A 112,833-nucleotide genomic window follows, 5' to 3' on the forward strand; every position below is an offset into this window, starting at 1 on the left:
ACATGTTTCCTTAACCCGTACAAAACCCGCCACAAAAGGTAACGGAATCGGACTTTGGTCCATATTGGTTCAGTAGGAGGTCGTGGCTCAGTGTGGCGTCGTCCAATTGCAAAGTTGTTAAATTATCCTGGAGCCAAACACTGGAAACCAGATTTGTCCTGGTGGAGCTGCAGCACCTTGTCTGTCAGCCATCACCGTAGGTAAGTATGTGAACGTAACTGACAGTGTAAAGTGCTCTGAGGCTGCTGAAGCAGTGAAAATGCACTGCATATCATAATATTTATATATTTATAATGCATATATAATAATATTTACAAACGCATTTCTCTGTTGTCGTCAACTTGTAAACTAATAAACTTGTTTATTTTTCTTTGAATTTGTTCCAGAGTTTGTGAGTTGTTCTTGATTTGTGAATAAGCCATATATGTTATCCACAATAGCATTAGCACAACCGATATGACAAGATTTTCATCTTGCAATCTGCATAATCTCTGCGGCTCATCCCTCAAATGCATGTTCTTAATGGATGTGGCATTATCTAAAAGAAAGATGAGCAATGGCACTTGGCAAATTTATTAATAAGTCGTTGTGCTGTCTTTATCTAATGTAGCTTTCCGTAATGGCTGAAGCAGATAGAGATCTCTAACGCCAGATAGAGTTTCAGATTGTTGTTTTTTTGCTCTTTGTCTTTGATCTGATTGTGATTTTTTTTTTGTGTAGATGTAGTTATGGTACATGAAAACAACATATATATAAGAGCATTCTAAGCATGAACCTAGACAAGTTTACTCTGACTTACTGAAAAGTTGTCAAAAAGTCGATTAGACAGCCTTTGGGTGTGAATTTGAACATGTTGTTTATTTTACAGCTAAAAAAAAAAAAACTAGCACCTCACCACACGAAGAGTAACACCTTCACAGATATCTATTCCATGTAGCCTGTAGAAACTCCGTTATTCCTCTTTTCATTTTCCACCGCTCTCACTCTGAATGTCCATTAAATAATTCAGCCGGCTCCTCACTTCCACTGAACGCTACCAACACATGATCTCGTGTGTCTGCCGTGTTGGAACACCATGCACACGCCGGGAAAGTATGTCAATGGATTTTTTTTTTTTTTTTTTTTTTTTAAATATTTTTTTTAACCGATTTTCAGTTGAGTCGGTGGGTCAAGATCAGAAGTGGACATTAAAATTCATGAAGGCGCGCTTTAAATCTGAAGGCATGTCAGGAGCAGAGAGGGTAGATGAGACGATAAACGCGCACGCCTCGGGTCGACAGGCACATACAACACGCCTCGGGCCGGAGCGAGAGAGCGCTGTCTCTGCACTGAAGTCACCTGGGCTCGCCGCCGGCGCTCACGACCAGACGGCGCCGAAGACCTGCACGGCCGAGGACTTTACACAGCCACGCATCACATTTTACAACATTCAAACTTTCCGAAGTTCTGAATGACCCCAACAAAGACCGGGTTGCTTGTTTCAAGTGCGCCGAGAAGGACTTGGTTTGATTGGGTGTAGAACACTGACATTTGTTCACAATGCACGTTTGAAATCGGACCAAGCCACAGCGACAAGGTCACACGGTTACAGCAGCAGCTTGTTTTACAACAGTCTTATGAATAAATACTGACTTGGAATTTAATAAAAACACTAGGAAGAAGAAAAATGGCAATAAAGGCCCACATATGCTTGATGTCTTCTGTGTTTAATATGTGTGATATTTGATACCTTTCCTTCGCAAATGGAGTAATACCACTGATGACCTGTGGGGCACTGTTGTGCAGCATGTGCGACCAGCAAGGGGAACAATGAAGACAATGTAATTTGGAAGACAACAGAAATAATAATCTCTTTGTCTCAAGACTGTATGAATGTAAGAATCTGTGGACAGTTTCTAAATAAGGCAATGATTTATCCCACCCAGACCAAGTTTTCAAAACTACAAGGGGGATAAATACGTCTCTTTGCAGTTTTCAACCTGTTTCACAGATTCTCCTTGATCTTCAGTCGTCAGCAGCTCAGACGGTTCAGCCCAGCTGGTCACAAAAAACAAAAAAACAAAAAACAATACAGCAACAACAAATTGGTGCTGTTCTGGGATTTCTTTGTTTAATTTTGTATTCAAATCCAATTGCTTGAGCAGCACATGAGGCACCGAGCTGCCCAGCATGTTTTTCTTTTTTCCCCACTGATTTCTTTTCTTGTACATGGAAACACACAGTTCACTTCCTGTATTTGAATAGTCCAACAGCATTTCAACCTGTATGCAAACTGCTGCAGGATTCATTGGCAAGAGTCCAGCCTGTTGTGCACTGGTGTGAAAGTGACATAAAAATACATCAAGTAATGAGGAATGACTTTACATGTATGTTATATTTTTGCAGTTGTTTCATTTACTCACACATGCAGCTCTTCTACTGTGTTTTCTATTTGTACAAAGTTAGGCTTTTCTTGGGAATACAATGCTGCATAATGTTGTAATTTACACACAGAAAGGGCTTGTTGAAGAACAAAAGGACGTAACGTCATTCTGAGTTTGGAATTCTGAGCACCGATGCAGCGAGAAAGCAACAATATTATACATTGGTTTTTGGATGGATATGTTGTGATTCTATTGGAGGATGTTTGATTGAAGAGGATGCAGATTAACCTGCACATCCGAGTGGAGAAGAAAAGAAACTCGAGGCTGAAATCCGTCTTTAAGAGAGAATTTTAATCTTAATAGTCGACGAGCTCAAAATGTTCTGGATCTGATGCATGGCTGCGAGGCGAACGCCACCACAGTTTCCTATTTATAATATAATCTCTTTCCCGAAGGCTACAGACAAGCTTACACCATCCCTTTTCAGACAGCTTCTTATCCAGCCTCTTGTCCAAACTGTGACAGCCATTTAAATGTCTTTCCTCTCACGTCTCAGCAGAAAATGTATGTTTATGGATATTTCTTTACAGGGGCTGCTTCATCAGGTGAGTTCATCAACGATGGCAAGATTGTCATGTTCAAGTAACCAGCTTCAGGACCAGTTCAGGACGATCTCCATGTCACTTTACCAACAGCAACATTCTAAGATCCCCTCCATCCATACACAAAACAAACAAGTTCCATAATCCGTCTGTGAATTGAGATGGATCGCACACGGACGGTCTGACTGCTACTTTTCGTCCTTGGCACAGCGCAGCAGGGACGACAGAATCCAGCCGTCCCGTCACAGCGCTGAATAATGGATCGCTGGCCCAGCGCCACCAGTTCAGTCCTTTCAACGATCCAGCGGTTAAAGAGTGATTGTGGATCTCTTTATGCTCGGATGGCGCTTTTGGTCCTGAAACAAAAGTAGATCTGAGCCGTTTGATGTCAGGCGAGATGGATGGTTTGAACGCAGCCGCAGAGATTAAGACTCATTTGACCAGACGACACTCTTCCAACCCTCTGTTGTGAAATCAGCACATCTGAACAGAGCTGACAGTGATTGGAGAGTCCTCCAATCAGTCCTCCAATCAGCTCCGGAACAATAATAAGTCTGCATATGTAAAAATGAATATATAGAAAATATAAATTGGCTACAATATGCTGGTTCTGGGGGTGTTGTGTATTTGAGCTGTTGGGTAGGAGGACTGAGGACACAGTTCTGTGGACACGCTGTCCGTCCTCTCTACTTTGTCAATATAGATGTGGAAGAGAGTTTATCGGTCTCTTAAAATCAACAATCATCCTCCTCGGTTGTCTCAGGACCAGGAATTGTAACCAGTATGTGAAAACGCAGAGATGACAGTGTGTGAAGATCCCAGAAGTACAGCAACATCTAAACTCCAGGCGGTGAAGAAAAGCTTTATAATGAACACATCCAGCGGGGGCACAGATAATGATCAGGTATCAGAACGTGAATATATAAGCCTTTCATACGGATCCTTTTGCGGTTCCACAAACTGTACACTGACAGATGTGTAGGAGACGGTGAGAGGTAGCATCAGTTTGACTCAGCTCCACGTTCCTACTCTGACTATTTAAAGATAAAACAAAAGTGCAGGAGAGTTGATAAATATTCCCCATCCGCCAAACCTAAACAAGCCGTTCAATTGAAAATTTGCACTTCATTCAAAATCTGAGATAAGATGTTCACCTTTAGCTGCCTCAATCTGCTTTTGAAAGTTTTAATGGCTCCCGAATTGATCCCCGTTGCATTTTTTTGAAATAAACCGAACAGAAGAGAGAGACAATGAAATAACTGGAGAAATAAGCCCGGCACTTTGGTGCCGCATGAGGCAGGGCCGCAGAGAAATTACCTTTATTAAGTCTACAACGACCCTATTGATTTTCTGTTGTGTGTCTGCCATAGTAATGAAGACAGCAGATGTCAATACAGCCACAGTGTAATCAGCGTGTGTTCTGACAGCCTTTTCTCAGGATGATGAAGAAGAGCGATTCCAAGCTGAGACATGCAGCCGTCTGGCAACGTGGAAAATACAGATCAAGATGTCATCACTCTTTAAAGGGAATATCACATGAAATCCACAACATTTGGATTCAGTGGCGCTGCCAGTTTTATACTCCGCCAAATGATTATTTTTTTAAACCACATTTTAATAACATCTGAACGGTTGAAAATTATGCCTAAATATGGCATATTTCTACATCAAACACAAATATCATGTTATTCTAGATATTATGATAAACTATACCTGCTATACTATACTGTCATAGTACAATTTTATATCACATATCAACATGCTACATTATTATGGTACAGCACAGATGAGTACAATACGAACCAGATATGTGGGACACATGTGCACACAAATATAACATTTATCACTCTTAGCAGTTCAGAGGCAGAAAATTACAGCTCATCCAGGCTTTTAACCTTTTTAATTTAACAATTTGATCTGTATCACCTGGTTTCATAGATAAATAGAGTTGTGTGTCATCTGGAAGTTAATGGAGTGTGTCCTGATAATATTCCCCACAGGAAGTATGTATAACAAGAAAGGCATAGGTCCTACGTCAGAGCCCTGTGGAACTCCATGTGTACCTTTAGTTTGAACTGAAAATGGCTTTTCAGTTCATTAATAGAATAGAATAGAATAGAATAGAATAGAACAGACTAGAATAGAATAGGATAGAATAGAATAGAATAGAATAGAATAGAATAGAATAGAATAGAATAGAATAGAATAGAATAGAATAGAACAGAACAGAACAGAACAGAACAGAACAGAACAGAACAGAACAGAACAGACTAGAATAGAATAGAATAGAATAGGATAGAATAGAATAGAATAGAATAGAATAGAATAGAATAGAAAGTGGAGGAGGAGGTTTGATCCCAGCTTGTGGTCCATAGCCTGCTAATGAAGATAGGCTGATCTATGAGACTTGTCAGCGCTCCCACAGTGATATAGCTGAGCGTGGCTCATTAAAGGAGCTGGGCCAGAACCGTGTCTTTCTCTGAAGCAGACTTAAAGCCAAGTCAAACTCACACATCGTGTGCGTCACGGCCGTAGCATTGCGCTCAGCTTGGCTCTTTAACCGCCGTCTGAGGTCACTTCTTGAACGTGTCCCCGGTCAGAAATGCCAGAGGTGTGATCGTCATTATCTCGTTGAGGGGGAAAGTGTCGTCGGGCGACGAATAATGTGGAAGCGTAAAAAGGACGGAGAGAGGAAGCTCGCCATTGGATTTTAAACAACCCCCTTCAAAATCTTTTCTTTCGCCACATGAAAACACACCCGACACAACCCACAAACACACAGACACACACAGTGGCAGATGTGCATTAGGGCTGACACAAACTCCATGCCCGCACAATCCCAAATCGCAGACATTGATTTGATTCCTTTCACACTCATAACGAGAGCCATTTCTATGTAAATTCACGGCTCCTCTGCATCCCCCTCACATTGTCATTCGGCGCTCCGGCAACACTGGCCACGGGACAATTTTTAGAGCAGCTGAGGAGACTTTGATCCTGCTGAATACAAATGATGACACGACTCGACAAAGAGCCCTTTCACACCGGCTCGTCTGTCGCGCCATGCCGTTGCCTTGAAGGCACGCGGTGGTCAGATTCGCCGCACTCTGGAACCTGTTAAAACACGAAGAAACGCTCCCGCAAAGACACCGGAGAGTGAGTGAAGATGCGAGTTAATTCAGCAAGCTCACTGACACAGCCTTAATCCTCGATAGGCACCACGCTTGCCGGAAAAAGCCGAACACTTCCTTTGTTTCATTTGGAAGCCGACGTGCGATTTCGCCTGCTGTCTGTTTAAAATCACTGCGAACCGAAAAGTGTTGAAACGCGAAACATGAATCAACAGTTAATTGCTGGAAGACTGATTCCCGCTGGAAACATTCCCAAGAAGTCTCGTTTGCGTCTCTCGAAAACACTGAGAGTTGGGAAAACAACAAAGAAAGACAATGGAGAAGAAAGTGCTCCTGTGAATTACACGTTATCTTGACATCAGAAAGAACAGCATCACATTTTCATCAACGATGAAGGGTGAGAAGGAAAGAAAACAGCAGCCGGAGAAGCCTGAGAGGAGTGCTTGCACATTCACTGAGATGTCGGCTCCGGCTGACTTATTGCTCCTCTGAAGTATTTGTGTCTGGAGAGGAATCTTCATGTCGTCCACCTTGATGTGCAGAGCGCCGGGTCGGGGAGATGATGGACCGTCTGTCCGTGAACCACAGGCCGTCGCTCCCGTTCTCGTCTCAGCGTCGGGGTTTTCTCATTTGTGTCTCCTGTGCTTTTTGCTCTCTGCAGGACAGAGTCAACGCTCTCTTTTATTATTATTCTGCTCCCTGAAGTTGGATCTATTGAGCATGGAAACTATTGTGGAAGTTGCTGTCCATGTATTATTCTTTGTGGTATTTCAGCTTATTCTTAATTATTGTCATAGTAACTTGCCAACAATATGTTTACTGATTGCTAATCTTTCTTTCAACAGTCACCTTGACACCTGACACAGTTACCTCGGAAAAGTAATGGGATCACCGATTACTCGTTGCTCGTTTAAAACGAAACTTAGTTACTTTTACTGATAACTTGTAGTAACTAAGTAACTAAGTTAGATTACAAGTAATTACTGCCTGGCCTCCAGCACCCTGCTGATATATGTAGTTGTAGTCTGTTGCTGCACTATTTATTTATTTATTCATTCATTTATTGTAGTTTATTTTAGTAAACACTGCCTGCTCTATGCATCCTTTGCCCCCAGGGAAAAATAAAGTGTTTGATTGACTGATTGCAAAAGGAGGCGGGGCTTCCTGCCTATATATCTTTTTACTCAGTGAAATGACAAAAATAGTTTAACATCTCTACAAGTGTGTTATTGAGGCAATGTTAAGGTTTAGTGACGCCATTTGTTGACGCCAATTCATTTGTGTGACCTGAACACACCCGTTAGAGCCCGTTGGCCTGTGATTGGCTGAGAGTGGAGAAGGGAGCAGTGTTCCATTACTGGTTAGGGAAAAAAGTGTTCATGGGATCATGACTGGACCTTATACCCTATAGTATTGTACTTTAGAGCAAACGATCTCTATTTATGGATTCAGCAGACATGGAGAAACATTACAATTCGTCTCCTGACGCAGGTAAATTCAATCTCCTCTCTCCGGTTAGCAGTTAGCACTTCCTGAGGGAAATGTCTTTCTTAAATCCTGCTAAATACTTCATTTTACTTTCTGGCTCTACAGGTAGCATGAAGTGGGTTTTTCCCAAACTGTGTTAGTAGAAATTGTTGCTGCTCAGTCAAACGTAATAACACAAAAAGCTTAGTGTGAAGTTAGGAAGTGAATGATATGAACCAGAGGAGAAAAATAAAGGACTGAAAGCCCCCAAAATTCTACATGTGCATTGAGCATCAACTTTCACATGCAGTCTCAGTAGAACTTTATATATGACGATTGGAAGTCTGCTCTAATTCCTCATTAATCAAAGACTTGATCAAACAAAACTTTCAAAGTTTATTCATGAATGTGTGTGTTTTTTTTAAACACTTTAATTAAAAATTTGCGCGTGAATTGTGTTCCAGATGTTACTGAATAGGCTCAATGAGTTGACGACACAGAAAAGTCCAAGGTAAGACAGTCAATAATAAAGATGAATACGAATGTGGGCCGTTCTGCCAGCACACACTGAGGAGGCAGATAGTGTGTTATATTACAGAGGACAAGAACAGTTCACCTTGTGAAAAATCTCTCCACTGCATCAATCTGCTCCCACATGCGAACTTTGTATCTCCCTCAGCGACCATCTTTCTGAAAGTCCACCTGAACAAACATCACCAGACTTTATTAGCAACACATTCCCAACTGCAAGGCCAATATGAGCAACCTTGAGCGTTATTATCAAGGAGCACTGCAGAGACATTTTTATTCTCATTGCCAAGTAAATAATAATGATGTTTTTACTTCCGCCTAATCAAAACTAAATTAGAGAAACTTTGTAGCAGTGACTCACCGATCATGCGTGAAGAAAAAAAAATACATAAAATGCTCCACTCAAGTGAACGGTGTCTCATACAGAGTCCCTCGGGCTGGAAAGGGTTAATCACCACCAATACCCTCGGTATCCTCTTCTCCTGCTCCTTCTCCTCTTCACTTCATGGCCCAGCCTGCTCCTCACACTCAGACAGAGAAACTCATTACAGCCGAGGATTAGATCGATCAGCACGAGGGGGGGGGGGCGTGCATGGGCCAAGCAATTTATGCCAACAATGGAGCTCATCTCTGCATATCCTGGCTGCTTCACACAAGAAATCACTCAGCAGCAAACAACTGGGCACACACACACCCACACACACACACACACACACACGCACACACGCACACACACACACACACACACACACACACACACACACACACACACACACACACACACACACACACACACACACACACACACACACACACACAAACACACACACACACACACACACACACACACACACACACCCTGGGAGAAGGACGCAATTAAGGGCGCACATAAACTTCTTAACTTTATTTCAAACGAATTGACTTGCCTGAACAAGCAGGCGCCTGCAGAAAATCTCATAATACTTATTAAAATACCTTTCAATAAGATAAACAACATATAATTTCGCTTTTAAGAAGTCTTTTTCTTGCTTATAGCGTTTTATTTTGCAACAAAACACATCTGCCCAGCCACCTATGGAGACATCCTGCCCATCCCGGGGGGAGAAAAGGGCACAAGTAATGGAAAATGTTTCCTCTTGAACCACTCCCAAGGCCAGAAATTTCTCATCTAAGTGGGTCTGGATCCACAGGAAGACAGAGCCTCCTGCCATTACCCTGGAAACCAGCAAGAGTAAATAGAAGCAGGGCTCTGTTGTTGCTCCCTGGCATGTCCTCACTCTGGTGCTTCTCACTGTTTCTGCAATAATGGTTCGTCTATATATTTGTACATGCGTACATTAGTCCATCCATCTTGTTATATAGGTGGAACCATATACATTTCTTTCATCTTTTCATTACCTTTGCAAATAAAGGTTGGGGACGTTAGTGTTTTTGTCTGTGGTTTATATGTATGGAAGATTTGTCATCATCCAAGGACCAATCAATTCGATTCTGGGATGTTGTCAGCAAATTTCCAAATTAATCTTTAAAAAAATGCAAACAAATGTCCAATACAAATCCGAAGGGAGAGGTACCTCTTGCAGGATATCAAAGGAGATCAGCACATGTTGCCATGGAGACGTTCCGGCACTCACAGCTAATATGTAGGTCCAGCAAGTATGCAGAAACACCAGTGTGAGCACATTCACTTATCTGGCCCCATTTAGAGTTTCACTCAGTGATGTTGCTATCTGATTAGCTAAATTGGCATCGATCTGAGCTAATGACTAACATGGTCGCGACCTTTACTCGGTTCCACAAACAAATGTAGCGTTTGGCGAAGGAGTGCTTTTTCCACTTTTATTTATGTCGTTCCTCTCACCTTGAAAACACAGAGAAAAACCAAACAATCCCCCTTCAGCATGCACTGGCAAGCCGCTTCCTGTAGATTGAGAGTTGGGAGGACAGTTCCACTGTCAGAGATCCTGCAGAGAGAGAAAGGACAGAGAGTAGAGAGAGAGAGAGTCCAGGAGAAAGACACACAGGCATGAGACATGTGTGAAGAAAGAAGAGAAGGTGTCCCAGCAGTCTGCACAGCAGCCGAACTAGGAAATGGCCCAGGCAACTATAATCACATGAGAAAGTCGTTTCCCTAAAATACACAGTTTTATCCCCCTTAACTGAACTGGGATCTGATCCTTTCTAACATTTTAAAAAGGGACTGCAACCAATATTATCATGGAAGTCATGTTGACAGCCATCAATAACCAAGCTTGTGAAGAGGAAATGTAATAATTCTTCACAAGGTCCTAAAATGCAGATTTTGCTCATAAGGGTGTAAACTCTCCGAAGCCTTGGCGTCCTGGACCAGCACTATGTAACCTGTTCGTGTGAGCTGTTTGTTTTATTATACAAACCATGTTTATTAACCCTTTAAAATGAGGCAACACAGCTCTCAAAATTTCCTATATAGTTTTGAATATATATATTATTAGATTGTATTTGAATATAAACTGTATCTTATGTTGGATTTATGCAGTTTCAATTGCAATTTATAATGCTAAACATTGCGTTGTATTTTCTTTAGTTCTTTTTGTAGCTGATTTTAGAGGTTTTACTGTCTTTTTTTAAATTTATTTTTTTGCATTTTTTAGACAATTTTGGCATTTTAGACATTTATTTATTTTTAGCAGTTTTGTGTTTTTCCCCTATTTTTCAGCCTGTTTTCTTTTAGAAATTCGAGTCTTAAGTTTTGAAGCTGGTTTCGCAGTTTTTTTTGCCCCCATTTTTTTGTAGCTTGACCATTTTTTTTAACCCATTTTAGCAATTTTAGTTGTGTCTTTTTTTTTAAAGTCCTTTTGAAAGTGACTTTGTGAGTGCAGAATAGATGAAAACAAGACCAAACGTTCATTGATGTATAGTTTATTGAAAGCTTCAGGGAGCCACTACAGAAGGGCAAACGAGTCACACATGGCTCCAGAGCCACAGGTTGAAGACCCCTGTCCATCCATCCATCCATCCATCCATCCATATATGTTCATACCTAAAGCTGCGTGGGTTAATAATGGCTTAAGCATCAAAAGCAGCATGCTGAGGAGCAGCCGTAGCTTACCATAAATTAACATCAGCGTTTGTCTCAACTTCTCCTTTATCCGAACCTTCTTTTTTATTATTTTCTAGTGGAAATTCATGCAAATGAGGTTGTCTAATCCAGGTCCCTGGTTAGTGGTGATAATGGGCCCCTTTTGTTGTTTACAGTAAGGGATTATCATCAGGCAGGTGAAGGACACTTCACTGACTTCCTTCTGCACTAAGAAAAGGTTGTTCAGTTCAAGCCAGGGCTCTAATGTCGTCCCAGGAATTATGTCTCAAAAGGGAAGGAAATAGGAAAGAAAATCAATAATCTTAACATGTTGAGGGGAAAAAAAAAAAAAAAAGGTTTAATATTCTTTCTCAGAGCGGTGAGACTCTTTCTCCAAAGCTCAGATCCCTTATTGATTTATTTTGTGCGCAGTAAAAAATAACAAAAATTTAAATTAATGCCAACTGCGTCAGTCCTAATTAGGTAATTAAAGGTGCTGATTACACGCCTGATAAAAAATAGCAAGTAAACAAGGCCACCATGGAGTGAACCCGACTCACCCCCGGTGGCAGAGGCGACAAACGGTGCCCGTAATCCCTCTCGCCACACGCCTACTGTCCTCGGCCTCGGAAGAGGCAACATCCCGCGGGCAAAGGCACGTTCTCATCTGCACCGCCGAGATAAACGCGCCACACCCAGACCTTCCGCGCATCACCGTCCGTCCTCTCGACACGCCGGCTTGACTCTGGGCCCGTCACCGCGCAGTGAAGCTGAAGCATGCCGCCGCCACCGCCGCAAACTCACTGGTAAGGCGAGGAAGGGGGAGAAAGACAGGAGTTCAAATGGGTTTAGACAGCAAAGTAAGGGCAAAGCTTCTTTTTTCCCCCCCCACTCGTTTTCCCGCCGTGGCGCTCGGCGCGTATCTCCACTGATCCAGTCACTTTGAAGTGTGCAGCCCTTTGATTTGGGCGAAGATTAGGGAACTTGATCTCCCTCTTTTTGAAACGAGGCGGTACAAAAGGGTTGTTTTCATGGCTATTAAATGCATTCTGACTCAAAATCAATGCGGGATTCCTGACGGGGGTCATTTCAGAAGGAGTAGTGAAGTACATCATCTCTTTCCATCCCGCAAAGTGTTTATCAGGCGGCTCACTGGTCAAAGGTAATATTCTACTGACTCGGTGACACTGACAACAGGTGGATGGAGTGAAGACACACCTGCAGTGTTTAGAAACCAGAAGCAATCTGAACCGAGGGCTCTCACCATCGCAGACATCATTTACTAGAAGAGGTTAAATGGCCAAAAAAAAAAAATGAAGACGGTGCAGCAATGGTGCTCTTAACAAACAAAACATAAAACTCATTCTCGATATTCTGATAAAATCATATCAACCTTTACCCACTGGTGGAAACTTTGCCTTTGTTGGGATGTGGCGGCCTTGAGAGGTTCCTGGAGGTCAACTCTGAATAGGTTCGCTTAAATGCAGAGAGATAATCCCCCCGAGCAAATCAATAAAGTTTCAAAAATTCATTTGATGTTATTCAGGTATGAATATTTCAACTCTTGTAGATAATACTGAGTTTCTAGCATACGAACAAATATCCTCAGTGCTTCTCAATCATGCATGTTTCTTGAAATATACATATTATTCGACAAAACCCCCCTTATGTGCTCAGAGAAAAATAATTACGAGACAAAGCCTCAAGATAAAATGATTGCTTTGTATAATATTATGGCAAATATGCATGACTACTCACAGTTAAGAAAATCTAAAGCATGAATGCCTTGCAGTCACATTATTACCCCTGTGATAGCTTATGAGTGCTATGCTATGCTATGCTAAACTACACTATGCTATGCAACACTATGCTATACTATACTATGCTATGCTACACTATGCTATGCCATGATTTGCCAACCTACACTATGCTATGCAACACTATGCTATACTATGCTATGCTACATTATGCTATGTCATGATATGCTAACCTACACTATGCTATGCTAGATTCTAGGACAACTCATCCATAGATAGCTCGTCCATGGAGTTATCCGCTCACCGCTATGCTACACTATGCTATGCTATATATGTTAACCTACACCATGCTATGCTATGATATGCCATGCTATGCTATGCTAATGTATTTCATACAACAGAGCTCAAAGTTGCTGACATCAAAATTAGACCTGCACTTTTAAACTAAAACCACATTAAAACACTTTATCGTCGTGTGCTCACCAGGGAAGGTTGTTTGTCAGTGACAGTTTGTCTGGTCATGTTTTCGCTATAATGTTTTCCACAGCCTTCCTTAAAGGAAATTTGTAGCAAGCCACTGCTTCCCCATATTTCATATACTCTACATGTCCACGCTTTAGACGCTAACCCTATTTCTAACACTGGTTCCTCCAGTATCGGTTAAAAGTTCTCAGTGAATGTTTTCTCAAACGCATCTTGCTTCTTCCCAATTTAACACACAGTTGGTTCAATCCCTGAGGAACTTGGTTGTAAAAAAAGGACTCCACATGGCCATGGAGTGGTTTGTAGCTGCTATAAAAAAATAACAATAACAATAAAAATAAGAAGGATCGGAATAGAAGTTGTTTCAGCAGCGTGAGTCTGAGTGTGTAAAAGTGTAGTCTTGGGGCGGCAATTGTGTTACATAAGCATAATATTGGAATGAGGCTAAACCCGCATGCCGTACCCTGTTTGATGATTTATTTGTAGATGTCATTATAAAGTGTGGATGAACTAAAGAAATCAAACTTCAGTTGTAGGTGCTGGACCTCCATTCATATACGCTGACTTATATAATACATAGATTCAATTCCACGTCTGGCGGTTCAATTCCCCACCTCGCCTTATCCATATGTTGAAGTTGGGGAAAAGAAGAAGAAGCGTGTGTGAACACATGAAAGGGATGTAAAACTCTTTTTTTTTTTTTTATTGCGGGAGGAAGCTGAAGCTCTCCGGCTGTGAGGCAGGAGAACTCTTTAATAACTGTTTCTAATACCATGCCTTGGGAACGTTGGCACAAACAATCATTATCTTACAAAGAAGTGAAGCAAATAAATAAACAGCAGGGCTCAAAATTGTCTGGAAGTAGATCAACTGTTTTGCTTTGAAGAGACCAGAGGTGACTTGAGTCCAATTAATGTTTAAGGAGATGAATAAATGGGGGTCACAACTGCATCGAACGGGACAAATCATCTCACGGAGAAGTGTTTGCTCACCTGATTCCATCTTGTCGGAACCTAATCAAGACAAAACTTGTTTGGAAATTGGGAATTAGCCGTGATGTGTGATTATTGCGAGCTTGTCTGCTGCCACAGTCTGTTGGCATGACAGTTTGGAGTGTCTGCAAAGTTTGTTTGTTTTTTTTATTAGGCAGCCATCATTTGATAAGAGCCATGGCTGGCGCTGGCAGGGAGGAGAGCACAATCCTATTCACCCTTCTCTCTCTCTCTCTCTCTCTCTCTCTCTCTCTCTCTCTTCCCACCATCAATAGTCCAACAGCTGCTCCTCCTTTCGCGGGCTCTAAATGGATGGTTGAAATTGTTTTTTAATTTCACTTATCATTGCCTCTCTCTCTGTCTCTCTCTCTCTCTCTCTCAAGAGAGAGAGAGAGAGAGAGAGAGACAGACAGAGAGAGGAGAGGAAAAGGGAAATAAACATCAGTAAATAACACAATAGCTGAATGTTAACATCAAACCCTTCAACTTAGGCAGATATTGATCAGAGGCCATCAGTTCTCCAATCCTGAACTTATCCGTCGTCTCATTAACCGCAGAAGTTGTATTTACTGGCGGAGGGGCCGCGAAGAAGTCAAACAGTTCCACCGCCGCCACGTCTTTAAACTCTACAACCTCCGGGCGCCTCAGGCGGCGGCGCGGCTGCTTCCTCAACCTGTGGCTGCAGCAAAGAGAAGCCCACAGGCCACCATGAAGCCCCTTTTTATGATTCCAAACCGCCCCCTCTCCACCTGACACCTCCACCCAGAAGACCTCTTCCTCTGGATGTGACTCCACTGTCAGGTTGTGAGTTGGGATTCGGGGATTTGGTGGAGGAGGTGTAAAGGACGGAGGAAAAACGTCAAGAACGGGGAAGTGGAGGGAGAGGAAGGGACGCGTCTGAGGGGTGCAGGTCAACTCCTGTCATGGTAGGAAATGTCTGAGGAAACCTCAAAGTGAGGAACCCCACAAAAGGAAGTAAAACACACACACACACACCAGTTCTCAGTGTTTCCTTCAGCCGTTGCCAGAGAAACGTCTCAATTAGACGCGTTTCTTCGATGCTGTGATTCTCCGGCGAGCGCCTCAAACATCCAGGGGTCTGGAAAACCTCGGGAATAAAAGAACCAAATGCGGAAGCCGAACCAAGATGCCGCTGTGCCGTTGGAATAATGGTTTAATGGCTGAGTTGTTTAAAAATGGCTCGACCCGAGTTTAGAATTCACAAAGCAGAGCAAAGAGGCAGAAACGTTTTAAAGGGGAAGTGTTTCCGGAGGACTCTAGACACCGGGAGCGGCGCAGCAAGTGTCAGGCGGTGACACTTCTAAACAAACTGCTGGAGCGCATCACCCCTGGATGCATTCAACCCGGCGCCTGCGGCGTTGCAATCGGGTTGGGCTGCCGCATCCATCCTCAGTGAGACGGTTTGATTTGAATGACAAGACGGTGGCTGGTTGAGGTGCAGGACGCCGGCTGCAACAGGCTGTGAGGATGTGGAAGCACATGTTGACCTCTGAGGAAAAAAAATGTACTGGTATTTTTTTATTGTCATGCAAATGTGAATTACCAGTGTGTAAAACTGCTGTCTCGAATCCTTTACAAGAACATTCTGCTGCTGCTGCTTCTCTTCATGAAATCTTCAGAGCATCTTCCTCCAATTAATGCACTGCCAAAAAAAAAAAAAAAAAAAAAGGATATCCCAGATATAAGCTATGAACACCAAGTTTAAGAAGAACATGCAGCAAGTCAATTTTACTTTATAGGAAGTCTTGAATTACCACTTTTAAAACAAGCCAGATTATCGATTACGTCTAAAAAGTTGGGTTTTAAATCTTGACAGGTGCCAAACAATGTGCAGTGTGAGACTGACGTCTCGTCTCATATGTCTTCAAACCACAATATCACAGCTTTGTTCACCTTTCTAAGATAGAAAATTGGTTCCATGGTGTTTTAGAGGGATAGTTTTGACTGGAACTATGTGATACAATGTCGACACGAACAAACACGATTGGGTGTACTTTGAATTTACATTTTTCTGAACTTTTATAAATTCAGCATCGTGAGGACATGTGGCGTCATGTGGTGGGGCAGACGCGCCCTCTCGTGGTTGAACTGCAACACCACAGTCCAGATTTCTACTCGAGTGATAATTCTACCCCCAGATGCAGTTGAGTGGAAACAGAAACACTAAGAGAAAGTTCATTCAGTGCAGGGTCAGTAATGACTCACGTGAACGCAGGAACTTTGAGAACATAGACTTTATTCATTTCATATAAAAAAAAAAAATGACAGAAAGGCTTTCAAACAGATCTGAACAGGTGCAGGTATCTTCACAGGGACAACAGGCGGCCTGTGTCACAGACACTAAGGGAGCACACACACACACACACACACACACACATACACACCCTCAACCAACATACACACACACCGAGGGGCTCCCTTCACACACTCGCCTCAACCACCAAGCCTGTACAGTAATCCACCAGCAGAGGACAGGGTAACCCAGGCCCGATCCCTGCACCCACACTCCTCCTCCTCCTCCTCCTCCTCCTCCTCCTCCTCCTCCTCCTCCTCCTCCTCCTCCTCTACCTTATGTCCCAAACTCCTCCTCAAACTCCTCTTCTCTCCTTCCACTTGCTTTCTGTCTGCTTTCCCTTCTTTCTGACCCTCCGTGTCCCTGAGCCCTCCTCCTCTGATTGGTTCCAGGCGTGCCACTGAGCTCTTCTTGCCGACTCAACATTCCACAGCTGGAGACTGCACACACACACACACACACACACACACACACACACACACACACACACACACACACACACACACACACACACACACACACACACACACACACACACACACACACACACACACACACACTCCCATCCCCCCTCAATCTCAGTCCAACTCACAGCAAAAAAAAAAAAAAAGCCTTTTTTTTTCTTTCTTTTTCTTTTTCACAGCAGCTCAGTGAAACACCAAAAGCCTGAAATGGCTCCAAAAGCATTTCGTCGAGCGAGAAAACAGAAATGTACTCAGAAGCAAAGTGAGAGGAAAAATGTTTGGGGGGGGAGGGGGGGTGAACTCTCAACGTTTTCTTCACACAAAATGTGAAACACTAAAGTGAAAAACAAGAAAAGGAAAAGAGGGAGATATTCTTCTTTCAAGCATTCCTCGGCTCACATATGTACGACTATGTCAGTCACACAGGAGATGTTTTTTTTGTTGTTTTCTGAGCAGGGCAGTGAGAGGCTGCAGTTTAAGGAAATAGAAATAGAAACGCCTTTGAATGACTTCACCAGTTGCAGGTAAACCAGATCACACCGTGAAAGCTGCAGATACATATGGAGAAAAATAACCTTGTGATGTACAGAGAGGAGGATCACACAAATCCTGCACGGCAAACACCTTTTGCTTTTTTTTTTTAGTTTTTTTGTTTGTTTGTTATTTTACAGCGAGAACAAATAAAACGACTTCTAAACAAAAATGCTGAATCGGCTCCAGATGGTTGCACAAGGAGCAAAAAAAACCCCCCAACAAACCAACTGAAGTAAAGCGAAACAGAGCGGCGACTGCGTCTCAAGGACCAGAACCAGCAAAGACGAGTCGATGCAGAGCGCCAAGAAGCGTCGAGGAGCTCGAAACCTGATGGCGACCCTCAGTCCTGCTGGAGCGAAGAGACCGTCCGGCTAAAGACCAGCTTTCTAACTTATGTGCACAAATCATAGTGTGTGCCCTCAGACCACTCCAGGTCACGGGTCCCTGTCACCTTCCACACATTCACATTTGGACCTCCTCCTCCTCCTCTTCCTCGCCTGACAGCTGGTGCCGACGTGTCGGCTCGGAGGAGACGGGAGAGGCGGGCTCACGAAACGACACACGCATCAGGAGGAACGACGCTCCTCCACAGCTGCACGGAAAACGACGACGTCGACACGAGTTCAAGTTCAGGCTAATACTGGCATGGCGGCGAGACGACGAACCCCGAAACCACTTCATTTTGGTCTCTGCAGAAAAAAGTTTGAGTTGAAAGTCTGTTTTGTGGCTCTGATGGTCCTGTTTTTTTGTTTTTTGTTTTCTCATTTTGTTCAAAATGGCGACAATAATGAAAATATAGTGTGCAAAAATGGACTTTGGCTCCCTGGAGGAGAGCTTGGTGCTGAATAATTCCCAGTGGATCCCTCATGGATGCCTCTGAGGAGATGAATTTCCCATTAATGGTTTGAGGAGAAACTTCCAGAATTGTAAAAAAAAAAAAAAAAATATTGGCAAAATAAAAATTCAGTAAAATTCAATTTAAAAACTAAACATCTGCTGCGCTCCACACAGCACATCAGCACTTAAAAAAAAGAAAATCTTATTTTGGGATCTAAAAGAGACAAAAGAACAAATATGTACATGTATGAGTTTGTGGGTTCCAGTCTTGTGTTGGCGGGTCAGTCCAGAGAGTGGCTCAAGGGAGGGGGGCGGAGCTACTCTGACTGCTCGTTCAGCTCCATGTCCGACACCAGGATGTTCTTCTCCAGCTGCTCGCCCAGGCTGGAGTTGGTGCGGCTGTAGCGGGCGCCCTCGTAGGAGCCCCGGGACCCGCCGGTCCGCCGGCGGTACAGGTAGATCACGCCGACGATCAGCATCACCAGGACCAGGCCCGTCACCATGACGACGATGAGGGTGGGCAGGTGGTCGCTGTCCGCTGGAACGGAGGAGCGTCTGGATTAGCTTCGCTGCACGTCTTTTCACAGGGACTCAGAACAAGGTCAAAGAATCACACTTACAGGTCACGGAGGACGTTTCAGCGCCTGCAAGAGGAAGAAATGCACTTTTATTTTACTGCTCAAGTATTCAGTCATTCATGCTTTGCAGTGTCTGTATGGAAGGGACAGTTTACATCTAAATATGTTGCTGCTTAATCGAACATGTTCATTTGTGTTGGCGTGTGTTGTATATAGCAGTAAATCATACCTATAATTTCACATACTGTGTATATTAGACAGTTCGTAGTGTTTATATCCGATTAGGCTTAATGTCTATTTACACAAAACACAGTCTTTTATAAACCAGAATGTCTGGTTTATATTTCCTTTGTAATTATATAAATCTGTGTATATTCATACCGCAGGGGACAATCTCTTATGTTTACACGTCTGAGTATAGTGGAGGTATAACGTAGTATGTTGTGTGTCAAAGTCTATTGCAGAGAGGTTGGTGTCTTTTTCCTTTTTTTCTTCAATTTGTCCTTTTCTTTTTCCTATTTTTTCATCTTCTTTTTCTTTCTGCCCCTTTAACAGAATGTTCTCCCCCCCCTTTTTCCATTTTATTCCTCTTGCTCTCTTCCCACCATCTTTTTTCTCTTTAAAAGAATCTTCTTTCCTTTTTTTCTCTTGCTGTCTTATTTCCCCTCTTTTTTCTCTTTAAGAGAATCTTCTTTCCATGATGGCAGCCTGCTCATTCAGGGAATGCGTCTCACAGCCATTAAAGAAATTGAACAGTGAAAACTTGTGCGGCCTCCGCCTCCCTCCATCACCGTCCACTCAGTCGCTCCACTCAATTCATCGTTTCCACGGGGGGCGCAGCACGTCGCCGCGTTTGCATCGACTGCGAGCACTCGATTTATTGGCTGGTTTGGAGTTGCGTGTCAGCGTCACACTGCGGGACTTCCTCCAGCCGCCACAGTCAAATCTCACCGTCCAACCGGTGACTCGATGTGACACCAGACCGGAGACACTGAGGGCAGCTCGTCTTGTTTGAGAGGAAGCTGTGTGTGTGCGTGTGTGTGTGTGTGCGTGCGCTCACTGCGAGGCCGCTTGCAGATGACCCCGTGCGTGCGGTTCCTGCAGGATCCCGGCTTCCACAGGCCGTTGTTGCTCTGGATCCAGAAGCAGGAGTTGATGGACAGCACGGAGAACGCCACCTCGTGCGTCTCCCAGTTGGTGTAGGACATCTCCGTGTCCTCGCTCCACACCAGGCCTCTGCCTGCCGCCGGAACACAATCAGACACATGTCAAGGACAAAGTGTGCCTCTAACGTGGAAGGACTCATTTGAGACGTCGCGCTCTGCAAGCGAGGCGACCGGTACTGGAGTTGATCATCCAATTAGCTTACCGAGCATATTTCATGGCTTTTTAGACAAACGTTCTAATAGCAGACAGATAATAATGCACTTTAAATCAATTAACCTTTTTTTTTTCTTCACCTTGCTTTATCACATTTATTTGACACGAGTGCCACAGCCTTAATTGGGTTTTCTCTTAATTAACTGCTCAGCGATTACACTAAAAAGAATAAATAAAAAAAAAAAATCAATCATGCAAAACGTATTAAATTAGAAGTGTTATCTGCGAGCGGTTTGTCTAAAGATAGCTCAACGGTGAACGGGCTTGGCTCCACAGTGAAGGTGAAACGGTGGCTGCCGGACCTTTGACGCTGATGCCCAGCCAGGCGCCGTGCGCCTGCTCGCCGTAGCTCTGGATGTGCTCCCACACGAACGAGTTCTCCGTCTCGTCCAAGATGGACAGGAGCTCCGATCCCACTAGGAGACAGGAGAGGACGGCGACAGAGATGGAACGGGTCACAATTGATCACTGGAGGGATTGAGCGATAATGGCCGCCGCGGGCTCCGGCCAAACACTTCTAAATTTAGACGTATTGAGCATGTCGGATCGACTGCAGGAGGTCGGGGGCGTTTGATTGGTTTCCGATTGTCCGAGCCGAGTCGGGCCTCCAAACCTTTTTTGCAGGAAGTGCGCGCGTCCTGTTGCAGTCTCATCATTTGCAGGTTGAAGGCGTAGCAGTGGTTTCTGAACGCCACCCAGGCCCACTCTCCCACCGGCCGAGGGCAGAGGCCGGGGTAGAGCCACTGGTGAACCACCGGCTCGTCTGCCAACCGGGAAGAAAAACAAAAAAACAAAACAGCCGGGGGGGGTCAACGATTCCGTCTCTTGCGGCGCCTTTTGGAGTCGCGTCGCACACCACGTACCACTGATCTGGCAGATCGCCGCGTCCAGCTTCGCGTCGCAGGGAGTCATGGTCCACTGGCCCGCTGTCGTCATGTGACCACATCCAGCCATCTGATTGGGTTCGCCGTCTTTCCAGTTGGAATACGACACTTCCTCATCACCGAGCCAAGTGAAGCTCCGTCCCTTCACACAGGAAATATTTAGAATTAACCACAGCGCTTGAGACGAAAAACTTGTTTTTCCTTTCCTACCTTCATTTAATTTACCCCCCCTTTTTAAATTAACTTTTTTTTTTCTCAAGTGTTTGGCCTGGTGGTTTAGGGGGTCGACATTCAGATGTGACTGTTTATTCCAGATTGTTCAAAATGTTCTATAAATAAAGTTTTGGGGGGGAAAAACAGCCTTGTACACTACTCTGCGATGAATAAAATACAATCAGGCTAGGATCCCATTTCAGAAAGTAAAAGGTGAAATAAATAATTAAATAAATAAACTAATCTAATACTGAAAGTTTTAGTAAATAATGGAAACAAATATAATAAAGTCAAATTAAAATGATTTAAGAAAAGGCTTTGACAGGTGTGATGGTCAAACGTGTTAACAGACGTCATCTATTATATTCTCTTTTAATGTGAAAATTCTGGAAAAGCTAACCTGTTAACATGACTGGAAACATTTCTGATTTTCATTTTTTTTTATGTTTGTACGTCAGGCCACAAGTTAGCGGCTGTGTTTTAGTAATAAACCCACTCGCTGTGCACACAGAGAACAGCACGATACAAACATTCAAAATCCTCTTTCTTTCTCATTCAGGCCCACTCAGTATCTGGCGTATGTAAAAAACAAAAATGTGTCTCCATATGTGGTCCAGATTTTGTTGGAGAGCTGCTCAATGCAATTTCTCTGTACATTGATTTCAATGCAATTGGTGACACGAACCAGTAGGAAAGAGGATTACATGTCACCTTCTGTCGGCAATAAAAACAATTCATGTTGCATCACGGCCCAGATTAAATGCGATGTGTAGGTTGACGGTCTCACTCCGTAGTTGTAGAGGGCGATCCAGGCCGGCCGCCGCATGCTGTTGATGAGCAGCGTGAGGTAGCCCTGCTGGTACGGGTCCTTCACCGAGGCCAGGGTCCCATTTAGAGACTCGCAGAGGTGCAGGGCGCCGGTCCAGTCCAGGCGTTTCTCCACCACCCGGTAGGTGATCCCGCCCAGCTCCACGGGTTTGGACAGAGACGCAGGGATGAGGGCCGGAGCCGGGGGGAGGCCCTGGTCTGAAATCACAACGCACGAGTCACGAACGCACGCCCGGTCGTTCCGTAAATGTAACCGTGGTGGACTGAGTTCCACACCTTGCGGCCGTTGACAGATGTAGCCGTTGCTTTCCATCTCACAGGCCCGGGAAGCCCACATGCCGGCTTTCTTCAGCGGGTTCCCGTGAATCATCACCGCACAGTTCCCCTTGAGAGGTGAAATCACAGGAGGGAGAACGGGTCAAGGCCGGATCGGGTCACGGGTGGAGCAGCGGACAGGTGGGGGAACGGCGCTGTGATTACAGGCGTCTTGTTGTGGTGAGGTCCGCTGTTGTCGAGCGGCTCCCCGGGACCCCAGTTGGTGTAGCTCAGCAGGCCGGCCTTCGCCCACTGGAAGTGACCCTTGGAGTCCGAGGTCAGACCCACCCAGAGGTCGGAGCTCACGTTGGTGAGCAAGGTGGTGACGAATGCTGTGGGAGGAGGAGGAGGGGAGGGGGGAACACGAGTCAGTCTGCGTGTGGCCCTCAGCGGGCCGCGCCGCACTGCAGTTACCTTGCTCCAGGTGGTTGGACACCACGGCCAGCACGCCTCGCTGCGTCTCACACTTCAGCTTGGCTGCAGACCAGGTGACCCGGTGGGACAGGTCAAACACCCGGAGACACTGCGGGAACGGCAGACATCGTTGCGCACATTGTGTCGTGGACGAGCGACGAGCGAGGGCTGGAGCACGCGGAGCTGCTGGAGCTCAAACTGGTGCTACAAGTCAATAATGCCAGTCCTCGCAGAATGGCGCCAGATTTACACGAGACTGCTTGCGCGTGAGTGGGTCTGTGGTGGAGGACTACCTTGTGCTGATAGGAGGACCATCCATCGGGACAGCCGGCAGGCGGGTGCGGGGAGGACGGGGTTGGAGGAGCGGTCCCGGTGACATTCACCCTCTTACAGATGTAGGGCAGGTCGGAGTGGCACTTCTGATCGGCCCAATCCGCTGTTTGCATGCGTGGAAGAAAACACAGTGGCGTTAGTCTGCCGCTCGCAGTCGTCACACTCGCTCTTCGCCGGCTGCAGGTACATTTGTTGGCCGACAAGTGGATGCATCTGCGGTCGCGGCTGAGTGGGTGCGGCCTCCCGAGAGCCCAGGACACGTAGTTCAGCACGGAGTGGTCGGACCAGCGGAAGCGGCCGTCGTTCTCATAGGTGTGAAGCCCCAGCCACCAGTTGTCGCCCTCCACCTTCATCATCTGAGCGCGAGAGGAAAGTGTTGGAAAAAAACAAAACGTCAACGCTACGGTCACCTTTTAAACCAATGGAACGTAATCGTCGCACACGGAGTACCCGCTTTAAAACAAAAAAAGGAGGAATGCACATTGCCTTGCGTAAAGTGTTGGTCAGGAAATGGTCTTCTTCGACCGAGTGGACCGACGCCAGCGAGGAATCGAACCAGGAGCAGATCCTCTGGGCCTGGTCCCAGGTGGTGCGGTGGTCAAAGAACTTATAGTCGGCCTCCTGGAAGCCGATCCACTCCGGTGTGGTGGTGTCTGACCGACGGAAGGGAAACCAAAGCACGAGGATTTGGATCATTTCAGGAAGGGAAACAAACGAAGTGCTTTAAGAAAAAGAAAAAAAAAATCCCACTGACCTTCTGACCCTGGTACCTGTTCAACACTTCCTAAAAACACACAAGGAGGTAAAAAAAAAAAAGTAAAATGCATGAACATGATGCACAACATGCATTAATCCAGAACAGAACTTCCTGTCGTACCTCTGGGGATTTTGCAGATAAAGTCTAACTCGGAGTCACAATGCATGGCCAGCCAGGTCAAGGTGCCCAGGTCTGCTGCAGCACACTGCCGGATGTTGTAGTAGTAGCGGCCAAAGTTCTGGTAGGTTAACTGAGACCACAGCAGAACACGGACATTCAAGTTGGAACATTTTACACGGGGCAGCAAAACGGGAGACGGTGACGGATCGTCCCCCAGATAGGAAGATGTGTTCAAACGTCTTATGATATTGAGATTAACGTGTGCATATACGACATCTGTGTGTATGCACAATGGTGAAAAACTAAATAGTAATTGCACATTTGATTTGTTTATTTTAAGGCAAGGCAGCACAGGTCATGTCAAATCTGCTGAAGGGAAAGTATTAAATGCATCAGCAACACAAAGATAATAGGAAAAATCCCTCCATTGTTAGATTTTGTTTTTCAGCTTTATTGCAATTTCACAGGTGAAATTGGTCAAGTTTTACAAAAGTCAGTTGTAATGGTCTATGATGATTTGTTTCTTTTCTGTTCGTTTAAACAAACTAATTTCGTTGGGAACGTATAAACTGCAGACGGGAGGTTTTCTAGAAGTGCGTATCGTCTCCTGTGTCTTAAGAAAGTATTGATACTCCTTGAGCTGATCGATCAAGCTGCAGGATTCCAGTGGCAGCGGTCTAAGTTTGCGATGTCTATTTGAACGCCTCTACCGCCCGCGGGACTTGATGTCGAAAGTGAGCTGTGATGATTTGTGTGAACTCACGGCCAGGCCGTCACTCCACTTCCAGCTGCCATTGTCCATGGGGTTCCTCCTGTTCAGCCCGATCCAGAACCAGTGCTGCTCGTGCTCCTCCGACTCCCTGCGGGCATCATCATCATCATCATCATCATCATCACCGTCATCGTCATCGTCGTCATCGTTGTCGTCGTCGGAGGGCTCGGCCCGCTCACCCGAAGGTCTCGTGGAGGACCTGCATCACAAAGTGCTCCTCCTCGGGGCTGCCGACGCTCAGCAGGTTGGCGCCGTGTCTCAGACAGAAGAGGTGAGCCTGCAGCCAGCTGAGCTTCTGCTCCAGCTGCGAGGAGTGAAACACCTGCAGGCGGCAGACCAGGAGGCGCAGTCGCGGGTCACAGTCGAGGAGGAAACGACGTCAACAAAAGCCGGTGCCGCGCTTCACCAGGCTGAGACGCTGAGCTCTGCACTTTTTTTTTTAGTATGACTGGAACTTTTCTCATGAGCCATCAAACTTTAGAACTCGTCTCATGATACTAATACTACTATGACTAATAATGCATTCATTTATCTATTCATTTATTTATTTAATTTAACAAAAGAGAGACATAATAATAACAGTTTCACTCACATTGTGCTTTTCAACTGCTTGACGAGTCTCTAAGCGCTGCACACCATTGATCACATTCACCAATTAGCCCAAATTATAATAATTCTAAATAATAATTGTTATATATAATAATACTAAGTAATGCAAAAACAACATCCTCATCATCATCATTATTAAATATTATAAACTGCAACAGTGGGAACTGTTGAGTTCATTTTAGAATTTAGAGTCATATTTACTACAATTTAAATAAATTCTGTTAAAAAAAAGTGTCTTTATAAGTCTCACTCAACACCATCGATCTATTTTTGACATGAAAAATAATTAACCAAAACATTCTGATTCTCAACATTGAGCCAGGATATATTCATGCTGTATTTTTTTTTTTTTTTGGGGGGGGGGGGGGGGGGGGGGGGGGGGTCGTTGTGGAGTGAGTTGCTGAGCGAGTCTCTGGCAGACGGACCTTGTAGCAGTAGCGCAGGTTGCTGTTGCTCTTCCAGCCGTTGGGGCAGGCGCCGCTGAGGCTGGGGGTGGGCTGCGGGGCGGGGGGCTCGGGGGGCTCGGGGCTCAGAGACGTGTCCTGGTTCTGACGGCAGATGAATTTCAACTTCGACGACGCGCAGTCCCTCACCTCCCACAGACCCATCGCAATGCCGGTCGCCATGGAAACGCAGCCGCCAGGGATGCTGGCTGAAATAGATAGAGGGTGAAACGTAGGTGAGCAGAGGGAGGGGGGTGGAGGGTGGGGGGGGGGGGGGGATGCAATGATGAAACAACTGGAAATAGATGGGAGACGCGAAGAAATAATGAGTGAGGGAATGTGATTACATTATGAATGCTGATCACAAGTTTCTCAAAACACTGAAAATACTTTTGGATTGTAAAAAAAAAATCCAGTTGTTCACAAACTGCTCAACCTCAAAGACAAAGAGTCGACTGCAGGTGATTCTGTACCATTTCAAAGGCGCAACGCCTCAGCAGATCAGGCCAAGTTTACCAAAGTAAGAAATCCGCTTTAGCTGTAATCTGAGCAGAAGTCAACACAGTTTGTTTCTGCAGTGAGACGCCTCGTCGGTGACCACGTCTCCAGACTCACTTCCCAAATTATGGCTATTATGCTGAGAGTCTAAATGATATGGAATTATGCTTTTCATCCTTTTGCTGCTGGAATCTAGGAAAAACAAAGCTGAGACATGATTTGTGCTTTTTTTTTTTTACGCAGCAGTCAGCTTCAACACACAAAATAAATAAATATTCACTTTCTTCATTATGAAGTCAGGCTATCAGAATGTCCATCTAGAAAATGTATTTTGGAAAAAGAAAGATAAGAAAAAAAAAGTCACCTGGGTCCAGTTATTGTACATTCAATCTGATTGGCTTGGTTTCAAAATAAACTTTGTGTTTTGAGGTCAATGAAATACTCTCGCTATGTGGGACGGGAAAGTTCAATAATCCCATTAAAGACATGAATTTACGGCAGGACTCAAAAGTAAAGAAATTGAGAAATTAAAGCAACAATCTTGCAGATACACCTCACACACTCCTCATGTAATAAATCATAAAATTATAGTAATTAAAAGAGATAAAAGCTGTTAAAATAATAATTGATCAAACATATGTTGAGAATAAACTACATTATGATAATGAAATTACTTTGAAAATAATCTCGCCTCACATTTTTAGGTAAGTTAATACAGAGGTGATTTCCCATTGAGACACACAGAGAAGGATTTTGTTTTGTTGAATTGCAGACTTCCTGATGTTTTTCACATTATATTATATTATTTTTTATCAGGTTCTCGGCAATAAAAAGAACAACCCTTCTCAAATTAGATGCTTTTAATTTGAAATATCTGGTGAATATTTTTTGCCTTTTCACTTCTAAAGCCGCTCTGTAGAGTTACTTCAACATTCCCCCATCCTCACAATAATAAAATCACAAATCACAAGCAGGTCGACGTAAAAGAAGCCGATTTCAGTCGCATCAGGTATGAATAAGACATTTTACAGGTGCGGTCTTACTGGAGACGCACTGATTCAGCCTGAGTTTTCTGCATCAACATTACCAGGTCAGAAAATGTGTCCCTTTCAAATGAGGCGTGTGTGGCGGGTACCCGGCTGGTCTCGGTTCCAGTTGGTGTAGGACACCTCGTCGCTGCTCAGCCAGTGGAAGGAGCCGTGATCTCCCACCTCTCGGAGGCCGATCCAGAAGGAATCGCCGGAGCGGCCGTACAGCAGGCTGTTGGCGAAGGCCTGCTCGAACCTTTTAACAGTGAGAAAGGACGATGAAGCAAAACAGAGCCGTCTTTCTCTGAGTCAGTGTGTGTGTGTGTGTGTGTGTGTGTGTGTGTGTGTGTGTGTGTGTGTGTGTGTGTGTGTGTGTGTGTGTGTGTGTGTGTGTGTGTGTGTGTGTGTGTGTGTGTGTGTGTGTGTGTGTGTGTGTGTGTGTGTGTGTGTGTGCGCGCTGCACATACCTGTTGGTAATGGTGACGAGGGCGGCGTCGTGCTCCTCACACGACTTTCTGGCTTTGTCAAAGGTGAGCAGATCTTCTCCCACCCAGTAACAAGCTGGACTGTGCCACTTCCAGCCCTAGAGGATGGAGGGATGTAACCAAATTAATAACAATAGTAAAAAAAAAAAAAATTACCCTTCGAATAAACCAACAAAAAAAAAATGCCTTTAAATGTGCTACTACAGAAGCTGTAGTTAAAAAAATGCACAATTACAAACAACTGCTGAAATAGATTTGATGTTAAACGCGAGGTGTTTCATTTCTGAGCGTTACCGAGGAACCTTTCTGACTCTAAATGAGATTCTGATGCTAACAAGTAGTATACATCAATAAAAAAATGCCACATATTCTAATAATTAAAAATACCAGGAAACAAATTCAGAAGCATAAATGCACTTCTATTCTGTTGTGAATTCAATTTCAGAAGCTTCAAAATGTTTTAACCAGGTGAGTCACATTCCCCCGACACACAGCAGTCATGTAGAAAAGGGATGTCTGATGATGTTTGGTGAATAAATAGGATGAAGAGTCGATGGCAGGCTGCGGCAGACATTTGGCACCAGACACTCTGTAAGTGTGATTCAACAACCAATAAAGTAATTCCTTACAGTAATAATGGAATAAAGGTGTGTGTGTGTGTGTGTGTGTGTGTGTGTGTGTGTGTGTGTGTGTGTGTGTGTGTGTGTGTGTGTGTGTGTGTGTGTGTGTGTGTGTGTGTGTGTGCGTGTGTGTGTCCCATCCATTATACCGACGTACTTTTACCTCCAAGACATCCAGTCCTATTTAAATATGATATGTATTATTAGCTGCAGTTATCACAATTTGGAGAGATTTTTAAAAATGTGACGTCAATCATGTGATAACTTTTTGCACTATTGGGAAAATGTAATAATGATAATGGCTCCTATTACACTAGTTATGACATTATTGGCTTCATCACATTGAAAAAGTTCAAAACGATTACATTTTTGATTGTAGACTTGAGAAAACGACTTTATATAATCTTTACTGCACTTTAGTGTTTATCCACACAAACCTTTACATGTAATAACAAGACTTTTTTTTTTTTTTTTAATCAAAAATCAACTCTAAGAGTCAAATTGAGTTGTTTTTTTTTTACAATAAATAAAAATCATTAGAGAAACTAATATGGAGTTATGGTAATAGCAACCTGGTTCTTGTCAAGAAATGATCCAAGCATTTCAATTCCTTGGAATCATTTTATGGATTCCATTGGGTGCGAATGATGTTGGACGTCATTCCCTAGTGCAGCCGGCAGGAAACGTGGCGCCCAGACGGCCACTCGCTCCAGAGTTTGGTTCCATTTGAGAGAAAAAAAGGACGACAACAGGCCAACTTGTGACACTTGCAAAGTTGATGTTTCACCAAAAGTTGGAAATACGACCAACTTCCAGACACATTCGCACACAGCAGCGGTGACTTTGGATCACCTGCTCGAGTGAATCTCAACTGTTCGTACTGCAGGTTTCATTTCCAGATGACAATCGATGAAGAACCGGATCATTCCGCAGAATCGAAAATGGAATTGGAATGGTAAAAAAAAAAAAAAAACCTGAACTATTTTCACCTCTGCTGCTCACATGCTGTGGCACTGTGGTCGCCTGGTTACAAACAGTTCATAGATTAAACGGGGAAATTCCATATTCCAATCAAAACAAGACCGAAGGCTGAACGCTCGCTATCATTCCAGACTCTGGAGGTAACAGATGTTAACTCAGCCGTGTTGAGAAATAGGAGTGAGTCGGCACGAAATCACTGAGATAAGCAAACGTATGAGAAGCCACCGACGTTTAAAGACTGTTTGGTCCACACCACTGCAACGAGAGTCTGAGTTGATCGCTCTGGCCTCACAGTGAAGCACGCTCATGGGCCACATTTCAATTATCACCGTGAAAAATATTAAGTGAGTTGAAGAGGTTTTCAGAACTGCAAAATGAAAAGAACAAGTCCAGACAGGCGGAGGAAGAGCTCAGGCACTGGAGCTGTGGACGTGTACAGATGCAGAGTGCAGCCAACACGCAGACGGGGGCGGGCGTCTGCGCAGGAATGATAGCAGTAGACAGGTCACATACGGCTTTGAGCGAATAAAAGCAACATTGGGCTTTTTGCACAACCACACTTGGCGTCCGGACAGAAACCTCCGAGGGTGCAGATCTGCTGGAACTCTTTTGTCTTCAACTCAAAACCTACTTCAACTTCTGGCTGACGGCGTGTATACAGGACACAAGGCCATGTGATACACATGCGTTTGGCACTTCCTTGCAAACATATACAGAAGAGGAGCATTCAAAACTTGATATAAATCCTAATCAACCAGCATTTCTTTTGACTCGCGTACATCTCGTCACACAAAACAGCTGGAAACACAATGAAACAAGCATCCGAATGGATCCAAAGAGGAGACTCCTTCTCACGAAAGTGGAAGGTTAAGAAAGTATTTCAGCCTCTGGATGCTTCATGAGTCGCTAACTGTGTCTGGAGGAACGCTTTCAGTGCTCCTGACTGGAGAACCACACTCTGAGAGCAGTGGGAGGCAAGTCAAACATGTGAGTTACACAATTAAACAAGCTGAAGCTTGTTTAAAGCTCCTTTAATCTGAAGGAAACAGCAGGGTTCCATGATAATCATCTCAGATTTGCCATGAGCCCTCCTATTATTATCAGATCGCACCGTATCATTTGATACTGCATAAATATTACTAGAACTGCCGTCAGTTGAACTTTCTGGTTTTGTTGTTGATATACTATCTGACAAAAACTGCATTTGGAGTGCAAACGGTTCTATCTTATCTAAAAAGTCTGAAAGAACTATGAGCACACAAATGCAGAAATGTTATGTTGTTATGACTTGCATTCATTTCCTGCAGATTTTATCTAAATTCAGCCTAAACTACAAACTTTCCAACCCGAACACATTTAAACTTGTGTACTAGATGATGACATCGGCTTACCCAACCCGTCATTACTCAAACCTGAACTTAACTCTAAGTTTCATCTAACCTTCAAACACGTATTCAGAATAGAATCACAGAATAAGTTTCTCGAATGTGCTGACATTACAATGACTTAGATTCTCTTTTATTTCCTGCAAACTTTACATCATGAACCAGTGTGAAAAAAACCAAACCAGTCATAACACCCTGATCACAACCTCAAGCCTTTCTGCAAACTGACTCTCAAACAAATGTGAACTTATTGCATTTTGGTCTTCGAAAGTGTCGGGATGCACCGTATTTTAGGCTCGACAAAGACACACACACACACACACACACACACACACACACACACACACACACACACACACACACACACACACACACACACACACACACACACACACACACACACACACACACACACACACACACACACACACACACACACACACACACACACGATAAGCAGCTGCTCCCTCAACAAACTGCTTCCGACATCATATCATGTGTTTCATGATCTCAGTATTAGTTACACATCGAGCAAATGAATTGTTCAGACAATTAGAACATCATCTCCAGAGACTGTTTTCAGCCGCCGCTTCAGTGAAAAGGCACAGCGACGACGTTACAGGATCCGTTACACGTGTGGAGGAGCGACGCCGACACCAGACGGGCTCAGTGTTTTGAAGATGCAGCGTTACTGAGGCAGTAAGTAACCTTGATGTTCTTGTTGTTTCACATGTGCTCATCTGCCTGAGATGAAGTGCAGCCTGCCATGGCAAATCCCCCCCCCCCCCCCCCCGACCGCATTACCACCCATGATGCCTTGCTCCCCCCCAGTGAGCGAGTTAGAGATTCATTACACTAAACAAATGGTCCGTCCATGTGGAGGCTTGAGAAGCAGCATGACCACTCCACTTCAGATCATTTGCATCATCAATCAACGCTTCGGGAAAATAACACCACTTGAATATGAAGCCAGGATCTTGGCAGATAAATCAGTATTTTCTGAGATGGTCAGGTAGGGGGGGATTAAAGCCGAATGTTGAGAGGATTATGAGCAGTATAATCAAAGACAGATGTCTTACATGAATTTAAAAAAAAACCATCCCGGTTTGCGCGCTGTAAATACTCGCCTCGGTGTCAAACATACTGTGGGCGAAACGTGGCCCATCAGTTGGTCTTAATGTGGCAGGATGACACAGAACATTGTAAATCGTACAAGCATTAACTTCTTCTTCTCATGGAATGAAAGAGTTACGACTGCTGACATTGGCATTCACGCATCACTTTCTATCGCGAGGCAAAAAGCCTGTGATGAATGAAGACTGTGAATTAAATCCTGCACGGAATGAGAATTGTTGATGAGCTGGATCTCATGAGCGTTGGCACAGCAGGTTGCTACAATTGTCACTGTCGCGTGATTTGTCCTTGAATAACACTGAGTTATAGGTTAGCAGGCCACTTCCTCGCTGCTCTGACCCCTTCAGGGTAAAATGAGTGTAACCTGGGATCCAGGACCCCTTTGAGAGGGGAAGACCAAGGCTTTGTCTGTATGGAGATGAACTAAATTGCATTTGGACTTGTCAGAGGAAATCTTAATGTCACACTTTCTAGACTCAAAACCAGACCTGGGCTGCAGCCAAATGCTTTCATTTTGAGGCCTCCTGTTTCTTCTATGTTGGCCTGAGTGGGTGTGTCCACCCGTGTTTGGAGAAATCACAGACCATAGAGGGACCACAGCATTTCTTAAAGGCGATCTGGGGGGAGTCCAAGGAAAATAAAGTGGAAGACCACTGGTCGAGAGAATGGTGTTGACTGGTAGTAACTGCCAGTGTAATATAAGAGTGATTCATGTTGCAGTAACAGTCTGGGTGGGTGAGGGTGAGAGAAAGAGGAGCTCCAGGACCAGGGGGTAGGGGTGAAGGTGCTGAGAAACACACCAGACTGACTGATGGATCCTGTGTGAAATACATCTGGACCAAGAGCTCTATATCTCGTATGGGAGAGTGATATAAGGCATTAAACAGAAAAATGTCAGGGAGAAAATGAAGTGTAAAGTGTTGAATGCCAAGAGAGAAAAGAGGCTGTACCAGTTTGCAGTCCTGGTGCTGCGGCTTCCCTTCACTCTTTGTTCCTGGTTTCTTACAGATGGAGGGCAGCGTCAGATTACAGGGGCTGTCGTCCCACCGGCCGTCCTGCGCACGGCGGCGAGACACAAACAGAGAGACGGAGCACAGCTGGTAAATATATACAAGAGGAGGAGACAACAACACGACGGGGGTAATCGAGCCTCGGGGGGGAGGGGAGGGGGGGGGGGCTTCAGGGGTCACAGCCAGGGTCAACTCACAGCTCCCCAGATGGACACGCAATCTTCCAGGGTGTTGCGGAAGTTGTTGGGTTCGAAGGGGTGCCAGTAGGTGAAGATGACGGGCGTATGGTCGGTCCACTGGAAGTCCATCTGCATGTTGGTGTCGTGCAGCCCGATCCATAGCTGGTCGACGTCTGTGAGAAGACACGAAGAAGACGAGGTGACAAAGAAGTTCCAGCTACAGCCTTTTCCGTGGAGCTTGGAGCTTTTCATGATGTCAGGAAATAACTTGGAACCATCGCTTAAAACTATCTCTATTCATTAGCTTTTTTTAAATATCTGGTCGATTTTATCCGAATTACAACAAAATGTTGTTGTATACAAAACTCTATGTTCAAATGACACGTGACATATTTAGATGTTTGCTCCGTGTTTGTGTAAAGTTGAATCAGAAGAAAAGCAAAGTATCCTGACGGGTCTGAGGGAACTCTGTTTGAACCTGCAGCTCCTCTGATCCCCGCTCACTCCTTCTCAAGCGTGACGATATCTGAATTCGCATTTATGCAACGACTGTCAGAATTGCGCAGACTGTCCTGTCTGGAATAATCATAAATCTGTCAAAATGTCAAATTTATTCTGACAGTTCAGCCACTTATTATGAAAAGCCTCACACTGCGGTTCTATAGTCGGCCATTACTGCTGACGTTGGGAGTCTGAGACACTAACGAATGAGATCTTTGAAGTGATGGATGAATAGATGGATGGATGAATAGATGGATGGATGGATAGAGGGATGGTTTTCACTCGAGGTGCTCCAAGTCTACATCCCGGTCCGGCGTCTCTGAAGCGACAGGTGTGAATGTGAGTGTGTGTGACTTTCTGTCTCTCTCTATTTGCCCAGTGATGGACTGCTGACCTGTGCAGGTTGCCCCCTGCCTTCACCCACAGTCAGCTGGGATCAGCTTCAGCCCACCGCAACTCCAACTTGGATAAAACCAGATAAAAACCCATCGATGGGGGAAAAAAATCCCAGAAGCCCAATGAGTTTACATTTTCTGTTTTTCCAATACCCTGCTCGTGGCCTTCCACCCGCTAAATAAGCCATGCAAATCTGCAAAACGTTGTTTCAACTTGTGCAATGTGTTGAACTTGAACAACAGCAGAGATTTGAGTCACCTCTGTTTTAACTTGCTGGACTTCAACATTACTGACACGCACTCCTATTCTCTGTTTGTCCTTGCTTGAGCGTGACAATATTTAATTTCACATTCATGCAACAAATGTCACACTCCCTGACTTCCACGTCTAGAATGCTTATAAAGCTGTCAAACTGCCAACTTTATTCCTTCAGTGCAGCTTCTGAAGGCAAAGCTCTCATACAGGCATTGAACCCTGATGCCAGACGTGTTAGTGATGTCCAGTTTAAGATTAAAGGTCACATATTATGCAGAATTGCATTTACAATGGTTTTCTAGCAGCAATATGTGTCCTCATAGCCTGTTTATGAGGCCCCAGAGGTGAAGAAAGTCTGAAACCTCCCTCACTTTGCTTGCTCCACATTTTAGCGAGTGTGTGCTCATACAGGTAAAACAGATATTTCCCCCTCATGAGGTCACGCAGAGAAATAACCACTCCCTCCTGGATAAAAGGATAGCAATTTTGACCCTCCCCTAGGAAGATAAAAATGTAGAAAGATTACTGATATGCTGAATAAAATCAGTAAAATATGAAAAACCATAACAGTTACCTTTCCTATTAGCAGGAGCCGTCGTGATAAATCCACCATGAATAACAGTTGCTACTAGTAACAGCATATATTAAAGTAGGACTCACAAAAGGTGCAGTAGCTGTCAAACAGCATTCACAAGGAAAGCTATGAATTTCTGTTGGGTGTTTAAGTGGTGCTAAAGGGGTCATCAGTTAATGTGGAAACCTCTTAATCTGAAAGAGGGAGTAGATACAGACACACACACGCACGCACGCACGCACGCACGCACACACACACACACACACACACACACACACACACACACACACACACACACACACACACACACACACACACACACACACAGAAACAGCCTGTTCTCGGCAGAGCTCACTCGAGGGACTTTTACACTGAAATTCAGGAATAAAATTGGATTTGTGGAAATACACTTTCAAAACAATGTTGTTAGACCTCTGACACCGAAACTCTAAAATATAGGGCCTTTGAAACACTTGTTTGGGGTGAACACAGCGATTATTCACAAAGTGAAAGATGTATTTGTGTTTTGTTGGACCTTTCTTCAGGACGCGCAGGATGAACTCGAGCTCCGGCAGCGTGTGGATGCTGACCAGGTTGGCCTCCATCTTCTGGCAGGTTTTCTGAGCCGCGTCCCAGTCGGTCTTTTCCGAGGCGAGCTTGTAGCATCCAGCCTGGAAGGCCTGCCAGCCCACATCACATTCATATTTCTCATCATCTGCCCACGAATCTGTGGAATCAAAGGCATTAATGAGAAGCCGGTCAAAGTCCCTTGGCGGTTGAGCCGTATGAAAGGCTTTTCCCGCTGACCGGTGGTGAAGGGGTCCAGGGTGGCGTTGGGCCGCTTCTTGCAGACGTACGGCAGAGCGTCAGAACAATCGCGGTTCTGCCAGCGGCCCGATGACTCGGTTCGGATCACGGCGCAGTTCTCCTCCTCCGCGTGGTTTGGCTGTTCTGAGACGGAACAACGATAAGAAAAAAAAGACGTCTTCATAAAATCCCCCATGCCAAGGTGCCGACCCCCCCCCTCGACATACTCGAAGGGTCAACACAGAAATACTGCGGTTGTCCTGGAGAGCTGCCAGATGGGCGTTTGAACCGAGCGCTGCTATAAACGTGCATGCACGCTCACTCAGCCTTCAGTGGGAAATAAAAAAAATGTGTATTTTTTTTTTTTAACAAAGGGATCACACACACTTGAAGCTCTAAAAAGGCAGAAAAGCTTTGGGTTGTTTATACAGCCTAACCTGGCTCCCAGTTGAGATATTTGAGTGGTGAGGAGTCGGCCCACTGCCAGCCTCCATGGATGTCCAGGTCGTTGAGGCCAATCCACAAAGCAGCACTGTAGCCAGTGAGCAAACCTGCAGCGGAGAGAAAACACCTCGTGTAAATGACGTGAAACAAGCTCATGGAGCGAACTTGGCTTTCTCCACTTTGATGTGACTGCCACCGCTGCACCGGCCCGGGAAACATTATATAAGATGGGCCTTAAATTGTGGGCTAAAATTGGCAAAAGGGTGAAACAACAGGCGGAAAAAAAAAAAAAAAAATCAATTATTCCTGCTGGGGTATGTAAACGAAACAGTCTGTGTTTGTGCGCGGCAAATTTCACCGCTATTTAAAACCCCCTTGGTGCTTTTCACAGGCCAGCGACGACACAAAAGCTTGACAGACAGACATGTAATTAAATCATGAATATTAGGTTTGTAGAAGGAAATCAAGGCTTTTATAACTGCCGAGGAGTGAAATTTACGTTGAAACTCCACTTCAAGTAAGGCAGAGTCACTTAAATCATCTATCCACAATGACAACTAATGTCTTTTAAATGTTTAGAGTCAACTTTTAACTACTTGTGTCTCTTAATAAAGCTCGTACAACCCAACTCCCAAAAACTGAATTGTAATTGAGCACATGTCCATGCATATAGAATCATCTCTGCTATTAGTCCAGTCATGCCTGAAGGCCTGAGGATGGTGCACACACATTATCTGATTTCCATACATATGGAATCCAGAATTTGGAGAAATTGTGTTTTATTAATACCTAAAATTCTAAACGGCTCCTTTTATAATGTTGTCAGCTGCTGTTTTCAACTGAAAAAGTGCTTTTTCTAGCCTCCGGCTGCCTCGACACCAGAGGTGTTATACAGGCATAAAAGTCATTGCTCTTACTGAGATGGAGGCTTGTTTGAGACGCTGCAGTGGAGGATCGCTACCTGGTTAGCAATATTACATCAGCATGAGTGACTTTGTTAAAACATGCACAGAAGGTGAAGCCACCAGGATTTTCTCATCAGCGTAAAGAGAATCTCTGTGCCAAAGAAGATTTCACAGTGCAGCGTTTTCAATGGAATTTTAAGTTCCCACATGTTGTGTGAAATGTATTTTTACTTTTTCTGCACTAAAACAAGGCTAAACTTCTGACATCTCTTCTCCATCCCATCTTTGTTTCCATGTGCCTGTCTCTTTAAGAGATTACTGTCCTCGGCATCCATTCAATTTGATTCTTTTTCTTCCACAGAAATGTTTGACGTGGAACTCGTCCCACACCGTTGAAAGCAAAAAATACATTCAGAAAGAGTGACTTTTGTTAATGATTGCTGGTCAACCGGGTGGGGTTTTGGTGAAAAACACAATAAATGCAGGGGATCCTTGTCAGCAGTGAGCGGAAGCATCAAAACGCACACCAAATCTCATCTGAAGTATCCTAGTTTCACCATGAAACATCCTGTTGTTTTATTTTGATCCACACCCAATCCCTTTTTTTTTCGACTGGCGTGAGAAGACGGGAGGTTCTGTGTGAATCCTTCACCGTTGATGTAGGTCTGCTCGTGCAGCTTGGTGACGCTGAGCAGGTCGGCCCCCTGCTGCTGGCAACTGATCCGGGCCTCGCTCCATGACAGCGTTGCCTGGAAGTTAAACTGGTAACAGCTGTCTGTCAGCGGGTCGGTGTCCCAGAACGTCTCGCAGCCGCCGCCTGCGGGATGAAAGGTTGGAGGGGGTGAGGGGCGGGGGGGAGGATGGAACAGCGGCAAGGCAAAAGTCTTCAAATCTGGCGGACCACGCACTCTTGACGGGACAGAAACCCCAGCGCTCGTCTTTGCCGTAGTCGTAGGTGGTGGCGCACCACAGGTGGCCGTCCTCGCGCCCGATGCCCGTGCAGCTGTGGAACCACTGGCCGTCGTAGAGGAACGGCAGGTAGCAGGGCCGGCCTTGGGAGTTGCCCTGGATGGTGTAGATCTCTGGGGAGCAAACGGGAGACGGATTTCGGATTTGTCTCTGCTTGCGCGTCGCCAGCAGAGACAAATCCCGCACCGAAGCTGCGGCCGTGAACTTTGCTGAACTGAAATACCTCGTTGTGTTTTCCCAGCAGCAGTACAATCAAACACATGGCGAAAAACAGAGGATATTGTTACAGTCCAAACAGCAGACTTACACAGTGGTCGGTCGGCGGAAGCGGATAGAAATAGGCTGGAGGTTTTGTATTTTTAACACTTTTTACACTCTGTATGAAAATATTTTAAAGTATTCTCATGAAAATTAATATTATTCTATTTTTTTTTTCCATTTCAAAAAATGATCTTATGGCTTCATGACATGAATAGCTTGAGTTTGACTAAATTTCCTTAAAGTGTCCATGTTTTCCATAATTTCAAGTAAAAACAATTCGTTTATTTAAAAAAATCGTATTCACACAATCAATCAATTAAAAATAATGAAATAATGAAATAAAATTCAAAGTGGTTCACACATTCTGCCAAACATTAAAATTTAAATATTTCTACACACACACACATACAGAAAAAATTTATTAATTAATTTGTTTGTTTATTTGTTTATTCATTCATTCGTTCTATTGAGTAAGTGTATTTATTCATGACTCATTCACTACTTTTCCAGCTGGAGTTGCTCAACACTTTCAAGCTGTTTTCTGACAAACAGCGGGACAAAAGATTTTCCTCTTCTCATCTCTTCTCGTCTGCTTCATTCTCTTTTCCTGAACTCGGGCTTAAGTTCAGCTGATTTATGCGGCTCAACCAAAACGCCCTCCAGTCGCCGCCCGAGCCTCGACATTCCACAAGTGTAGTATGGAGTGAAAAGCGGAGCGCGAGAAGCAGCGGCTGAATCTGTGGTGTTGCAGTGGAAAGTAGGGCAGACATGTTAAAGCCAAGGGAGGAAAAAAAGCTTTCTGGAGCTTCCCACTCGTCTCCAGCGCCGGCTGGCTGCAGCGAGCTGCTCCTCGGCTGACTAATGTCACAGGCATGCCTCCGCGGCACAGAGAGCTCCACTCCACAAAGAAACCTGTGAAGATCGGCGCTTTAAAGTTAAAAAAAGTGGCACTGCACCCACTCCTTTTGCCACATGAATGCAAAAGAGAGGAAAGATTGAAAAAAAAAAGGGGGGGGGGTGGATTCTGGGTTGAAATGAACAGTGGATCTGCTTTTAACTGCAGTTTTCCACATGGCGGCATGGATTGTAAATACAGCTATGGCATGTTGTATAGGTAATAATGGCTTGGACACGGATGGATTTAATCGAGAGTGAAAACTATAAATAAATATGCACATACTTGAGGGAACCGAGGAAATCTATGTGTTTTACTGGGGAATACGAACACTGGCAATGTTTCCTTTGGGTGGGTGTCTGGCGAACCGCCACTTGCCCTCAAACGTTTCCTTAGAGCAACGCTTTCTCGTGTGACGTCTACAACAGAGGTGTTCAATCCATCTGCACGCTAACAAAACGTCATAGACGGTCTCTGATCGAACTGATAGTTCGACATCATACTCAGTTCAAGCTCAATTAAAATCTATATTGGGGGAAGAAAAAGCAGAAAATGTCCATTTAAAGTACAAATATAGTTGTATGTGCTCCTTTTGAACATGTTGTAAAGCTTCCTCTAATGTACACCTCTTCCTAGTTGGACTACCAGCACAGACATGGTATTGTTCTTCATCGTTTAGACTTTGACGAGGCCCTCGAGGAGAATGACATCAACAACAGCTCACTGGATTGAGGAGTTGGCAAAACCAAAGTCAAATTAAGAAGATGAGATCGGGTGTACTTTGAATAATGGGAAACAGAGAACCCAGGCCTGCTATTCGGGAGCGTTGGCTGACCTGAACCGTGTCTTCCGGGAGAGTCATGAAGAACTTTAAAGAAAGCTGGGAAGAATTACAACAGTTATTTCAAAGAGTTGAGACATGAATCACCCCACAGTCGGAGATGCTACAATAAATTTGAAGAAATGAATGCAAACGTGGCAGAACAAAGAGGAATGAAGTCGCTCGTACCAACACGATGTTTCTCTGCTGTGTGCCGAACGGCAGAGAGTTCAGTCGGTTCACTGTCTGTTGCAGCGTCGCGATTGGTGAAGAACGTTCAGTAATAAAACCCCTCTGCGTCGAAGTTTCTCCGCCACAGAGTGAAACAAAGGGAATCTGCCTTTCGTAGTGGACATTGACGTTTGAGGAATACAGCTGCGTTAAGTAGGAAAATATGGCAGATTCCTTCGATCTGAGACTATTTGATGTGTAATTCTGAGATGTGTTTACATGTCTTCCAAAATCACATTTTTCCTTTTTAAAACATGTATATTGGTTTTGGATCTCAGTTAAAAAAATGGAGTTTTTTTTGGTTTGGGCTCTTTGTTCAAACCATCGTCCACAAATGAGAAATTTTGATTGTGTTCCCATGTCGTCATCAACACAGGAAGCTAATATCATAAACCCACCTCTGTTAAATTTAGCCGCTAGCGGTTAACCGCTAACAGGACTAGTATAAACATTAATTTTAAATTTCCAGGGTCCGGTGCTGTCATGGATGTTTGTAGACAGTTCAACAATTTTTTTTACATTTATATTTTTCATGTGAGCAAAGGACCGCTATGCTATTGCTATGCTATCACAATGCTATCGCTATGCTATCGTCGCGACTGACAATCCTGCAGCCAATCAATGTGCGCCCAACATCCGTACCAGTCAAAATCTATCATGTTCTCTCGCAAGAGGAAGTTGCGGTCTGAAAAAGGATTTTTCCCTAATAAATTTTAAGAATTGATTTAAAGACAATTTAAGGGAGATAATGACTAAATAACTCATCTCTTGATCTGGTGTCAAATGGTGGTCAAACATCAGGACAGTTTCACATAAAATTCACTCCTTTTTACTTTAGGAACATAATGGTTTGCTTTTCTGCTTTTGTAATTGTGCATCAAATAAATCAGACAGGAGCCCCCTTAAAACATGATTTGCAAAGTTTTGGGGAGTTTTTTTCTAAAACAATTCCTTTGAGGTTTTTTTTGCCTGTTTTCAATTTGATCATGATCACGTGTAAAACAAGGCTATTTTATATTTATTTGTATTTGTGCATGAGGGTGAATCTTCACTCTTTCACTTTAATAAAGTTTGCCGGCCTGCATGCAGTTCTTGTCCTCACCATTGAAGTGTGGGGGCTCTAGTCAATTTCAAACAGGTAAACTTCGTAAATTTCGGGTTTCCTAATAATAGAAATAATCTGGGGGACTCTGAGGTGCAGCAACAGACGCTGATACAGGTCTGTAGGGGCTTTTGTGCGAAGGTAATGTCGATAAACTTTTTTTTTTTTACTAATTCTGTTGGTCATGCGTGTTTGGTGTCAATTATTGGTTTGTTGATGTGTATTACTGTATTTAAGAGGTTATTTTGTGCATGTTAATGTGGATTTGATTCCCAGTGGAGTCGCACTTTGTATTTTTTTTCGTTGACGTTCACATGACTTCCAGACAAGACGTCCATGCAATGTCCAGGAAATTCAGACAAAAACACTTTAATTGCGGCTTTTTGTGTCCAATTGTGGGCCTGAAGCCACAATTGGACACCAGTATGGGTTGAATACAAGTAGGCTTGTATAATGACCGAGTCTTCGTCCTCAGGTGATGGTTTAGATTGATCACCTTCAACCAGATAAATCGGATCGTTCAAACCACAGAACTCCTACCTTGATATGTTTTGGAGCACAGGTCCTGCAAGCCGCCGTGCAGAGTCCATTTGAAGCTGGAGGCGGAGGAGGGGAAGGAGGCGTTCCACACAGAGGACGACGGCAGGTAGTTGTTCAGGTGCTCCAGCATCTGGCCGCAGTTCCAGGTCCAGCGCACCCGGGGCGGCTCGCGGTCGCACGTGTACACGCCGAAGGGAGACTTGTTGTCCCCTCTGTCGGTGGAGTTCCCCGTGGTCATGCCCAGGCACAGCGAGGACCCGAGGTTGAACAGGCGACCCCGGGTCACCCACTTCCAGCGCTGGCTGGCGTCCTCACAGGAGGGCGACAGGAAGAGGGAGTGATCCCGCACGCCCAGGCACCCGTCAGCGCCCTCAAGGAAGAAAGCAAAGTCGTCAGACTCCAGCGGCGCTGTGCGGAGAGAGGGGAAACAACGGCGGCGGTCAATAACGCTGATGGCACAGAGAGTTTAGTGTCAGCAGCTGATGTGGCAGGAGGCGAGGTCAGAGCCCCGGATCGATATCTCTATTAATGGACGCTCTGCTGGGTGAGCTTGACCTGTTGGGAGGCCGGAGCCTCGGCATAGGCCACTGGTTTTAAATCCTCCGATAATACAACCAAACTGTAATATCCTGCAAACACGCCAGAGAGGGAATTCATTACAGAACAGAAGTGTAAGAAGTGGCTGTTTTCTCTGAGTTCACCCTGGATCGACTCTCGCCTTCCTCATTAAACGTACAGAGAGAAGCACCCGGTGCTTGCGGGACTTGACTTTACCAGATGTGAAGATGACCAATGATAAAACTACACTGGGGCTAAGAAAATCGCCTTCACACTTTCACAAGTACACATTCTTAAACTCGAAACACCTCAAGTAAATCAGACGTAAGCAGAAATGAAACTGCTGAACTTGTCGTGGCTGCGAGCCAGCGGTGGCGACGGGAGTTTCGGGAACAAAACCCAACCGCCGTTTCTTTTCCTGTTTTTTTTTTTCTTTTCTTCTCTACTTGTTCTTCACAAGAGCCCCGGCAATACGGGCCCGTTGGGCTCAATGTGCCACGATCTCCCCTCGCCTAATAAACACGCTGCTATTACATGGTTACCCCACCACGACTCTGCTGCTGACCTGAAAGTGAAAACTTACTTCTGCTTCATTTACCGAGAGACGATCGAGGGGCTACGACTTTATAATGAAGTGTTTTTGGCTTTTATTTTCAATAAGAGGGAAGGAAAGAGGTTCAGGTTTTCAATATTATATTAGAACATTCAGCCTAAACAAAAGGCAAGTTATTATTATTATTATCTCAGATTATTGCTTCTTTAGCTGAAGTCGCTTTGAGGCCTTTTCAGCTTCCTCATCATCATCATCATCCTCAGACTTGGTTCCTAACTTGAGGATGTTCTGATTTCTTACAGCACATTTCATTCTGATCCCAGGCCACTCTGTGAAGTGACAAATGCCCGGCGGCAAAGTTAATCCTCACTGAGAATCTGCAGCTGAGAGCGGCTTAATTTAACAGTGTTTTGACTACAAGGTAAAGACAGTGAGAGATTGTGTTTCCATGTAGGTCATAGCTGCAGGATGACACTAAAAACTGACTTCCCCTGAAACAAGAAAAGATTTCATGTCTTTTGACATCGAGTCAATACAGCATATGTAAATCGGTTGTTAATGCAGTCGGGGGAGAGAAAAGCATATTGAACTCTTCCGGTTGGGGTAGAAGTGGAGCAAAACGTTCAGAGTTCCTCCTCGACAGGCTCTGTGAGAGGCCTGGATGTTGAGTGTTTGCGGAGGATCACCGGGTTGAAAAACACGACTCTCGCTTGTCGGCACGGCGATCTGCCTAAATCCCTCGTTTCCTCCCTCTTAACTCTTAACTCTTCAAATCTCCTGTTTAGTGTTCGAGAACACAAGAGGCAATGAAAGAAGTCCATAATATAAAAAAAACCCAACAACTCCCAGTGATCTGGAGGAGGTGGTAAACGTCAAACCAAGAAAAAGATTTGTTTGACTGAGATCCATGTAACCAGACACAACCGTCCCACCTGCTCCTGTCATGAAGCCAGGCATCGTTTTACTGTCTTGTTTACTTGAGTTGATTGTTTGTCTGAAAGGAGCACGAGTAGCTTTTGTCTTATCAAGGAAGTAAAACAATATGAGCCGACACTGGACCCCATGACAGCAGTTATGAATAATTAAAAAAAAAGCAGCAGCTTGTGAGAAAAGACAAAAAAAAGAAACTTTCCACGTCTGTTATTATTCAGTATTATGAATGCAACGTAATCCAAAGCTGGAAAACGAGTATCTGGTGAATCCATTAACTGAAAAAAAATCCTTCAAGATCAAATCTTTTTTTTCTTCTTTCCAGCTGAAAACAACTAATTGTAAAACGATTAAGATAATAAGATGATGATATTGTTCCAGTCAGGATTTAAAGAGGATTTTGTCAAATTATATATTTTGCGATTAAGGAGTAAACCGATTATTTCCCATTTTCCCTGCACCTTTGCACAGCAGAAGCAACTGACTTGTTAATACGCCACAGTGGTGCTTCTCGTGACAAGACGACACTTCAAACTCACACAAACGGCGACTCGTCAACAAGGCAACATGCCTGTAACTCAGTCTGATGCTGTTTAGACACGTCCACAGGTAATTAAAGCTGCGAACTTCTCCAAACAATCATTCCCAAGCAAAAAGAAAAAAGAGACATAGCTTTGTTTGAGTGAGTGTTTGTATCACGCTTCCATCAGTAATATACTGGGAAAGAAAACTGTCAATCCTACGGACTTGAGATCACAATAAGTAGTGAAAAAGAGGGATCATCTAGTAAAGACTTTGTGTTGAATCGACTTCAGTACTTGAATGTAAACTCAACTTTAACGCAGGCAGAGAGGGGGACACTCTGGAACCACATCCGGTAGTGAAATTCAAACACAAGCGTTTCACGCTCGTCCTGGAAGACTTTGGATGTTTGATGTGGCGGGGCAATCGGCGAGAGTGCAGAATTCCAGATTAACTTTAAGCCACCGAGTCCCCCCCCCCCCCCCCCGTGAAAAGCTTTAAGCCACAACGGCTCCCCTGCTGTGATCCCATCCTCTTCTCTGCCCTGTCACCTCTTTTTTTTTCTTTTTCCAGTGCGAAGAGGGAGAGACGCAAGAAGCCCACGGCCAAAAACAACCAGCAGTGCTGGGCTGAGAGGAGACGATGTTCCCAAAACCTCCACCTCCTCAGTCAGGTCACCCCTGGGAAAAACAAAAACAAAAAAAAAACTAACCCTAACCTCACTAATCCACACTTTACACTGTTTGGTGGATTCAGACTCGTCATCACTCAGACATGATTGAGCCTGATTGTTACTTGTCTAAAACTAATCTGGAGACGGAAGCGTCTTCCAGTGGAGGAATCGTAAACCTGTGATGGAAACACACGAACAGGCCAGTGTGATAAAACAGTAACCAGCAAATAGACAGGAAATTCCAGCCTGCTGTGTTTGTTTCATTGGTGTTTTATGGCGGCCTGGCCACTGTTGAAACCCAAACTGTGGACCTGGGGGGGGAGGGGAGGCTTGGGGGGGCACCACCGGAGAAAAGTGCATATATTTGCATTTTGGAGCCACACTCGGGAGACAGAAGAGCAAAATAGAGGCTCGGATTTAGAAACCAGAGTGAGAATAAGCGCAAAACTTTCCATCACTCCCACGCTGCTGGACGGTGTGACGGAGTAAACAACGTGTGTTTTCAACTGTTACATCAGCGCGAAATCAGACCCGGCGTCGCTTTCTGCTGTGAAGGGAGGACTGTGATCGCTGCCTGCACTTCTGCTGCATTAGAATAGAAACTTATTTTCAGCATGTTGGAACGTTCTTTCACACGTAAACTGTGAATGTTGCATTTCCACCCGTTCAGCGTCGATGTGCATCGATCCCTACCGCCGAGTTTTCTCTCCTCTTTTGCACAAACTCATCAAACTGTGGGAGAGTGTGAGTTTAAAACAACTCCGGCAGCCAAACATCTTATAGGCTCTCGTCCATTTGGACTAAAAGTGGTTGACAGTGGTGGGAGAGAGCTCAAAAACAGCAGACAAATGCAACCGAATCCTGTTTTTCTGCTCACGAATGACTCGTATCCGATCTGTTTCCTGGTAGTTTGAATGTCGCAATTCTGATTTTCGCACCCCACGACCCCCGGCCTCGAAGGATTAATCGTTGAAAAAAAAATTGCCAGGTTTTGTGTCGGTCAATCTCCATATCCATTGTTACTTCTAGAAACGGCGGCGGCGGCGTGATGTCACGCCTTCTTCTGCGCATGGCGGGGGGGGGGGGGGGGGGGGGGGGGGGTCACTCTGGGGTCAGACGCCGTTCACACCGACAGAGGTCACGTCTAAAACCGGATCAGAGAAATCGGATCTCAGGCAGAAATGGGAATTGAGCATCAAGATCTGCTGTGTGAACGGAGCCTTATCGATCCGTTTCTGTCTCTCCATACATTGTGCAGGACGATAGATATTTGGTGTATATAGACCATAAACCCGTCCACAGGCCGGTCGCACTGTGCTGAAGGTGTTCTGTGAGAACCATCCTCCCCCATCATGTCCAGGTTCAGTAACAGACTATTACCACCAAAGAAAATCCTTCATTCCTGTGGCCATAAAACTCTAGAACCCCTCCCTGTAAATAGAGTCTTAACCTTGTATATGTATTAGCATTTCATATTATTTATTTAACTCCACTTTGCTGTATCGATATTAAAGCCTTTCTATTCCATGAAACAGCGTCACAGCGACGGTTACAACACTGATTGTGTTTTCATTGCAGGATCTAAACTGACCCAGATTTGAAAGTGTTCCCTCCATCCCTCCATCCCTACATCCCCCCATCCCTACATCTCTACAAAAGAAAAGCCTGTGAAGCTGGGAGACTTTAAAAATGACATTGTTGCAATAAATCACTGTGCGGCAATAACGGAGAAAAAAACCGTTTAGATTGGTAAAAAGTGGCACATTGTGTTGCGGTGTGTGTCGCAGCAGTGGTCTGGAAGCTGTTCATGGCTGCAGTCGATGTGTTAATTGCAGCCTGTAACAGGACGCAGGGGTCACATCTGGCCGCGGGGCGTCCGACGACGCGTCGGCCTCAAAACGACCAAAACGCAACGAAAACAAGACGTGGAAACGACTCCGCCGGCGCGTTCAAATCAACTTTTACGCATAAATAGAAGCCAGTAATCCTCCATCCCTCTCCTCCTCCTCCTTCTCCCCCCTCGGTTCTCTCTCTCTCTCTCTCTCTCCCTCCCCACATCTGGTTCCACTCAGCTCTCGGACTTTTGGTTCGTGGCAAACCGACGCACCGATTCCACATTTACGCAGTGCTCACACGAATGTCTCCCAAACAAAAGTCCTCAAAACCAAACGCAAACGGATGCAGCCAAAGTACAATCTCTTCCCTCCAATCTATCACCCCCCCCCCCCCCCACCCCCCAAAAAACAAAAAAAACAAAAAAAACAAAAACAAAAAAACTTCTCCATGAATGAAGTGAAGCGAGTGGGTTCGTTTCTTTCCTCACCCGTCAGGCTCCTCTTCAGTTCCAGACTCAAGAGGAATAAATATAAAGTGCATTTGTACAAGATAAGTTGCCGACAAGTCCATGTTGCCGCTGCGTCCTTGTGTCGGTTGCGGTCGGTGCTTTGCATGCTCGCAGCTTCAACACGAGCCACAAGCCGCACGGAAACAGAAGAAGTAGAAAATCCAGAATAAATCAGCGGAACGGGGGAGAGACGTGGAGCCGGAGCAGCGACAGTCGGAGCGGGTTTGTTCCACTGAGGAGCTCCGTCCGCCTCCCACCGCAATGAATGGAGTGTGTGTGTGTGTGTGTGTGTGTGTGTGTGTGTGTGTGTGTGTGTGTGTGTGTGTGTGTGTGTGTGTGTGTGTGTGTGTGCGTGTGTGCGTGTGTGCGTGTGTGTGTGTGTGTGTGTGTGTGTGTGTGTGTGTGTGTGTGTGCGCGCGTGCGTGCGTGTGTGTGTGTGTGGTATCCAAAGTGAGGTTCGGGGTTTTTTACGCGTCTGCAGCAGAACAAAAGAGCGTCGTTAATGAAACTAAACTTGTGGAGCTGAATCACTACAGGTTTGTTATTGTAAATAATGTTTGTCATTGAAAAAGAGTGAGAGTTCTTTTCTTTTTACAATTTTTTTTTCCCAGAAACATTTTTTTTTACAACTTTCTGTCTCTCTTGTGGTGCGGAGACTGCCCTCAAGTTGAGCCGGCACTCAATTTTAACTGCGCTTTTATTAACGCCTTTACGGTAAAACACAGGCCAGCGTACGGCCGCAATGCTGGAAGGAAATGACAGATAGTCTGATTTCAAAATGCAATAAAACGGAATCCTTCATAGGTTTACACCCAATTTGCTTGTAGTAGTAAAGGAGTATGTCTAGTATTGCTTTGAGGTGAAATTAGGCATAAACCTATGAAGGATTCCATTTTATTGCAATTTGAAAATAGACGAGACCATCATTTTCAATCAACACATCCAAGTTTAAGAGTACTTTTCTCCAAATTTCTACAGTAATATTCTTTCATATTTCTTGCAGTAACAAAGGAGTATGCCTAGTGTTGCACTGAAGTGGTGCAATTGGGCGTAAACCTATGAAGGATTCCGTTTTACTGCATTTTGAAATCAGACCATCTGTCTTTCTGTCATTTCCTTCCAGCATTGCGGCCGTACGCTGACCTGTGTTTTACCGTAAATGCGTTAATAAAAGCGCAGTTAAAATTGAGTGCCGGCTCACTTGACGGCAGTGTGCGGAGGGAATTCCTCTAAAGACTGTCTGCTGGACGTGGTTCTATTCATACTGCATAAGGGGGTTCATGTCAACACACAGTAACCCAATAATCCCAATAACAGAGTTCTCCTCCTTCCCGAAAGTTGTTTCTGTTATATCCAGAAGTTCTGAGCCGTCTGGCTAATTTTCTATTCTTTCAGCTCTCCTCATACAAGCGCTCAGTCCGTGTCCATTGTTGCTGTCCTTGACTTGACCTTTACAGTTTCATTTATTTATTTTCTTATTCTACTTGTGGTTTTCTTGTAGCTTTTATTTGTTGTAAAATCAAAAACAATGCCTCTTTTAGTCATACAACTTGCAGACACCCGGGCTTGTTTTTACAAAATTTGCACAAAACAAGTATGGACACTTTTTTTTTATTTTTTTAACTATCACTCAATCACAGGGAATCTATTTCCACTTACGTTTTTTATCCAGCTTTAGTGGTGTATGGAGCCGATCCCAGCTGTTAGGGTGGAGGCAGGACTGACACAATAAGGCAGAATAACACACATTCACATCTATGGGGGAACAAACTGGGCTTTTATTCCTGTTCTTGGACTGTGTTGTTGGACGTCTCCATCCATCTTCTTACCCTTTGTGTTTTCTTCCACGTCCCAGCACTGAGTTCACTCACTGAGTGTTTTGTATGTTAGGAGGGTAACGTGTTGTTGGTGTTGTTGTTGCGTGGTGTTTGTGAGCCCATTCGACACGCTGGAGTCACTGTGGTCTTTGAAGCTGCGTTGAAGACGTGTAAAGTGGGAGGAGTGGCAGTTTGAGTACAAGGTCACCCGAGGCCGCCGCAATATGGCTGCCTGGATCTGTTTTACAGCCTGGATCTGTTTTACACCAATCATCGTTGTCTTTTCTTACCTGTGCTCGATCTCCAACGAAACCTGTGCCTGAATTTTACATTCCGGCCATAAACAATGTTGGTATATTCACCCCATCAATTGAACTTTGTATGTCTACCTGCCTATTAGGCCACCTGTACTTTACTTATCATGTTTTCACTTTTTCAACAACCTAAGTGATTTTTACACAATCAGTCACAATCATCCAATCACAAGTCAGGATAAAGTTGGATTATTCAGGGGCCTGCGACCCTCAACCTTTCACAAAATTATACCGAAATGAATGTTTCTATCTTGTTACTCAATTTACACACGGTCATTTTAAAAAGGACTTTTATCGAAAAAGGGCTTTTAATAAAGTGGCGACAATTAGGAAAAAAAATTGCAACAACCACAAGAAATGGGGGGGGGGGGGGGGGGGGGCACTAAAACTGCTGTAAAAAAATTATAAATGGAGGAAAAACCGACACAAACCGAGTCAAAATGGTTAAAACTGCTAAAATGTGAAAATTGTCAAAAGGAAATACTGAAAAAAAAAATAAAACTTTGAAAATCAGGTATTAAAACAGTTGAAAATGCAATGACATGTTTTCCATCCTCAATTGTAATTAAAACTTCATAAATGCAGCATCAGATACAGTTTTTGTTCATATTTCCAAACTATATATGAAACTTTAAAGCAGCGTTTTCTTAAAAAAAAAAGTCCTTATTTACTTGAAATGAAACCACAAGTAAAAATAAAGCAACAATTATATGAAATGTAATGTAATGTATTACTAATAGTCTGATTATTGTATTTAAGTAGCAATTATACTTTCATGATCACTAGCCACGTATGTTTTTGTGTTTGGGTAGCTTCAGAATTTGACTTCATATTTAACCTTCTTATCCAAATCTTTCGAGGAAAAAAGTTCTGAGAACTTTTTTTGTATTTAAATTTGTTCATTAACAAATTGCCACAATTACATTTTTGTATACTTAAAGGACTTTGAATGGCCGCAGTTAACTCTGCAGTTGCATTATGGTCAAAACAAAACAAAACAAAACAAAAAAAAACCTTTTCAAATAGATTTAAGTACATTTGAATGGTACTTTTACTTGTAATCAAGTATTGTTTAGACATTGTAGAAATAGCTGCACTTAAATCTTTGTCAATTTTCTCTCCATCTCGAGGTTTTTTTTTTTGAATGGTTTGTGTATTTTGATGAATTTCAAAAGAAAAACCACAACAAAAACACAGTAATTTAACTTCAATAATGTGATTTCTTTGGTACTGTATTGTGAAACTGCTCAACTGTTCAGGAATGTGACTCACTACATTTTCTTTTGATGTGAACCAACAGGTTTAGTACATGGGGATCCATGTTTTGATGGGAACCTGCAGAGGAGTAAAGAAGCGCAGACCTTCTGTATCAAGATAGAACATGAGAATGAGCGTCGTGCAGACGTGTAGCGGTTGGCACTGTCCCCTCACAATAGAAAAAAAAATTCCTCGGCTGAATTCCTGCAGTTTGCATGTTCTCCCAGTGCATCTCCCAACACGCATTTAATGGTAATTGGAATCTATAATTTGCCCCGAGTTGTGAATATATACATTCCTGTACATGCATAATGCATTTCATCTATTCACCATCACACATTTCCAGCTCACAGAGAGTTGGAAGTCTTATTTGCCGGTGCAGGAAGGACAGAGAATCACACAGAAGCTCTCATTTTAACCAATAGTATTTAATGGTTTATGCAACTTTCTGCTAAGGCCCAATCTCCCTCAACAGATAAACCAGTCCCTTGCATTTTATTGGCCAAAAATAAATTCAAACATACCTAAATAAATATGTGTTTATGGAAAGGAGGGGGAAATCAATCCAAAACAAAAACAGTTCTAATTAAAGGCAACTGGAAAACACAAGTTTTCTCCATAAAACGTCTTAAATTGCAAAGTTTCTTTAAAAAAAAAAAGAAAAAAGAAAAAGAAAGAAATATGTAAAAGGGGGTCGCTCCTGAACAGCTTCCACTCCAGAACAAGTAGCAACTCTAAAACGTTGGTTATAAAAACTGAAGGTGGGACACTGCCACCAGCTGGAAGTTCTAAGCTTTGGTCACAGGCGTTTGATGAGGCTCTGGGGGGGGGGGGGGGGGGGGGGGGGGTGAGGGGGGACGAGTCCGGGCGTGGAGCTTCAGCCAGGGAGGTTTTCAGGATTGGACACGACAGCAGCGGGGAGCGGCTCGGAGCCGGTCGGGTTCAGGGAGGCGGGAACGACTTGGAACCTTTGAGCTTGTGGAGTTCAGACCACCGCTGAGCAGAATGGGGTGTGTGTGTGTGTTGGGGGGGGGGGGGGGGGGTAATGAGGCCTTCCCAGTCTTTTCCATCTGGCTGAAGCAGTTTCATTTCATTTTCTTCTTTTTTTTGTTTGTTGTGTGTTTAACTTGAACAGAAACATCCCAAACACTTGACCCCACAGTGAACCCCTCTGAACATCAGAACTCGCTGTGAGAGTCATCCGGGGCTTTGACCCCCAGAACAATTCCAACCCCCCCCCCCCCCCCCCCCCCCCCCACAGGTTTTTCTTTTCCCTTCAGAAAGCAGGACCGACGGGCCGAGGTGGACGGACACGAGAGGGACGAAGGCCCTTCCATGTCGTCTGAACCACTTCCTGTCAACTCTTCAGGTGGGAGGAGGAGGGGGGGGAGGAGGGGGGGGGGACGTCACACTCCCCGTCCCGCACTCTGGAACGACCCCCTCCATCAGTTCAACAAGCGTGGGCTCAGTTTGAGGCGCTGCTGTTGGAGGAGCTGGACGTGGACGCCACGGCCATGCCCGAGGTGCCCGAGGACGCCACCGACTTGCGGATGTGCGGCATGAGGAAGGGGTCGCTGGCCAGCTGGTGCACGTCGATGCGGTCCTCCTTACGGTAGATGAGACAGCGCCTTATAAAAGCCTGGGGAGAGAGCACGCGCTTTTGTTAAAACCGCATACGGCGGCTGAAGCTGAACCACCAACTTGGGTTTGAATCCATGTCGGGAGGGAAACGCCTGATTTATGCCCCAAGTGACCAACCCAGGTTGAAAAACCTCTCGACTACTGAGATCGACATGAGACTTTTGTCAAGTCATTCAGAACCAACGAGTTTACCTTAGCTTCAGGTGTGACTACGGGTTTGGGGGGGAACTGAACGTCTGTGGCCTTCAGGATGGTGTTCTCCTGCAGGATGTCCTGCTGCGACTGGTTGTGGCCAAACGGCTGCAGAGGCGAAGGAAAGGAACAAAAGTCAGATGAGCATTTCACCACCCTGCCCCCAAAAAAGAATCAAGTGTTTCAAAAGTCCACAGGTGATTCTGAACTGGAAAAGATGCTGTCGACTGTTAAACTTCCTGTTTGGAGTGCAGTAAAGTGCCGTCAGATTTCATTCACGCGTTCCTACAGACGGCAGACGTCCACGTTGCTCTTTCATGTCAAATTAGTTCTCACACAGTTCTGTTGAAATATTGGCGTCGTACCTTGCGGCCGTACAAACACTGGTAGAAAATGACTCCCACGGACCAGACGTCCACCTTGTTGGATATTTTGGGGGGCTCCTTCCCGACCACGAAGCACTCGGGAGGCAGGTACCTGAAGGTGAGGAAGGAGGGTGTCAGCGAGACGGAGCGGATCGAGCCGCCTGCACTCGCGTCTGGAATAATATTACAATTTGTGCTTTTCTTGCAGCATCACTTCAGCTCTGTGCCGCACGTGGAGAAAAACAAAAAACAAAAACGTGACGGTAATTTAAGGGAGAGAGAAAAGAAAAGAAGAAGAAAAAAAAAAAGAAGCTGTGTGCAGCAGCCAGTTCTCTCTAACAACCGGCAATCAGTTTGTTTGTGAGGCGGCTCGTCTTCGCTAAATCATCTTTGTGTTTGCACCTGCAGACCGGCAAAAACAACCAGGCCCAGGAATCATTGAGCTCCATTACAACCATGGAGAGAGAAGAAATGAGTTTGAACTGTCCCTTTGGCCAAAGAAAAGCACTTTGAAGTTAGTGAGTGGCGTTTTAACACTGCGCGCCTATAATCCTCTTATGGTTTTGTCTCTGCGACACATCGATGATCAAAGACCACGACTTTTCTCTCTGCCGGCGTCGAGGACGTCTCAGCTAATCACTGCGAGTGTTTTCTTCATAACAAGCTGCGTTTTTTCTTTTACTATTTGACAAGGTTGCAGTGCAATGCAACCAAATCCACAACGGCCATTAAAAAAAAAAAAAACAATGCCAAAAAACATCATATTCCTGCTTTCATCCCGCGGTTGTGTGTATTTGTGTGCACAACCTTTGTTCCCGACCGTGCGGCTCTCACCAGTACGTCCCCGCTCCCTGGGACGTCAGTTCCATCCCGTCCACCGAGTTGTAGCTGTCGTCGTCCATGATCTTCGACAGGCCGAAGTCTGTGATCTTGATCTCCCCGCAAGCCGTGCCGTTCACCAGCAGGATGTTACCTGTGTGTGTGTGTGTGTGTGTGTGTGTGTGTGTGTGGGGTAGAAACAAACCGATTTGAGTTCCCGGTTGTGGTCTCACGCCAGATCAATGTGACCGGCGGCGTGTGAACCCACCAGGTTTAAGGTCGTAGTGGATGATGGGCGGTCTGATCTCGTTGAGGTACTTGAGGGCGTTGACGATCTGCATGATGATGGAGCGGCCCTCCTTCTCCGACATGAGCTTGTGCTGCTTCAGGTAGAAGTCCAGGTCGTTGCCCTCGCAGTACTCCAGCACCGTGCAGAACCTGCGTCCCAAAACGACGACGTGTGCATTTTAGACCCCCGTTCACGTCGGAAAAACACGCTCGGGAGGGAAATCTCCGTTTGAACGCGAGGGACTTACGAGTCGGTGTCGAGTGAAAAGTAGTCATAGAGTTTAACTATTCGTGGGTGGTCCAGCTCTTTGTGGATTCTATATTCTCTGCATGCATGTCTGCAGAAAAAAGAAGAGGAAAATAAAAACCAATTGCGGAACTAGTAAATGCACTCCTGTGACGACGTTGTAATTGTGAAACACTCACTTGTGGTAATTTTCCTTCTTCTCGTCCCTCCAGTTCTTGTTTAACTGGTGGATTTTGACTGCGACATACCGTTGCTCTGTTAGGTCAAAGGCCTGAAGAGCAGAAATCTCATGTAAGGTAAAAGTGTTGATGATATAGATGCAGGCAAAACACTAGTGAAAACACTCCAATGCACTCTCAACATTAATTTTGAATGGTGCTACGCTGTGACCTCTGATTTGAAAACCAACAATGATTCCACATGTCAAACACGCCTCATCTGTCTTAGAAGAACCTGTTTGATAGTGATGCCAACCAAAATAATAAATCTCCACAATCACATCATTCTAATTGGTGTAATTCTCACCTTGTAAACTTCACTGAAACCTCCTCGTCCGAGTAAATGGAGTAGCAGGTATCGGTCATTTAGCGTAGGGTGATCTTTGAATCTGCACAGGAGAAAAATCAATACAAAGTCAGTTGTTACATGGCGGGGACACGTCGGTGCAACAGTGGAATTGAAAGAAAAAAAACCTTAGTATATATTATTTGAACACAGCAGTGTTGGTTTATACACTTTGGCCACAGAAACACTTTCCTATCAGTCACAATATAAAACATGTCGAAGGCTGCATTTACACCGCAGGTCCTGATATTCAGATCAGATTTTCTGCCTCAATCCATTCCTTTAACAATGCAGTTACACATATTTTTATGAAGTGACCCATGTCTGAGTCTTGTGATATCAACTGCCTACGACTGCAGAATCATCACACATGTATACTTCCACTATTTACAAACCCCGGAAACAAGCGTAAACTGCGAAGCCATGGATGACGACCCACGTTTGACACTAATGTCGTGGTGCCTGAGAAGTTTTCCAAACGGGGAGGAAAATGGCCAGAATGGCATCTCATTCATATGCTAATTATTTCCTCCTCTCCTCAAAGACAGAGAAGTCATGTGACCTCCTCAACTGAGCGCGGTGTGGTTCCCCTCCTGTCAGATCGCCTCCACACAGACGCAATGTGAAGAAAATATGATCAGCCTGGTGACACGGCGGTGACATCGGCACAGATTCATGTGGCAATAAATCAGCTATTTATCGGATGAGGCCCGTTTCCAATCTCAAAATAGAATGCGTGCATCTTTTTCCTGCTTATACTGTCCAAAAGCAAATCAGATCTGTGACACATAAGAGCAACAAGATATGAATTGGGTCACACCTCACTGAAAGTGTAAATGCAGCCTTTATGTACAAACAATAGGAGACACGTGATGAAATAGTGGCGTCGAAAAATCGACACCATCAAGAAAGACACGATGACAAGCTGAATATTCGATGACATGATGCCGCATGGATTTTAGTATTTTGATGCTCTATCCTACATGTTCATGTCGCCGCGGCTCTTTTTAAATTTGATGTGCAACGTCATTGTATGTCTGTAGGATTAATCTACCGTTATATGTTATCTATGACAGAGTCTTTAAGAATGAGGACTATAAAAGAGCCACGTCTAAATGAAACCCAGAAACCATTTAACACTGCGATCAAATCTGTTCTGATTATGCAGGTGAAAAAAAAAAAGTCTCATACTGTGAATTATCCTCATTGTGGATCCTCTTCAGCTCGCGTATGTGCAGGTTTCGCACTCGCTCCAATCTCTCCAGCTCTGCCTGGATCTCAGCCTCTTCCTGCAACAGCCAAGCAAACACCATCCAAAGTTATGCGATTCATCAATTAAATGGGAGAACAAAAAAAAAAAAAAAACTCACAGAAATGCACATTATCAGAAACATCAACTATTACCTTCTTAAGATGACCTAGCCTTAACTTAAAGATTTCTTCCTGCTCGTGGTACTCCGCCTGCGATAACCTGCAGGGACACAGAACCGAGTGCAGGTTTAAACACGCGTGTTGTAAAAAGACCATATATATATATATATATATATATATACATAAAAAAAGAGAAAATATGCAAAGAAAAGTTTTGTACGCTTCGCTTTCTGTTCCGTTGGTTTTGCTTTTGCGCTTGTTTTGCTCCAGGCTCGGGGGCGGAGTCTGGGCCATGGAGGGGGGCTTGCGTTTGGCCAGCAGCTTCCTCTGTCGCTCGATGTCCTCTCGCTGGGAGTTGATCCGTTCTTGTTGTCTGGGAACAAGACGGACATTAGAGAGGAACATTATTTTCTCGGTCCGAGCGACTGGAATTATGTATCGTGTGAACTAATAAATATGCATTGCTTAGAGTGCGGTGTAGATATCAAGAAACACACAAAAAGGGGGTGTAGAAAGATGAAGAGCCTCACTTGATGAGGTTTTGAAAGGCGTATCCATCAGTCCACTGCTCGGTGAACGACGCCCCGTGTCGGACCGTGGTGAAGTGGCCCAGGCGAAGTCGATCCTGCATGCTCTTATCTCGGCAGGCCATCTTCTCCTGTTTGGACTGGAGAGGGGAGGACAGCAGGCATCCAACCTCAGTGGCCGTTTCAAGCATGCTCACGTGTGAGCTTATCCACGAAACACGGCGGCCCCGCCACTTTAGGGCGACGTGAACTTACTTTTTCTATCAGCAGCTTCTTGGACATGGTCACACACTTATTCAGGCGCTCTTTGTATCGTTCCAGCATCCTCTGCTGTTCGTCGATTTGTCTTCTGAGGTCGCAGTTTGCCTGAACACAAGCAGGGGACATGTCACGTGACCATTTCATGATATACATGTACATTTAAAAAAAAATGTTTGAACTCTTGACATGCCTTAAGTTGGGCAAACAAAACAGACCCAGAATGTGAGACTCTCAAAGCCACTGACAATGTCAAGCAGAGCAGCATGTAATGTAATGTGATTAGTACCCGCAACAAATCGTCTATTCGGCCCTCCTTCTTCTCCAGGTCAGAGTTCTTGTTGTTCTCCATTGCTGTTAGTTTCTCTATAGTAAGGTCAGACTATGGGACGAGCACAGAAAACGTTTCTATTAATGGTCAATCATTCTGCAGAGCAACAAGCATTCCCAACATACAACCGTTGATCCTGGTAACAACTATGTTTACACAGAATGGATTTCAAACTAAAACTATGACAATCAAGAGAACAGGCAGACAGCAATGACCCCGACTCCGGTACCTGTGTCGCTTTGTGCAGCATGTGAAGAGAAGCAGGCTTCAGTGAACATGAGGAGTGCTCCGTGATGGCGCAGTTGATGGAGGAGGGGCTTCCCTGCTGCACCTGAGAGGCAGAGACAGCCATCCAATAAAAGAAACTTCACAAGTAGTAGAATAATGTGCCAATTTCATCTTATTGCAGAATCTGTCAAGACCTGGAACTGCCTGTGCTGAACAGACAGGACACCACTCAGGCTAAAGGATCCCAAGGCGAGAGAAACAATGAAAAGGTGCTGAGAAATTAAAAGACGAAAAGAGGACGGGGGCAGCGTACTAAATATCAAGTTGATTTGATGTTAAAAGTTCTCGATGAATCATTTCCACACCTCGTGGGGTTTTATAGCAAAAGGCGACATTTACCAAACACAGATAATTCCCATATTTAAGTAAGTCTGGCCGGCGTTAAGAGCGGAGGTGACAGACAAGAAAGGGTGTTGAGAAGAAAAAAATAAAAGCATGGAGGGGAAATAAAAGAGACCGTGGAGCAGACATGCTCACCGTGACAGGGGGATTGGAGAGAGAGTGTTGTGGGGAAGAGCGGACTACTGGTGGAATTCCCCTGGCAGGGCTGGTACCAGGACCACTACCTCCCACAAACTGACAGATATGAGAGGGAAGACAGGAGACGAAGAAAATGGGAGTCAGCGGAATGTTAGTGAAAAGAAGCAGAGTACGACGCCGAGTTCAAGAAGCTCTGCATCCCTTGCTAAAGAGAGTTCAAAGCTCTGCTGGAACACACGCGGCCGCACTTTATGGCACTCACCTCAAAATAATCGCTAATTTTATGTCCTCTTGCTCCGGCTTTGCCTGAAAGGGAGAGAGAGGTCGAATTCAGGGGGAAGCCAATATTTGGGATGGACTGTCAAAGCGTCATGGCGGCGGGACGGTTTTACCTTGGCTGCTGTCGAAGTGGTCGGCTTTGCGTTTTCTCGCTCTCTGGTCATTTGCCTTTTTCTCCGGAGTCTTAAGAAAAAGCAGCATAAATCAGCCACATGTATAACAACACAGAGAGGTGGTTAGCATTAAAAAAAAAAAAAAAAAAAGGGAAACCTGTAAATATGTAAGAGAGACTAACCTCTAGCTCTTTGTCGCTGAGTGAGCCCACACTGCATAGACTCTGATTGGATGACTCATTCTGATTCTGACCCGAGCCCTGTTAAAAACAAGACGTCCAATCTATGAAAACACTGCACAGGAAGCAATTAAACACAGGTATAGACGTGTGTGTGGCACATCAACGCTTCAGAATGCACCCACAGGTTGGAGAGGAAGGCACACACGGCGGGGAAACATTAAGCGAAAGGGGCGAGAATCCGGAGGGAAGAGATGCGGAGGTTTGACTAAATACCATCACCATTAACTTCCCACCGACTCTAGACCTGCATCAGTCCCAGTGCCGGTTCCCTAGGTGACGCCTGTCAGTCAAGTGAATCACATCAGAATTCAGCAGGCACTGTCCAATCAGGGAGACACTTAGTCATTCAGAGCACACTGGAACTCTCTCGCTGAACCCCTCCGAAAATGGCTGAGCATTAGGCATGCTGCTGGGGATGTATTCCTCTGTCTGTCTGTCACCTTTAGATAATGTCATCTATTTTCCTCCTGCTCACCATGGTCTTGGCCATTTTCCCTTCTCGGGAGAAAGTCGGCTCGGCTTGATCTCGGACTGACAGTCTTCGTTTTACCCACACAAAAAAAAAAAAGAAATCTTGGACGAGTGTTTGAAAAAAGAAAATAAAAAATACCGCGCAACAATTTTTGGCCTTCGTTGTTTGATCATCAAAAGGGTGTTGCACTCCTTCGTCCTGAAATAACAATTGAACCGTCTTTAATGCCAATTCAGTGATGACAGGGAGCAGCAGTGCCACACTGCCCAAGGTCAACAAAAAAAACAACAACAGCCCTGAAGCCACTCTGTGACATTGAAGAGCTTTTAGACCACCAGCCCATATTCTATCACAGCCATTTGTTGACACTTTTCCCTCTCTCTCTCCCCCCCACCCCCCACCCACCCACCCACCCCACACACATTGCATCTCTTGTCATACAGGGTGGTTGTGGCATGATGCCTTAGCAAAAAGCCGCCATTTTCTCTGCAGCGGCAGCAGCCATGCCATGCTCTGGGCTATGCCTATGGCTGGCATGGGGCCCGCTCTTGGCGCCGACTCTCGCTCCCTAACTGTTCCAAGATCACCTTCCACAAAGACGGCTCCATCCGTGGGGGTGAGCGGGCGAGGGGGCGGAAGGCGAAACGCTTTCCTTCACTTACACCTGGTCAAGAACTATTTCTGCATTCCTCCTCTGCCGTCGCTCCTCCTCCCCGCTACCTCCCCATGTCCCGTCTGTGGCCTTTCTGGCAGGCGCCGCCACTTGCATATACAGCCACCGCATCACGAGCCAGGGAGAGATGCCATATCGCACCGGCCAAAAAACACAGACACAGCTCAACCTTCTCCAGAGACAGACAAAGAAGAGGAGTGGGGGCCAAACGGCAGAATGATACCGAGGCACAGGGAGACAAAGGAAGGAAGAGATTCACAGACAGACACACACACACACAAAGTGTAATCGAGAGAATCTGTGATTATAAGCACTTCAACAGGAAGGCGCGCCCTGCTCCATCTTTCACAGCGTCTGTTTAACACAAACCTTGGCCACGCCGACCCCGGTGAAGCGAGCCTCCAGGAGCTCCTGCCGCCGGGGGTCCAGGCTGTGCAGTTCTTCCATCATGTCTACGGAGACAAGAGCACAAGATTAAGAAAAGTGTTTTCGAGGACTCTGGAATATTCTAGTGGAAAGCAAGGGGATCACTATTTCAAAAGGCACCGGGGTTGTGATGAGTCACGGCTGTTTTTAGCTATATGGATGTGGAAAATTCCTGTTCTGAGTCATCAATAGGCTTGACAATGATGTTTAACGTTATCATGTGTGTGTTCATCCTGCCACCAGCTGTGCCACTTAGTTTACCGAGTAAAAAAAAAAAAAAAGAAACAGTGGCACCATAAAGTGGCCAGAAACACAGCCAATGGTGAATGGTGAGCATACATTTACGACGTGAACCAGATGTGTAGTCACTGCCTGGAAAATTATAGCATCATGTGATAACGCCCTGGCATTATAGGCCTAAGTTACATGGCGCTGGAGTTATGGAAAGGTCACTAATGGAGGCACTGCCAAGTACACTCACTGCCATGGGGAAAAAGGCCACAATAGACAATAAGTGTCCGGCTTGTTAGCTCGAGCAAAGGTGAACGTTTAAGTTACACGCCCAACTCTGTTATCCGTGACTTCCATACATTAGATACATAACAGCAGCACTGGTGTCCACTATGGAATACACGTTAGTCTTCAACTTTAATTTGAGCATGCTGGCTCAGCAGAGGGTTTTTTTTTTTAACGATCAGCAGGGGGGTAAAAACAACACTACCTTTGGATAAATGAGCTACAGTCTTAGCGATGTTAGCGTAGCAATTTAGGGGCTAGCTGTTCACGTTATCTCCCCGACATTATACGTGATTTGCCGCATAATAAACAATAATACGTCCAGCCGCGGGTGCGCTGCAGCCGTGCGGTTAAAAAACAACTGTATATAACATGTGTCTGCGGCTGTGTGCGGTTTTAAAGGACACCCGTGCGAGCTAGCTGGCTATGAAACATGCTAATAGAAAGAGGAGCATCAGCTCAGGTCTCCAGGTGCTGCTGCTGCCACGACGCCTCATTGTAACACACCTCCACCCACATTATCCGCTTCTCCGACAGCCTCACGACAGACTCACTGTAACGTAATATCCCGACGGTGCTCCGGAGGGCCTGCTGCACACACTGCGACCGTCTCCGTTGTTTCCCCGGCGCTCGGCGGCTCCTCCCGGGCTAGGCCGCATCCACAGCCGCGACCCTCGCGTTGCCAATTGTTCACGATGGAGACACGAGAGCGCTCCTGCGGCTCGGGGAAGACGACGGAGGATTCCCTCGGAGGCCTCTACGACTCCGGGTATCCCGAACCCGCCTTTCCGTGCTCCTTATTGAGCGGGGATCCCCATCACAGCCCCCTCTCCGAGGACCATATCGTGGTTTTTCTTGTTCTTTTTTTTTTAAGGTCGGGTATCTCGTCCCACACAATGGCGACCCTCGAGATTCTGCGTTCCCCCCCCCCACCAGGTATAAATAATGTCTTGAAGCTGGCGTTAGTTACCCCCCCTATCTTTATCTCCCCCGGCGGAGAGATCAATTTCGGGTCCTGGCTTTCGAGCTGGATGAAAACAAAGTTGTTCCCCGGTCGTCTTCCTCGCCGCGGGGAAAGAACCGATCTGTTTCGGAAGTTGTTGCAGTTGCAGGCGTTTCACTTGAATCCGGATCGATTCGGTTCGGTTCTCATTTTTTTTTGCAATGTAAACAACTATCAGTAAAATCTCATCTTCTCTCGTGAGATTGTTTAAAAGTATTTTCACCTCCGGTCAGTCCACGCCTGCCCCAGATCTCTGGTCTCTGGACCAATGACAGATCCCTTCATACACAATGCCATTAACATCGCCCACCCACACCAAAAACATCAGCAGGTTACCCTTCCCATCATGTTCACACCCACACTGGACTCACTTCACATCAATTACCTCCACAATTAATGCCCCCTCCTCCTTCACTATTCACCATTCACACTGGGACATTATGACAACAAGATTAAAAGTGAAAACAAGCTCACATCAAGTGCTTTTTTAATTTATTCTGTGTGTACAAAAATGTGATCAAGTCCTTCAATCCATTCAAATGACTCCAGAACATTTCATTTAAAAACAATGCCTGGCAGATTAGACACTTGTATATGATGGGTAACCAGCCCTGTTTGACAGTAAAAATGGAAACCAAGTCTTGATCTATGAAAGGTGTCCATCTACATGATGGTAGCTGAGATTGCGTGAAGCCTTTTATGGTAAGCTACTCCTTCACATTCTCCTTATTGCAAAGCTTTCCAACTCGGTACGTCCTATGAAAAATCCGAGCGCTGGCTTCCGTTCAGCTCTTGAGTTTCAGACAAAGGTGAGGTGGTGTAGCTGGTCCCCCCGCCTCATGTGTCGGGAGGCAGAACCGTCGCCTTGCGGTACTTGCACTGGATCCACACCCGGTACATGGTGAGCTGTTTGCCCCGGTTCACCTGCAGCCTTCTGTCCACCAGGCTCTGCACTTTGTCCAGGCCGGCCTCGGCGAACAGCTCGTGAAGCTCGTCTGAAGTAAACAGAAGCACAGGGGTTAAAACTGAACAAAGTTGTCATGACTCACCAGCAAGTTGAGTTCAGTTGTACCTTGCGTGAAAAAATACACTCGCGTCCCATCACCTCGAACGTAGAAGTTTTCCGACAGACACCTTCCTGAAAGACAGAAATTCAGCCATCATCACACCTCAAAGCTCAATTTAGAGAAACCAGTTAATGTAACAAGCATGTATTTGGAGAGAAGACGGGAGCTACAAAAACGTCATCAACACCAGGAGGACAAACTGTCCGGCTGCAATGATCTGCAACCTGAAGCTCTTCTATAGCGCCTCCATGAAGCTTTCAGACTATGGAATTAATTTGAATTTCACACAGATTTTCACAAAACAACATAAAACACTTTAAAGTATCCCAGAATAGTCAGAATTTCTGAAAACAGAAAAAAAATGATAAAAGTTGCTCAAAAGAAAAGAAATAAAAAGGAAAACCGGCAAACTAAAATGAGCAAAACTGCTTTTATTAGAGGAAATAAAAATTTTTATTAAAAAAAATAAATAAAAGGGGAAAGAAAGGATGAAAATTAGGACAAAAGAAAAAAGTACTCGTACAGCCAGCACTGCTCTGACCATTAGAAAATACAGAGCTATAATTAGGAACCAGCTGCAAAAGATAAAAGATGCATAAAATGACTAAAGCAGGACAATCCTTAAAAGAAAATCTTTCAAAATGGCTACAGACACAAAGAAATATAATAAAATATATTGAATTTGTAATGGTGACACTTTGCGAATGCAAACTGTTTTTGTATTTACACCAAATAAATAAATAAATAAATCTCTGATGGCCAAATCATCCAAACAGCTCATTTGGCCATAAAGGTTGCAGACCTCTGATCGCACACGTCTGAAGCAACTAATTCAATTAGGAGAGTTTCCTTCTGCATGCATGCGTTTTGACAATATAAGCTGAAAAACACATTCAGTAAAACAGCATTCATGGAAAAAAACAAAAACGCAACTGATGTTAATTTCAATTCTTGGCGATTTGTCCTCCTTGGAATCTGCGTCCCCCAGGGCCACCGAGGAGGCAGCTGGAGGATGGAGGTGATGTGCAGGACGCAGGCGGCCAACGCTTACGAGAGAGGACGTCGTACAGACAAGATCCTGGAATTGAATCTGTGACTTTCTCGAACTGCGACATCGCAGTGCAGCCGCCACACAGCATGCGATTATGAAGCAGGTCTCTGCACGCTTGGTCTGCGGTGGTTTTGCAGAATCCCTTCTAACATTTTGACTCCTTTCTACATTTTATAGTGGCTAGAAACTCCTCAGGAACAATCCAACAAGCATTATTAGCCGAAGGACTCGGCACAGACCTTTGCTGTAAAGTGACAAGTTGTCGGCATCGGTGTGTTCCTGTCAGTCACACTGGATGGGTTTTGGGTTTCGACTTGGACCCACCTTTCTTAAACCGGAGCTGTGCCATATCGTAGCGTCCGTAGTCCCGGAGCAGCAGCACGCCGCCAGGCTTCAGCAGGCGGGCCAGTCTGCTGATGGAGGCTTGCATCCTGAGACAGAGGCGACACTTTTAGACAAGAGAAATGTTTAGAACGTGAAACTGAAACGGATGGCGGAGGAGCCAGAAGGCCATACTTGTCCGGATGCAGTGCCGACAGCACAAAGATGAGGACGACGACGTCGAGGGTCCCGTCGGGGACGGGGTAATCAGCTGCCGCGTCGCTCAAGTCGTGAACGAAGGCGAAGCAGCGCCCGGGGTTGTACTCTGGGTTGGTCTGACGACGAGAACGCCTCCTTAGCTAACGTCACAAATTCAGAATCTGCACCACCGTCCGCATCTGCTCACCTTGACCAGCTCCACGGCCGTGCTGGAGAAGTCGCAGCAGTAAACAAAGAGTCCCGGGTCGCTGCGGAGGAAAAGCTGCAGTTTTAGCTTTCGAGAGGCGAGTGTCAGCGCCGTGGCGGCCATTTTGGAATGTTCAGAGTCTAGTCTGCTCTTACTTGTTGGTCTTTAGTATTGGAAAAACTGTGTTCCCCACACCGCAGCCAACCTGCACAGAGAGCAGCATATCAGTTCTATCTTCTCTCACTGGGCATCCTCTATGAAGATGATGATGATGATGATGATGATGATGAAGGCATTTGTATTCTCATAAACTCTAAACCATATGGGGTGTGTGTAGAAGTCATTAGAAGTACATTAATCAAGTGATCATTTTAAAATCTGCCCCCCCCCCCCTACTGCTGTAAATGTACTACAATACTCTATTACAAATAATAGAATTGTACAGAGTTTTCCACTTGAACCATGTTCAGTCTTATCCATTAGTAAGACCTCAGTAAATGGATCCAGTAAAAGCTGGCTCCTCTTTTACATCGACGTCTCACCTCCAGGATACGATACGTGGCCGACGACCCCGGGAAGTCGCCGTCGCTCAAAGACAGATTGGCCAGTTGTGTGCATTGTGTCTGAGCAGCGCCGTTCTCCCGCAGCACGTCTGGACCAGAGTCGTCGGGACTGGGTTCCGGGGGCAGGCTGCACTGTGGCGCCAGCTCTGGAAACTCGGTGAACAGCCAGTGTCGGTCTTTGAAGAAGCGGTTCTCGTGGATGGTGTAAAAGCCGTTCCAGTACTCGTTGGCCCGGCTGTCGTACTCCTCTGCAATGGTAAACACCACCAACCTCTTAGCTCGCTCACGAAGCGTGGCGGGCCACTCTGCGCAGCTCAATTGATCGTCGGGCTCTCTAATTGCGGCGGGGCCTCGACGGCAATCAAAACGCGTCATCGCAGATGCAATTTTAAGAGCTGCTTTCTGCACAAACACAAACCTCCTGGAACTATGAAAAGGTCACTTTCTGTTCCCCCCGGGAAGGCAATTAGAAAGTGTTGCATGTCTGCAGCGAGCTCACGCACTCAAAGCTTTGTGTGTGTGGGCAGCTGGAACGGCACCTTGTTTCTCTGGCGGTAGGGGCTGACTGTTTTCCGAGACCTTCTTCTTCGCGGCCGCCTCTTGCTCATCCGTCCACTCCACATTGTCCCTGTTGGTAAGAAAATAGAGGGACGTCTTGTCACATTTGCACAAGGTTGCTATACATGGCTGTTAAACTGTTTACAGCTCCAACAGTGAAACTTGCACAAATGTAAAAATGTATTACACGTAAACTGAAACACGTCAACCGTTTCTTGTTATATTCAGTATTATTTTTTTTGCTAATAAAACCCATGACAATCTAAAACACAGTATCTCCCAATAGTTTTTATTTAACCGGCATTTGCGGCCGGGTGTGGTCGTGTCACTCACCACTGTGAAGTGTACGCCAGAGCAGAGTGGCTTTTCACTCAGAGCGACCAGGTTTTCACTCTGGATGACTATTAACTACCAACTCTTCTTGGCTTGCTTCCTTCTTATCTTACTACTGTTCTCCAGAGAAGCAACAGCCAGTGTTCCCTTCACTCCAATGACAGTCTTCAACTGCATGTTCCTCGTGTTCGGACTGAGCTGGGAAAGGATCTTTTAAGTTTCTCTGCCTGGAATAATAACCTTCAAACTGAAACTAAAACGTCTCAACTGGTCTCCTTCAATCACGTCCGATCATCATACTCCCCGAATGAATATGCCTTTTTTTTTTAAACATTTTTACTGTTTAATAATTGTCTTAAAATTTTACTGCACTTTATTCTATTTTTATTTGCCTTATAATCTGCATTTTATCATTTAAATTTTGGTTTGTGGATCTCTGCCCTATCGCACTTTAACCATTGTATTATGTTAATTCAGTTTTATTTGTTGTAAATTTATTGACGTGATGTGTGCCAGGTCACCATCGGAAAAGAGATCTCGATTTTAATGTTTTTGTTTACTTTTCTGGTTAAATAAAGGTTAATGAAATGAAATAATGTATCACAATGATAACGACGGAAAATAAACTTTTCCCATTATCTTCTCTCTCTCTAATACGATGTGCACAATTCCTTTTATATTATCAAACTGCAAAATCCCACTGCAAACTATCAGATACTGAAGGGGTTAGGATGTGGTCAGAAGTCAATGTGGTCAATATTTATAATTATTATTATGACACGTCACAACAGTGATGCATGTAATACTTCCCATAAAAGGTATCACTTCTGCACAGACAATCAACCACCACACAAAAACAAGACCGTCACCACCCATTACGTCCGTCAAGCACATAATAAAATCATTGGAGTATATTTGCTTGTCTGTCTATGACTTTTAGCAGGATTACATCAAAACTACTGCACGGAGTTCACAAAATATAAATGCTGGAAATGCGTGTTTTTCTAAGTGTAATGATGAATTAATTCCAAAAAGGTCTTGACTACCGATTAGAGATGTACATCAACAACTGAAACTGACTCCTAATTTTTTCATTTTTCCCGTGTGAATTGTGGTAGAGTAAATTTGAATGACAGGGTGATACGGACAGAGCCAAAACTTAGAATATATAAAGATATTCACACTGTATGATAACAAAATTGTTGGATCGTCAATCTGCAACCCTGAAAAGTGGAAGATTCCATTTCTCCTTCCAAAATTTTCAGATGGTCAGACTGACATGCTTCTTCTTATCACTCAATGATGGCTTGAATAGTGGCAGAATGACTCACTGCACCACCTTGTGTTACAAAGTGGTATTACAGGTGTTATTATGCTGTGGGGAAAAAGCTTACCCAGTTAGAAATATTCACATTTTGATTATCTTTAGGTTATTTATAGAAGCTTTTGGCAAAAAAAATATCACGTAACGTAAAACAAGGTAAATGTAGGTACTGTTTCTACACCATAGAGATGTCCCAGTCAGCGGACACGAGCCCTGACAGATGGTGCGTGTGCACATCTGTCTCTGTATTTTCCGCGGCGAGACTGAGAGCCTCCTACCAGGCGTTGTGCTGGAAGACCTGCCGCGGGTCTGTAAGGAAACGTGTCCCGAACTGGGGCCTCTTCGGGTCTCCACGGGGCGGCTGGGACGGCTCCGTGACACCGCAGCCTGCCTCCACACGGTCCGCCGCACCGGGCGCCGCCATGTTGGATGTGACGCAGCGGAAGAAGGGGCGGAAGCTTTAACTGTGATGAGTTCAAGGACCACCGGAAAGGTGACAATCAGCCAGAACTGCGAAAGATTACTTTTAAAAACATAAAAACTGAAGAAAAAAGATAATTACGGCTATTAAAAAAAATGGAGGTGGGCAAAAAGCGTGCACACACAATGTGGCATATGTTAATGAGATCCTGGTTTCAAGTGTTCGCAAACAACTGGAGACAGTGCAACATTTACAATATACCAAATTACATTTATAAATAAAGCTTTTTTTTATGGCCCGGGTTTGTTTTAAAGCACACATTTTTGATATAATCAGGAAACATTTGGAATTGTTCAACAATTTCATATTTTATATATGTAAAAGTGGCAAGATAAGAGGCTTTTCCTGAAGACCTTAAACACACGCATGCCAAAAAGTAAACAAACAAATACATTGATGAAAATATTATGACTTTGTTTGGAATTTCAGAATGATGATTTTAATTTACGGGGGCTGTGTCTTCAATACTTAGTGTTTCTCAAAACCAGGTTTCGCGTTGTTCTTCTAATTTCTTTATTTTCATGTCCACTGCCACGACCTGGATAATATGCCTGGGTTCTTCAGTGTTCACTCACTAGGGGGAGACATAGGCTGTGTTTTTGTAGAGGCTATTCTGTATTTCCCAGCTCCTTTCTTCAGGGGTCGCCAGTGCAGGTCATCTTCCTCCTTTCTCACCCTCCTCCTCTACTGTTACGTCATCCTTTATCTATCTCCATGGCTCAAGTCCTCCTCCACTACATGAATCTTCTTCTCATGCCTGGCACCTCCATCTCCATCGTCCTTTGTCCACCACCTCTCCTTAGCACATATCAGAACCATGGTAACCTGCCTCTCTTCAAACTACTCAATCATCGCTGTTTATGAAAACAGTTCAGAAGAAACTACATTCGTATTGAATCCACAGTTTATTGGAATCTCTTTTAAGATAAAACATCTCACATCTTTAATAAACAAAGTTAGGGGTGACTCAAATCTGAAGGTGGCAGTTTTGATTGCCTGTGTGGAGAAAGTCTTTGCTCCCAATGGCTGGACTGACAACTTGCATAGCAGCCGCCTCCATTGATGTGAATGGGTGAATGTGAACAACAGTGTAAAGCACTTTGGGGAATGCCCAAGCAGTGAGAAAGTGCTACATATGTGAAATCCATGAAAAAAAAAAAAAAAAAATTACTTTGGCTCAGAAATATTTTACCATGTTGCAATTATAAATATATATATGAAAAGTTTTGACTGGAACTCAAATATCCAGTGCCACTTTAAGTATAACATTTCTTTGTGCATTTCCTCTGTAATAAACTCAGAGTCAAACCTCAGAGGGAAATGAAACGCTTTGCAATGAGTTCACAGACGACACTGTGAGAGAATAAGAGCTGCATATCCAGGTCACACAGCATATTGGCCAATTTTCTCTCCAACCATATAAACCACTGTACAATAAAACATATTCCACCACAGAAACAGCCTACAGCATTTCACTGTGACATAGTGCTTTTAAAACCTGGAACGTAGTAAAATACCAATGAACAGGTCAGCATTTAACTTTCAAACAAAAGAAAAATACACACAAAAAATAACAAAAAACAACTGAAACAAAAACCTTTCAAGTACAATACAGCAATTAACAATTAAATCAATAAAATTTGGACTGGTTTCAAATGCAACCTGATATTACTGTAATAACGGCATGAATGTTTTTTGTGTTTTGTTTTGTTTTTACAAAAGCTGACGGTACCATATCTATCATAATGTTATTGCCTCAACAGATGCATATTACAAAAGGGGACGTGATCCTCTCTCAATAGCATTTATATACAATTTACTCACTTGATACACGGCACAATTTAGGAGTGTTGATAAAAGTCCAAACTCACTTTAATAAAAATAAGACAAAGAGCTAATAAAAAAACATTTCTGTTTTAAATTATTATTATTATCAATTCAGACAACTGATCAGTATTTGACAGTACAAATCTACAAGTTTTAGACTCGCTGAAGCTGCAGTGTGTAATATTATTATGTAGCCTTTGCATATTCATGGGAATATTGTAGAAATCAAGTGAAACATGTAGTTACAACCTGAAGGGTTTTGTAACGACACATTGAACCAGAGGATGGGTGCAGTGAGTCCGGTATTAAAAACAGAAGAAGCAGCAGCAGCAGCAGATTTTCACCCTAATAAGAAAAAAACTATCAAGCAGAACACAGCTCAAAACTTTCACTCACTCCTGCCACCCATTGAACAAAAGCGGCATTAATCAAGTCACGTACAGCAAACTTTAAGTTCAGACACTGCAGGAGGAGAAAAAGTTTCCATGACTGTAAAGGTGTTTATGTTGTGTTCCATACACCAGTGTTTATAACCAGAGGTTCTCAACCCGAGATCGTAGCTCTTGTTATGGTAGTGTCAGAGACGTGTAAAAATGGCCGGTGTTTTAATTTGAAAGGATATTGCTCCCTGCATGTCGGTGACACTGTGTCCACCAGGGTTCGGCATCGTGATCGTCAGACGATCCGAGGGAAAAAAGGTGGTCGACCACTGAGTTGAACAAAGCTACATCCCTGACACGGCGGAGAAAAGGCCTCGGAGTGGACTGATATTAACAGTTCTGGTCTTTTTTGGGGGGGCGGGGGGTTGTTTTTACAGTATATACATCATTTCACTGACAGCAGTTTGCACTTTTCCGCCACAGTCGCCAGTCACGGTCTCGGCGCTGCTACATTCCACGTCTGTCATGAAGCCCCTGAGTTCGTCCTCGCTGGCCAGGCACCCGCCGTCAGTTCCCTCGGTACGCTATGTTTTTGAAGGTAGAGGTGGCTTCCTTGTACAGAGGGTTGTTAGCCTGGGGAATTAAAACAGTGGGGGGGTGCAGGTAGTTTAATATGATTGAAAAGCCTCAAGTGTTCCCGCTTTATATCCTTTCTAAACTTTCTCACCGTGTCCCATTTGGCTTTGGCCCTCTCCTCCTCAAACTTGGCGAACTCCCTGCGGTCGTGGATGGTCACCAGCAGCTTCCAGATCAGCAGGCCCACCAGGCCCAGTAACAGAATGGCTCCAGCCACGGCCAGAAGAACCACCAAGATGTCCGGACCCTCGGGACACACTGAGACAGGAGGGACGGGAGAAAGAGGAGAATCAGTCTCCACGGCTGGGATCTGGGATGTTTGCTCAGGAGCAGAGTGCCCTCATAGAATTACACAATCCTTCTGTCTCACAATCATCTGGAACATCATCAGGAACTCCTGTAGCTCTGGGTTACAGGCTGTGACCTCATTCAGCAAGACAGCAATATGTCCCCGATGATGTACCAACTCTGAAATGCTCTCTAAGGCTCCGCACACCAAGTACCTGGTTCCTTCACCACAAACAGGATGGATTTCCCGCTGTCGTCCTCGTAATACTGGAAGAGCATCACACAGTCGTCCACGTCTTTGTACGAGCAGTTCACTGCGTTCCTGTCATGGAAGACTGCGGGATGAAAAAAACCACGTGAGTGTGAAGGAAGACGCTATTATTTTTGAAGTATAATCAACAAACAAATGTACAAGTTAAAAAGCCATACTGAAAGTGTCCTCACCCAGTTCATTCACGACCTCAATTTCGTTCCTGCAGATTCGACCGCAGCTGTTGTCTTTGACGTACTGTCCTCTCTTGAAGTGCTGACACTCAACGCACGCCCTGCAAACACAGCACATGCAGCACGTTTCAGGATTCTCGGTGCAGAAGAAGGGTCGGATAGCAGAGAGAAGGACAGACCGAATGTTGGAACATTCTCCACGCTATGCATGGATTACATGACAATATGCGTGGGAGCTGCCTGCGATTACTCCTCGGAGAGCTGAGCAACTACATGAAATGTTTTCACATTAAAGGTCCAGTGAGTGGTGAGGAAACTGGCAATTATAGTTTTATTTATATAGCCAATCGTCTTCATTCAGTCACTGATCTTATGACCAAACACAGTATGTCCAATACAGAATATTAGCCATGAAATTAAATAAAACAAGTGTCTGGATGTCATTGCAATCAGAATTGTTTAATTAGGATGATGAAATTAATTATATTGTATAGCAACACTGCAAATTATTTGACACTGCAAACCTTATTTTCACACAGAATTTAGCTTGTTTTAAAAGTTATGTATGAATTTTTAGACCTTGATTTCACAGCTTGATCTTGAAACTAGTTTAAAAATCTTATTTCAAGATTTGTTTTCTGAGTTTACTATCAGAGGACTTCAGCTCCTATGACCTTTGATGGCGGTCACAATCTGCTCAAAATGAGATGTACGCATGGCGTAGAAAACCTTGATGACAAACTTTCTGGAATCTCATTTAACTCAGCCCTTTTATTTTGAAGGCTCCAGCTATTGTTTGATGGCAGTAGTGGGCATCTGCTCCGTTTTTCTTTACTTGGGCCGATCCGAGATCAGATACTGGGCCTGTAGCTTTTCTTGAAGGAAATATTGGGATTTAATAACAGTAGGAAGTTGGAATCTGCAGTATTAGTGTGTCTGTGCATGTTCAGAAGGAAGTTTAGTGTGAAGGATCTATAATAAGACAATGAACCCTGTATTCTTACCTCTAATGGCATCCCCCCCCCCCCCCCCCCCGGGGGGTCAGAAATCACTGGTGCTTGTGAGAGATTCATTAAAACGCAGGGTGGCGGACCTACTTTTTTATGGTGCAGGAATCGGGGCAAGTGGGGCATTTCTCGCAGGTCTCTCCGTAGGCGCCGGGCTGGGTGCACTGACACGCGCCGCACTCGCAGTTGCCGCGCCCGCTGCACAGCAGGCCGTTGCTGGACGTGCACGCGTCGATCCGCGAGCTGCAGTTGCAGTTCTCCCCTTTCCAGCCAGCGTCACACTGGCAGATGCCGCAACTACATTTCCCATGATCTGAAAGAAAGACACGATGAGTGAACCGGACGCGCCCGTCCTCGTGTGTGTCAGTCAGTCACGTTTCCATACGGCAAGATTCTAGGGTCCACTGTTGATAATCAGAGGAGGATGGACACAAACAAACATGATAATACAGTGGAATTGCTCTGGCCATTGTGTATGTTGAACAGGATGTTGTGGGTTGGTCCCCAGGAAATGGGCTGATGCCATTGTAATGTGTGTGTGTGTGTGTGTGATAGTGTGCTTGTGTGTAATCTTTTTAGCATATGGTTTTTTGGTAAAGAGTACCACTGTATTGGCCAAATTCAGGGATGATGAGTCCTGTTGGTTTGTGTGTTCATGGTCGTGGAAGGTGTATTAGTCAATTGTGTATTTACATACATGGCCCATGAGTGATTATTACAGTGTAACTATGGATTTATATGTATGTTCTACAAATATTGGGGTAAATGTGCAAAAAAAATGTGTTGTTTGCATTATCACTAATGCTAATTTTTATCAAGAGTTGGTAAAATTGATTGAGTTGCTGAAAATTTCTTGAAAATGTTGCACTCATTCTGTTTTGGAAGTACATAATTTCAAGCATCTTCACATAATACTTTACATAACCATTTTCTTGTCATCTTCTCCTGGTCCTCCTCTTATTTTGACCAAGCTGAATAAGAAAATTACTTGGTAAATAACTGTTTTTTGCACCTGAGTTACTGAGTGGAAAACATCATGGCGCTATCCTAATCGTTTCCATTCAGACCGTGACATAATATACAACACATTCTACTGACGGCTGATCTCATTATGAGCCGACAATGAGAGGAAGACTAACACTTCCTGGGATGTGCCTGAAGTGAAGAAATTTAAAAGCCAGGTCACTGGCAGCAGTGACCCAACTATTCAGCTCGCTGGATTACTGAGAAACACGCCACACAAACAAATGAAGCCATCCTGGAAACGACCTGGGAGCCGAGGGGATTTCAAGCTCTCAGCAGGAAACCAAACAGGATTCTGCACTAGATGACTAAAGTGAGTGAGTCACGGCCCAGCTGAATCAGATCAGGGGAAGGAGTCGTCACGAAATGTCACAGGAGGGATCCGAGGGTTCCTGACACCAGGTTCCTGACACCAGAGCTCACAACAAATCCCTTGTGAACACGGGGGAACAAGTACCCAGAATGCACCCAGAATGCACCCAGTGAGCGGCGGCCTCGCCGTAACATTGTGTTCATGGCAATGGGAGAGGGATCAGACATGCTTGGTGGTTGTGTTAATGGTTAACAGTCTCACGCCATGCAGCCGCTGAGCAATCCTTCTGGATCTGTCACTGAGATAAGAGCTGAGGCACGCAGACGAACTTTACAGCATCATAAATCGGTAACATCTCATGTACTCAGAACGTAAGGAAGGAGACTCGTTCTCATTGAGCGTGAAGCTGGGCCTAACAGACACACACACACACACACACACACACACACACACACACACACACACACACACACACACACACACACACACACACACACACACACACACACACACACACACACACACACACACACAAAAGGGAGTTATTATGTTTACGTCATGCTCCTCTCCCTCTCTGTATGACTTCTCAGTAATCCTGTCAATTAATCACATGCTGGAGCTTTACAGAAAGAGGGCCCACGACTGAAAATACCAAAGCCGGGATAAACAGAGTGAGAAGAGAGCGTTCAAAGTGCTTGAGGAGGAGAAGGAAGAAAATCCAGAGTGCAGAGAGAAGAGCTTTTTGGGCAAAACGCCAGCTGAGGAATGCAAACTTTCCTGTTCCCTCCATGTTCGTATTTATGAGCCCCGAGGCGGCGCTTGCTGACTCCTGCTCGTGCGCCGGCCCTGTGCCAGTCCCACAGCCCCTCAGCAGTTAAGAAATCCACAGCCACAGGGGGGATGTCACAGAGCAGCAGCAATCGAGGTGGGGCTGTGGGACGGGACGTCTTTAAAGACGACATTACGGCCGTGCTGAGGCAACGTCGAAACACGGCAGGCCCAAATTAAGCCCTGCGGACAGTCTTACACCAGCCGTGGCTTTATGTGCTTAAGAGAGTATCAACCCTGCATGTCAACAGCAACGTCTCAACTGATTTGTTAGAAAAAAACAAACACACCCTCTCTTGAGAGAGAGAGAGAGAGAGAGAGAGAGAGAGAGAGAGGCTGTTGCTTGCCGTTTAAAGCTTATATGCCTTACAAGTCTATAATTACCAGTAAAGAGATGAAACCTGAAGGTCTCATGAGACTGTGATGACTTTACTTCACACACACACACACACACACACACACACACACACACACACACACACACACACACACACACACACACACACACACACACACACACACACACACACACACACACACACACACACACACACACACACACACACACACACAACTAGAAAAATGACTTGCAAGTGAGTGAAATACAGAATACTGAATGATATCAAACTGGAAACTTCCCACTGCAAAAAAAGGGACATTAGCTAGTTTAATGTCACTCAACACAATATTTTTCCACCTCAATGTTAATTAGTATTGCCTAATGAAATATTTTTTTTAAATATTCTACTTTGATCTGTGTTCATTAGAAAACAGCAGCACTTTAATACCCTTGCATACATTGTTTACTCGCTACAAAAACACATTATTCCCATATGTGTAGAAACCAATTCGACAATAAGGTCAACTTTATGAACAGATAAAGACCACCATCTCATTGTCCATGTCACATTCTGTGCATATTTTCATTGGGCTGAGAGGTTGTCTCATGCGGAAACTTCCCAGATGTCGACTTCATGATTTCCCAGGTTCAAGGACGTACTGAAGAGAATGACACTTTCAGTTTGGCTCATTGAAATTCTCGGCGCCCTGTTAGAATGTATAAAAATGTACGAGTCCGACGTAGAATTTGAGAATTCACAAAAAAGTCCCACAGATATTGTGCGAAGCTCCTGTTTCCATTGCTGGTTCTTACACTTCCCATTGTGGTCACTGGCAGCATGTTTTAGTTAAGCCCTGTCTGTCTGAACTCGTGTTTTTCTCCAAGTCCATAATCCGTGTCTGTAGCGCAGGAATTACGTTAAGTATTTTCAGTCCAACAGGAGATACCTCATCGACTCTGCTTGTTTCCTTCCACTTACCAAAGCTCCTCCATGGCCAAAAAAAGCAATGTTCATAGGCTGAGAGGGAGTTCTGTTGCAGCAGGATGTGGTAAACATGACACTCACCGAACGACCTTCCACGCAGAGCTCAGGTTTGTTATTCTTAATGCACGCAAACATGAATTGGCCCCTGTCCCGCTCTGCTATTGCTCAAGCCCCCGCCTCACAACCATAAAGCCAAACTGTTGAAACAATAAATTACCCAATAACAAAGCTCACTAAAGTTTTACCGCTGTCATTGAGTAACTATCGTCTGAGCTGTGCAGGCGTGTAAAAGGGAGTGCTAGAATTTTATGCAGTGAGCAGTGGGAACGCCACGCCAACTGCTGCACCAACACACCTTCAGTAAGGTTCCCCACAGCAAGTTTACAGGCCCTACAGATTATTAGTCATTTGCATGCATTCCTCTCTATACACAACAACTGCATTATGTAACTATTTACGTGTCTTTTGCATGCAGTAATTTGGGTATTTAGTTAAAAAAAAAAGTGATAACTTGATGATTTTTCAAGCTGAGGAGGAGAAACAGTGTAAACACAGATGTGTTTACACACTCAGAGGAAGTATGTCAACACAACAAGTGAGGCTCTGCATGTCCAGGGGAAGCCTGGAAGGAGATGATATGAATGAAACTCAACATCCAAATAAATGTGGCGTTGTATTCATGTAAAAAACCAACGCAACGCAAAAATGTACAAATCCCATGAGCAAACATTTTGTTCACAACAGCAGATAACCCACAAGCCAGATGTTGAAATGGAGAGATTTCACGATTCCATGGGCTTGTTTTGAATTTGATTGCAGAGGTACGTATGAAAAAAGTGGAGACAGGGTGAAGTTCACCATGTGTGACAGCCAGCTCCTTTTAACAACAGGATTTAAACACGTAGGAAGGAAACCCGCCGCATCGAGATAAAGAAAGTGCCTCGACTCACCTGAGCAGAGGGCCCCTTTGAATCGCAGACAGTTGAAGTCGTCGCACTCGCAGAACCTTCCCCAAACCTGACCAAACTCGTTGGCGTGACAGGAGCACTGTCCACACAGACAGTCGCCTCTCCCGTTGCAGATCGGGCTTCCCGGTTTGGGGACGCAGTTGACGTCGTCCGACGGACTGTAGTCTTCCACGGAGCACTCGCAGTGCGGGCCCAGCCGACCCGGGTGGCACTGGCACACGCCACACTCGTGGGTCCCGTTTCCATGGCTACAGAGGGGGCTGTCCACCTCCGCGTTGGCCTCGCAGTCACAATCACAGGCAAAATCCACCGAGATCTCCAGAGAATCTTTGAACCCTCGAGGCTTGATGAAAAAAGTGCGACTCTTCTCTTTCGGGCAGCCACGCAGCTGAGCCTCCACACTGAACGACACCTGACGAAGAATTTTGATGATGATCCACAAAAGGAGAGACTGAATCCATAGAGATCAAACATATAAACTATACGCACTGTGTCTCCAATCCTGAGGCCAGAGCAGGACTTGAGACCTTTAATAATCTCTCCGTTCAAGCAGGTAGCGTTGTAGGAGAGATCCAACTCCTCCGGGACGTCCAGTTGCTCCAACTCCACTTTTGAACGTATTTTCTGCTCAACAGGAAGCCGCTAATCACACGAGCTGCAACTATAACATAAATGTGCATAATACTACATTTCTTACCGCATAGGCCTGTTCGATTAACTCAATAACGTTTCCAGAGTCATCAGAAAGAGTTCCTACAGTGGTGCCAGGAATCAGTTTGCTATACTCCTGAGAAAGCAGACAACCAAAGAAAAACTCTGTCGAATCTCTTGATATTTTATAATGAGAATAAACCCTACTGGTGCACTGTTTACCCTGTAAAGCGGCTCCACGTAGTTGGTCACAGCAAAAACTAAGTTGATGTTGTTTTCAGACATTTTTTCATTGATAAGTCCCAATGAAGGGTAGTCCTGAAACAAATGAGAAGAACATAATCCTACACTGGACCTCTCACAAACATTCACAGCTGAATTCAGTTAGCATTCGCTTTACCAGCTCGGTGATTTTGTTGTCAACGTTGTTACTGTCCAGGTGACATAGTCCGTCATGCGGCTGGACGATGCCCGCCACGCGTCCATCCAGGGCGATGTGCGTTTTGGCGTCTGTCGTGAACACCAGAAGGTGCGAGGCATCTGTGCGCCAGCCGATCTTTTCCTAATGACGACGGACGGGAAGGACAAGTTAGAAGAAAATACATGGTAATGAGTGACGACGTATTGAGTTGTTGACGTTTGCACCACCTTGCACACCACGGCCTGCATGATCGCGTCAAATCCGCCCTCCGGAGCGTCCCTGTTTCTCGACACCTGCTGTTTCTCCACCTCCTCGGTGAAGCGAGCCACTCGCTCGGTCAGCGACAACACATGCTTGAACCCAAACTGAGTCAGGCACACCTCACTGATCCTGTTTGCATTGGGCAAGAGCAGAGGAGGAGTGAAAGTCCGTCGGGAAGAATCGATATACTTGAAGATCTCCTGCCACGCGCCCGCTACCTACTCATCACAAGGGTTCGTGACGGCCTTTGGAGGATAGGTGTACATGTACGGAGACACGTTCTTATCCACGAACGCTCCGAAGCCCATGCGCAGGTTGCTCGTGGTTCGGCCCATCGCCGCGGCCAGCTCGTTTCCCAAAGTGACCAGACGGGCCAAGTCGTCCTTCATGGAAAACGAGAGGTCCATCAGGTAGTAGAGGTCCACGGGGTAGTCCGCAACCTGTCTCACGCTCACAGTGAATCGTTGGGAGTCTCCTGAGAGCGGAAGAAGGAGCACAAGTTTGAGAAACAGTAAGTTATTAATGCGATGCCATTAGTCATCTTCAAAATTCCCCAATGTACGTTTCGGACTGTTTTCTGGTGTCATAGCAACTTTATAGATGATCCCTTCCTCCCACTGTCCAAATGCATGTTCGGTTAATCATGTGCATGTCTTGGGCCCTTGTTCTCAAGCTTTATGTAACTTGTGAGGACATCCCGTTAAAAGAAACGACGGACCAAGGACGACTGTGTGCGAACAGACCTGGTCTCAGCACCATGTGGAGTTTCTGGGGCTTGATCTGCGTGACGTCGTCGGCCGCCCCCGAGGCCTTGTTGCTGAGCACATCGTCCCTCTGGATGGTCAGGGAGCTGCTGGGAAACTCCAGAGCCGCCTCGCTGCATCCGCCTTTCAGCAGATTCTCTTTCAGGTCGCAGCGAGAAGTGCTGGATCCCCCCTTCCCAAACTCCTACAACAACCACATCCATTCTGTTGATCACTCGAGAAACAACAAGTCATGATGGTGCTTATTAGAGTAGAGGGACAAAAACAACAGCTATATTTTGTGATTTTCACTCCACAGGCTGAAGTGCAGAAGCTCGTTGAAGCTTTTCTTTGAAGTTACAAGGAGAAGAATGTTGTTGGCAAGTGAGGCTTTTTGTTCCAACTTGCTTGAGTGAGCAATGAATAGAAGGAGCAGCCATTTACCTCCTGAGAGCACCATGCGCAGCTCGGGTGAACGGCCAGGCACCGCTGACAAGTGGTCACTCCTTGTGAAGTGCAAATGTTGGAACCTGACAGAAATTACAGCAAAGGCAAATTACTCCATCAAAACTGTTTCCCTGCAATAATGTTTGTTGTGAATATCACGTCCATAAAGGCCACAGCTGCAACTGAACCTGCGCTGCAGTGAAACCACAGAAACACACAAGTCGGTGCTTTATATCCTGTTCCTGTCTAGACTAATACCTTCTCGTGTAATGTGTAAAAGAAAAACAGTCAAAAAAACAATTAATAATTCAAAAAAACTAAAACATCTGTATAATGGATTGAAAGAAGAAAATTGTTTACGTTCAGAAAACAAACCACAAAAAAAAGGCAAAAACAGTTAAAAATCTAATAAAATATTTACTTTTCTATGTTGCACGATTGAAACCTCAATGCAACATAAGCCTTTACAATTTTATACATTGTGTTATCTTCAATGTTTCCTTATTTGGAAAGAGACAAAAATGGCTCTTTTGGTCATTAAAGATAAAAACCTCTGATCTTGTCTATTCTTGTCTCTCTTATCTCTGCCCTGACTGTTGCTGTTGTCTCTGCATGGCTTGTTCTGTACAATTCTCGAATATATAGAAACGTTTTCCTGTCACCTTGTTGCTCACGTGTGCTTGTGCAGGAATTGTTGCGTTGTGTTGCATTGCATGGTTATGATCCTGTGACTGTGTCGATTTGTTGTATGGTAAAATAAAGAAAACTTTAAACAAAACATTGAAGAGCAAAGTCTGCCGGAGTTAACGGAATCTACATTGAACGTGTCCCTGTTTAATTTAGTAGGTGAGCAAATTCTACTCTTGTGTTTCTTATCTTTTATGGCCTCTGGGTGTGGCACACTCAAGTTCAACACTGACAGTCACTAAATGTACCATTTTGTTCATTTAGTATAGAGTTACAAAACATTAAAAATGTCAAATTAAACCATTAATCTAACTCATTTTTTTGAGATAAGAGCATATCAAAGTAAACTTATTTGTTGTTTTTTAATCTATAGTTTTTTTCTGTTATTATAGTTTTATCAAGCAAATTAATGGAGATTCTATTAATAGACGAAGGTGTTTAGTTCAACAAGTCGTTTAAAGTGTATTCTGACTCAAACTAAACTGGACCCGTGTGTCTAAATAGTTAAAGTAGTGATTTTCCTGCGGGTCACCTTTGGAGTGTTTTCTCTGCCTTATAAGGGAAGGTGGTGGAGGCTCCAGTGGAGCAGCGCAATTTACTCCGAACGGGGAACCGAATGGATCCATTCATTCTGAGGAATTTATATTAAATGTTTGCGATCAATGACTCATATCTGTATTGTAAATATGCAGTTTGCAAATATGAAAGCGCCCCTCAAGTTCAGAAAGCAGGTGAACATTTAGGAAGTAGCTCAGATATGAAACTCACTATGATAACAATCATCATAATAATCATAATTTAGAAATAGGCTCTTACCGCGGGCGTTTGAGGCTGTGGACAGAATGCAAAGCAATATGAAGAGGCGGTGTGGTGAAGTTGCCATGGCTGGAGAGTGGAGGATTGTGCGTGTTCCCCGCGGCTCCGTCCACTTTGAGCGCTTTTCCTCATTCCGCACGTTGATCTCACAGCCTCTCCCTCCCAGCCGCTCCATCCGACCGTCATGTCACGGACCTGCACAGACTCGTCTCAGGCTCCGGTAACCTCCAGTGGCACACTATCGGACGAGTTCCGGCCAAAAAATTACGAGAAGATTGGAAAATAAATAAATAAATACAACTTATTTTTTTACATTTTTTTAAAAGATTTTTATGCTGCAAGAGAGACTCGTCTATCAGTGAATATGTGTTGTTGTTGTTGTTTTTCTTTCTTGAAGGGGCGGATCAAGACACTTTTGGGGTTAGGGTGACAGAGAGGAATCCAAAAGACTCATTAACTAAGATTCTATATAAAATGCACTAAAGTGCATGCTTGTGAATGATTAAACATGCCAAAATGATAAACACACTATTAAATGATTACTTAAATGTGTTGTTATTTAGTTAATACTAGAATTTAATACATGCATGTGTCATTACATGTTATTAATTCATTAAATGATCAATCTTTATTTTTTAATTTTTTTTAAATGATTTAACTTTTTAGTTACAGTAATTATGGTCCGGTGTTGCTTCATGTGTGTATTTTGTCTGTCAAACTGGACCATCACAGTCAGTGGGCGAATCCTGACACCTGATTGGTTCCCTTGCACATCAAGTCAACACAGATCAATCCAGATTAATAAATGGATCGATGCAGAGCGGGTGAACATGTTCCAATACAGTGGATGGTGCTGCATGTTAAAGTCTGCTCCTTACTCACCGCAAAACTCCACACTCCACTCCAAAACTTTATTTGTAACTGACAAAAACCAAGGCACACACTCTGAGATAGTTATAGTCTATCCAACTTTCCAAAGAGAACATGGATGTCATGTGCCTCAATGTTAAAACCAGGTCTGGACGGGACCCATGTTTATTTCCAAATCAACATGGAGCAGAAGCTTTCAGATGTATCCACACTTGAATGTGAATTTAAAAAAAATGAAAAAGATGAGCAACATGAATTTGAAAAGATCCAAGAAGATGTACGGCAGAAAATACAGTGGAATAAAGTCTGCAGCCGTCATGAGAAGCCTCGTGTCTCACCACCATGACAGCAACGTCTCTGCTGACGGCTGAGAAGAGCAGACCACAACTCTACATAGGGAAATAGACACAGTCATCAACAATGCAAACATTTTACATTTCGTATATCACAGTGTTGTAAAATATTCTATTAGCATAAAGTTTGCCCAGTATTTTGACAGGTACAACATGTGTAATATTCTATATGTGTGTAAATCTGTGTTTAACATGATCTTTGGTGCATTTTTAGTACATCAACTTGCACCGGAAGAAACAGGAAGTTACAGCTGTTATCAAGTATGACCACACGTCTAATAAAGGTTTAATCTTCTTCTTCTTCTTCTTCTTCTTCTTCTTCTTCTTCTTCTTCTTCTTCTTCTTCTTCTTCTTCTTCTTCTTCTTCTTCTTATTATTATTATTATTATTATTATTAGTATTATTATTATTATTATTCTCTCCCTGTGTGTGTGTGTGTGTGTGTGTGTAAGTTAACTAAATTAATTAAAACTTGATTCAACTAAAATTGTGCAGTATTGACTTAAGGTCAATAACGAGTTGTTGGAAACTCTATTTTGCATGTCACTCTGCCCTCTAGTGGATAGAATAAAGCAGTGGCTAATTTACATAAAGTTTTGCTGAAAATACTGAAAAAGAAACATAGCTAACAATAATAATAATAATAATAATAATAACAATAATAATAATAATAATAATAATAATGATAAAGATAATATATTTGCTGTCTGAAAAGGAGTATTGAGATGCAAATTGCTCATCCAGCCCTGCCCCTAATCTTTTTCTAACTATATATATAAATTAATAAAACATTCAAACGTTACAAATGGAGGTATACTGATATGCTCTACTTTTTTTTTCTTTTTCAAGATGTGAAAAAAACTGATTCACACATGAATTTACTGGATCATGTCATGTAATCCACACAGTAACTTAATTATTTTTGTTTGAATTTTTAATTCTCTTTCTTTTGTCATTCATACTTTTCGAGATACCTGATATAACCCGTCTCATAACGTAAAGCTCTCTTCTGAAACAAGGGGAAACACATAAGAAGAGAACGAGGAAGACAATCAGAGGCTCCTGGGCGACACGCCACACAAATCCACTTTTGGAAGTGTGTGAGGTCGAAGCGTGTGCGAGGTGGACGTATAACAACGTACGACAGTGCTCGTATGTGCAGACAATGCTTCTTATCTCTGCATTTGTCCATCTATTGAATCCTCGTCCCCGTGCCTCGCTCCTTACTTTCTGACCGGTTGCTAAGCTACTGCCACCCGTGTTGAAGAATTGCTGCGAGAAGAAATGACAGAAATACAAAAATAAGTAGAAAAAGCTATAATAGTCGACTGTTGGCTGGCATTAAGCGCCGCGTGTGGGCGGACGGTGCAGGTAGTCCACAGTGGGCAGTGAAAATCCCACTCGACTATTGACTGAGTCGGATCTGTTGGCTGCAGAGCCGTCGTGGCCGACGCCCCCACAGATGAGTGGCATTTTAGGACGAGGGCAGTGATGGTTGTACTGAAGAGAGGGGGGAAAAAAAAGAAAAAGCCCCAGACTGGGTCAGATGGCAGCCAATTAAAGTAGGAACAAGAAGCAAAGAGTGGAGGGCGGGAGGGAGAGAGGGGGGGTTGGGGGCGGAGGGGTCCTGACCTGTGTTACAGTTCTATCGGGAGCCCTTTAAGCTTCTTTTCTTTTTCTTTTTCTCAACGCTGTCGCACAGAGCCAATATCACAACTCAATCGGTTTCACGCAGAATCAGTGTTTGGCTAAGAGCGGCGAGCTTACCCTTCCCCCGCTTCCCCGGGTTTACCCAGCAGGTGAGAAGGGTCAGGTGGGAGGATATGAGTTTTTTCTAAGGTGAATGGTCCGCAGGCTTATGAGACGTGCCCCCCCCGACGGAACAATGTGTATTTGTGTTGTGATGCTTTGCTATTGGATGTGCCCGCTCCTCTGGCCCCCTCTACGGATCCTGCAGCTTATATTACCACTTCCCGGGGAGGGTGGGCACAGCTTATATGTGGAGGGCAGTGAAAACAAAGAAATAAAACTCTTGGAGATCGAGGTGGAGCGCAAGAGGTGTAATGGAAGGAGGCCGACGGCTCTCCAGGTCAACGAGACCTCGTCCTGGGACAAGGCCTCCGATAGTCACTCACTTGGATTTAAAAGTTCATGCACAACGTGCAAATTTGAACTTTCATTGCAAACACAAACTCTCCAGCCGGCCGTCGTACGTTTCAAAGCCAATTTTGCCCAATTGTGTCTCGCCTGGCGTTTCACACAATGTCCTTTCCTGACAGCTCCACCTGCACCAATTCGGAATATAAAGGAGACAGCTAGAACAGAGGGGGGGGGGGGGGGGGCAGGGCAGGAACAAAGACTGCAAAGTGCTGGATAAAAGTGAGACAGTCGATGTGATGTACTCAGATGGAAATAAGGTTAATGGGTGTACCGATTGAGTGCATGAGACGTCTGCGCCGGGGCGACGGAGAGGAAACTCTCCGGCTGGATTCCAGCCGACAGTCTGCCGAAGGAGCACTCTGAGAGAGGATGTAAAGTCCTCCGGCGGATCAGCACGATGAACACAAAGGTTTAGCGGCGGATACTTTGCTTGGCATGGATGTAGGGCGGCGCTCTGCCGCGCTGCTGCGCCCCTGCCGTCGGTAACGCCGTGTAACTCAATCACTATATTTACATTTACAGTACGTGACGAGGCGTCCCAGAGGTGGCACAGCCACACGTGGCCTCTGAACACTTCATTTTCATGATTCACTCATATCTACTGAAAAAAAGTGAAACTGAGAAGGCTCTCGGGAGGAATGTCTGCCCCCTTCTGGGTGGAGGTGGAGGTGGAGGTGGAGGTGGAGGTGGGGGTTTGTCGGCATCTCAACAACAGGGAGCGGTGTCGGGGCGCGGAGCGGAGGAAAGGGAGGTGGGTGGGGTCAAACACCATTTCTGTGTTGCTAGGGATGTCTTCACTTAGTTTGTGTTGCTAGGCTGCCAATTCCCTTGTGCTAAGTGGAACCACCCCCACCCAACCCCCCTACCCCCCTACCCCCACCGTCCAGGCACCTCATCACTCCCTCCCTTTTTTCCTTCTCCTCCAAACCAAAATAACTTCACCAACCATCTGTCACGGGGCTCACAGGTCCACTGTTGCTAAGGAACAAGTGAGCAGACACCCGCATTTATGTATGCATCCTCATATGAATATATCTTCATATACAAGTTACACTAACAATAGCCGCAGGTCCGGAAGAGAAAGAATCCTCCCGTGGGTTCCTGCGTCAACGGGCCGCTGAAGCGAGTCGTCGGATGCTCCGTGGAGAGTCCGAGGCAGCGAGGCAGCAACGGGTTAATTAAATTAGGACTTCGTCACGAGGAAAAACTTCAGCGGTGACGTGAATCTTCTGAAGGATTCCATACGGAGCTGTCTTCTCCACTCTGAACCCTCCGGCACACCGTAACTTTCTCAAACTATATATATACAGTGTGTATATATATATATATATAAAGGGTGATCTAAAGAACAAAGATTTGCTCAAAACTCAACAGGTGTCGTGCACCAGCGCGACATGCTGTTTGCTTTGATAAGGGGAAATATAAAATAGATTTTTTTCCTTCTTTTCACATCTTCCTCTCTGTGCTTGGTCTTTCTGTGGCAGCGTTACAGCGCCCTCTATAGGCCTGGTGTATGTACTACGTCATTTTGAGTAGTTCTAATGGTTCAAGCAATTTTCAAAACGATCTTTCGTGCACTTTTACATAGTTTTGCTCAGAAATCTCCATAGAAATCTGAGCTGGTCCAGAACTCCGTCCACACAACGCACCACATCCCTTCTCCTCTGACTTTCAAAGCCTCCTTATTTCCAAAGCTTTGTACACAGACAGTGGAAGACGTTTCCCACAGGACGTGAAATCCTCTGCCTGGACTCGTATCACAGCCAACCTGTTCAGACCGGCTCATCTCACAGACCATCTCCCACTTGTCAGCCAGCAACACTTTCCTTTCCTCGTCGTCTGCATGGCGCGCCGTCTCCATCCCGCTCTGTGTCCGGCTCCAAGGTGACGCAGTGGTTTTCACGCTCGCTGAATTCAGACGAGTTTATTCATCCTGGTGCTTCAGTGGCTTACACTTTAAAACAACCAGATATTACAATCTTTTTAAATGCAAAATTACTGGATTGCGCCGAAGTTGTTCGCAGTCTTGATTCACAACCAGAAGAGCCTCGGTTTGATGCTGGGATTCACAAGTTTTCCCTTTGTGTGTGTGTGTGTGTGTGTGTGTGCGTGTGCGTGTGCGTGTGCGTGTGTGTGTGTGTGTGTGTGTGTGTGTGTGTGTGTGTGTGTGTGTGTGTGTGTGTGTGTGTGTGTGTGCATGCCTCTGCGATGCTAAGCCATAGCATAGGACATGGAAGAGTGGATTAAAACTGTTAAAGTTATGTTAATCTTGATTAAAAACTTGATATATCAAAATCTAAATGAGCAATAAAAGAAAGATTTTTTTCCTTTTCTTCTCTTTTCCTTATTTTTATCTTCTTTTTTCCCTCTTTTTCTTTTTTCCCTTTCTCCCCTCAGTTAATAAAAGGAGGGGGGTTTAGAAATGCTTCAAGACACATTAAAGGCTAGAACTCAAAGTTTTTGAGGTTCAGAGCATCTAGAGTTTGTTGTCGGGGGTCTGACTGCAGAGGATTTACATATTGACAAAGGGATTAGGTGTAAATACGAGCTGCTGCTCATAATCTCACTGTACTGAATAATGGAACCACAAGCAACCTGATTTTACATGCCGACGATTAATTTGATCCTGTTGTACACACACACACACACACACACACACACACACACACACACACACACACACACACACACACACACACACACACACACACACACACACACACACACACACACACACACACACACACACACAGGTAAAAGTGGTTATTGTTCTGCCGTAATGAACCGTTAATACATAATGTGCATAAACCATCTCAAGGCTCATAAAAGGTATTTACATCTGGAGCTAATCGCTGTTTGTTTGTACACAAGCTCACCAGCTCAAAGCTGCTTAGCCCCAAACATCAGGAGCATCCCAAATTGAATTTCAAGGCCTTCGTTTTATTTTATTTTTTTCCATCTTCAGACAAACAGCGGATTAATCTTTCACAGATTCTGAACACAATTCTTGAGCTATTATGCTAAAGCAGTTCGGTATAATCAGTTCAATTCCACGTCCACAGAAGTACAAATAACACGTCGAGCAAGTTTGAAAATAACTCTAGCGTTCCATAATATTTGTATATAATTTAATCATATTAGCAGTTTAGACGAGATTACACCCGCTTTAATCCTTCAGAGGCACTTGTACAATGAATATTAAAATGCTCTGTCACGACCTGCCTCTGTTTTGATGTTTTTAATGTTCAATATCTTCTTGCATCATTTAAAAGTCCACAAACATCTGCAAGGATGGGGGTTTTTTTCTTTTTCCATCTTCTTCTCCAAAACGTGAACTCTGACACCATTAAATGAATCCCTGCATTATGCATGGATGAGCATGCATGAGTAATCAAGGAGAATAACATCAGTATCATTTAAACAGACTTTGGTAAAGTGATCACTTCTTCAACTTGTTTGCACGTTCAGCCTCACAGAGCTCCGCATGTCTTTATTTTCTTCCCTGCAGCTCACGTTGCAGTGGATTCAACCCCACCTGTCTGCAGTAATTAGCACATGATACACAAAGTGACGCTGGAATGACACGCTTCATCAGAAAGCAGAACAGGAGGAGAAGGAAGGAGTTTCATTTCAGCTTCATTGTAATAAAAGGAAAACCGCATGGGAGAGTGGAGGTTGGGGTTTGTTATTTCTGATGAATATATCTGCCCATGGTTCAGTCATGACTTATCAGTTCATGGCATTTCTAAGCGTATCTGCTTGGTTCAGTGGTCTGGACGTGTGAGACACAACAACAAAAGAACTAGTTTTTTTTCTTGTTATTTTTAACTACAAATCTTATTCATAGTTTGTATTGGTTCATATAAGTTTAGAATTTTTTATCTTTTTGACTTATTCCAGTTGTACTGTACACCAAAAGAGTCATCTTTTAATTTCATTGTACCTGTACAATGACACTATTATATTCTATTCTATTCTATTCTATTCGATAAAAAAGAACTCTCCAAAATCCAGAAAACACTACCAAATTTAAAAACACTACACAATCCCCCAAAACTACAGAGTAAGAAAAACACAACAAAATCAAGAAAACACGTTCAAAATTTCAAAATTGAAAAAGCACCGCAAAATACAGAAAACAGCGGAAACGTTAGGTACTTGGTGAGAGCAAGGTCATCCCTGGTTGGACGCACTGCCGACGACACGCTTGTCGTCAGACAGAAGCAAAGTCCTTCTCCTCAACATGAGCGACAACGACGACTCGACCTGCTGTCAACCAACCGTAATTTAACAATTAGCATGCGCCCTAATAAGACACGTTTGACAGAAGTAGCATGAACAGACCTGGCCAGAACATGTGCTCCAGGGAATCCCATCACAAGTGGCCCTAAAGACCAGTGTGAACAAGACACTCAAACCACTTCCTGACTGGGACGCATCCGACCTCCGAGGCTTTGCAGTGTGAACAGCATGCATCGTGAACGCTTTCCAGGATGGTGGAAAACGGTGGAAAACAATATCAGTGCGCGCCATGTTTTCGTTTAAGGGAATGTGGCGGTCTTGGATGTGGACGTTGTGTCTTACAGCGGCACCACGAACACAATCCGATTGCGTGCGGTCAACCAGCAACGCTTGAGACGGACACGTGTAAACAGTCTGCGTCAGACTGGCCACATGTGATCAGATCCCCCAAACGAATGTTAACACTGAACCCACCTGGAGGCTTGTTGAGAAAAAAAAAAAAAGAGAGAGAGAGACTCCACACAAAAAGACAGACTGTGCTTCTGTCCAATCAGCAACTAGTGTGTCAGTGGCAGCTCATCCAATCAGTGACGACCCCACCCTCATGAGGTGCCTCCCTTTTCCCTTGTGCCTGTGAATTTTGTAATTTTTAAAAATGTTTTGCAAGAGCCATTGTCTGTTTTCTCAATTTGTTTTTGGGAGTTTTAAATCTATCTATCTATCTATCTATCTATCTATCTATCTATCTATCTATCTATCTATCTATCTATCTATCTATCTATCTATCTTGCAGTGCTATATGGTGTCTCTCTCAGCTCCTAAGTCACAGTGGCAGTTTCCTCGGTACGATGTTTTAAGTCTATAAATACCACCTCCAGAGTTTCTTATTGCTTTTTTTTTCCAGAGGAGATGAAAATTCGCTGCTCACGTCGATTCTAATTGAACTGGGTATTTTCAAGTTTGAAGTGATTTTGAACAGATTTATAAGAACCCCTCATGTAATGTATGTGAATCAATAGTGGTGAGGCTCTGGGTTGTTATTGATGTGCAAACAGGAAGAACACTTAACAAAAAAAAACACATCCAAGCTTATGAGCCATTAAGTTCCATCAATGTTTGTGAAGTCATTTGCTGGTGAAGCATCACTTGAAGGAAATACTTTCACTCGCTGGCACTGAATGGAAACAAATTCACTTTGTGAACCTGGCAGGAGCGTTGGAATTGTTTTAAATCTGCCTTTTGCAGTTTAGCTTTTCCCGCTTTAATCATATAATCACGTGTAAATAAGAACAAAGCTGGGAGTAAATCAACCCCCCCCCCCTTTTTTTTTATGGTAAGTAATTTATTTATTTCCCTTCATATGCAGCAGCGCATTACGAGAGGCCACCTGACTGCCTCCCTCAGAGATGAGTGGTGCTGTGCTCTACGGGGAACTCATCATCACTTTAGAACGCACCACAGACTTGGCACAAAAGAAGCGCTCGCGGGCGAGCTCAGGCGCACAGGGAGTATCTCTTATTACACCGGAGGGAAACACCGTTTCGCACTTTGCGCGCTGTTTTGAGGACTCTCTGCAAATCCTTTAAGAAACGCGGACCTCAACTTGAAAGAAACTTACTTCTGTTCACGCGACGAGGGGCTCCTTGCCGGTGATGTAGCCGTGGCCATTACGCACTCGGATCTCTGCGTCTCCATCGGCACTTAGGAATATCAATTTTCGTTTCCTTCCTCTTCATTTTTTTTTTTTTTTTTGCCTTATCGGTCACATGACGCAAAGTTGCGGTCGGAGTCCAGGGTTTGTGGTGAGACTGCGTCAACTGGAGTCGCGTGTCTTGTTGCCGAAAACCGGAAAGCAAACATGAATGTATCTTTATTTAACGTGACCCAGGGCGCGCTCTTTAACGGGAGTCAGACCTTTGCCGGGACTCTGGCCACATATTCCAGCAACAGCACCGACAACGTGGTGACCGGGGACGGCGGAGGCTCGCTGGTGCTGCTGCAAGAGGAGCGCAAACTCTTTGTGATGCGCGTGGTGCAAATCGCGGTGCTGTGCGTGCTGTCGCTCACCGTCATCTTCGGGATCTTCTTCCTCGGGTGCAACCTGATGATCAAATCGGAAAGCATGATTAACTTCTTGGTGAAGGAGCGGAGGCCGTCCAAAGACGTCGAGACCGTCATGATCGGGCTCAGCTAATGCAATGAGATCAGGGCGCGGTGGGGGGGACCCTGGGACCCCGGAGCACCCGTTCAGCCGCTGCTCAACATCTGCATCTGCATGTTTCACCGTGTCAAAGGAGCGCTCTCTCCAGTGAGGAAAAGATATGCAAAAACTTCCATTCCCTTCTTAAAAAAAAAAAACAAAGAAAAAAAAAGAAGGAAAGAATGGACTCCAGGAAAGTAGCCCAGCGACCAACGTTTGTGCGTAAAGTTCGTGCGTAAAATACGAACACTTGTTTACATGTGGGCCGCCCGTTAACGCTCTCCAGCGGATTTAACGTTGCCAACTTGAACAAAGTGACGATGTTTACAAGCCGTTACCTCATGTTTTTGTCAGTGACTTTTTTTCTTTCTTTCTTTTTTTTTTTTTTTTTGTAAAGTTGAAACGATGGTGATGAATGTTTCGAATAACGTCCAAAAAGCATGATTGTGAATTCTTATTGTCCCACGCCTGCCAGTGAACTCCGTGAAAGTGATGGATTATGTGGGTATATTTTCGTTATGAATACAGAAAAAATGTGTTGTTGTTTTTTTTTGTTTTGTTTTGTTTGTAAAACAAAGACACATCTTTATGGAGTATATTGATTCAGTTTTTGGCATGCTCGCTGATTCTACTGTAAAGTGATTTTGGACCCGTTTTTTGCACTTTTGAAATCACTGATGCTGCATGAATATTTTCTACCAAAAAAAACCAACAAAACAACTTGAAACCGCAGCATGCAATTAAACCATTGCAATGAAAACGTTCAGCTTGGTCATCTCTTAGTTCACTCTGTATTATATACTGTTATTACAGTTGACTATTTGTAGCATAAATTCCTGTCATATCTTTAGTGTTTTAATATGTTTGATTGTTTCAATATAAAACATTTCATCAGTTGGCATGATAAAAAATATTTGGAAAGAATAGTTTAAGTATTAATTTCATGACAAAAACCCTTTCTGAACTCATCACTGAACGAACACATTGCAAGTAAGTGCATATTTAACGTTGGCAGGATTAATCACAGTGGTGGAAGTAAGAAATCACATTGATGTAATTAAGTAGTGTTTTAAAGTACTTGCTTTTTAAAGTATTTTTAAAGTATTTTTCCCTGTTATGTACATTGTACTCATACAATTAACACCATTTACTTTGAAATGTTTGAAACCAGCAGTCACTACTTTCATTAAGGAACACATTTTTCTTGCCAATAAGTTTTATTCTCATGTTTCCTAAACAGGGGAAATTGTTGCTGTGTCAAGTAAAGTTGTTGTAGCACCTTTTCTCTGAGAAAAGCACCTTGAAATCTAGATATGTTAAAAGGTTAAAAAAAATTCAACCCTTGCTATTGACTATGCAACTGTAGTTTAAAGGCACTAATACCCTGGATAGTTATTTTGTGAAGAAATACTTTCAGTATTTCTTAACAACTATATTTTACTACAATTGAGTACGATTTAGGCAGGAGTGGTCACATGTTTAAAAAATAATTGGATAAAAGAAGAAATACTGATAGGAAGAAGTACAAAAGTACATTTTCTGAAATGTTCAGTGCAAAAAAAAAAAGAAAATTCTAAGTACAGAATAAATATCTGTAATGACACAAGGTTAATCAAGAATCCATAATTCAGATTTTACCACACGTTTAAGACAAAAACTAAATCATTTCCAAACAAAACAATCTTGTAATAACTAAAATATCAAAAAGGAAAAAAAAAACCAACACTTTATTTTGGGAATACTTTTATTTCTGAAATGGAGAAAGAAAAGTCTTGACATTCAACCAATGCTGATGTAATTTGCTCATTCTTAATTTCAAGTACAGCAACAAGGTACAAATATTTTCTTTATTACATGTGTATTGACACAATGTAATGCTTCCTGACTATGTTTGGTACTCTTTCCACCAGTGTTTCTTTAAAAAATTTTCCAAGCCTAAAATGCAGCGACAACACGATACAATAACACTTAACTGGGTACTCACTAAAAGCAGCTGCGTGAGATTTATCGCAGCTTTCTATAGACGAACAGCCTCCTGAAGGCGAGCAGGTCGTCTCCCTTTCAAAAGCGTTTAATCTGACCTCTCGGAGAAATGGCCGCCCCGCAATCCAAACGCATTCAGGCTCACCTGGACTGCTCCCGCTTCCTCAGCAGACGGCGGCGTGACGCCAAACGTTTAAATATGTGATTTAGAGAAGAAAAGCATGGCTTTTAGGCTCTATTGTTCTATTCGAGAGAGTGTGAATAAAACGCGAGTACATAGCAGTGAAAGACTTTTAAAGGATGTGGTGCAAATGGAAGGCATTTGGGACGTCTGGGAAGTGCTTTGAAATATTACTCTTTTATTTTCTACGTGTACATTGCTCACACCTCTTTATTCTCTCAGAAGAAACACTTTGCTGACTAATACAAACCTCGAGAGATTTTCCATTGTATTCAGCACAGCATTTTGGGTTCAACCTCCCTTCTGTATCTCCTCCCTGTCCTCTTGAATCGTCTCTTCCCTTCCTCTCAGAAGCAACCAATGTTCTCATTATTATTTCAGCACTTGTTAGGAGAGCTGGGCCAGATGAATCCGTACAAACACGCCCATGCAGTCACACATTCACCGTGCACACGTAGGACACTGGTGTGCACCAGACCGGCACATTCTGACAAAAGTGTCTCAGGAAAACACCATGAATAAGTAAAATTCATTAGATAATTAGACTTTATTGGCGAAGAACAACTCAGAAGCAAGCCACGCGTGCATGTCAGGACTGCAGTGTGTTTAAACATGGCGACAGACTGAAATGATAGTGGGGGGGGGAACATGATCTGGTCGATATCGAAACCATTTAAAGTGGTGATAAAGAATATAATTCTACTGGGTCATTATGCGATGAGATGATTCAGCTTCATTGGTGTTACAATTGTTTTGGTGGGTCGTTTCAAAATGGCTCAAACATATTTTTATGCCTTACACACTCTTCCAAAGCCTGTATGATGTAATAAACCACAAAGACGAAAATAAACACATTTGTTCTCATGTTGTTTCCATGAATGTCTGAGCATACGTTCATAGGAGGAAGACGCCTCGCCGCCTCACGACTCACAGGAAATTGGACGTTTAAACAATGCGAGTGAGTTTATGTGACAGATACAGTTTAAGTGAGTGAGTTACCACGAGCTGTGCAGAAACAGAGGATATCTGTCTCAGGAGGACCTGAGGGACACGCAGGCAGAGCCGTAATGTTTATAGATGTATTGTTTCGGTGTTGTAAGTGGGCTTAAAGGTTAATCTGAATATCCAGACCGTGGACAAGCCACAAAGCAACCAAGTTGAGCTGAAACAGAGAGCCTGAAGGCAGAAAGTGTACATGGAATCCATATTGAAGCTAAAGAGTCTGATGAGCTGTACTATTCATGTTTCAGTTTGTGCTCGAATGGAAGCCATTAATAATTACATTTTTATAAAAGTAATAGATGGCAGAATCCATTAAAAGCACCGAGAAATGACTGGCTTGTATGTGGTGCTATATACATCAAGTTGAAGTGAATTGAATTAAGGGTGTATTAGTGAATTTACATACAGAAAACACCACGACACACAAAACGTAAATGAAATCTAATTAGAAACTAACCAAGCACTACAAAATTTAACTTAAAAAAAAAAAATGCTTTTATTTGTGAAACCATGATAATAAAAGTTTCTTTTTTTCCTAGTTTCAAGTGATTGTGTCGCTCTAAACATGGGTGAGATGATGAAGCTGCTGGTGCTAAACCAAGATACCAATGGCTGCAGTGGACATTTTGTAATTTCTGTCTGTACCAAAACAGGAGAAGCTAAAAAAAAATTATTTCTGTATCTCCTGATAAGACACGAGCTGAAAAGATCAGGATACCCTGTAGAGCAACTGGTCGTTCAATCAGTAAAAAAAGAAGAAAAGAAAAGACTGTGAGCACAATTCAGAGAGTAGTAGGAGAATCAAAAACCTGACAAAGATTGGTTTGCAATTGAGAAACATAATTTCAGCTCACACACGTCAGGCCTTGGCGCTTCCTGCTTCTTGCTGCAAATTAGAACAGTGAGACAGAAAACCAACCACCTCATCCTAACTGCCATGAAAAGTTCACTCTATTCTTCTCTGAATCACCTTTCCATTCATATTTTTGAACATGCACCTCTAATACAGGAGTGCAGCATTAAGAATATATGCATTTAGAAATACGGCAGCGTTTGATTATTTTTCTCCTTATTCATGTATGAGCTGATTTAAGTGAATGCACAGAGCCTGTTAAAAGGACTTTTTTTTTTTCCACACTGCTGAATCTTTGATGTAAATCCTCCCTCCATCTCACATTAATATAACCTCTCTTGACTTGGCTGAATGTCTATAGAAGCCACTATAGAAGGCTTTGAGTCTCAGACGGGAGCATCTCGTCACCTGCTCAGACTGAGATGTCAAGCATGTGACTGACAGCCTTAAACCAGCTCAGATAAAAATCTGTAGCCACTGAAATAGAATTGGTAGAAAACCTGCGGCGGTGAGTTCATGAAAGCACGTCCACGTTAAGAGGTGCAGGAATGACATGCTTTTTGCCAACTGGACAGAAATACTGGAGCAGGGAGGATTTCTGAATGCATTTTTATGTCATTTTAAATGTGAGAAATGTGAACATTTTCAAGAGCTGGATTTGTTTTGGTTAATACTGAACCCTGCTGGAGGTGATACCTAGTGCTGTTTTTTTTTTTTTATATTAAATCTTGAGAAGAAATGAGAGCAAATAAGTTTTACATGAGAAGAACTTAAAAAACAAACAAAAAAACACTGTTTTGAGACTAAACACCACGAGTGTGGTGTAAAAGTGAACATTATGTTACACTGCTACTCGATACAGCATACTGATAAATAATAGGATGCAAAATCATTTTATTTCAATGGTTTGTTGGTCATCGTCTTTTATTGTGAAATATTAGAAGTGAGCCAAAACCCCTGGCTGAGCTTGAGACTATTAGTTTGGAGTCAAACCGAATCACGCATCAACTCTAAAGGCCTGATTTACAATGTAAATAAATGAATATACAGACGAGTCTGAAGCCTAACCTTAACAGTAGAGACCATCATCCTCCTTAACTGAAACTGGGATCTGGTTCTACCTGAAAGCCCGAAAGCTGAAAGCTCTGCCTCCCGTTCTACCTTTAGAACACCTAGGAACCTCCAGGGGGCAGCACTCTGAGAACAAAGTGTTCTTCTGAGATGACGTGGGACTGACAGCTCTTCGAGATATGATGGGAGTCTGATTGTTAAGAGCTTTAAAAGTTAAAGTTAAAGTTTGTCAATTCTATTCTAGATTCTATTCTAGTCTAGGGTCATTTGAGCCGGCCTGCTGGCCTGGCAAAACTCTACCAGACCACCGAGACGTCGCTCTTCCTGGTGGATGTCCACTCCTTGGACAACAAGATGGACTTGTTGTTACGTGTGAGGCTGGAGGTCTATCAGGAGATAAGGGACTGTGCTGCACTTTATCTCATGGAAACCTGGCTAAACGACATGCCAGCGGACCTGAATCCTTTATTGGGGGAAACTGGCGGGGGTGGACTCGTAGCGTATTTTAACAAAGGTTGATGTACAAACTTTAACCTGGTAAAGAGCCACTACTCAAGAACATATAGCCAGTGCACAGTAAGGGCTAATACAGGCTTTTATGTGTTTGCTATGACAAAAATTGTGGATACTACTGAAAGAAGCATAGCGAAACGGTACTATTGTTCATAACCCCTCCGGTTGAGGTACCGAGCACATCGGTACGGGTTCCATAAGGAGGAGCTACAACACTGTCGACTGCACAGTTAGCGCTCTCGCCTCGCGGAGAGAAGGTCAAGGTTCAGGTCCAGGTCTGGACAATACAATCCTTGTAAATCAAGTTAGAGATTGGCGTTTCAAGTTTGCGCCCATTTTTCTACGTGAAATCCTTGAGTGGCAGATCAGACCCCCTGATTGAGCTGTCATCCCTGTTATTATCTCCGACATGCCGAAGAGCTAGCGAGGAGCGCAGGCGACGCGGTCAGCCATCAGTGTGGATCTTCTCGCCTTGTCTTCATCCCCTGGTCTGTGATAATCACAGAGGATTGTTTGAAGGAGGACGGCGGGTACAGTTATGGGCTTTAATCTCGGACTGCATAACAAGAAGCCATAATTACGATGAGCAGCCCGGCACCTGCAATTGCTCACATGTACTTCATTATGACAAGCACACAGAGAGGATATTAATAGGCTAATGTTGCAGCGGCGGCACGGGAAAAGCATATTAACATGTTAACCCTTCGCCCCAATCAACGTGCGGCACTCGTGCAGGTTTGTTGCATTTTGCGATCTTTCTCTTTGTAACTTCCCGTTTGCTTGTCGAGAAGCGTCACTGCTGACCTTTTACAACGGAGACCTCACTGGAACTAATGAACGCGGCACTGGCCGCGGAATCATAACAGAAATAATGGTGATTAAACCAGCGGTGGCATTCAAGAGCCTGACAAAGATAGCTCTCTTATGAAACCGGGCTCCGAGTGTAAAAATGGGAAATCTCGACGCCGAGGCGGCTTGTTTGTGCTCGACTCCATATGCGGAGACTCCGTGGGGTCGTTTCTAATTCCCCTCGCTATTTTTTGATTGAGGCGAACCAAGACACACACAAAAGATGTGTTTTCAATGCCAGACACGACTCCCGCCGGGACGGAGTGGCCTTTCTCATCCCCATTCAATCTGTTTCTGATGGGATGAGTTGCATTCGACAGAGGCAGTCATAACAATGTGAACTGACACAGGTGCATGTAAACACCCTCTTCTCTCTCTCGCCCAGCTCGGTTTTACTCGCTCACACTCAGGAGAGTGGGATGGCTTGGTATCGATGTGGTAAATATGCTATCACTGATCGCTGGGGTCAAGTGGAAGTGGCCCCTGGGGAAAGAGTGAACTTGCAATCCTCCACACTTGTAAATCTCTCATAAACAAACCTTTTCCTTTATCCCCCCCCCCCCCCCCCCCCCTGCATGAAAAGTGGTTGTAAATAGCCATGAAAGCAAACAGAGTGATTCAAAAGTGGGATTATAAATGTACCGGTGAGTTCAGAACATCAAGAATACAGTATCTATATACCACATGATCTTAAAAACACACTAGAGAAATCTGAATTGGAAATGTCACTCAATGTTGTGGGATGGGACCGTAGTAATGCTGTTATCAACCCCATGTAAAGGAGAATGAAGTGTTGATGTTCTAAACACACATCTGGCAAATGTCATTTAGATTCACCAATTAACTACGGCTTGTTTATAAACCGGGGGGGGGGGGGGGGGGCACACGGGGAGAACATGCAAACCGAACGGAGAAAGTAGGAACCGCTACACCAGTCTGAGATGTGAAACAAATGCATTGAGCTCAAGCCAATGAACAGCACACAATAGAACTGTTCTTTCTGTTCCTTTACACACACACACACACACGCGCGCGCACACACACACACATGCACACACACATACGCATAACTCAATTAACACGTTTCAGCATATCCACAAAATGATACACCTCCGTTCTTTCACACCCACGGATGTGTTTCCATGCAGTAGCTACATGGTCACAGCTTGACTGTGAGGATAATTTGTTGGTGTGACAGTTGCCTTCATAATAATTCAGCTCTGTCAGCCACAACTCTATGACGTTATTTTCAACCCCACCCAGCCCCGAGCTTTGTCCAGCGATTCTGTCCCTTCCACCCTCGCTGTATTCAAAACTCCACTTTTCCATTAAAATCCCTACAAAACAAACCCTGTCATGTCGTAATGGATGAGTTTAGGAGATAATAGCAAACATCAAGGGGAAGATAGTGTGCGATTTGAGGAGTAAATTGAGTGGAAATGACTCATGGCACATGAAAAGAAATGAGATTTTGTCAGAAGAAGGGGGGAAAGAAGTAATAACAGAGGTTTTAAAGAAATTAATCATCCTCCTTTTTATTCTTTTCTTAATGGACGTGGACTTCATTTCTTGTGAAGAACGACAACACTACAACGCTGTCTGTGTCGGTTGCGATTTTACACATTTCAAAGGTGGGCCTATTAAATTCAAACCCAGGTCTGTTTTTTTTTTTTTTGTGAGTCACTGCAAACAATATGCAAATGAATACTTAGTATTCACAGGTTTTGCTCTCACTTGGGCTGTCTTGTGTAAAGAGCTTAATCGTATTCAAAAGGAACAGATGTCTGCAATAAAATCACCACCCCCCCAAAAACAAAAATTGAAAAAAGTGAGAAAGTCAGTGGCGGTGTGATCTTTAGCAGCACGTTTCCACTGCAGCTTTTATTCATTGGGCAGAAGAAAAAAGAAGAAGAGGCAGAGCCGGTATGAACTCGTAAACTATCGTGAATCTAATTACCTAATGAGCCTGTAACCTGGAGGAAAGTTTTCACAGGGAGCAGAAAGCAAGCCAGGCTGGCTGTCCTTTGGCGGTGAGGTGAAATCTAATTCTCGAGAGGGATGGCGAGCCGGATTCCTCTTCTTCTCTGCGTTTAACCACTGGGGGGGGGGGGGAGCCAGGCACCAGGTTGCATCAGATTTCGAAGAGGAGCGGTCCGGAGACACAGTGACACCAACTTGGCTGGCTGAGATGGAGAAGATCATCATGGGGCTAATCAAGCCCACGTTAAACAAAAGAAGAAAAAAAAACAACCAAAACAAATACAAAAACATCCAGCAGTGCTGGAGCTCATTCCGTCTGAGGCAACACTGGCATTAATACGCTCTCCTCTAATGAGTGTGTCCTCTCGCGGGGACACTGGGTGTCTCATCCCATTGATTTCCTTTGAAAGTCGCCGCGATTGACCAAATAGCAGTGCAGCTTTTCACAACATCATTACCAAGTGATCCCATCGCCACCACCAGACCTCATCCGGTCAATGACACGCCAACAGCCAAACGCAGGATAATTACTGTCTCTGGCTAAGTTCTTTATTGCGTATTAATAACCTCACAGAGTGCATGGAGATGTGTTAATTGGCTGAAGTTGGTGGTAGGCATCACAAAGCAAACAAAGAGGAGGAGGTGGTGGATCAGGTGGGGAGGGGGGGGGGTTATGGGGGGGGGGGATCTGTCAGTCAGACATGCTCCTTTGGGGGGAGAGTGAGAGGAGATATATTCAAAGCCTTATCTCACATTGATCGTCTCTTTGCTAGACAGTGGACATTCATCCTTTTGTCGTGACACTTTTGTGTGCGTGTGTTTTTTTTTTGTGTCATCTCATCATCTCAAGATCTCCTTTCATACCCCCCCCTCCCAAATCCGGTTACTATTACTGATCATTGACAGAGAGAGAGAGAGAGAGAGGGCTTTTAAAACGCTGCTTCTCTGAAGGGGTCGACATGACATGAGATCAGACGAGACAAACCTTTTTACTAATGACCCGCTGGGAGCGATCAGTCAAAAAGAAAAAAGTGACAGAAAGCGAGACAAACTCATAACCATGCACTGCGAGTGGAACATGCGAGCGCCAACATCCTGGAACTTGCTGTCGGATTGCGCCTCACATTTATCAGTGACAGACAGCCAGAGGAAGTGGACGACATTAAACCCTTAAAAAAACAAAAAAACAAATTGATCGCACTTTTCAAGTGACATTATCTAAACAAACCTCAACTACAGAGCACACACACACATGGACACACACACACATGAACACACACACACACTGCTACCCCCACATGCAGGACTGGTGTTGCCATAGGAACGGGGAAATGTAATGGCCATGTTCTTGAGTTGATGCCGCAGGGGGTGAGGGGCAATAGAGGGGCGTGTGAGGAGGGGTGAAAGTGAGTCAGACTTCTACACTAATGATAAAAGCTTAATGCTGAAATCGGCCATCTTTCTGTCACCATCTGCCAACAACCGTGGCAACGACGCCAATGAGTGTATTGACCAGATAATTCTTGTGGGTTGTAAGTTACAGAGACGCCAAGCAGGAGAGGCTGCAGGGCATCCCCTCTTCTTTTAAGCACCCTGGGGTATGAATAAATGATCCCTAATGCAATGAGCTATCCCTTCAGCCAAGCTGATGTCCATGTGCGTTTATGTGTTGTGTGTGTGTGTGTGTGTGTGTGTGAGTGTGTGTGTGTGTGTGTGTATGTGTGTGGACGCAGGATTAAATATGACTGAGTGGCGCGAATAATTTATTCGCACCCCAGCATTCCCATAGAAGGACTTGCTGAAGTGTCCAGAAAGCTGCAGGCTCTCATTTATATTTGACATATATCAGCCATGCACATGTGCCCAGTGAAATGTTCTAATTATAACCAGTAGACCCTGAGCACATGTGACCATTTTATAGTTAAACTTGGCTGAACTAACTTCAGTAAGAAGTAATATATCTAATGTCGAAGCTCCACGTACTGAGGATACAAGCTACTGGTCACATTTGCTGGACATTATTCACGTTCTGCTGCAAACTTAGACCAACTTGGCTCAAGAATAATGAGGTGCTTCTTATCCATTGAACCCATATTATGCTAAATTCACTTTCTAATGGTTTCCTATCAGTAATATGTGTCCCCACAGTCTGTTTGTGAGGCCCCCAGAAGTTAAGAAACTCTGTCATCTCCCTCACTCGCTCCACATTTTAGTAAATGTGTGCTTATATATTGGAATCGGAGATTTTCCCCTCACTGTAAACCTGAAACAAGCTCACAGAACTCAAAACCTTTTGTGTAACAGATTACACAAGAATGTTTAAGTGATGTTGTGAAATGTTTATATAGAACAAATTGTTTATACATTATCTTTAAACATTTAAACATCGGTGGATGGGATGAATCACAAGCAGATTTCACAAAAGTCACTATAATAATTAAACTGATGTTGATAATGTAAAAGTTGAATGCTGGATCATCGTGGTCGATTCTGTCTAACTCCGACAATAAAGGTACTGCAATTTCAATGAATTTGTTAATCAATATAGCAGATAAAAGCTCACGGCGTTTGAAAAGTCCGTCTGCCTGGACTGTTATATAATATGAAGGTAATTTAAGTGTAACTAAGTACAACAGGTGTGACGGCTGCAGGCTGTAATAAAAGTAGATTCGTCTTAATTACATGCTTTTGAACTGTGGGAGGAGAATGTGTTTTGTTTTTAAAATCCCTAAAGTCACATGCAATCCAAGGCAGACAAAAACAAAAACAATGTAAGAAACAAAACAAAACAAAACGGGATGAACCGGATAAACGCCACAAAAAGGCACAATATCCAAGACAGAGCAATTAGGTCAACGAATCAAATCTTCTAGCAAAGGGTTCATTTTGAACTTTTATTTTGCTAAATAACGTTTCCTTGAAAAGAAAGCCTCAATAAGCAGTCATTATCACGGTAACGCAGCTTCACGTTGCGGCGCAGGGTGAAAAATAAGGAATGGTAACCGAGAACTATTGCTCAGCCTCTTCTTCACGGCGGTGAAAGTCTTTGCAGTGAGATTTATCAGTGAGTTATTAGATTCTCTTGCGGCATTGCTGCACAACGTTTCGGTTTTTTTGGTTGTTTTTTGCCTCCCAAACCTGTTGATCTGAGGTGCGTGGGCCACACCGGAGAGCTGGAGGATGAAAAAACATCTTTCACGCCCCTTCTGCCAATTAAGCAATTTATTGGTTTCCTCGTCTTTCACCGAGTCGGTCATCACCTGATGCTTCAGCTGTTCCTACGCCCCCCCCCCCCCCCCCCCTTCTTCCCAGCACCCCTCATCCTCATCCTCCTCCTGCTTTTTTACCGCTTGCTGCTTCCCTTTGTGTCACACGATGACAGGGGGGGCCTTTTAAAAATAGAGGCGATCCACCCAGATTACAGCGTTTTAATTACAGACCTGGAGATGCAGTGTGGGTGTGCAGGCCCCTTTCCACTGACAGGGAGGTGTGTGTGTGTGTGTGTGTGTGTGTGTGTGTGTGTGTGTGTGTGTGTGTGTGTGTGTGTGTGTGTGTGTGTGTGTGTGTGTGTGTGTGTGTGCGTGTGTGTGGGGGGGGGGGGGGGGGTAGTAGTACTGTGAATGTAAACTGTGTGCTAATTAGGCTCTGCCATGGTGAAAGTTTCATGTGGTAACCACTTATTTGGTGAACATTGTTGGCTGAGCTCTCTGCATATCATCACCCACATTACTGTGATTTTAAAATACTAATGCTGAAAAAATGTTCCAAAAAAAAATCCCCTGTGGTGAGACCAGGAGCAATTTAAAGCAAGATGTATGCACCATATCATACTCAGTTCCTTCATTCACTGGGAGCTCTAATGAGCACTGTGTGTGCTCACGGCGATCCTCTGCGGGAGAGATTCGGGTTTAACAAATATTATGAGTCAGATACCGAAAGTTTCAGGCTCATAATCATGATATTTTCTTACACATGCACACCAGCAGAGTGGCTATTGGCAGTGTTGGGATCTTACAAGACCACAGACAGTTTGTTCATTTCTGATGAAAGACCATCTTTATTTGTCCCTGAGCATCTCACAGCAGGGGGGGGGTTCTTTTGCCACTGCAGACCCATGCATGCACCCCCCCTCCATTTCTGCTCTTTTCTGACTTCCCCCATGCTCTCTGCCAGTCGGCCATTAGGTGAGGCCTCAGGGCTCGGCACGTTTGAATTCCCTCTCCTTCATCAAAAGGCTGCAAAAAGAGCTGCAGCCCAGCAGCTCAGCTTGGAGCCCAGCCTGCTGACAGTGAACACCAGAGGCCTGCAGCAGAAGGCCTCCACTCCTCTTCTGACCGCCCACGAGGATCAGGACTTCCTCTGATCCAGAGACCAGGACCCCGGTTCTGATCTCCCAATCAACCAGGAAAACCATCACAGTCCTCCGTCTGGACAAGGGAACAATCAGGAGGCTGCAAAGAAAGACGGCTCCTGAGTCGCGACCTTGGTCTTCTTCTCCTCAGCCTGCAGATGCAGTTAACCAGAGTGAGCAGGAGGCGCTCACTGCGACAGAACCAGCAGCTTCTCGTCAACCAAACTCCCACTTCAAGACATCAAGGGAGTGGAATCAAGAACTGGCCACTTACCTGAGATTAGTTAAACCTGGCGCTATGATAGATCTGTTTTACTCTATGAAGATGTGTTGATTCTATTACAGTGATTGAGTTCTATAGATAATGATATTAGGAGCCGTTATCAACCTGTAAACCAACGTTAGCTCTGCCACAGACACAGGGTCTGCATGCTAATCTTTGCTTTACTAACTTGTTAACTCACAATCCTACACATATCACATCAAAGACAATATCACACCATAACCGAACACCATCTGACGACTCCTGACATTTTACTAAGTAAGTCACATTCACATCAACTCGTTCTAGAAATGGTCCTTTAGCAGAGACACACAGGAAGCAGACACTTCCATTTGGAATGTAGTTTCTTGTGCCCCACCATCATGTTTTGTAGTTCCATCACACACAGGATGCCATTTAACACAATATACTATAATCACCAGTACTTTTAAATGGATGGATGGATGAATGGATGGATGGATGGATGGATGGATGAATGGATGTATGTGCAGATCATTTCAAACAGTATGTGTGCTGTGAGTCTCCAGTGTGGCGATGATTATTCTGGGATAAATGATTCCGTGTCTGAAGTCACCGATCCTCCAATTTAACTGCTCGTGCACATTGTTTCTTATCATGAGTTTAGAAATGTCATATAAATCAGAGCAATGCAGTGCACGCTACGTTAAGACAGAAAAACACTGAGCGGACAGGGACTTCACTGTGTGACAACGGTAAGAAGAAATCTCACATGCTGTCATTCACGTTTTCACCAGAATACATTTTTATTCACTATCGACAACACTCACCTCAGATGTTCTCTTCTGACTCCAAACTTTCCTATAATCTTTCTGCTATTTGCACTAGTTCAATACACACTACAGCAGCGCTCAAACTTCTGTAATCCTCAACTATTTATTAAAACAAAATCCCTAAATACAGTGTATTACTGTGCATATCACAGAAATACCATTGAGATAATACAAATCACTGCACTCTCCTTGTTGAATCAAAGTTTTTAAGTCATAATTTTTAGACATAATAGATCATTTGTTTTTTATCATAGTCATCTACTTATTTTTAGTCCTTGATTTTACAGTATAATCTTAAATCTGGATTTCAAATCTTATTTCGAGATTTCTTATCAAGGAAAATGTACTTGCTGCATGGACGGATACATTTAATAAAAGTACTTTTCTTCAAAAATGTATATCTTATATTTGGGTTAACTTTTTTAATTTTTTTTTAACAGTATGTTAACGGCCATGTGCGTTCACACCAGTTTGTTTAAAAAAAAAAAGTTCATTTACGCAATCTTGTATGAAGACTTTGCCAAGAGCTGCTATGAGCATGCCAAGCCTATAGGCGGCAGTGTAACGAGGAGCTTAAAGCCTCGGCGCCCCCACCTGACAGAGCATTTATTTGTGATTTTACATGTAAACAAGCCAATTAAAAATGAAAACACATGTTGCACACATAAGATACTTATGACGTTTACTGTGACTCAAAGACTGTAGCTTCTTTTGCGTGTGAACAAAAGGCCCAAATGCTTTGATATATCATCGTTTTTGCTCCGTGGAAACAAAATAAAACGACATTCAGTCTGCAGTCACACACCTTTTCATTCACAGTGTTACAACGATGCATAATGGAAGCAGATGAAATGCCTTTTTTTTTTTTTTTAACTAGAAGTGGTGTAACAGCTTCAGGGACAGCTAACAACACAAAAATAAAAATAACAACATGCTTGTTTGGTCACACTTTTGTTTACATTTATGAGAGACACAACAGAAACAGTGACTTTTACACGTTCAGAAAGCTTTGGCTGTATCTTGGCTATATTTCGTACAACACTAAAAAGATGCCAGATTAATATCCTGTATCTGTTCCCTTCCCACAGTGAATAAACCAACTACACCAACAACACCACACTAACCCACTACAGAGAAATAGGTTTTAGCTGCCAGCGCTCGCACATCCTGAGTAAAACTTACACAAGCACCTCGAAACTCCCACACACTCAGTCCAAACAGTGAAATGTAGCTACAATGCTATTATTTGTGAGTGATATAAGAAATAGTGTAAAGAATTGCAGGAAATAGCAGCGCGCCATGAATAAAGTAGTCATAACAAGTCAAATGTCAGATAATTTTCTCCACCGCCCAGGGTGGAAAACCAGCCAGGTCTGCTCCTATAGAGGGTTTGATCTCTGATTGGCTGGTTGGAGCAACACACTTTTAAAAACCTCGAACAAGCCAGGGAGAGAGAGAGAGAGAGAGAGAGAGAGAGAGAGAGAGAGAGAGAGAGAGAGAGAGAGAGAGAGAGAGAGAGAGAGAGAGAGGACACACTTTTACACGTCTCTGTGTTTTTACAAAAACAGATATTTCCCCCTATATATAATTTTTTTTTTTTTAAATCTTCAATGACATGGACCCACACGCACATCTGGTTTAAAGCTTCTATGAGCATGCCAAACCTATAGGGGGCAGTGTAAACAAGAAACATGGAGCCACGATAGCCAATCAGAATCCTTGAAAGAAAAAGACACTAATTTGTGACCGAAATGTCTGCTTACCTTCATTCAGATGACACAGATTTTATCCAGATGTTAATAGTTTTCAGGAATCGTCGTTTGTGGTGAGTCGTAGCTGCGTTGATGTAAATATGAGGCCCAAACGCAGAGAAATATCACGTTTTTTCCAAATAAAAAACGTGGCCTTCGCCACTGGTGAGAGTGACCTTGCTGCACAGTGCAAAACAGAAAACACTTTAATAAGTCACGCTCTAAACACTACAGTCTGGCGCCTCACCAAAGGGGGCCAACGGAATGTATTATTTTTAGTCAGCATCTCACAACATTAAATGAGCTAATGAGTCTTTAAATTTCAGGAGGAGTTTACATCTTTGTCATGTGATCACATTCTGCGTTGATCTGGATAAGCAACCCCCCGTTACCACCACAGACTGTAAATATGTAAATTGCCTATACTTACCGTGCATCATAAATATAAACTACAGGGCTCTGTATTCCCGATGATTGGTGTCAAAGGGACTAATTACATCGAGGGAGACGGGCTGTTATCAAACATTAAGAAAGTAGAAAAAAGGGAGGAGGCTTTTTATAGCCACGCGGAGGTTTTATTTCTTTGAATCACCAGCTGCTCTGCTTTTGGCTTCCAAATTTCACTTAATTGGACAAACAGCCTGTACTGCATACTGTAGCTTAATGTAGTGATCACAGACGGAGGAGTGTGTGTGTGTGTGTGTGTGTGTGTGTGTGTGTGTGTGTGTGTGTGTGTGTGTGTGTGTGTGTGTGTGTGTGTGTGTGTGTGTGTGTGTGTGTGTGTGTGTGTGTGTGTGTGTGTGTGTGTGCATCTCTTCACTAGAGCAACCAGGTTAGAGTCACAGTATCTGGTAAATAAGGTCACACGGCGTTGACACAGTAGATATTCATCCGCTCTCCAGACATTTCCTCCCGGTGTGTGTCGATATAATACGCTTTTCAAGCTCTTTATCCGACCCGCCGCTGCTCCTCCAGCGAGCCCCAAGATCACGACGACGCCATAATGTCTTTTAGATGGAGAAATAAAGACGCCACATCACTTCAGTCTCACCCCCTCCGCCTGCCACCGAGTGGAGATTCGCCTCCCAAATAGGTGGATGCTGCATTTTATTCACATGTCCTGTGCCTCCAGGCAGAAGGCCTCATTACTGTCCCGTCTCCCCCCCCTCCCTCCCTCCCAGGCTCTCCATCCCGCCGCCGTCCCAGCAGCAGTGATGCCTCTCAGCCGCGTTCCCTCCGCCAGGGCCTGGCGGTCACGTCAGGGAGGCGACGGCAAACTGTCACCACCAACAAACTAAATCCGACGGATTTCACCCTCACAGCCGTTATCGCCTGTCCGTCACACAGATATATATTATTTATGGTCCCCCTCTTCAGTTTGGACAATTCTGTAAAAAAAAGAAAATAATAAAAAATGTGTGTGTGCAAGAATGTGTATGCTGGAGGTGGGGGGGTGGAGGGTGGGGGTGGGGGGGTGGGGGGGCTCCTGATGACACCTTCAGGCTCTGAAGGTGAGAGAAAATAAGGTTTGGCATTTGTAGTTGTGAGAGGAAGAGCTTGAAAACGTGTTTCCAAACAAAACCTCGTCCAATATAATTAGCTGATTTGTCAGTAAGTCACACAGACCTCAGGTCCGTCCCGGACAGGTGGACGGTCACGGGAAGTCTTTACAGCCGAATCGTCCCCTGGTGGATCAGCACCCTGACGCTGCCCATCATGCCGCGTCAGCGCTGAAAAATTAGCCTCACGAAACATTTCTCCGAGGAATTAACGGCTGCGCTGTCATTACTGGAGAGTCGACTGCTCTTGCTGTACACTGTAGGTGTGTCTGTGGCAAACTCCTTCAAAACAACTGTCTTTGTTTATTGTAAAAAAAAAAAAAAAATCACAGTTTAAAAGGGATATCATGTATTTAGCTCGGCCCGGGGTTGCCTGGCGTTCAAAATAGAAGCCCAAAATTGCTTCAAAATAAATGTAAAATGACGGTCAATACCTTTAAATTGCATATTAAGAGGTTAACTAAAATCAGGCTTAGCTGGCTTTAAAAATAAAAGCCTCGAACTCCTTCAAAATACAATTCCTTGTTAATTAAAATCACAATTAAAACTTTAAAATGGGATACTAAGTGGTTAGATAGAATAGGGTTTCGCTGGCTTTCAAAATAAAAGCCAAAACAACTTCAAAATAAAAGTCTTTGTTTATTCCAACGTTCAAAATAGTTATTAAGTATTAGCTAGGCTAGGGCTCAGTTGACTTTAAAATAAAAGCCCCAAACTCCTTCAACATATGAGTGCTTGTTTCCTAAAAAAATTCAGAGTAAAAGCCGCACACACCTTCAAAATAAAAGTCCTGGTTTGTTAAAGCTTTTAAAATTTATATTTCATCAATATTTAAATGAGCCAGAAGTCACGATTAAACCGTCCTCGACAGGCCAGAGTGCAAAGTCCTGCTCAAGGCTGCTGCAACTTTCATTTTGATAAGTTTCCTTTGTTTGAGTTGAAAGTTTGGGTCAGAAACTGTATTGTCCACATCGTTAAAAAAACAGTATTGGATTCCAGCCACTCGTTACTTCAAGAGTTATGAAAATGAAGTCACTTGGGCATTGATATATTGAAATATATAGAATAAGAAGCAGCTGCATTGATGACATATATCACCAAACTATTATGTAAATACACCTCAGACCTACAGAGGACCTACAGACCTCTCAGGCAAACGCGGAGGTGCTAGTGCATGCTTTTATCTCTTGTCGAATTGACTATTGTAACGCCCTGCTCTCTGGTCTCCCCAAGAAAACTTTAGCACCACTACAACTCCTACAAAACTCTGCCGCACGAGTGCTGACGAGGACCAGAGGGCGGGCCCACATCACGCCTATTTTAAAATTGCTGCATTGGCTCCCCGTTCGCTTCAGGATCGATTTTAAGGTTCTTTTACTAGTTTTTAAGTGTCTTAATGGTTTTGCACCCTCTTATTTATCCGAACTACTTTTATCATATCAACCCTCGCGGGCCCTGAGGTCCTCCGGCACCGGCCTTTTAATTGTCCCTCAAACGAGGACCAAGACTCACGGGGAGGCTGCGTTCAGCTCCTATGGCCCCCGTTTGTGGAACAGCCTGCCGGGGAACCTCAGGGCTGCAGAGTCCATTGAGGTTTTTAAAAAAGGGTTAAAAACTCACCTTTTTAATCAGGCTTTTAACTGATTTTATACATGTATGTGTGTATATAGTTATGTATTTGATCAATGTATTTATCTACTTCTATTTATTTATTTCAGATAATTATCTAATTTTCTTTTTTATCTCCAGTGGTTCCTCTAGGGGGCGCTACACTGGTGGTGGCCGGTTTTTGCCACTGGTGGAGCCGTCCCATGGGTTTCCCTGCCCGGGCACCTGGCAGGTCCCCCGCGTATGCGGTGGGATTGGCTTGTCTGCCCGGTTGGGGGGGGGATCTGTGGGGCGGCGCCCCCTGTGGTCGGAAGTTGTGCCGCCCCCAGTGTGGACGGCCCAAATATGTCCCTTTCCTCACCTTAGTCCTCAGTGTCCTGCCATGTCTCCATATCACTCGGCATGTCTTCACCTATGATGTGTGTCTGCATGTGTGCGTGTGTGTTCACCTGCTTTTTATTCATCTATTTTATCTTTGCACTGTTTTTAATTTTTGTGGAAGCACTTTGTGTTGCTTAATGTATAAAAAGTGCTATAGAAATAAAGATTATTATTATTATTATTATTACATTTTAATCATGTTCTTTCAAAAGTTTACCCAGAAAACAGTGATTTATCGCGCCGCCTGCCCAGTTGCTGGCTGTTGCGTCATTCGAGTTAAGTTTGTTTGCATCCTTCTCATGAGAAGCATCAAGTATTTTACCAAATGACAAATTGCATTGAACATCGGCATATCGAAATGAGCTTTTGAAAATGATCTCAGTCTGGGAGCCTGTTTATATCGCTGAGATGGATCTAAATAATTCAGTGAGGTGAGTCATTGCTGGACAAATATTGAGTGACAACGAGGTGAGAGAATTCAGCCACCTGAGTCTGACATGATGGGGGTTAATCAGCCATCAGCCCCGGGGGGAAGGGGCAGAATAGTGAGGCAACAGGACAGACGATCTGATGAATCCTCATAGAGATAATGTGTGTCGCGAGCAATCTGATGGCAGAGGATAAAACAATGTGAACGTTTCTGCTCTCAGATCCTCTGAGATCAGTTGTATTCATGAACGAGAGGATGTTGTATTTTGGTGATTTTTACTGATCCATAAACGTGTTTTTCCCCCCGTCTGTTATGTTTGGCTCAGAAGAGGTGGACTTAAAACGCCAGAGCTCATTTTATTAGAACAGGCAGAAGCAAAAATCCACAATGCCAAAGTGTTAAGGGAGTTTTACGTCACGATTCTTGACATTTGGGTGTTCCCACATTTCCCCCCAGGTTTGGCTATTATGGCTTGATGGTTCTCGTTACACTGCCCCCTACAGGTTTGGCATGCTCATAGTACTCCGGACCAGATTTTGTTTGTGAAACATATCAGGACATCCATTGATGTAAAAGTCAACCTGAAACACGTGAAAATAATATGAGTAAGAGAGAAAAAGAAACAAGTCTCGGAGCTCCACTAAAACGACAAAACACACAAAAAACTACAAGCTTTGATTCCTTTCACAACATTGATTTTGTTGAGCAAACGGCAAGAACAGCTACAAAGAATGTTTCCGAGGAAAATAATCCTGTTTAGATACTATTACAACATTTTGAAAGTATTTAATAAGTTATTGTTATTGGCAAGTTGTTACATTATGTGATTTATCACATTAAAATGAATATGAATAATATTGCAATCTTGGTTGTTACAAGGCAAAGCAGCTTTATTTTGAAAGTGAATACAGGGACTGGATGGAACAGTGAAAATGAACTTGAATGGATGGAGGCTATATATGAAGTAAATGTGTTTGTTCTAAAATTAATTAATAAATGTTGCCTTCAGTTTGAACCTTATCCACATTTGGGTCCACTTTTCCTTCTAATAAACACAACGCAGCTCTTTTCATACCAAACATAACAAAACCAATAAAGGCTTGCACTGAACTCTTTCATGTCGTTTTGCTCTTCAAGCTTTATTTCCAACTTTTCACCACTAAAGCCTCCGCAGGGTGTCTTCATGAAAGGTTGTGGAGGTTTTCTTTTGTTTTTGTTTTTTTTTTAATCTCCAATTCACCAAAACATCAAACTCAAGCCATGAGCCTGTAGTTTAACAGCTTAAATAGGGTTTTGACCAAACTCTACTCTTCAAACACAGCCAATTCACATTGAAAACGTGAGACATTCAATTATGCTATTAGGTTAAAAACGCACCGGCGTATTCACCTACTAACAATATGCCAAATCCAGTTTCCCAAATCTGCTCCAGATGATATAAAATGCGAGGAAAAACCTGGGAAAACCCTCCATGAGCGTCCTGTACTTTCAGGTTGGGAACCATTCATTTATACCACCGAGCATCAATCATGGGTTTTCTGTTAAAAATGCGATTATTCATTGATTTGAATACTTTATTAACAAATTTCAGACATTTTAGCTGATCTATGTAATTGGAGTTCCAACAATACATATATGTATTTGTTGGAACTCTTGTGCTTTCTCCTCCGTCGCTCCACATTACTCTCCACATCCAGTAGGGGGCAGCAGCTGACGTTAGAAGTGGGAATAACACACAACTGCACCACGAGGGAAAGAAAAAAAAAAGAAAAAAATGTTGTCAGTGACTCTGCATGGATGCTGCAGGTCATTTCATAACACCGTGAGTCACATAGCAAGAGTGTGACACCACCTACGATCTATTGCTGTGCAACACTGTCTGACCTCGTCTTTAAATACACCGTGCTGAGTGGGGACAAATAACAGGAGTGACATGAGGAGATCAGCTATTATTATTATTATTATTATTATTATTATTATTATTATTA

At 44.1% G+C, this 112,833-nt stretch overlaps 5 protein-coding genes across 9 annotated transcripts; 1 reads left to right on the forward strand and 4 right to left on the reverse strand.

Moving 5' to 3' along the window:
* Nucleotides 1-16,949: 16,949 nt before the first annotated feature.
* On the reverse strand, nt 16,950-48,017 carry mrc2 (mannose receptor, C-type 2). The gene is made up of 29 exons (XM_080511099.1): nt 47,762-48,017; nt 42,203-42,610; nt 38,293-38,466; nt 38,037-38,201; nt 36,473-36,586; nt 36,036-36,179; nt 35,764-35,955; nt 33,521-33,675; nt 33,264-33,368; nt 28,176-28,291; nt 27,816-27,964; nt 26,165-26,391; nt 25,310-25,452; nt 25,122-25,218; nt 24,359-24,488; nt 24,236-24,265; nt 23,968-24,134; nt 23,669-23,837; nt 23,442-23,584; nt 23,149-23,257; nt 22,900-23,066; nt 22,696-22,804; nt 22,379-22,617; nt 21,358-21,520; nt 21,108-21,257; nt 20,797-20,910; nt 20,175-20,354; nt 19,157-19,180; nt 16,950-19,074 (listed from the first exon to the last, which is right to left on the reverse strand). The coding sequence occupies exons 1-29, from the start codon at nt 47,886-47,888 to the stop codon at nt 18,854-18,856; spliced, it is 4,431 nt and encodes a 1,476-aa protein (XP_080367225.1). The 5' UTR covers nt 47,889-48,017; the 3' UTR covers nt 16,950-18,853.
* Nucleotides 48,018-52,469: 4,452 nt separating this feature from the next.
* On the reverse strand, nt 52,470-62,177 carry tlk2 (tousled-like kinase 2). Of its 5 annotated transcripts, none has more exons than XM_080511103.1 (21): nt 61,817-62,177; nt 60,690-60,772; nt 59,116-59,193; nt 58,934-59,003; nt 58,804-58,847; nt 58,539-58,637; nt 58,003-58,098; nt 57,732-57,824; nt 57,440-57,550; nt 57,188-57,324; nt 56,878-57,030; nt 56,691-56,757; nt 56,478-56,575; nt 55,248-55,329; nt 54,902-54,993; nt 54,724-54,813; nt 54,456-54,625; nt 54,203-54,341; nt 53,369-53,480; nt 53,004-53,111; nt 52,470-52,809 (listed from the first exon to the last, which is right to left on the reverse strand). In XM_080511103.1, the coding sequence occupies exons 2-21, from the start codon at nt 60,768-60,770 to the stop codon at nt 52,636-52,638; spliced, it is 2,094 nt and encodes a 697-aa protein (XP_080367229.1). In that variant the 5' UTR covers nt 60,771-60,772; nt 61,817-62,177; the 3' UTR covers nt 52,470-52,635. The 5 variants fall into 5 exon arrangements, with proteins under 5 accessions (XP_080367229.1, XP_080367228.1, XP_080367231.1 ...); XM_080511102.1 differs by having other exon boundaries at nt 58,003-58,104; XM_080511105.1 differs by lacking the exon at nt 58,539-58,637 and having other exon boundaries at nt 58,003-58,104.
* A 575-nt stretch (nt 62,178-62,752) lies between these two features.
* Nucleotides 62,753-68,312, reverse strand: mettl2a (methyltransferase 2A, methylcytidine; the record flags this gene model as incomplete). Its single annotated transcript, XM_080511985.1, has 9 exons — nt 62,753-63,260; nt 63,338-63,403; nt 64,708-64,814; nt 64,900-65,039; nt 65,111-65,171; nt 65,266-65,315; nt 65,653-65,921; nt 66,213-66,301; nt 68,167-68,312. The coding sequence occupies 9 exons, from the start codon at nt 68,310-68,312 to the stop codon at nt 63,103-63,105; spliced, it is 1,086 nt and encodes a 361-aa protein (XP_080368111.1). The 3' UTR covers nt 62,753-63,102.
* Nucleotides 68,313-69,307: 995 nt separating this feature from the next.
* Nucleotides 69,308-81,566, reverse strand: LOC308141097 (integrin beta-3-like). Its single transcript, XM_080511100.1, has 15 exons — nt 81,435-81,566; nt 79,929-80,014; nt 79,485-79,689; nt 78,964-79,216; nt 78,708-78,870; nt 78,460-78,621; nt 78,282-78,377; nt 78,106-78,195; nt 77,898-78,032; nt 77,391-77,820; nt 73,042-73,264; nt 71,945-72,045; nt 71,716-71,835; nt 71,304-71,470; nt 69,308-71,209 (listed from the first exon to the last, which is right to left on the reverse strand). The coding sequence occupies exons 1-15, from the start codon at nt 81,499-81,501 to the stop codon at nt 71,144-71,146; spliced, it is 2,364 nt and encodes a 787-aa protein (XP_080367226.1). The 5' UTR covers nt 81,502-81,566; the 3' UTR covers nt 69,308-71,143.
* Nucleotides 81,567-90,917: 9,351 nt separating this feature from the next.
* On the forward strand, nt 90,918-91,253 carry rprml (reprimo-like; the record flags this gene model as incomplete). The annotated part of the gene is made up of 1 exon (XM_080511112.1): nt 90,918-91,253. The coding sequence occupies one exon, from the start codon at nt 90,918-90,920 to the stop codon at nt 91,251-91,253; it is 336 nt and encodes a 111-aa protein (XP_080367238.1).
* Between the last annotated feature and the right edge of the window lie 21,580 nt (nt 91,254-112,833).

Source organism: Blennius ocellaris (assembly GCF_963422515.1).
Source record: "Blennius ocellaris genome assembly, chromosome: 16".
NCBI classification, from domain to species: Eukaryota; Metazoa; Chordata; class Actinopteri; order Blenniiformes; family Blenniidae; genus Blennius; species Blennius ocellaris.

Excerpts from the sequence above, each read along its gene's own strand:
- mrc2 (XM_080511099.1), bottom strand. The coding sequence starts at position 47,888 with ATGCAAAGCACCGACCGCAACCGACACAAGGACGCAGCGGCAACATGG. Across the intron at positions 42,611-47,761 it reads ACTGAAGAGGAGCCTGACGG|CGCCGCTGGAGTCTGACGAC; the intron begins GTGAGGAAAGAA and ends CTCTCCGCACAG. Across the intron at positions 26,392-27,815 it reads CTGGAACCGAGACCAGCCGG|CCAGCATCCCTGGCGGCTGC; the intron begins GTACCCGCCACA and ends TATCTATTTCAG.
- tlk2 (XM_080511101.1), bottom strand. The coding sequence starts at position 60,770 with ATGATGGAAGAACTGCACAGCCTGGACCCCCGGCGGCAGGAGCTCCTG. Across the intron at positions 58,105-58,538 it reads TCTCCAATCCCCCTGTCACG|GTGCAGCAGGGAAGCCCCTC; the intron begins GTGAGCATGTCT and ends TCTGCCTCTCAG. Across the intron at positions 57,825-58,002 it reads TGCTGCACAAAGCGACACAG|TCTGACCTTACTATAGAGAA; the intron begins GTACCGGAGTCG and ends CTCGTCCCATAG.
- LOC308141097 (XM_080511100.1), bottom strand. The coding sequence starts at position 81,501 with ATGGCAACTTCACCACACCGCCTCTTCATATTGCTTTGCATTCTGTCC. Across the intron at positions 79,690-79,928 it reads GCGCATGGTGCTCTCAGGAG|GAGTTTGGGAAGGGGGGATC; the intron begins GTAAATGGCTGC and ends TGGTTGTTGTAG. Across the intron at positions 78,871-78,963 it reads GTCACGAACCCTTGTGATGA|GATCAGTGAGGTGTGCCTGA; the intron begins GTAGGTAGCGGG and ends CAATGCAAACAG.